Raw genomic sequence first — 144179 nt, 5'->3', positions numbered from 1 at the left:
GTACCAACTACATGTCCTTTTCAGTGATGGTGACCCTCTTCACATGGACAGCTGCAAACACCATGTCACCAAAAATGTCCACTGTGTATGGCTCCGTAGCCTCCTGGAGTGCCTCCAAAGCTTGGGCTGTCCACCACGTAGGTAGTGGGCTTGATGCACGTGAGCCCAAAACCTCCTATTAGACGGCATTGCAGATCCTGCATGATCTCTCGAACCACATGTTGGAAGGAGAGCTTCGATATGAGTAGGTTCACCGTCTTTTGGTATTTTCTAATCTCACAGAGAGCCACAGTGCCAGGCTTCCACCTACGCTTTTGCGAAGTTGCTGCTGTGGTGGTTGGAGGGGGGATACTCCACGTCCCACCTTGGGGGGCCAAACTCTCCTAGCAATTTTCTTGGTGCAAGCCATGCTCTTGGAGGTGAGAGAGAGAAATGAAATATGAGAAATGAGGTGAAATGAGGGTTACTTCCATAATTATAGATGAAAATTTATATATTTTCTAAATTAGCTCAGCACATAAATTTTACACTTTTTAATTTTTAAAAATAGTTTTCCTTATCAGAATGAGCTCTAATTCTATCTGTACATATAAGTATCATATAACACCTCCTAGATAAAACATCAACCTCATCAGAGGTATGTAGGGCCCTTGTCCTAAGGCTCGCGTGTATAGACCTGGTATTAAAAAAAGAATGCCTCTACACGCAAGCCTTAGGACAAGGTCCCTACATGCCCTTGATAGGGGTGATATTTTATCTAAGACATGTAAAGTATATGATCTATGCACATAATAAATTTCAACCCATTCTGATCACTGCACACCATGCATCAATTTTTTCTGGGAAAAAAAATATTATCGTAAAAAATAGCACTTGCACATGCACATGGACTTGCTTGCACATGCACATGCATGCTCATGAAATGTAAGCCACATGATCTATGCACATAAAAAATTTCAACCCATTATGATCTATGCACACCATGAAACCCCTGGCACGCTTGGTTTTTGTCGCATGGGCTGTTGTAGAACAATCTTCCGATCTTGAAGAGTGTACTGTGTGAAGTTGGGGGGGACATTGAGACCTTGTTCTTGTCCACTTGAGTCTTCACTCATTGAAGACCATGCGGTTTTGAGCTCTCCTTTGCAATCTTGCATCAAATTTTTTTGTTCAAACGTTATCTTTGCACTTCCGACATTCTCTTTTGAATCGGTTTTAGACTGGAGTTTTGGTTTTTGTTTCTTCGTTTTTTTGCAATTTTTGCTAACAATTTTGAGCTTTTCTCCTGGTTGGAATCCATCTGATCGTTTTACTTGGTCTTTGATACTATCTTGTGCTTGGACATAGTATAGATATCCGTTCTTTCCTGAGAAGTGAGGTGGTGGTCGAGAGTGTTCATTCTTAACCTCCTCCTTTTCTTTTTGTATTCTCTCACGTCGTTCCCTCTCATCTTGTTTACGGATTCTCTTATGGCTCTTACAACATTTACATTTAGGTCGAGGGATCTCTACTTGAACCTCCCTTCCTCTCAAGAGTAGGCGTGCCTTTCCTAACTCTTCCTCAGGGATTATCACATCATTATCAAAATCAGAGTCCCATCCATCTTCCTTATCAGCATCATTAGCAAATTCGAGTGTTAAATCCTCCACTGAGACTTCCTCTACATGCAGTGCTGTTGTGGATGCATCCCCATAGTACAAAACATCTAGAAGGTCACGTGGTTGTACCATTCGTATAGGAATAATGTCATATCCATCTGAGTCACAAAATTGAATTGGCTTAGGTAAAGCACATGTCGATAATGTTGCAAGGACATGACTCCATTCTAGTGGATCAATTAAGTGCTCAGGGAAGGGTTGTGGAATGTATGCCTCATTTGATACACTTCGATCACCCTTAAGTCTCTCAGTGTTGAAATCCCTACATGAGGCTCCACACATCCACAGATCTTCTCGCCCATCTGACAATGTAACTCTTGAGCCCTCAGATGAAGCAGAATCAAACTCATCTATTGGAGACCTTGTTACATCACGATATGAGTGATTCTTTAGGTTGACCCTTGTGATGACAGAATCATGTCGGAGGTACAAATAATTGTATCCCCAATCTTGGATCATTTGAAATTGTCGCATGAATGGTCTACCCAATATCACTTCATAGTTTGGATGTTTTCCAAAATCCACTACTGCAAAGGTGTGCTCATATTCAATCCCACATGTGGTGACCAATATGTTCTCAAGTAGCCCAAGGGGATGTTCTAAGCTTCCATCTGCTAGCTGCAAGCGCATCCTGGTACTCCTAATAGTTGGTTTGCCCCACTTTTCCCAAATGGACCTTGTCACAATGCCCACTCCTGCACCACTATCAAGTATTGCAGTTGAAGCTACTTTTCGCACTTCTAATGGGAGGGTAGCATTTCCCTGATCGTCCTCACAAAATTTTCCTACTTTGTTGATAGAAACTGGCATAACATGCTTTGTCTCAGGGTGTATAGTACAATGATGGTGACCCTTTTGTAGCAATACCTGCTCTGACAAACATGTGGCAATATTATTCCACAACTCAGGTCGAAGCTTTATCAAATCAAGCAAAGGTAAGGTACAAGCCATTGGTGCTGATGACAAAATAGCTTGCACGATACCCATATCCATCTCCTTTGTCAACCTTTTATGCATGGAGGGTATCCTCAAGGTTTGAGAACAGTTCTCATATTCTCCCAAATATGATGGTAAGGTTTTCATTGTATGCTTACTTCTAGGAGAAACAATTGTTTGAACTTCCTCCTGGATGCTCGGGCGTCTAAAGTTGTTTTTCGTGCCCCTGGTAAAATCCACCTCAGAGAATGGAGGTGAGATAATAGAGGACATATTCTCATTAACTTTCTCATGAACTGCTACCCACATCTCATTTGCCATGTCCTCGTTAGCATCAATAACTTCATCATTGCATGGGAAGGCAAGGCTAGGTAGTGGCAGAATGCCTTCTTTCAATGGGGTGGCAACTGGTGTAGACTTCTTGCTATGAGCTTGTGAGACGAGCTATTTCCCAACTTGATGACACTTCTGGTATGGTTTCTAATGTTGGCTTAAGAGAGGTTGGGCCCCGAGGGATAGGTGGAGGTGGGCCCTCAAGTATTGATTAAGCTTCCCTAATGAGTTGCTGATGTACAGCTAGATTGATCTTCTCCTCACTCACGAGGGTTTGGGTATTCTTGAAGCTTCTTGGGTAGCTCAGATAAAGCTGCAATGCGACTTCTATGAGCATCAATGATGGCATCTAGAGTCTCGTTCACCTTATCCACAAAAACAGAACCCCCAGAACTATCCTCGGTCGTACTAGCCTCATCTTGTTTACCACTAGGCCCAGGTTGAGGTTGATGCTCCTCATGCACTTCTTGGGATGTAAAAGCTTGATCCCTCATGTTTTGTTTAGAGACTTCTTGAGAACTAGTGGATGCACTTTTAGTTCGCTTGTTACGGTTCTTTTTCCTCCTAGTGGTCCTTTTTCTATTGGAATGTAGGGTCTTGTCCACTAGATTTGCCTTTGCATCCCTAGTTCGAGGTGTCTCATCAGTCTGCATTTCGGCATTTCGTGTCTGTGATCTAGTCATGACTCTAAGTGGCACGACATCCTCATTCTCTGATGAAGGTGGCAATGGAACTGCCCCTACAAGGTTGAGTGAGACCTTTGGTTGAGAGGTGCCTTCCTCATGTGGATTCAGCAAACAATCCTTTGGGAAGTGTTCTACACAACACTCTAGACAATATCTTTCAATTGGTGAAAACTACGGTACTGTTGTATTGGATCGAGCTGCTTGCCTTGAGAGATGTGGACAATCACGAGCCCAATGGGGTTCTCCACACTCATAACAGGGGCCCATTAGTTTGACTTCTACTTTCCTTTGCTGCCATTGACCTGAGGGGCCTGGAGTCCTAGGTTGGTAGCCACCTAGCAACATTAAAGAATTTTGTTCCCTTGGTTGAACCTCCAGTGCTTGGCTTGGATATACGGGACTTTCAAAGAGATTTTCCTTGGATGAATATGATGCATATTCCTCCTCCACATAGCCTGGGCTTACCAAGTCTCTACATATATTTGAATTGTCGTAGTCAACAACCCTCACAGGAGCAGTCCCCAGGAGCAGGAGGTTGAGCTCCAAGAACAGGTCGTGCTTGTTCTTGTGCCATCGATGGCTTACGTTCAAAATTAGTATACTGTTGATGCATTTGTGGAGTCACTCTACCCCTTTGCTGCTCACGCTCCTGTCTCATTCTTGCAATGCGAATACATTCCTGTGTGGTGTGGGTAAAGTTCCAAGCACATGCCTGGCACCACTTCTTTGTGGGTTGGTTTGTGACTAGAGGAGAAAAGGTATAACATTCTTCGATTTTATGGTTACCGCCACATGCTCCACAAAGATGAGGACTTGTAGATAGTACACTCCTCATTCGTTCGCTTCTGCTGCTATTGTTATGGCTGTATGGGTGGGCGATAGGTTTGTCCCAATCTCCTTAGTACTAGGTTAGCTATCTGGTTTGGATTTACCAGCGCACTAGACCCTGAACTTTGGTCATCACCCCACTGATTGGAATTTGAAGTTATCTGTGAAATCCATAGCATCATGGCAACACTCATTGAAATTTGTATGCTTCTTTGCATAGAGATGTGTATGCAGTGTTGAATTTTTGAGTCCTTTTAAGAAGAGAGAAATTAATCGACTCTGGGTGGACTTCTCATCTTCTGGGCAATGATTAATGTACTGCTTCATCCTATTTACACAATCTCTAACACTCTCAGTCTCGCCTTGCTTGAAAGAGTAGATGTTTGCTACCATGTCATGTTGAATCCCCATCAAGGAAAAAGCAGCAATGAATCTCTCTTCCAGAACTTGTAAAGTAGATTTGTCGGAAGCCTCTAGTGCCTGAAACCAAGCAAGGGCCTTTCCCTCAAGAGTGAGCCCAAATCCTTCAATTTGAGTATGCTTGTCAGTCACTTGCTTAGCTCGAACTGCTTGCCTAAATGCTGCTACATGGTCATATGGATCTCCCGACCCTTCGTACTTCTTTACTAGTTTCTGAAGAGTTGATGGCCTTACTTGTCTTGAATACTCATCATAGGGCCTAAGGCCTCTCACTCTCAGTGGGAATTGTTCCTCTCTTTGGTAAGATGGTCCACATGCATCCCAAATTGGTGTGGGTCCCCTATTACCTGCCTCACCAACCCCCTCCAAAGATCTTGTTACCCGCATTTCAGGAGGTGCATTTATGGGAGGCCGAGTTGGCTCCCCTTCCCTCCGATTGTCATAGTGAGAAAAACGTTGTTGTGGTGTGATCTGTGGTCGCACTTTTGGTGTAGGATAATATCTTGGTGCTAGAGTTGGGCTACTTGCAGTGGTCCACTTTGATGTTGAGGGTCCCTCTCTAATGAACTCTCGTAGGGGAGGAGCAGCAGTTTCTCCAAGAAAGGCTGTCTCTCCTGGTTTAGCTGTATTTGTTGAGAACACTTCCATGAATAATGGTTGTCCTTTCCACGTGAGCTCCCGAATCTCCTTCCAATCTAAGGTTCAGTATTCATTGGCCCATTTATCAACGATTCGGTTCTTGTATTCTGCAAGCTTCTCGACTACCACCACAAGTGCTAGAGGAAGATCTAGCTCTGGCAATCTAGTTGTGGCATAATATCCTTCTAAAGAGTCCTTATAGACCTCTTGAAGTGGGTCATCCTGTAAGACCTGTCACTGGAATTTGTCGTACAAACTCCCATCGGTTCTCAGCTCCCTGATCCATTTTGCTCTTGCCTTTCCTATCCCTTTCCAAATTTAGATCTACAAGAAGTAAATCATCTATGGATGGCTTTGAGGACTGGGCATTGGATGGTCCTTGCATGTCCGACTCAATGAGCCAATCATCTCTAGACTCCCTTGCTCTGGAAAGCTTTGATAAGTCTAAGAACTCGCTTTTAGAGAGCTCCCGTAATTTGTCTACATTCTCTGGATGATAGGTGACTTCATAGAGCGAACACCATCTCCACCCATGTACATGTTACCCTGGTCATTGACTAGAGGTGCTCTATCAAGTTCTGAGAAAAAGTCTGCGATCTTAACAAGATACCGTTGTTGTGGATCCCTAAAGATCTCAGCTCCTTGAGCATTCGTGTAGACATATTGAAGTCTCACATTGAGTGGTAACCCCATTGTGTCAGCTTCAAATGGATTAAAAGATCTTGTGGGTGTCCTATTTGGGGCTAAGGGATGACTATTTGTCGGCCCTAGATTGTCCATGGACAATGAGCTAGTTGTTCTGGAAAGGGTATCAAATTGGGATTCGAAAAAGGTTTCAGCAATATCTGCCAAATTTCTTACTGATTGGGTTCCACTTTCCTGCGTAGGTACTCTAGAAGGTTCCCTAGGCCCTATGGCAGTGTCTATATGACGTCCCGAGCGCAAGTGCATAAGGTCAAATTTTAAGGTTTGTTTTTTTTTGTTTTGTTTTGTTTTTTGTTTTATATATATATATATATATATATGTATATATATATATATTTTTAAACCCTACCTAACAGCTAAATGCAACTATCAAGAATAGGTGTGTAAATACCTATCCTATTTTTTATTTTATTTTATTTTTATTTTTTTTTCTATTTTTTACTAATTACACAAAAATACTAATTATGCACAAAATTACAAAAATTTTAAAAAAAATGCAAGTTACACTAATTATGCAAAAAATTACAAAAAATAAAAAAAAAATAAAAAAAATAAAAATTACAAAATATGCAAAAAAAATGTGGACTCCTAAAAAAACACAGTCTATAAATTTTTTTATTTTTTTATCCTTTTTTTATTTTTTTTTTCTTTTTCTTTTAATAAAAAATTATTTTTATGATTTTATTGTTTTCCCTTTTTTATTTTTTTATTTTTATTTTTCTTTTTTTTTTAAATTTTTTCTTAAAAAATATATAAAAATTAAAATTAAAAAAATTAAAAATTAAAAATTAAAAAAAAATACTTACCTTTTAAGCCTTATCGCATCCGGATTCTTCTCCTTCACATTCGTTGGCGACGTTATCCTCACCTTCTTCCGCCGACGTTATCCTCACCTTCTTCCGCCAGCTCTGCCGGTCGCAACGACTCCTTCCTCCTCCTAGCTTCCTCCACAGCCAGCAGGGCGCCCTTCTCCGCCTCTGTTTCTCTTGCAGCTGCCGCCTTTCACAGCTGCCTGTCAACCTCCACTGTGCTTCACCTCTGCTTCCTTCACGTTTGCCTTGCTCTCCTTCGCTTTGCTCACTTTTGCTTCTGTTTGTAGCTGCCGCCTTTGCCTGGGCTTCTTCGGCTGCTCTTTGCCTGCACAGCCGCCTCTTTCGGCTCCTTCACTACCTTCTTTTCCTCTCTGGTGCTGCTGTCGCCACCTGGCTCTTCTTCGCTGGCCTTCGCCGCCGCCAACAGCTGACAGCCACACGGCTCGCCTTCTACAGCTGCAGCCCGTCCTCTTTCTTCTTCGCCGGCCTCACAGCTGCAGACCGTCAGCCTTCTCCTTCGCCAGGTGCGCCTTCTCTCTTCAGCTTTCTTCACCGCCTTCTACATAGCCTCCGCCTCCTTCGTCTTCTACGTTGGCCACTTCACTTCCACGCCACCGGCCAGTCTCCACGCCGGCCACCCTGCCTTCGCACTCGCCTACTTTACTTGCAGCCCCTCTGGCTTTCTCTTCCACACAGCCTTCGCCGCCTTCAACGGCCTCTCGCCTCACCACCGCCTCTTTACCCGGCCTTCAACGGCTTTCAACGGCCAGCTACTCCTTGGCTCCAAGCACCCCGCCGGCCACCTTTCACTTACTGCAACAATAGCCGCCGCCTTCTTTACTTGCGGCCACTTCACACCTGCCAGGCCTTTGGCTTCTTTTATTATTTTTTAAGCGAAAAGCATGAAAGCATGAAATGACAAAAAACAATGAAGGTAAGCATAATGAACGGTACTTGAAAAAGCATAAAAGCAATAAAACATAAAAAACAATGCGGGAGAAACCTCAACCGCTCAATGGGTTTTTCTTATCCTAACCTTATCCACTCACACCGGGATCGCACACCCGAACTTAACCTAATCACTCAATGGTTTTACAACCAAAAGAGGAAATAGTGGTGGTTTCCACACACTCTCAACCGGATTTGGTACATTTCCCCGGCAGCGGCGCCAATGGAGAGACGAAAAACTCTCTCACTTGTAGCAAGAGTAGCATGATCCACGTGTAGCTCAATCCAATGGGATTTGCATCCCTTTCGGAGCTAGGGATTCAACCCGTACCGGTGCACAAAAGCTTATCCACAAATGGAGAGAATGCTAAGAACACTACTACCTTGACATAGACTTAACACACACACAAGCTCAATCTTGCCATTGCTCACTCACTCATCATCCCACTCATTCATGCATCCAATACAAGAAGAAAGCTAAGCTAATGCATATACAAGCTCAAAGCATACTTCATTCTCAAGCACTTACTTCCCTAGCATGCACACAAACCTTGAAGCTATCAACAAAGAAACATGCACACTAGAGAATAGACATGAGAAGAGAGACAAACATCAACTCATTGCATTGAATTTAAAAAAAAGAGTATTGCTCATACAATAATGTAGATGGGGAGCTTGCACCTCTATGGAAAAAGAGGGAGAGCTAGTCTCAAGAGAGCTCAAACATGAGTTTAGCCCAATGTGTCCATAAGATCTCAAATGAGCCACTTTTTATACAAAAACTCTAAAACTCCCAAAACTTCCCATGTGGGATTCACAATTTATTAGACTAGCTCTAATCCACAAATGATCTAATCTAGGAGATAACTGCACTGTGTATCGATAGGATATTCATGCGTAAAAACTTTAAGATAGTCATGAACGTGAAAACTTGGATTTTTCACTTATTGTCAAATAAACTTAACCTTTTCACCCCCACATTGAACTATAATAGTCATCTGATAACAATTAATAAAGTTAATAGTCTCAATATTTGAAATAATTTTGGTGTGATTATCTCACGTTAATCACGGCGTGAATATCTTTGAGATAGTTACACGTGAATTTCTTTCTAGTTTGTAATGCCAAGAATCTTTTTGGATAAGAAGAAGAGAATTTAAGGATAAGACTTCCAATTTTTATCATAGCATTCCCTAAAATCATAACATAATTTTTTGAGCATTTCCACGGCATAAAATTTCTTAGAGATATTCATGGCGTGAAAAACTCATCTGTTGTGAAAAACTAGTTTTAGCCTTAAATCGGGTTTTGGGGGTTCTTAAACTTGTTTTTCCTTGCTCAAAACTTAGACTTCTTACCTAAGCTAAATTAATGGTGACTTCAATAAGACTCAAACAAAATTACTTTTATGATTTTATGTTTTTAAATAACAAGCACCCTAGTTTTTCACATGAATAAGCAAGATGCTTAAAACAATAAAAAAACAAATGATATTACTTTTATTATTTTTATGATTTTGTAAAAAAGAAAAAATAACAAGCATCTTGGTTTTTCACATGAACAAGCAAGATGCTTGAAACAATAAAAATCAAAAGAAAAAGGATTTATTTGATTTCCTCTAGGCTTCCCAACTCAATCTAGTAATAAAAAACAACAAAAAAAATCAAAGTTCACCACACTTTTTACAACATAGCAAAATCCTATTGATCACACTCCAAAGACTTTCCCTCATGAGATGATAACCTTCATCTGCCAAGTGTGCAAAACCATTGCATTAAATCTATCCAAACTCATGGAATTTGATGTAGGAAAGTCTTACCAACAACAACTGAGTTAGCTTTAGTGGCATTAAATCTATCCAGACTCATGGAATTTGATGTAGGAAAGTCTTACCAACTGAGTTAGCTTTAGTGGCATTCTTTAATCCCTTAAAAAGGAGGTTTAATGCTTAATGACACTCCTTTATAATGATTAATGCATATCTCCCTCTTAAAAAGATAGACAAAAACTAGTGTGATTTGAAGGATGAGAATTATGCACCAAATAAGGGGGTTTTGAGAAATAATGCATAAAATCACAGTTAGAGCAACCCATAAACATGTGATTTTATGGATTTTTAGATTTCATTATGAATTGGAAGTATTATATGCATTATTTTTATGGATTTTTAGGTTTTGTGAAAAAATGAAAGAAATGCAAAAATGAACAAAAAGAAAGAAATCAGACACAAATCAAACAAATACACCCATTGACAAGGTTTCCCTATAGCATTCTATGGTCTATATGCTTTAACACAAAAAAACAAAAACAACAAAAACAAAAAAAAAATTCTAACATAAAAATTACTTCTTACACACACACACCTCTGTAACATCATGTTCAAAGAACACCAACAAAAATAAACTTCCCAACATAAAAAGTACTTCTTCTCTTTAAACACACACACACCTCTATAAAACCATGTTCAAAGAAATAACATAATAAACACATCTCAAAATTGTCCTAAGCTATAAAATAATGCAAAAGTACTTCTTCTTCTCAAACACACACACACACACACATTTGCAACACCATATTTAAAGAACACCAGCAATAAAACACATAAGTGTCCTAAGTTAGCAAATGAGCCAAAAGCCATTCCTCAACAATGATGCTCAAGATGCTACTCCCCACCTCGGACTAAGCTAGAATGGAAATAAAAATTTCATAATTTAGGGAAATTATTTTTTACCCACACTAAGCCATGCTCCAAGGTGCTACTTTCGTTTTGGTTACTCTCTCTACTTGTTTGCTACACCAATGTGTTGCTCATTGTGGGGTCTAGGCCACATGAGATGGCTCACTTTCTCATTGTCACTTTCACACTTGCAAAGACATTGAAAGGCACACCTCACAATTAAAAAGCTAACACCCTCTCTCTTACACAAGTTTGCCAATAGATTTTTTTTGGTTATGTGTTATACGTCAACAAACATGACCTTTTGCAAATAAACACATAAAGCCAACCCACTACATAATAATTAATAATTATGCGCGCACACACAGATGCACACATACATGTATGCTTATGCATGCACACACATGTGCACAAGTATATGCATGTTTACGTACATGCACACTCATTTGTATACGTTTCTACACATGCATAAACTTACATGCATGAGAACAAAAAAACACTTAGATGTACACACATTTTCTTGTTTAGCAATAAATTAAACATAGTTTAAACATATGTCATGCTCATTGGTTAAAATGGATACTCTATTTGAGGTGTGATTCATGTAGCTAAAAGGTGGATAGACTAAAAGCTACTCATAGTGTGAACAAGATAGACATGCTTTCCCTTTATAGATCAAGAGACCATGCATTTACAAGAGCATTATAACAGGCAAGGAAAAACCATATACCAAACAAAACAATCATGTACCAACCATACAATAGCATGCCTTCAACAATCAAAACTTTGTTGGAGCAATCAAATCCCTAGAAAAAATTCTACGCTCAAAACAACAGTGACATAGTGCATGTGGGTACAAAAAAGTCCACCAAACAATCACATAGAGACATAGTGCATGTGGGTACAAAAAAAGTCCACCAATAGTTAATGCCAAAAAAGCACATTGGGACCCTAGCTCATATTGGTCCCAATCTGTGTCATCCCCTGCCGCTATGTCAGGTCCTACTAAAGGAGATAACTCTATATCCCCAAACCGCCTAAGATGGCACTCATAAACTTGTGTATCACTGTCAATACACAAGCAATGCTGATGTAGCTTGGCACATATGACTCCATGTCCACCACAGCCTACAAAAATATCAATCACTGTAGTTTGCTCCAGCATGAAAGTCAACACCAGCCACCTAAACACCGAGACATTCCACCATCATACTCCACATGCACTTTTACATCTTATAACACACATGTAGAAGTCAAGGCTCCTCTCCACCGCACCTTGTAATGCACCTTGGTCGATTAGCTCTCCATCATCTCGATCCACTAGAAGGCCTTCTTGTCTATGGTCTCCCCCTCTTTCCTACCATACACATGCCAATTTCCCTTTCAAAATAAAAACATGCCCAAGATAAGGACTTCCACCTACAACCCCTTTTTAGCATTACCTTTTCTTGCATATTATTGTTGCAAAAGGTGCAATGTGCATAAACAATTAAAATGAATGCATAGATTTTAAACATGTGCATAAACAATTAAAATGAATGCATAGAGTTTTGAACATACCCGCTCATGTGTGCTTTTACGCACGTACCTTTGTGGAATCAAAATGATAATTTTTTGCTTTAACTTAAATCCCGCCATAGTGGCATGACCACAAACAATGCCAAAATGATCTGTAGAGCACAAGGTAATATACCATCCATCATCGGCCACATACAGAGAGGCTAATGCAGCCACCCTTTTTCTTACTTTTTGAGAGAACTCATTCCATGTAGGCACCTAAACATATTCTCATATCTTGTTTGTCAAAACAAATGCAAATTCCAAGCTTATATCAATCTAAAAGAAATTAATTACGTACCACGCCCATAGAGTCCATAGAAATCTTTTCAACCAAACAACCCGTTGGGAAGTCTGCATAGAAAAGAGACATGACTGCTATGCTCTCCTCACCATCTAGAAACTGTCCTTTGAGATTCACCTTATGTAAGAAGTGCACAATCTTGCTGACAATGATGTGTAAGAACTAATTTTCAACATGTGTCCCATACATAAATATTTCATGAAAGTTCATCCCCTACCTTGCCTCCTCCTTAGGAGAGACCCCCAAGACACTAAACAAGGTGGCTGCTACAATGAATATGTCAGTTTCCAAGCTTACCATCTATTCATAAAATATTAATGTGAAAAATAATACTAAATATACTTTGACACACCTCTTTTTTTAGCTTATACCTGTAGGTTGTGAAGGTTCCTTGTCTTCCTTAGTCCTCTTGGAGGATTTCTTGCTTGCTTTCTTTGGAGGATTGCTTTGCACATGTACTCCAACCATTTCTTTATCAAAGACGTGGTTGAGTGGGAGGGCTCTTCGGTATCATCTGCTCTCTTTTAATAAGAAGAGATGGCTTTCTTTTGGGAAGAGATGGCTTTCTTGGAAGCTGAACCAACCTCCTCCATTTCACCAATTGGCCTCTCATGTGCATGCTCTATAGTAAATGAATGTTTGTTTTCATGTAGAAGATAACATAGCAAAATGATAGAAATAGGTTGGCCAGAGAAAGGTAGCAAAAGAATACCCTTGTAATGATCTCCCTCATGCCTTGGATACTCTCCAATGGGGTATTCAAGCCACCACAAATAGTATTGCACCTCCCATTCACTAAGGCCACGCTCCTTCATCCAAAGAGGAAGCATGGAGCCATGCCCAGAGAGATCTATCCACTCATCTCATGAACATTAACAATCCATCTATTAAAGTGGAATAATCATTAACTTTCAACATATTATTAGTATGTCACATGTAACTTAGGTTCTCTAATTCAAGGCACATAATGATAAAGAATGAGCCAATGTAGTATGAATACCTATAAAATACTCTCTTGGAAGACTTTGAAAGCTCCATAATCTTCTCATCTAATTCTTTGGTATTCATGCGTCCCTATAACTCAAAAAAAGCATTGTCAAGATGGTCTCTTCTTTGTTTACAGAACCATATTTCAAAGCCTTTTGGGAAGCTCTTCCACCAATTTTCCTTTCATTTTGAGGCATTGTTTCAAAAGATCCCCAATACCATCCTTTCCTCGAGTACATTCTAAGCTTTTGCGCACTCAAATATCGCTCACATGAAGGGTCATCTAATCGGCATGTGAGCATAGAGCAGAGTATATCTCTCTTCCTACAATTCCAACAAAAATGACAACGTTTGAAACGACTACAAAGAAGCATACATATGGACACACATACATACAAATGCACATACGTGCACACTTCCACATTTAGTTTGTTCGCATGTGGGTGTGTGTAAATTTTTGTCTGTGTGCTCCTAATATTTGCATACTTGTAAATAATGTACTTGTTAGTATATATTTTTGCTATAGCCAATGAGTGAACTTTATCCTTTGTCAACCCAAGTATGTATTTTTCTTTCACCCAATTGTAATTGTAAAGAAAAGAAAAAAACCCTTGACCATTCACAAGATTTACAATAGATAGCATCTTCATATAAAAGGTTACAACCACAATTATGTAACGTACCCATCTTCACTAATAAAGAAATGTCCATGTAATTATGAGTTTTTATGGTATAAATATCAATGATTTTATTATTTGAGTCATTTCTGCTTAGAATCTTCAAATTCTGAGCCCAAATTTGGAATCTCCGTGCGATTTTACCCTAATATAGGATTTTACAGCATCCAAAACGGACACCGGATCAAGCCTATACGCTAATTTCAATCATTTTAGTTAAAAAACAGCGACCTTTAAACCTTAATAAATGCACGACCGCACGTCCGATTGATGAACGGTTTGAACCCCTGCAACCAGGAGAACCTCCCGGACAAAAAAAAAATTTCGCCCCCCGGGGTGGTTCGGCACGCAAATCGAGACGAGCGTCCCAAATTTGGGTGCCCCGTCCCAAAATTTGGTCCGTACACACTTACTAGGGTGCCCGTATAATGACCGCCCAAGAACCAAAGGACGGTCGCCCACTGTATGGTCCACGCGTACCCTTACGTGGAGACCCATGCTGCCCCAGACCAGATAAGGTACATGCGTACCACTCCTTTCCCGGACAACCGATACCGTACCTTTCCCCTAGACCCATGCAGGCCACTGATCCATAGCCTTTGAAGGTACACCGTCCTTTCGTCCTTGCTTTGCGCAACGCTCGTACCCTCACCCCTCAGCTATATAAACCCCCCGCCGGGGTGCTCCTCAGACGGCACGCATTTCTGTGTAGCGTATACCCTGTTGTGCCGCCGTCCGTCCCTGTGTAGCGTACTTGCTGCAAGTACAGCCGCCCTTGCAGCCACCCCTCTCACACCCCCTCATTTGGCTCTTTTCAGATAAGCCAATTTTCCTCCATCCCCCTCTTCCTAAAGAGCCAGTGTCCTTAACTCTTCTCCCCCCTCGTGTGAAGAGACTTACAGAGAGCCTTGCAGCAACCCCTCCCAGCCCTCTCCACGTTTTTGCCCTTTGCCCTTAAGGACATCTCACAATCCCCCCCCCCTCCATTTGCGTAGACTTTAATAAGGATTTTTTGACTCAAGAGAGGGTTCGTGTGCCATATTCTTTTGCTCATACGGTGAGCAAACGAGCTCGGAATTCAGATCCGACTGAAGCGATTCGATCGCAGCAGCGAGCTCTACAAGGCGACGCCTAAGATGGCCTCATCTCGAAGACGACAAAATATTACCTCAAGAGGAGCACGTAACAACAAGATGGGGGAAGATGCGCCCAACACGGCTCCAGTCCTCCCTTTTCAAGCCCCTCAAGGAAACCGTGGCTAGGTTAGCTTGGTTAATTTTTAAAAAGAAGAGATATTTCTTAAATTAGTGTTAATGAATGGTGTTTTTTCCTTTTAAAATGACGACATAAAAATCATATGAAGTTACGAATTATGTGATGTTGTATTCGATAAATTGCGTTGAAATTGTTATCTTCATGAATTATGAATGCTATATTTAGTAAATTGCATTGAAGTTGTTATCTTTAGAATTCAAGATTTTTTTTGGCTTCAACGCTAACTCCGTTCCGTGCTTGTGTAGCCGGGCGGCGTCGTTAGCAAAGCCCGGGAATGGCCCAAGGTATCCCTCATACCTTTGGGAGAATAAGGATCACCGATTGAGGCGAGAGATTATGAGGCTGCCTAGTTCTGAGGGCCCAGGCTAGTGCGGTAAATAAGCCCACCCTAGTATGCAGACATCCCTCTGAGGGACGGGAGGATCGAGCGATGGAGCCTGAGAGGGCGACAGGCCGGCTTGAGTCCTCACCAGCGGCCGACGATGAGGTGTATGGTCCCGTAGGGTTTTGCCCAGCATGTAGAGGCTGGAAGGCCGAATTCTAGATCATCGACAGAATAAGAATAAGAGAGCCAGTTTGGCTTGTATGGAATTGGTTCATGTATAAACTTTTTATATAATTACATCTTGTCTTTGGTATGATTGTATTGTGTAAGAAGGTTGTTTTAACGAACCTTGTGAAAAAGGGTCTTAATTAAGGAATATGTTTATTTATGTCAAACAGTGTGGTAGGATTAATTAGAAAATAAATTGATGCGTGAGTAGGATGGAAAGTGGGAATGGAATGCCCTGACGGCACCATCCTACGGACGGGTGGACCCGATTAGTCGGGTAGCCTTCCAACAGATTAAGTGAAAGCCTACGCTAGATAGTTAGGTTCCTGGGCAACTCTATTCTAGAAGACTAGGCCAGCGGCTGTGCCTTGCATAAGATGAGGAAAAAAGCATTGTCCCTAGAAATCAAGTCTAGTAGTTGCCCAATTTATGATCGATTACCCTATGGGTGATTTGATGTTTAGAAAATCACGCTCCCCCTGCGGGATAGAGCTAGGTCATACCTATAAATTGTATCCTTGAATCTCTGCAGGGTCAAGGTGTCGATGAATAGGAAATTTTTCCCAAGATAAGACTTAGCGGACTATCTTAAGTGTTTCTCTCATCTTGGAAGGGAGGAACCTTACAATTGGTATCAGAGCAAGTTTGGCTCCTAGGAATTGCAGTTTAAGGACTGTTTTGTAATAAATGTTTTACCTAACATAATGCTAATTAGTAAAGACATCCTACTAAAACAAATAAGTTGAATTGATGTTTGAATGATTGTAGGAAGAGGAAGATGCCTACTCCAAGTTTCTAGTTTTCCAATGCATCTTCGAGACTGCTAGTCGCTCCTCGAATTTCGAGTTCCGCGACACCATGGTGCAGATATTAGAGAAGATATCCCTCCCTCATTTCTCTCGTATTCAAAGAGGATGGGGTAGAGATTTCTGGAGTCGTGGGCCGAGATACTTCTTCATCCGAGCAGATCAGATTGGGAACCTCACCACCGACCTTAAGCGGATTCGTTGGATTGAGAAGCTGAAGATGATCCGCTTATTTTGGTTCGTCAGTACCCCCAGGGCCGACACCTTGGTGACTATATAGATGGGGTTCGCATACCTCAGGATCGTTGGGTGTATGACAAAGTGATGCAGGTCTTACCTACCTGAGAGAGTAGCGGTGTTGGGATCTACCCCAATCCAGAGTTTACCACCCTTACCATCAATTTTTAGAGTCTTAGAAACTATAGCGGAACCCCCATATTTCACCCATGTGGACCGCTCTACCCTTATGTCATAGTCAAGCCTAGGAATTCCCCTTGATGTCAAATAAGACTAATTATATTAGTCTCAGATCTTTGTAATAAAACTTGTCCTTGTAAATATTTGAAAATAAAATAATTTCAATGTTTTACTCTCCAAAAATTAAGCGTTGTGCAAATATGAATCTTGTAATCTTAAAATTGTTTTTACAATGATGGCCAGGACGACCACCCTCCACTTCCCAATGCGCTTTACACCGATACCCAGGAGAAGAAGCTCCTGCTCAAGCAAATGCAACCTCCCTCCTTTAAAGGAGAAGGTTCAAAGGTTGAGAAGGATGCTGAAGTCTGGATTGAGGAGATGGACGATTATTTCTCTGCTGCCGGTACTGGAGTAGCAAATCAGTCTATGCTCGCACGGTTTTGCCTCATTGGAGATGCTAAACTCTGGTGGAAACAGTGGTGCCGTGACAAGGAAGTCACCGAGCATTCTCAAACGTGGAAAGACATCAAGTAGGCAGTGAAGGAAAGATATCTTCCTCCATCCCATGAATCCATAAAGATGAATGAGTTTTTTAGTCTTAGACAGTGCAGCTTAACTCTTGAGGACTACTATTCCAAATTTATTACCCTTCGGAAGTATGCCCCAGCTATGACTACTTCCCAGCAAGTGGCTCGTTTCTGCCAAGGGCTAAATGAACCCCTAGATTCCCGCCTTGAAGCAATGAGGCCAAGCACATTACAGGATGCTCTCATACGAGCAAAGCCCCTTGTGAAAGAAATGAAGGCTAACAAACCGAAGAATCAAAAGAGATCTTACCCTGAGGCAAACCTTAGAGATCAACCCTACAAGAAACCTCAACAGAATTTCCCCTACTACAACAGAGGGCGACAAGGCAACTCTTTTGCCCCTCGCTCGTATGCTGCTTCTTCCAAAGAAGGCCCTCTGTGTTTTGAGTGCAATGAGCCGGGACACTTTAGAGCCAACTGTCCCAAGATGGCAACATCATTTCCCCAAGGTAATAGAGGAAATCAAGGCCGTGGAACCCCTACCCACCAAGGTGCAAGAGGCAGTGGCCGTGGCAGAGGCCGCGGAGAAACAGTTGCTAGAACTGCCTGTGTTATAAGTGAAGAACCGACCTTGGAAACGGCTGAAGAAGAGCGCACCACCGTCCATGCGGCAGTAGAACACCAAGGTCCGAATAAACAATTTGGTGTAATCCAAACCCCCGCCACTCATCACGGTAAGCCATTTCAGCTTTTGATTGATTGTGGCAGTACCCATTCATTCCTTTCTCCTAGGTGCTTGCAAAAATTAAACTTGAGTCAAAAAACAGCTACAAAAATGATTGTAGAGTTAGCCAGTGGAAAAGAAGTAGTATCTCGCCACTCTATAGGAAACCTTGATTTTGAGCTGGGTAATGAGCAAACTCATGGTCACTTTAGAGTCTTGCCACTAGGAATTTATGATGGAATCCTTGGGATGGATTGGTTAATTGCAAACAAAGCTAGCATTCATTGTAACCAGGGGAGTATCACTTTTGAAAATGAGCATGGCCAAGTAATATCTGTTCAGGGGATCACAGGAAAACCTAAGTCTAGGATAGTCAAGGCAAAACATCTTCTCAAGGGAACACGTAAGGGTCAGCAAGTTTTCTTAGTCAAACTCAATAGTCATTGAACCTAGTATGGAGACAGAACCCTCTTGGCTCCAAGAATTCTCTGACATCTTCCCTGACGAGCTTATAGGGTTACCGCCTCCTCGAGAAGTCGACTATGAAATCGAGGTGATCCCTGGAGCTCAACCCGTCTCAAAAACTCCCTATAAAATGTCCCTTCCTGAAGCCATTGAACTTAAGGAGCAACTTTCCCAACTCATTGAACAAGGATTTGTATGCCCCAGTAACTCTCCTTGGGGAGCACCTGTTCTTTTCCAAAAAAGAAGGACGGGACTCTCCGCCTCTGCATAGATTATCGAGGGCTCAATCAAGTCACTGTCAAGAATAAGTATCCTATCCCTCGCATCGATGAACTTCTTGACAAGATTCATGGGGCCAAAGTCTTCTCAAAAATAGATTTGAGGTCTGGTTACTATCAGATCAAAGTCAAGAAAGCAGATATACCCAAAATAGCCTTCAATACCCGTTATGGCCACTATGAGTTTACTGTAATGTCATTCGGGTTAACCAATGCTCCTGCAACCTTCAACCGCCTAATGCAAGATATATTCCGTCCTTACTTGGATGAGTTTGTGCTTGTTTTCTTTGATGATATCTTAATCTACTCCAAATCAATGGAAGAGCATGAGGAGCATGTGCGTAGAGTTCTGCCATTGCTACGCAGACATAAACTCTATGCTAAGAAGAGTAAATGTACCTTCTTTACTTATCAAATTGAGTATCTTGGATTCATCGTCTCCAAAGATGGCATCTCAGTAGACCCTGCCAAGGTCAAGGATATTCTAGAATGGCCACCCCCTAAATCAGTTCGTGAAGTTCGTGGATTTTTGAGAATCACGGGTTGGTATAGGATTTTTATCAAAGATTATGCCTTAGTAGATGCACCTTTGATGGACCTTCTTAAGAAGGATTCCAAAATAGTGTGGTTGTTGCCAATCCATCAAAACAGCTTTGATCAGCTGAAAGTCATTATTACTTCTGCCCCAGTCTTAAAGCTTCCTAATTTCTCCAAGGAATTTGAAGTGGTTACCGATGCTAGTAGTCTAGCACTTGGTGGTGTCTTAGGCCAAGAAGGAAGACCAGTCGCTTATACTTCCTGCAAGCTGAAGCAATATGAAGCAAACTATGCCACCCATGATTTGGAGCTCTTAGCAGTTGTTCATTGCCTCAAATTATGGAGACATTATCTCTTGGGAGGCAAATTCCAGCTTGTAACTGACTACAAAAGTCTAAAGTGGATCTTCACCCAGCCTAACCTCAACATGCGGCAAAGGAGATGGATTGAAATTTTACAAGAATATGATTTCGACATCAAATTCTGCCCTGGGAAAGATAATGTGGTAGCAGATGCACTTAGCCGCAAATCTTTCTTGAATGCAGTTTCAATGCCAAATAATCCCATACTGGTCAAGGTGGAAGAAGTCTCATCTCATGATCCAGATTATCAGAGGATGAAAAAATTAGTAGAAGAAGGGGGACATTCAGAGAAAGAGAAGAATCTAATCAAGGGATACTCCACTCATGAAGGAAGCCTCTACTTCAATCACAGGCTATGTATCCCTAAGGATCCTGCTTTAAAGAAACTAATCCTCCATGAAGCTCATGATAGCCCTGCTCTGCAGGACACCCAGGTTATGCAAAAGCATTAAATGCTGTAAGAAGGAGCTTTCATTGGGCAGGCTTGAAAAATGATGTGCTTTGGTACTTGAAGCAATGTCTCTCATGCCAAAGGATCAAAGCTGAAAGGGTCAAGATGCCTGGAAAACTTCAACCATTAGATATTCCCCAAATGAAGTGGGAGTCCATTAGTATGGATTTTGTCACAAGTCTCCCCACTGTTCAAGGAGGATATGACTCCATTCTAGTAGTAGTGGACTTACTTACCAAAGTATCTCACCTTATACCAGCAAAGAAGACCTTCAAAGCTTCTGATGTTGCTCGAATATTCATCAAGGAAGTCCTCAAACTTCATGGTCTCCCAAAAAGGATAGTAAGTGATCGGGATTCTGACTTCACTTCAAAATTCTGGCAGTCTTTATTTCAAGCCCTGGGAACTCAACTTTGCTTTAGCACAGCTTACCATCCAGAGACCGATGGCCAGACTGAGAGAGTCAATCAAGTAATTGAAGACATTCTCAGAGCATATTGTGGACGGGAACCGAGAAGGTGGATTCAATACCTTCCTCTGGTAGAATTTGCCTACAATACATCTTATCATCAAAGCATAGGAATGTCACCATTCAAGGCACTCTATGGGCAAGAATGCCTGTCTCCTCTAAATTTCTGTGATCCAACCATAAGAGTTGAGGCATCCAGGAAAATGCTCGAAGAAATGGGAGAACAAACCAAGGCAATCCAAAAAGATATTAGAGCTGCCCAAGATCGACAAAAGCTTTATGCTGACAACAAGAGGTCTGAAAGGATCTTCAAGGAAGGAGACAGAGTTCTTCTACGAGTCCGACCCAAACGAAGTTCTCTATCACTCGGGAAATATAAGAAGCTCAGCCCTAGGTATTGTGGTCCTTATACAGTTATCAAGTGTCTAGGTAAAAGTGCCTATAAACTCCAACTCCCAGTCCATATCAAAGTCCATAATGTATTTCATGTAAGTTTGTTAAAACCATATGTCCCCAGTCTCGATCATATTCTTGATGATGAACAAGTTGTAATCCCTACTCAAGGAGTCCTTGAATTACAGCCCAGTAGCATCATAGATTCTAGGGAAAGGCAACTCCGAAATAGAACTCTTGTAGAACATCTAGTTCAGTGGAAAGATTACCCTGAAGAGGATGCAACTTGGGAAGATGAAGCTACACTCTTAAAGGATTATCCCCAATTCATGACGAGATGAGGACATCTCGATTTCTTTAAGGGGGGAAGGATGTAACGTACCCATCTTCACTAATAAAGAAATGTCCATGTAATTATGAGTTTTTATGGTATAAATATCAATGATTTTATTATTTGAGTCATTTTTACTTAGAATCTTCAAATTTTGAGCCCAAATTTGGAATCTGCGCGCGATTTTACCCTAATATAGGATTTTACAGCATCCAAAACGGACACCGGATCAAGCCTATACGCTAATTTCAATCATTTTAGTTTAAAAACGGCGACCTTTAAACCTTAATAAGTGCACGACCGCACGTCCGATTGACGAACGGTCTGAACCCCTGCGACCAGGAGAACCTCCCGGACAAAAAAAAAATTCGCCCCCCGGGGTGGTCCGGCACCCAAATCGAGGCGGGCGTCCCAAATTTGGGTACCCCGCCCCAAAATTTGGTTCGTACACACTTACTAGGGTGCCCGTACAATGACCGCCCAAGAACCAAAGACGGCCGCCCACTGTATAGTCCACGCGTATCCTTACGTGGAGACCCATGCTGCCCCAGACCAGATAAGGTACATGCGTACCACTCCTTTCCCGGACAATCGACACCGTACCTTTCCCGGACAACCGACACCGTACCTTTCCCCTAGACCCATGCAAGCCACTGATCCATAGTCTTTGAAGGTACACCGTCCTTTCGTCCTTGCTTTGCGCAGCGCCCGTACCCTCACCCCTCAGCTACATAAACCCCCGGGTTGCTCCTCAGACGGCACGCATTTCTGTGTAGCGTATACCCTGTTGTGCCGCCGTCCGTACCGCCGTCCGTCCCTGTGTAGCGTACTTGCTACAAGTACAGCCGCCCTTGCAGCCACCCCTCTCACACCCCCTCATTTGGCTCTTTTCAGATAAGCCAATTTTCCTCCATCCCCCTCTTCCTAAGAGCCAGTGTCCTTAACTCTTCTCCCCCCCCCCCCCCCCCCCCCGTGTGAAGAGACTTACAGAGAGGCTTGCAGCAACCCCTCCCAACCCTCTCCACGTTTTTGCCCTTTGCCCTTTGCCCTTAAGGACATCTCACAATTCCCTCCCCCCCCATTTGCGTAGACTTTAATAAGGGTTTTTTGACTCAAGAGAGGGTTCGTGCGCCATATTCTTTTGCTCATACGGTGAGCAAACGAGCTCGGAATTCAGATCTGACTAAAGCGTTTCGATCGCAGCAGTGAGCTCTACAAGGCAACGCCTAAGATGGCCTCATCTCGGAGACGACAAAATATTGCCTCAAGAGGAGCACGTAACAACGAGATGGGGGAAGATGCGCCCAACGCGGCTCCAGTCCTCCCTTTTCAAGCCCCTCAAGGAAACGGTGGCCAGGTTAGCTTGGTTAATTTTTAAAAAGAAGAGATATTTCTTAAATTAGTGTTAATGAATGGTATCTTTTCCTTTTAAAATGACAACATAAAAATCATATGAAGTTACGAATTATGTGATGTTGTATTCGATAAATTGCGTTGAAATTGTTATCTTCATGAATTATGAATGCTATATTTAGTAAATTGCATTGAAGTTGTTATCTTTAGAATTCAAGATTTTTTTTGGCTTCAACGCTAACTCCGTTCCGTGCTTGTATAGCCGGGCGGCGTCGTTAGCAAAGCCCGGGAATGGCCCAAGGTATCCCTCATACCTTTGGGAGAATAAGGATCGCCGATTGAGGCGAGAGATTATGAGGCTGCCTAGTTCTGAGGGCCGAGGCTAGTGCGGTAAATAAGCCCACCCTAGTGTGCAGACATCCCTCTGAGGGGCGGGAAGATCGAGCGATGGAGCCTGAGAGGGCGACAGGCCGGCTTGAGTCCTCACCAGCGGCCGACAATGAGGTGTATGGTCCCGTAGGGTTTTGCCCAGCATGTAGAGGCTGGAAGGCCGAATTCTAGATCATCGGTAGAATAAGAATAAGAGAGCCAGTTTAGCTTGTATGGAATTGGTTCATGTATAAACTTTTTATATAATTACATCTTGTCTTTGGTATGATTGTATTGTGTAAGAAGGTTGTTTTAACGAACCTTGTGAAAAAGGGCCTTAATTAAGGAATATGTTTATTTATGTCAAACAGTGTGGTAGGATTAATTAGAAAATAAATTGATGCGTGAGTAGGGTGGAAAGTGGGAGGATGGAATGCCCTGACGGCACCATCCTACGGACAGGTGGACCCGATTAGTCAGGTAGCTTTCCAACAGATTAAGTGAAAGCCTACGCTAGATAGTTAGGTTCCTGGGCAACTCTATTCTAGAAGACTAGGCCAGCGGCCGGGCTGTGCCTTGCATAAGATGAGGAAAAAAGCGTTGTCCCTAGAAATCAAGTCTAGTAGTTGCCCAATTTATGATCGATTATCCTATGGGTGATTTGATGTTTAGAAAATCACGCTCCCCCTGCGAGATAGAGCTAGGTCATACCTATAAATCGTATCCTTGAATCTCTGCAGGGTCAAGGTGTCGATGAATAGGAAATTTTTCCCAAGATAAGACCTAGCGGACTATCTTAAGTGTTTCTCTCATCTTGGAAGGGAGGAACCTTACAAATTAATTGTTAATTTTTAGGCTTTCACTCATGCCGTATTAAAATTACATACCTTGCAAGCTCTCTCCTTGTAGATCCTTTCGATTCTACCTCAAGCTATGCTCTCCTTTTTCTGCATTGATAGAGAGGGATCATTAATGTCTACTCTCTCTTTGGCTAGAGATGCATCAAACTCCTCCTATAATGCAGTACAAGAAAGTCCCGCATAAAAAATTTTACGATCTCATAGTGTCAAAGAGTTAAAAAAATAGTAACAAAAGTCCTTGCATTCTTACCTTCCAAACAAGCATAGCAAGTAAAACTGCCGAAGCATTATACTATGTGCCCTTGGCCGCTTTCCTCTCATAAGCCAACTCCACTTCGATCCAATGAAGCCACTCTTTTTGAAAATCCTTGAGCAAAGACTCTTTACTAGCCATAGCCAACTTTTGGAAAAGAAACCAAAATTTTTACATATGGTAGTTCTCCCAATTCTACATAAATAACAAAGCAAACGAAACAAAATGACAAACCATCCACTTCATTTTGACCCATCAAAGAGAACATGAATGAGTATAATTACTTACTCATTTTGAGTTCTCAAATCCAACATCAACTCTCCTTCAGTACTCCAGTCAACATTGACAAAGTGGCATTTCATAGAGCAATGTCTCCATTTAATCATAGAGTACTCTATAATGGTTGAAGAAAAACAGAGAACACGTGTTCAGGACACAAACACATATTCAATTTAATCAAGAACTTAATTAATACTAGAAATAACTTATGTGTTTTGATCATATGGAGCCATGTCTTCAGTCTATGATTTCCATCCCAAACAAAAAATTTCTTCCCTCGAAGATCCTCCCACTCTGCTGGTAGATTTTACTCGAACTCTCCATCAACTTCTCTCCACATTGATCCCCATTCAAGCATATCATTTTCTGACACAAATTGTTGGCCATGGCTAGCCTTTTTAAAAGACACAATAAACGGGGCCCCAACACAATGTAACCATATTTCTCAAATTGTTTGACAAGGCCATCTATCCTAGGACCAACAGCTCGAATGGCCTCATTCTCCATAAGTCTACAGAGAGGTATTCGTGGAGAATCCATCCTCTCTTGACAATGACGCTTTCAACCACCTCCTCTAAAATCCACCCTAGCACGTCATTACCAAAGGTAGGTGGATGATCAATTGGTTTTGCAACCATTGTGGCTACTTCTAAGACAACAGTTACATTGTCTTCTTAATCATGCTCTTCTTGATGAGTGGTAGCATTGTGAGATGGAAGAACTTCATCATGATCTTCTTGGTCTATCTCTACTTCATCTTTGCTCGTGCCATCAAGCTCCTCATGTTGTGAGCTCTGGAAATTGGAGGGAAGAGGGGCCTTCATTGGTTTTTTCCTTTGAGCAACATTGGAAGAAGCTATAGAATTGCCTGCACAAGTTCAATAATAACTAGTCTTCCCAAACCGCAAATGAGTACTCAATTCCTAAAAACGAGTAACAAGCTTACAAGGTATTCATAGAAAAAATACCAAGCTTTCATAACAATAAATCATAATTGGAAAGCAAACCTATATATTATATAGAACATTGAATATAAATAGCACTTAAATATATAGTTATACTAAATAAATATAGTATAAAGTTATATTAAAGATATATAGCATGTAGTACATGAAATAATAATAACATCTAAATATATGTATAACAGATATATTTACTTATAGGATTTTATATATGATAATGTATATATAGAACCACAAAAAATTAAAATTAGGAGCTCAATAAATGAATATCACTTTAAATTAGAAGTTAAAATAAAAATAAAAATAAAAATTAGAAGCCAAAAAAGTCCTCAAGCTTTAAATGATATTAATTTCGTAGGAGACTAGGAGAGTGGGAGTGGAAGTGTAAGTGAGTGATAGCTGTGAACTTTAAATGATGACGGCCGGAGAATAATTTTTGAAACAAGTGTTCTCCTCATCTTTAATGATGAGAATCAAATCAGTTCTAAATAAAAATATTCTTTTTTGTTTATATACTTTCATTAAATTATAATCTAAATAAAGAACATATATAAACGTAGTTCGCATTTAAACTCATTAAGTTAAATTAAATTTAGGTAAATTAAATTTAGGTACATTAAATTTAGGTACATTAAATTTAGGCTTTTATAAATTTATGTGGAAGATAAAAAGGTAATAATACTACAATTGCTATATCACCAATGAAGTGAAAAAATGTGTTTTTTTTTCTCAAAATTTGGAAGCTAGTGCATATTGCTTCTTGCTCATAGAGTAGAAGGAAGCATTGTTTGTCGAATGGCACACGACGCTTCTATCTCATGGACTGTAGTAGTTGACAACACCATATCTCTTTCTATGCATCTACAGGATGGAAAATTGTTGTTGAGTGCATATTTTTTGCAGAGGGTTTTACCACATAATTGTAAGCTTATTACTTTGCATGCTATATTGCAGTATGGTAAAGTGAAATCTGAGGTAGAAATACCATCACACAAAGATGTTGATGGTCATCTGCACTTCTTGGTTGATTTATCTTTGTCAATGGATTATCATATTGTCCATTGTCAAGAAGCTTATTATGTAGCATAGTGAGGATGAAAGTGTTCAAAATAGCAATAGAAATTTCTCTAAAGATAAGGGTAGTGATTCTATTGAGTTTATAGACTTGAAGACAGTGCAGAGAAAGAAAAAAGGGAGTATTGCAACTAGCTCACACAAGCCAGGGTATGTGATGGAGTCAACACAATGCAAGCTTAGAGGAAGACCAAGAAAATTTAGTTTTGAAGATAGACATGTAAACATGGAACATGATAACATGCAGCAAATGGATGAAAAGCATAACCATCATGACCAATCTTTAGAAAGCAACAAAGTAGAAAATATGGATGCGCAAAATATAATTGAGGAGAACGTGCACAAAATTATGTGGGCAATAAGAAGGATGCCTGTTCATTACAAGCATAAATGTTTTGGTGTGATAAATAGGCTAAAGTGTCCTTCCTACATAGAGAGCAAGTCCCCAGGAGAAGTTGCACCCTGTTTTTGGTTAACAAGGGAGTACAATGGAAAATAAATATTTCAGTGGATGTGGTTTTGCAATCGTGATGTTAAGCACACATGGAATGTGGATAAGCAAGTGAAGATGTACCTTAATTACCTAGGATATGGCCAATTCCCAACGGGACAAACATGTCAGTTGTTGAAGTGAAATTACTTCAGGAGGCTGGTTTTACTTTGTGTATGGCTTGTCAATCGCCATTGTTTCAAAGATTTGAACCAAATCATGGAGTTTTGGACATGGATGGAATCATCCCTCCATCTAGTAAGAGGAGCAAAAAGTGGCAACATGGAATATCAAAAGAGGCATAGAAAAAGATAGCCAGAGCCCTTGAGTTGAATGTGGTACTAATAGAAGAGACGTGTTACACCAAATAAGCATGTCAAATTTTGTCTTCTTATAGAAGGAGGGTACTATGACGTTCATATAAAAGCAGAGCCTTACTGCACTTGCCCTAATTTCCAAAAGAGAGAAAAGAATAAGAAACCTTTCTTGGCGTGTAAACATATGTATTTCATCTATTTACGTGTTCTTGGACTACATCAACACCAACACATGAGTACGCATCAGCCAACACTACAAGAACGGGATATTAGTTTTATTCTCAAACAATATCGTCTAATGAAGCCAGCTGAATTGTAGGATATGTATGACCTCAACATTTTGAGTAGCTTTTTGATAACTAAAGCACGTTCAGTATTTTGATTCTCGTTTGTAATTTGATGATATGTATCTCTTTTTGTTCTAGTTGCTACTTTTTAATGTAGAGCCTCCATAGGAAATGATATCAATGTTTTTTTACTAAAGGGCATTCAATACAGGTTTGCACTGGGATTTGATGAAATGTATCTCTCTTTGGTTCAATTGCTACTTCTAAATGTAGAGAATGGCATTTTAACACAGCTTTCATTTACTGAAGGGCGTTCTGTCATGTCTAGTTGCTAATTTTTAATGTAGAGAAGGTGATTTTTTTTGTGAATAAAAGTTATTTTTAAGTTTAATATTCTACTCAGTCTTTACGAATATTCATGAGACAATTATTCTCTCTCCACTAATATACACCCTTGAATTCAGCCATGGCGCAAGTTCAGGTCGAGTTTGATGTGGACGAAGAGATTAAAGAAACACCTGCAACTCTGTTGTATGACTTCCTCTACAAATGTCGACATCATGATTTGCACCCTGCAATTTCGTTGATGTTCAATTGCGATTTTTCTCTGGAGGATACATTTTCTAGCCATCATGGATACTTTGAAGAGGCAAAGCAAGAGTTTGACGAGCTCACAAATGAAGAACCAATGATGATTGATGGGAAAAATCACATTCATTTTAATCTCAAGGTGTCGCCGGAGAAGAAGCAGAGGTTAAACAGGGATTGGCACAAGGTACCATGTGATAAGAAGAGAGCTTTGCTATGCCATTTTCACAAAAGAAAATGCCGCTTGATGGAATACTCTTATGCCTTCTTATGCTTCTTGCACATGAACGTGCAATTAACAGATGAAGAATGTACAGAGCCGTATGCAACAAATGAAAGAGAAGACACGATTTCTCGTCAGGCTAGTCCCACCGTTGAGGATGTTGCTGAAGAGGAGGACACTCCTCATGTGATTGAGGAGTTCAATGTTGAAGAAGAGAGGAAGCTCAGTTCGGCGGTTGATATTGAGGCAGTTAGAGAACAAAACAATGATATAGGTCAGCTTGTGATTGAATCAGATGACTCCTCCCCCATTCCAACGCCATTACTCCCCTCCTACCAAGTAGGAGATTCAGAGTATATATTGCTGACAGACATACAACATGTATTTAACTTAAGGGAGGACCATTGCATAGCTTTCATAGCCCAAAATCTGGAGGTCGATGACAAATTTGTAGATGATGATGGGATAGATAAGTACTTACTAGTGGATAGCCATGTGAAAGACACCGAGTTCCTATCTGCTGCAGCATTACTAAAGATGATCTATGCTGATGCACTTAAATATGAAGGAAAAGATGCCACAGAGAAAGAGCTACAAGAAGCAAGGGAAAGACTGAATATTACCAATATGGGAGGGTTTAGGGATGTGCCAAATAAGTCAGCGGAAACCGTTCCTAGTTCGAGCACTAATTTATGGCAAGACGCCTTGCTTGAAGCAGATGAGAACCAAGAGGTTAGTTTTTTTTTTGTTGTGGATTTGGCTTTATCAACTTTGTCCTGAAATGTTTGGTGATGTTGTTTCTGGCTAATGCTCCTTTATTTTTTCAGTTGAAAATATATGAAGACACATTCCTCAAACGTGCTTCAGGAAAGCGTATGGCGGGATTGGGCCACGATTCGACACTAGGAACATATATACATCGCCTAAAATTCCCTCAAATTGTGATATTTCACGCTAGCTTCTCCAAGGACAATGCAAGTTTTCCTCTGATGGCGATAAAGACTCTATCCAGGTATTTAGGTGGCTATCACTTAAGGCTGAATGCAAACAAGGCAATACTTCTGGAGCGGCAAGCAGCTGTTCGAATTTTTAGAGAGGGACCTGGAGTATATTCGTTGAGATGTAAATATTATTTAATATATGCTGCTTACGGGTTGGCATGTGGAATCACAGATCCTAATCTGTTGAGTGATTGCGAGAAGAAGCATCTTCTTAGAACAGCAAGGCCAAAGGTCCCTATTGTGCCATTGATAGAGGATGAAGAAGATGATGCAGAAACTTCATCAAAAAAGGCTCGGCTGGGGGAAGTCTCTGCTCCAGATTAACAGATTTAGATTGTTCCAGTTGCTAAGAAGTTTCTTCATATTTCTCAATACTCTTCTTGCTTACCATTAAAAACTATGAAATGTATATGTATTGGAGACATTTATATGGGACATAGATGAAAGCTCTTGTTCTTTTAAAATCTTTCACAGTTACATCATTATTTTACAATATGTATTTCAATGATCAATTTTCTTCCACACTCTGCCCTGTCTTTGTCGTTGTCTTAGCCATTCAGCATGATTCTGCTTTCCCTGTGAGGAGACATATATTGAACGTCTCCGTTCAGCCTGAACCTTTCTTATTGCACATGACACAGCTGATTCAGACTGTTTGATCTTCACACGAGCCCTCACTTGAATCCGCCTATACCACCACTGACATAGTTGCTTCATGGGATTACTTTTCTTCATTCCTCCTCCATGTTGAGTGGCCCTTTGATAGGCACAACGTGCTTGCCAATGAGATCTTTCCATGCCTTGGGTAGACCAAATTCCAAGGCTTCCAAACTCTTCCGCAAAAAAGGTTCCATGTGCATGCAAAATGTGCTACAAATGCTCAACAACAACAAGACATTTAGTATCGTACAATATTTTTTGAACAACAAAAAAAACTCAAAGCTGTAGGTTTTCAAGTAATAACCATGTATTGTGTCAAGTTTGTTGCACCCCATGCCTTTTCATAGCTAGTGTAGAACTCTGTCACAACTGCCTCAAATTTCTCAACATCCCCATCTTCAAACCTTGCTTATAATTAGTTCAAGCAATGAATCAAGAGACAGTAGATCTTAAACAACAAATCTCTGTGTGGTGTGAATGGATTCAATATAACGCGAGAGGAGATGCCAGAGGAATCTAGGTATTCCTCCTCGCGTTGTAGTGAATCTAGTCAAGGACCTCTTCTCCCGTTATGGTGAATCGATTCACCATAATGCGAGGAGGAATATTGTGCTTCCTATGGGACCTTCACTCGCGTTATGGTGAATTGATTCACCGCAACAAGATGACTTTATCATCCTTTGGCAGCACCTCTTACGTTATGGTGAATTACAAATAAAGATAGTTCTCAAGTACCCATACTGAGAGAGGAGGTGTCAAACGAATTAAAATACTCTTCTTCGCAGTCAATTCACCATAAGGCGAGGAGTCATAGGTTTTCAATTCACCTTAACGCGATGAAAAGACAAAGCAAGGAGTTCTCCACGAATGAAACCAAAAGAACGAAATAACAAAAGAAGAAGGAAGCACAAAAGAGATAAAAATACCAGGAAAACGAATTGTGTACAAACGTCGCTCGCAGGAGATGGAGATGGAGGTTGGAGGTTTGTCTTTGACGTTGGATACAGGAGGATGATTGATGAAGGAGGATTGGAGGAGATAGTCAGTCGTTGATGGAGATGAAGGCCGTTGGTGGGGAGATAAATGAGAATACGAACTCCAAGAGAGGCAATAAATAAGATGAGTATCCTAGAAAATCCGTTTTTAATGCTATGCGACACGTCAGCGCCGCGTTTTCACCCGCCATTCCATGAATGCCACGTGGCAGCCCACCGTGTACCTAGCACGTGTACAAGCTATAAAGTTTAATCAAAGCCCTTTTTAATGCTATGCGACACGTCAGCGCCGCCTAGTCGCCCTGGCAGCCCGCCAGCACGTGTGTTCGCTCTAAAGACTAATCAAAGCCGTTAATCACGCCACCTTTTCGTCCTCTTATCGATTTTGCCTTGTCCGTCCTCCTGCTTGCCTCCAGGTGACTTCCGACTACCGCCACAGTACTGAACCGATATTCCACCTCCTGCACGACAGTCTCCATCCATTCTCACGCAAGAAATGTAAGTTTTTGTATATTACTTGATTGTTTTGTAAGTTTCTTGTATATTGCTTGTTTGTTTTGTTTTTTCTTTGACTGTTTGCCCTGTGCCATTGGTTTTTTTTCTCTTACATTTGCCTTCTGCCATGGTGATTCGATTCACCTTGAATCACACGACGGGCCATTAGAATCTCAATACGCTCCATGTCTTATGGTGAATCGAATCACCATGGCAGAAGGCAAACGTAAGAGATTCGCGATAATCCTCCTCCCGTTGTAGTAAATCGATTCACTATAACGCGAGGAGGATTGTTTTGCTTTGACTGGCCCTTAGTCTCGCGTTATGGTGAATCGATTCACCATAACGCAAGACCAAAGGGCAAAGGATTCACGATAATCCACCTCTTATTGGTGTCAATTAATTCACCTCCTACACGACAGTCTCCATCCATTCCCACTCATAGAATATGATGAAAGTGTATTACTTGATTGTTTTGTGAGTTTCTTGTATAATCCTTGATTGTTTTGTTTTTCCTTCGACTGTTTGCCCTCTGCCATTGTTTTCTCTTCGACTGTTTGCCCTCTGTCATGGTGATTTGATTCACCGTAAAGCAGACGACGAGTCATTAGAATCTCAATACTGCTCTATGTGTTATGGTGAATCAAATCACCAAAATGCAAGACGGAATGGTAAGAGATTCGCGATAATCCTCCTCCCGTTGTAGTAAATCGATTCACTATAACGCGAGGAGGATTGTTTTGCTTTGACCGGTTCTTAGTCTCGCGTTATGGTGAATCAAATCACTATAACGCAAGATCAAAGCTCAAAGGATGCATGATAATCCGCCTCTTATTGGTGTCAATGAATTCACCATAATGCGAGGAGGATTATTATGTTTCTGTGGGCCTTCATCTCGCGTTATGGTGAATGGATTCACCATAACGCGAGGAAGTGCATATTGCTTTCTTGGCCACCCTCTCTCGCTTTATGGTGAATTGTTAATCGTGTACTACTGAATAGCTAAGTTTTCTGCTTTTTCTTGCGTTTTCAGATGGCTCGTGTAAGGCATACAGCTAGACCCATTGACAATGCAGCTCCCTCATCTACTGGGAAGAAGATGGGCGTTCTGAAAGCCTCAAGATCCAGGAAATCAAGCAGCCCTTCCCGATTGTCCAAAACGCAGCCTAGATTAAGGCGTTTCGCGGAGCATTCGTCAGCTCTGCGAGAAATCACAAAGTTTATGAAGCACCCGACAGCTGCTATTCCCAGATTGCCTTTCCAGAGGCTTGCCAGGAGAATTTGTGAGCAGAATGGAATTTTGTTTAGGTGGAAGGCATCGGCCCTGTTTTACTTGCAGGAGGCCACAGAAGATTGGATGATATAATTTTTTTTGGATAGTTACATTCTTGCTGCCCATGCACACAGGGTGACAGTAATGAACAAAGATTTTTTCAGCCTAGTAGCCCTTCGTTTCAGATACGATAAGTTACTTAGACCAGTTACGTTTACTGATGAACGAATGTTACAAATTTTGGATGTCCGCCCTGTACAAAAAGTGAGAATTGAAGAGGTGACCGAGGGAGGTCCAGATCATGAACATCAAACTCGGGCAAATTTAATGACAAGCGCTCAAAGGGAACATCAAGCTGCAATGCTTGCATTGCAAACAAAAAGGGAAAATGTTCGCGTACTCCACGCCATGAATCGGGAGGCGCTGCAATTTTTGTTGCCGGAGTTCTATGTACCCTTTAATATTAGAGGGCATAGATGTTATTTCCCGATTCATGCTGAAGAAATCAACATTTTGTTTGATCCTAAAACTCAATTGTTTACAATCAAAAAATAAATGAACAAAGCATGCAATTGGAACAAACAAACTTAAGTGGACATTTCTTGCACCAATGCTAGGCTTCATAGCACATTTAATATCATTAAACATTTTGATCCTGTATGACTCTATCACTTCTGTGTCAAGCAATGGCCACTCAGGACTATCAAGTGCGGGCAACGGAATACGTTCCAACTTTCCATGTTGACTCGATTGAGTGGACAAGGTATAAAATGAGTCATAGAAATATGTTCTGCTTCTTGCGAGATCACTTGGTGCACGACCTTCATATTGAAGTTCCCCCACCTCACCATGTACGACATTCAAGAATCCCGTCAAGCATTGTGCAGGCTCCCACTCCTGAAGATTGGATGGGTCAAATCTGTGCAAGGCAGAAAAATGTATATCAATCACCTTATTTGCAACATTGAAATACAAAACACAAGCACTTACAATGTGGTCTTTGTCTTGGAAGTCCTTCCAATGGTCCCACGTTGATCTCTTTTTGCATGAATACATGCTGGATCAACACTTCTTTGACAGTTTTTCCTCCTGGTGCCATCTTAAAGTCAAGGATCCTTCCTTTCCAATGTTTGGTCAAGTCTTCAGATGCCTTTCCCTTCACTCGGTAGTGGCCTTGTTTTCCTGGCTGCATAGTGACCCAAGAGTACTTCCTGTATACTTGGGGAATCCATTCTTCGTTCTCGTCTTTTATGTTATACAACACAACAGATGAGATACTGCTCCTTGCTCGTTTCAGTTCACTTTCGGGTGCCATGATAGATTAACAGACGTATGAGAAAGAAGAAGTAGCAGAAAGTGGATGACTGAGCTAACCGCTTTTGTGGATCAGGAGGTTTGAAGAAATGAGGGACGGTGTGTTCTTTTGGGCGCCAAAGATGTTTCGAGATTCAAAAGTGGAACTAAGTTGAGGGAATAACCAGGAGAATGTGTATCTATCTATTCCAAGCATTCAAGCTTCATTAGTTCTAGGGGTGGTGGAAAGAATTTTTTAGTGCTCCACGTCTAACACAGGAATGTGGAAAACATTCTTTTATTGTGTTAGGTTCTGACAAAAAAACGGTTTTGAATATTTTAAGACAAGGTGATGGTTTTTTTTAATATTTCATGAAGATAAGAGTTTCTCCACGTTTTGGGTGGGTTTGTACAGAGGTCCCACCACCGGTGAATCTCGTTCGTAGATTACATGTCACTCAATCTATGTGTCTATTATTATATTATTGTTGAAACAGCCCTCTTTTGAGTCCAGAATTTTCCTAATGCTAAACAATGACCATTATAAGGAGCCACAAGATATTATGGCTGACTTTTATGTTATGCAAGGAGATATGCTAGTGCCAGCATTTCAAACCATTGTCCAATGGAAAGGGCGAGAAATGAATACAACAGTCTGGAGGAGGGCACTACAATGTTATCATTGTCAAAAGGACCTCATTGAATAGCAGAGTGCCCATTAAAATGGTTTCTCTTGCTTAACAACAAGCTTTGTAGTAATAAACAGCTCAATATTTGCATGTACAAAGTGTGCAAAGGATCACCTCATCAGGAATTGCCTGTATAAGTGAAGTGGAGAATCAACAACTTCTACCAATCCTGCCAAAACAATAAGTCTTCACTTGATAAGTATACCACCATGACTATATAGCGAGGATGAATAATAGTGGCCCCACTAAAAGTATTAACTTGAGCCTACACCCATTAGTTGAATAAAACTAAGGTAGAGGTTTAGTTACGGACTTCTAATTCTAAAATAGGTAGAAGAAGGCAAACAAAGAAGGTAGGCATGGGTGAACCGATCCTTATCCGATGGCTCATATGAAGAAACTATAGCAACACGCTCAATAAGGTCCCACTAGGACAACCCTTTAATATAAAAATACCATAACTAGATGGCCTTGGAAAGGCCAGTAGCCCAAAGGGAGTTGGAGAGTATCCTAACACTAAAAAGAAAATAAAAAAATTGGAAAGTACAAAGGCCTTAATTAGAGAAGCCTGAGGGAAATTTTAGCAAAGGTTGAGCAATAAGGCCATTAAAATAGTGTATCCCCATGAGGATGCTATACAAGAACTAAACTTGGACATTCTAGAGCCAGTTTAGGAACAAGAGGAGGAGGAGCTTAGCTCCAATTGTGAGGCAGGGGATGAACTCATAATTAAATATTTAAATCGAGGGATGAGGTTTATACTCCTAGATCACAAAATTGTATTGAATAGCTCGAGAAAAATGCGACAACATGTCGACCATGGCATGTGGCTAGCTTAATGTCATTCTTATCATCAAAAGTGAAAGTGCCAATAGGGCCCTTGCTTGCAGCCAACCGTGCCCTTTGGAAGGATGTGAAAGAATGGGTGGTGGAAGGGGCTTCAGGGCCAAGTGTTAACCCAAAAGACAAGGTAATGCAACCAGAGGTCGATTTCTCACCACCAACAAGAGAAGATAGTAAAACAAGATAGCAAAACTCCTAGGTTCATACAGATTGCAGTAAATCAGTTGGGACATTACTACTACGAAAATGATGATACAAATGCTTCCATTCCTATCCACCATAACAAAATGGGCATATGCTACTCCCTTTTGTGTTTTTGATCACTCTTCTTCTCTATCTCAATGGTTACTAATATCCTCTTTGTGATGGACTTATGGAAGTCTATATTGTGTTTGTATGGATGGATATTGAGTGATGGGTATGTAAATGAAGAGAGAGGGAAAGACAGGAGAGAGAGAGAGAGAGAGAGAGAGAGAGAGAGAAGAGAGACAAAGGTATGTAAATGGGGAGAGAGAACGAGGTGGAGGTGGAGAGAGAGAGAGAGAGAGAGAGAGAGAGAGAGAGAGGGGTATATGGAGACAAAGAGAATAGGAGGGGGAGAGACAGGAATCGGAGAGAGATAAGAGGAGGGGAGAGAGAGGGAGAGGGAGAGGGAGAGGGAGAGGGAGACATGAATAAGAGAGAGGGAGAGGGAGAGGGAGAGGGAGAGGGAGACATGAATAAGAGAGAGAGAGAGAGAGAGAGAGAGAGAGAGAGCGAGCGAGGGAGACATGAATGAGGGAGAGAGAGAGAGAGGGGGGGTGGAGAGGGAGAGTGCCTATCATTGGCGCCTTTCTCCCAGCAGGCCACCACGCCGATCAGTCGCGCTCGCCCATGCTGCAGTCTCTCCCCCACGTTCACCCTCACACCCACGGTCGCAAGCCTCTAGTGCCGCCCCCGTGCTCTCTGCTTTGCCATGTCACCCACGCTACGCCCTTCGACAACCTGTGTCCACGGCCTGAACCTATGCTCGCACACCTGCGCCCTCAGGCTTCACCGCCCTCATGCCAACCGCCTACGACCTCTGCACAACCCCGCGCCCTGACTTCCTAACATCCACGTCGGACTGCTGCTGTGCGACTCAGCCACGTGGCGCCCTTGCCCGCCTACTACGCGTCACGCCATGCCCGCCGTCTCGTGCGTTACATCAGGCTCATGTCGGACCACCCCCGTCGCTTGATGCCCACCTTGCTTCTCTAACCCTAGCCCCCGCGCACACCACACCCTCCTCCTGATCATAGGACCATGCCGCAGGCACAGCGTCGCAACACGGGCCGAGAGAAGATAGAGAGCGGGAATAAGAGAGAGCGAGAAAGAGAGAGAGAGAGAAAAAAAAAGCGAGTAAGAAAAAGAAGAGAGAGAGAGAGAGAGAGAGAGAGAGAGGGGAGAAAGAGAAAAAGGGAGTATGAGAGGGGGAGAGAGACGTATTAACGTTGGTAGAATGCAACACGAGGGCATATACGACCACCGGTGGGACTTGAACGAGAGAGAGAGAAAAGAGAGAAGAGAGAGAAAGAAAGAAAAAGGGAATAAGATAGAAAGATATATATATATATGAAAACACCTCTTGCCCAATCATACAAAGGAATGCACATTAGGGAAAAAGGAAGCTCATTTTGGGGCCCTGTAAGAAATTCACTATTTTTTGATTTATTTCTCTCCTAAAAGACCTCAAAAATAGTAAAATACGGAAATGTGGTTCATAACTGTCAGTAAGGACTACAGAACTGTCAGTTCAGAAAGGAATAAGATAATCTTTTGTCTAACTAACACGATTTTGCATTAAATATCTCCTTAGTTTTTTTTTGTTTCCCAAAGATTCCGCATCTCTTTTGACGACGTGTGCAGGCCTCTCATAAAGAATCCATCACTGAACTTGATGATTGCACTTTTTCAAAATATTTACATGGATACTGCCACACTTCCACGATTCATGTTACAAAAAGACTATGAGATTGACAAGCATATTGAAGAAATATTTCATGGTTGTAAAGAAACCACTGTGTATGACCCTTGGAACAATATATTTGTAGATCTACAACAACTTCAAAGAAGAATGGTCGAGTTTTACAGAATAACATTTCAGGAGTGCAAAGGCATTTTGAAATTTGTTATCAACCTGGATGAGTGTGAGGTTGTAAAGGAAAAGAAAATGGAAAGGATTACTATTACATTGATGAATGGAGCACTTGATACATCATTGACTGAAGCGAGTTCGAAGTATTTTAGTGTGCAGTTAGAGAAACACATATGGTGGTTAGGCTCGTTCCAGGTATGATCATTTTTTTGTTTCATACTTGATTTTAGTCATTGTTTTCAAATCTTTTATAGTAAGACTTTTGTTTTCTATAATCACAGGTAAAGATAGAAGACCATGAAACACTAGATTGGGTGTTTCACCACACAGAAATACCAAGAATAAATAAAAGATAAGTGCGAGGAGAGAATCTCCATGTTGCAGGAAAAGGTGATTTTCAAGTAGAGTGGCACATGGCGGGGGATCTTAAAACACTTAAGTGCATGTATAACGTTAGTAAAGGAGGCAACTCAAAGTCTCCTTGTCTTTACTGCAAAGAATCAGCTCAAGTAATGGATTCCAAATGGTGGAAGAGAGCATCTAATAGAGATAAAGTTGACCCTGACTTCAAGGCCATTCTTGACATTCCATTATGTAATGTTCACATATGCTCATTGCATGGTCTATGTCGAATTATTGAGAAATTGGTATTTTTGTATATTGGATTTGCTTGGAAACTTTGTCCCAAAAAAAATAGAAAGGATGCTCTTTAAGCATTGGAAAAAGTGTTATCTGATATAGGTCTGCATGGAGGTGATGTTCATATCACAAAGGATTTTAAAAAGTCTACCAATGGCAAGGAGGTACCAATCAAGCCCTCTATTGGTGGTGTTAAGGCAAGAAGATTCTTGTCTCGACCCAAACACAGTAGTAAGCAAGTAAGGCAAGGTAGAACAGTTTCAAGGATTAATTATGCAAGTCCATAATGCCGTGAAAGATCATGAGGCAGATGGAGAAGCATGAAATGTGAAGGCAGAGGTGTGGAGGTCTCTTGATCAACTCTTCATGTTCTGTGACAATGTAACATGGAAAAAAAGTGATTACAAGAACTTTGAAGAGGCAATTAAACATTTTGGGAAGTCAATGAAAGACGCATGGACAGCCTGCAATATAACTCACTACATGGTAAAGTTCTGTCTTCTTCTTTTACTTAAGTGTGATCCTCTCTTTTTTTATAACTTACTATGCATTCTTATGTCTGTGAAAACAGCATATCATCTACAACCACCTTCCCTATTTTGTCAAAAAGTATGGATGCCCAGCAATTTGGTCTACCCAAGGCATGGAGAAGTCTCACTACATGGCACGTAATGCATTTTTCAGACACACACAACACTACAGAGGGAGTCAAAAGGCAAATAGTCTAAAGGAAGTCTTCCAATGGTTTTACCGAGGCATACTACAAAGGCTGCATACTAAAAGAAAAGTTGCTAGCTCCAAAGTCAAGCTTGCTTTTATTCTAGCCCAAAAGCAAAGACGAAGACAAACTTTGGACAATTCAATGGCAGCAGAGAGACATAGACAATGGAGGGATTCGAAGATATTTAGAAACCATAAATGGACAAGTAAACATGAATAGCAGTTTGTAACTTATTGGTGTTATGTCCACATGTTTTCAAACTCAATCAATAGATTTTTATTTTGTGGAACAAGTGACTCTTGGTGTTATGCCTATATGTTTTGAGACTCCACCAAAAGTATTTCTTTTGTGAAACATGTGATCTATATTAAACAAGCATCAATACATCCATGAGCTACACACAAAAAATTCAATCAATACTACTTAATTATGCTAGACACACTATTGATCCTTACCACAATAAGGTACTGAGTGTGTAATGAGTGTCAAACGCTTTTAGAAGCTACTAAGTGTGTACTGAGTGTTAAACGCTTTTAGAAGCTACTGAGTGTGGGAAGAGTATTGAAGTGTCGTACGGTGATGGGACAAATGCAAAAGGGAAAGGTAGAGGATCAAAGACTTTGTACAAATCAGTTCAACTTCAACATAATGTTTGTGCTATATTTGATGACTAAATCCTATTACTCCCAGGGCCTACCAATCGGAACTCTCTTTTTGATCTTGATTGGACTCTTTTTCCTGGAGAGTGATATCTAATTCTTGCTCTGCCATTTCTGTTGCCACAGGAACATCCTCTTTTTCCTCTGCTTCAAATGTGTCTTGTTCTTCAGCCTCCTGCCCTTGCTCTTCTAGAGAGTACTGACTAAAGATAATGTACATAAGGAATGCCATGGTTTCCTCAAGCACTCTACACTTTCTGGTGTGCAAGCTACAGTTGAATTTATATTTCTCAGGCAGGCTGTCAAATCTTCTATTCACATGGTACCTCAGCCTGTCAATGGAGACAATATGATTTATATGCACAAAAACCTTTTCACCTTCCACAATTCTTCCTGCCTCTGGCAGTTGTTTGAAGGTATCCCAATGATCTGAAAGAAAATCTCTGTGATGCTCCAATACAGAGCTCATAGTGAACTCCCTGTTTGAAAATACTATGGTATATGTGGAAGTTCCTCTGAGCCTTGCATTTGTGAAGAAAGTCAAATAGGAGCAAATCTGGAGATTTGTGCTCTTCTGATTCCTTTTGTTTTGAGAGGGAAGACTCAGCTTTCTGCTCCAGTCTCTTCCTTTTGCCTGAACCAAAATTTATATATCATGAATTCTATATGCTGACATATGTAATCAGGGAATGTATAGGATATCACCAAACAACTCCCTTCATGAGCACACATGACTCACCTCTGGTGATTGCTGTGGTCTAAGTATAGCAGCAGAAAAGTCCAACTTTCTCTTGAAAGGAGGGGCCTGAGAATCAACTGTTCCAAAGCAAAAACTTTTCTCATCATCAAGGAAGAAATCCCCAGGGCCAAAGAAAGCAAAACAATGAGGAAGAAGTGAAAACCAAAAGAGACACAGGAATTTGCAAGAAAACGCGATGTAGGGCCATTTGGAAAATGTCAAGTACTCTCCTCGCATTTTGTTGTGCAAATTTTCCATTTCTATTGCTATCCATCTCCAATCAAATGCTAGGATCACCTCAAAGATTCCTGGACAGTATATGATACTAGGAAGAATTCCCCAGGGCCAAAGAAAGCAAAACAATGAGGAAGAAATGAAAACCAAAAGAAATATAGGAATTTGCAGGAAAACGCGATATAGGGCTATTTGGAAAATTTTAAGCACTCTCCTCGCATTTTGTTGCAAACTTCTAGGTTCTATTGATATCCATCTCCAATCACATAGATGGCTTCCAGGTCAGTAAGACTCTCTATATCCTTATCTTCTTGTTTAATAGTATAACACACATACTTTTGGGATGTGATGTAGCTTAGATATTAGGATAAATACCACAAGCAGGAAGGCTTTTGTATTGGACTGGTTGAAATGACTGAAGGCATGTTCCAGCAGGCTGCCTCATGAATTTGCAGGAAAACGCGAGGAGAAAGCTTTAGGAATTTCAAACAGCCGAAATCGCATTTTGTTGCAAATATAAAACTAGAGTGTGGAAATTTGGGATATGGAATGTGGTGGATGGGAATTGCCCAGATATCTGGACATCAAGAATTCTATGGATGGAAGAAATATATATCAAAAAACATTGAAAAGGATATAGAACTCTGACCTTTCTTTTCCTTTTCCATGCTGTTGGAGTTGCACTGGTGAATCTTCTGCTCTCTCCCAAACTTGAGCTACAGCCTAGGTAACCTGGAGATCTGGTAGTGGTAGTAGTCTTCAGGCAGGTTGCAGTCTGGATGGAGTGTGTTGGGTAGGAAGGGATCAGAGAGGAAAGGAAAAGGATGATGGGAGGGTGCTGGCAAGGATGAAAGACGGGGAGGGAAGAGTGGTTATGGAACTGATTATGAAATCATGATTGGCACAAGTTCCAAGGCAAAAAGTGTCCCATTCACAGTGCCAAGTTTCAAACTCCAAGAGATCTGGGTCCCATCCACACGTGTGAAAAAACGGCTCCATCATTTAGTAGCTGCCTTTTTTGTATTTTGCACTAATCTTTTCTCTCTTGTTTAATCTCTCCTGTCTTGGCCCTCCCCTCTCAGCTCTCTTGCCTCCCTACCTCCCTACTCTGCACCATCAGCATCCTGACCAGCAGCACAGGTTCATCCCCAGCACAGGGTACTCATCAACAGCACAGCACACCCACAGATAGCTTCCAGGTCAGTAAGACTCTCTATATCCCTATCTTCTTGTTTAATAGTATAACACATACTTTTGGGATGTGATGTAGCTTAGATATTAGAATAAATACCACAAGCAGAAAGACTTTTGAATTGGGCTGGTTGAAATGACTGAAGGCATGTTCCAGTAGGTTGTCTCATAAATTTGCAGGAAAACGCGAGGAGAAGGGTTTAGGAATTTCAAACAGCTGAAATCGCGTTTTGTTGCAAATTCACTTTTGGGGCCTTTTTTGGCCGTTTCCGGGCCTCCGGATGTCCGATTCCAGCGTTTCAAGTGCCGTTTTTGGGGTTTTCGGCCGTTCCGGACGCATTTGCAGTGTCAGAATCACCAAATTTTGCACAAAAAATAAATTTTTTAAAGATTCAAATTGGATCACCTTATTAATGTGACACGCTTCTATGAACATACAGTACTATTTATTTTTCTTATTTTCATCTTCTTTTGTTGAATTTTCAACGTAACGTTGGCCCACTCCTGATTGGTTGAGAGCCTATTTTCTCTCTCTTCTAAAATGCCCCAAAATGAGCTTCCTTTTTTCCTAATGTATTGTATTTAGTTGTAAAGACAGAGAAATCACTGTAGGAATGTACCAACATGTTACTTCAAGTATTTGCAGGAAAATGCGAGAGTGAGCTATTAGAAATTTCAAACTGTTGAAATCGCATTTTGTTGCAAATTTATAAATGTTGCTTCATCCACCCCTGTCATTGCCCTTTTGTATCATTCCATGTTCTCCATGGCTGTAATCTCTTTCCATTGCTTTGTGTGCAGCTTGTCAGAGTGATGGCTAGAACCAAGTCAACTGCAAGGAGTGCTGGCAAGGGGCCAGGTCTTGCAGCAGCAGCAGCTGGGGCAGGTATCAAGGAATTTAGTGTACCTCCAAAGGGAAGAGTTGCACATGGCAGGAAGGGGAAGCCAATGAGCCTGCTCCAGCAAAAGGCCAAGAGATTGAAACATGGTGCAGGTGTGCTAAAGGAGATCAGGAAGCAATAGAAAGCTATAGGCTTTGCAATCCCCAAGGTACCTTTTTAGAGACTAGTGAAAGACATATGTGATAGTTGGCACCTTGGTTTCAGGTGGAACAGGACTGCCATTCTTTCCTTACAGGAAATGGCAGAGGATTACTTGGAGAAATATTTTGAAGATGCAATGTATGGCAGGACATCAAGATGAGAGACATATTATTAATTCCACCTACAAGAAAGTTGAAGGTAGATGAGGTTAAGGTTGTTGAAGTAACCCACTCAAAGAACACCAGAGGGAAAGCTACTTATGAGGAGTCACTGAAGCAGCAAATAAAAGAATCCAAATCTGTTATAGATGTGGAGACTGTACAGAGGGAGCTGCAGATACAGAGAAGGTTGCAGGAGCTGGGGCCCTAACATAGTTGTTCATATTGAGGATGAAACTTCAGTGAATAATTTTGACTTGACAAAACCATGCTTGGCAGCATTGGCTCATAAGAATGAGTATTGCTCAGATACTATCATTCTTGCAATGCTCTAGTAAGTGTCTTTTATTTTACATTTGTTTGCAAAACAATCCTTCTTGTACCTCCTTCACACCCTACCCTAATTATTGTTTAGTCCAATGCAGCATGATGAGAAGCTGGCTTAACCACGCTGTACAACATACAGTTCATATTATTAATCTTGCCATTTCCTCCAGGTTAAGAGATGCAAAGGAAACTCCCATGGATATTTTCAATTGGTTCAGACACTGCAATTTTGATGTTATCGATGTTTTGCTACTTCCATACCATAACAGGTATGTGGGTGACTGCTTCTTTTGGGATTCTTCTTTAAGATTGAGAACTCTTGTAGCCTTTGATTTCTTAATGCTTTTTTCCTTACACAGTGACCACTGGAGCTTTGCTTCTATTGATATCCAGTAGAAGCAATGCTTTATATTCAACTCTCTTAAAAACACACACAGAGAGCTGAAATTGTAAGTGGTGTGTGTGCTATTTTTAACTTTAAACTTTATTATTTTGTTTTAATGCACACTAACTGAATTATATGTATTGCAGTTGTATTAGAAGGTTTCTAGATGCATTGGATCACTGTCCTCCTACTGTCAATCTTTTGGATTCAATAGAGTCTTTAAATTTAGAGGTAGAAAGTCATTTCTCCTACTGATGTCTATTTCATGCTATGCCTTTGAACCTATTGAATAATTTTGTTTTGTTCAGATGTTAACAGTTTCTAACATATCTTTCCAACTGTACAGACACCACAACAAGATGATTCAAGTAGCTGCGGGACTACTGGAGAGTGCTGATCAGTGCCAAATATATACTTTCAAGCTATTTTGAGATAGGACAGCCATACCTTGTAAGAAAAAATAATTTTCATTTAGCTTCAAAATAATTGATATTGGTACAAAGTGTTCTAAATCATCATATGCCATTGCAGATGAGAGAAGATAGCTTCAGCTCGAACTATATATATAGTTTCAGAGTTGATACAATTTGGAAGTTTTTGAAGTATGCCTCTCCCAAACCTATTGTACCAGCTACTGTCGAGTTGGGTGAGAGCTCTAAAGTCCGAAAAGGTGTCATACACCTTGATGACAGAGATGATGCTGATGTGGTGCCACAGGAACAAGGACCTAGTGAGATGATGAGGAGAAGCCACAGAAACAAGGACCTGTTGTGTTGCTGATGTTATTGAGGAGAAGATGGAGCAGCACAGCAAACAGATTCTCCAGGGGTAGTAGAGAAGACAATGGAGCAGCACCAAGAGATTGTACAGGACAGGATGGAGTAGCAGAAAACAGATTCTCCAAAAAAAGATGATACGGAGAGCTTGGACCATGTAGAGCAACCTTTGGATCAGGCTGTAGATAAATAGAAAATGGTTGTCAAGAATATGTTCTACATATACAATTAAACACTTCTGTACAAAATTTTACTTTATTGAATATAATACCTTTGTTTATGGAGTCTGTGTTATCTCAATTTTCAAATTTTCAATGTCTTTGCATTTTATTGAACTCTCTCTTCTTTTGAGCACCTGCAAAAAAGCAATATGAATCAATAGGGTAAAGTAAACTAATAGCAGTGCTTAATGAGACTAGGATAAGTCAGATGATCTTGTTTTCTTAACACACCATGTGTGTTAGCATTGTCCAGCCAACTAATAAAAATGATCAGTAAAAAATATACCCGATTGAGCTAGCTCTGTTGCACATCGACCTTGGTATTGTTGTTCTCCTATCGATCCATGCAAAACATCTATAAATCCCAGAATACAATCGATGTTTTGCCATGTCTCATACGATGAAGGGTATAAATCTGAAATAAAATAACACAAGAATGTCAATAAGCAAAGAAAGAAAGCTTCATCTTAAAAATCCATACACCTCAAAGAACAAAACCACAATAGAAAAATATACAATTAGGCCTGTGTTGCGGAAGATCATTTGGATAGTCTCACAAGACAAGTTCTTTATGCATGTACACATGCTTAATCAAAACTTCTTTCACCGATATCTTCCCTCTGGTGATTTTAAAATCTCGTACTCTTCCCTTCCATGATGCCAAGAAAATGTTTTTTGTCTGGGGTCTCTTTCTTTTGCTAGGTTGCATGAGCACCCATGCTCCTTTCGAAACACTAAACCTTTCCCAAGTTCCTTCCGTTTTGACTGTACTTGAATTCTCTACCAAAGAAATAGAAGAAGCAAGTCGATGGGGTAATGATGTGTGGTATAATTCTGCCTTCATAGCATTATCATCCACAGAGCGTCTTCCACAAGAACGGCCATAGTTTTTATTCACCATGGAGACCTTGTGAATCTGTAACAAGAGCAAAGTAATGTAAACAAGATAACAAAGTGAAGTTTCAAGAAAGAGAAAGTGGGCAGACAGACAGTTGACAAGAAACATCTTACTCTAAGCCAAACAGGATCAAGGGAGCAGTTTTGAAAAAGAAGAGGCTGCTGCACAATGAGGCAGTGGTGTAGAATGGTAGACCTTTCGAAGGAAAGGCAGCACAACATTTCAAAGTTCAAAGGAAGGTGGAAGCGGGAAGGCCCTTGTCAGAGAAAATGTCAGACTAGATTCTATCTTCATGTCCAAAGATCTTGTGAGAATAAAAAACCAATCTCCACATTAATGTAGCACGCTTGTACCTACATAAAGTATTGTTTCTTTTATCTATTTTCTCTTATTTTTGTGAATTTCCAACGTTACGTTGGCCCTCTGTTGATTGGTTGAGAGCTTATTTTTCCAAACCGTAAAAGGCCCCAAAATGAGCTCCCTTTTTCCCTAATGCGTGAAGAAGGAAGGCTGAGATGACAAGAGAAAATATAAAGCAAAGAAGACCATGGCAAAGAAGGGAGCAAGCAAACGTGGGCATAAAAAGAAGTAGACGGCTAGCAATGGCAAAGAAGAAAGCAATAGAGCAAAAAGGAAAAAGCCAAAAAAGACATAGCACCAACCCACGCAAGAAAAGGGCAACAATAGGAGTCAAGAGTTCAAAAGGCCCCACCGTCGGTAAGAGCGAAGTGGTATTTTTTTTCACATTACTCACACGCCATAAACAAGCTAGTGTTGTAAGTTGTCTCATCGGCTGATAATGCTGCTCTTCACTTTGTTACCCCTTTCCATTCATAGTCAATTTGTTGATGCTTGAGTCAATCCAGTTCTCTACTGAGCACTATGAAGTTCTTGAAGGAAACAAGGGTTCCTATGATCTATGGAGGATGGAAGATAATCACCATGATGAGGATGTGTGTGTGTAGGAGATGAGGCTTGAGGGAGAAGGGATATGGGGCTTAAGCCATGGATTGTAGCACAAGGGTTAGAGAGAGATAGATGGAGTAGAGCTCAAGTATGAGAGAGAGATTGCACAACTGAATGGTACTCATTAGTGTGTGGATAAAGGACCTAAGTATATGCTTTTATAGGCATTGGGCCTTATCGTTTGACCTAACCCTTAATAAGGGACATTCACACCTAAGAGGGTGTTCACACACCGGATAAGACCTAAACAACCCTTTCACATCACTATTCCATCACTAAGACTCTGACTATTCCAACACCTCCCCTTGGAGCAAAGGTGGTGTTTACATTTATCCTTGGATGATGCCTTGTTATAGTTTTTAGAAAGCAGAATCTTCACCTTTCCTATGATCTTCTTTTCTTCGTCTTGGAGGAATGATCCCTTTAAAGGTTGGAAGATAGATTCTTGAGAGTAGTAACAAGATTTCCATACTCCTTAGGCATGCTTTCACTGCAATCATGTCATCATCTTCCACTGGTGCTCCAATGATCGAGAGTTAAATCATAAAAAAGTTATGACCCATTTCTACCCCCTCAAGAACTCTCTCAAAGGAAATGGGCAACAATCATTGCCCTTGCCTTGCTTTCAAGCTCGGGATCTCCATAACCTCCAAGCTTCACCAGTGGGTAGCTAGCTCCAACGTTCCAAGCCTCCCTCTTGTTGTCTTAAAACAAGAGGTTTTTTGCCTCCTTGCAAGGACACACCTCTTTCACTCCACACTCTCTCATGCAAAGCATAAAGAGGCACATGCCAAGAACAATCAAGCATCTCCTCTCTACTCTCTCTCTCTCTCTCTCTCTCTCTCTCTCTCTCTCTCTCTCTCACACACACACACACACACACACACACACACACACACACACACACACACACACACACACACACACACAAGAGCAAAGAGCCAGAGCAAAGAGCAAGGAGAAGGTAAGAGCCCAATTAGCACAAATAGGGGATTGTGTTTGTATTATGAGAAAATGTCTTATATACAACTGGCCCTTATTCACACCTCTGGGGCACCCAAAATATGAATGTACGAATGTACGTTCACAAGTCCTAGCCACACATGTTCCTATTTTTTGTGGCTACACACATTCTTATTTTTTTTGGCCACACACGTTCCTATTTTTCCAGGCCACTTACATTCCTAACTCGGAACACACGTTCTTATTTTTTATGGACACGTATGTTCCTAACTCGGAATGCACGTTCACAACTTCACATAATTCACCTGGCCACGTACGTTCTCAATTCCCCATGCATATTCCAAATGTTGTAAACATATGTTCGCAAGTCTAAACGAGACTTGGCCACACATGTTCCCAACTCACTTAGCCATGCATGGACCTACTCGAAACACATGCATGGACCTACTCGAAACACATGCACTCAACTTGTGAATCGAGAATATCTGGTAGACTTATGTCAGTAGTAGGAAGAGTGCTCTAAGCTGATCACCCTTATATGAACATGAGGTCAGGTAGGACTAATGGACCCAATCCCATGCTAGAGGAGAGTGCCTCGAACGACATCGAATCAAGAGCACCTTTGTAAGAGAAATCTATGCACGCTTCACAATCCTTGGAACCCCACAGAAGCCAAGCAACCCTAGAAACCAAGCATTTGAGAAATAGCAAGGATGCTAGATCGATTGAGGCTTATTCTTGGGAACCTTTTTTCAAAGATGCGTATGGACCAAGAAGTTGGAGTGCCTAACTCCCCCACAAAACTACTCAAAGGAGTTTTGTAGACATCATTATAAATATCATCACAAGCAGTCCAACTGAGGAGTGGGAGTCAGAGACACATCACATTGTCCAGTAACAATAAGGGAGAGATTGTGCACTCGAAAGACCAAGCATGGAGGCCTCCGCTCCTCCCGCTATATGGACGCTAACTAGTCTGGCTCGACAATGAGAAGCATCAACCTTGTAGAGGAAGGGGTAATACTTCTTATAACCACAACTATAATAGTTGTGTTGAGACAGCATTAGTGGTTGCATCTGCAGCTTTTTGCCTCAGCCAGCTCACAGAACATGGACTTTGGAGTGTTCAGAACAACTTGGAGCCCACGGTTCCTTCAGAATCTGGCTCAGGAGCATCAAAACCCAGTACGAGCAGTGCAAGGGGATTTAGGTTCAACATGACCACAGAGAGGCCACATCAACCACCCAAGCCGCTAGGGTTGAGGAGTCAATCCAAGCTACCGAATACGCAAGCATGGGCACCATGTGGCATGAAGCAAGGAGCTATGGGGGCTAGACCCAACTCTTGAAGGAGCATACGCATCACGCTACGAGCCAACCTTGCGCACGGCTATCCTCCAAAGTACCCAAACTTGCCTCAAGGACAAGGGTAACACCTAACATATACCGTGCCTCCACTAACCTACCCATACCCATAGTACCACCCACAACCACTGTAGCAACAGGGCTAGTGGCAACACCACCACTAGTTACAACATAGTAGGACCGAACCCTGCACACCAAACTACTATTAAACCCATGCAAATCGTGAACTTGATGTCCACCAAACTACTATTAAACCCATGCAAATTGTGAACTTGATGGCCACCAAACTACTATTAAACCCATGCAAATTGTGAACTTGATGGCCACCAAACTACTATTAAACCCATGCAAATCGTGAACTTGATGTCCAAGTTCAATGGGACTGGTTGCATACCTAGAAGTGTTTGATTAGATGTGTGCCACATGCGGTCGTCCTGATGACCTTGTACAGGTAAGTGCCTTTGGCCTTACCATGGAAAAAAAAGGTAGGTTAGTGGTTTCGATCACTAAAACTAGTAGACAAGACTGACTTTGACTCCCTGAAGACTGCTTGCACAATTGGGTACTCTTGAACCTAGTCGATTAACTTTACCATGTCAAGTAATAAGAGAAAGAATCAGCCAGAGACTATGTCAACAGAGTGAGATACCTTCACTCATGACACTCGGACAGTGATAAGTTCTTTGATGAATAGTTAACTGGGAGACACACACACACACACACACACACACACACACACACACATGAGTTAACCAAGAGTTTCTTTGATTATGCATAAGAATATCTATCCATACAAGAGAGAAAGTCACTCAGATGGCCCATGGTTTCACACTTGGCTAGACATCAATCAAATGGCTTAAGTAAGACTTAGGATTTATAACATTAGCCTTTTCACATGGATAGTTTGTATATCAAAATGTATTTAAAGGAAAATTTAAGGTTTTTCATAAACAAAAACACATGTTTGAGAGAGAGAGAGAGAGAGAGAGAGAGAGAGAGGTTTTCTTCGAAGAAAATAAACCTTGGTTTAGCCTTGAAGGTTTTTTCCAAAATACGAAAAGGTGAAGATGTAGTACTCATAACCAAGGTGTACATTCTAAAGCTTAAATATCACAACAACAAAAGCCAAGATGCTTCACCACTTTTTGTATTATAAAATTTTAAATTTTATAGGTAAGTATAGTGTACTTCCAAAATGGAACAAACATACACATACCCTATGGAACAAACTCCAAGGTACTCATCGCCATTCTCCAAGGCAAATCATTTGTTGATTTTTCGCATGTATGAGAAATGCAAATTATAGTAACCACAAGATTTAAACCATATAGTTGAACCTTATTAGAGTAAATGAATTATTTCAACGGTTTCAAATTTGAAATCCTTTTAAAAGAGAACAACTCCCTAACTTTTGAGGAGAATAACACTCTCTAGATTTAACCTCTGTCTCAAGGCTATTTAATACACATGGTTTATGTCAGATTTAGACTTTATGTTACTCCATTCCAACATATACTTATCAAAGATACAACAAACTCCCATATCAATACCAATGATTTTGCGCTTTCCAACAATAGGTCACATGATATGGTTTTGAAAAACTTATACGCATGTTATCCAGGTCCCACCTTTTTAGTATTCAAAAAATGGGAGTTGGGAAATTCCCAAACTCACAAATATAGTGTTCTCACCTAAGATACAACAAACTCCCAGATTAATACCAATGGTTTTAATCTTCAACAAAATCATGCTCTGATACGAACGCAAAACACTCCAAAATAAGAATCATACTTATTTGGATGTTTGCCCAAGATCCACACACACATATACAGAATTGTGAAGCAATCCAAGTACTTGTAATTCAGGGTTACCAACACATCATCTTAACCAAGATGAGAATGGGTGGGTTTGGCTAAAACTCACCACCCAACTGTAGGCTCCAAACCATATACATCAAGAAGCCACCCTTGAGCTAGAGAGACCACACAACCCCAATTTGGACATTCATCAGGACTATGCAAGGGGCTAACCAATAGATGGGCCCTTGGGAGGTCCTCCCAAGCTTTGAGTCTCCCAAAGGATGGGCAAGGCTCCCAAGATCTGAGTCTCTCAAAGGAGCTCTCACAAAATAATGAGCTACAACCTAACTATATAGCCCGAAATCCAATAGGCTCTGGTCTTATACTAGCCTCGTTCTCTTTAGACACGGAACATAATAGTGTTTATATTTTATCAATTTAGGTATGTAGTACAACCAATCCATTTTATATTTATGACATTTATGAGAGAATAATTTTTTTTGATAGAAACTAATAAGTAGAGAAAATACATTTTTCTCGAGGATACATGATGAGAGTGTATCTTCTAGATAAGTAATAAAAAAAAGCTCTTTTTTTTCTCTACATGTACTAGATTATTTAAATTGTCTAATGCTATGTAATATTTTAGTGTCCCACTTTAAACCTCTTTCAAACTCATTATAAACAACCTGTATTCTTATTAGACGCAAACCAAGCATAAACAATTCCTTTATTTAAAACATTAAAAGCTCATAAGAAAAATAGTTCTTTTAGCCCATATCCCTTGTGAACTGGACAACACTAGTATAAATTGGTGACTATTGTTTAGTGACCTATATTGAAAAAAAAACCAATTAAAATTTTGGCTAGCCTTGAAATTAAGGGCTGAGATTTTGACAATTCTAGTTAAAAAAACCTAGTGACAAAGTGGCCAAGGTCAAGACTTCCCCTTATTTCTTTCTTTTTTTAAATTTAGGCGACTGATCTACTAGGTAGGACCTCGCATGTCCTTGTTACATATATCACCCATATAGTGGGCAAGGGGCACCAATCACATTACCTGGGTTAGTAGCCAACACCTTTTCCCAGCTGAGCCACGCGCGCGCGATGGTTGTTTTCCAAGCAATTATATAAAATAGTTTGCCTAATTGCATATCAGGAGCATGGTTGTTTTCCAAGCAAAGAAATAAAATAGTTTGCCTAATAGCATATCAAGAGCATAGGATACTCATTCATGTATCTCTCCATAGGCAATGCTATTTATCTATTTGATAGTCTAAATTCCAATTCGATGTGATTTTATTTTGTCATAAAACTAACCGAACCTTTTCAGGAAAAAAGGCCAGTTCACTTTTCTGACGTGGCGATCTCTGCCACGTGGGAGACGCTCCGGAGTCGGGAAAAAAATATCTGAGAATTGGGAAATTTTGGGAACCGCCAGATATTTTGCAAGGCCAACACCACATTGATGGCGCCAACGCGGGCCCCACCTACTGGTCCACGTCAAGTACCAAGGCTCTTTTAAGGACGTGCCACGTCCGATAAGTGCCGTGCGTTTTGCTTGCATGGCCTTCTTGCCAGTTGTCCAGCTGGGCAACCAGCTCAGCTTGCAAGCGTGCAAAGTTCCAAGAACTAGTCACGTTCCGTTTTGTGGGTCATATCGAGTAAGAGGATTTCTCATCAATATCTTCTCCTCCTTCCGCGATCATGTCCTCGCTATAAAGACGACTTGAAAGAACCAAAATATCAGAAACCCCTTACCGCTTCTCTCTCTTCTCTACAGCCATGGCAGGACCTTCTTCACATTCCTGCTTCCAGCCGCCCCCTCCTCTTACTGCATGTGGAGAACCTGCAACTCTCCATGATGCAGATCATGTAGAACTTGCATGCTTTCATTATGGAGGCCTTGCAGAGCCACATGTGGAATCTGCTGAAAAAAATGTAGTTTCTGAAGCTGTGAATATAGACCCCCAAGGAAAATCTGCAGACCTAAATGCAGAGCCACATGTGGAATCTGCTGAAAAAAATGTAGTTTTTGAAGCTCTGAATATAGACCCCCAAGGAAAATCTGCAGACCTAAATGCAGATTTTGCAGCTGAATATGCCTACCCGCATGGAGACTTACATGAAGAATCTGCAGACCCACATGGAGTTTGTGGATATTTTGCATACTCTAATGGAGAATTTGCAGACCCAAATGCAGAGTTAAGTGCACAATTTGCAGATTTTGCATACCCAAGTGGAGATCCTGTAGACCCATATGCAGATGATGGGGATTCTGCGTATACAGTTAGAGGTTTAGTAGACCCATGTGAAGAATCTGACGACTCACATGGAGAGTTTGAGGACTCAGATGGAGATCATGCAGACGCAGATGAAGACTTTGTAGACTCAGATTTCATCAGAACAGCCCATCTCCCAAGCAATAGCAGACCTTCCTTGTCAAGATGCAGTTCTGTAGGCTCCATAGTCACTCATGCAGCGTCTGAAAGCAAAAGCAGACCAGATCAGCCAGACATGGTAATACATCCCACTCTTGCTTTCTGCTTTTGCTTTTTGTTGGGTTAGATGACAATTTTGTTGTATGCACAATTTCGAGTTAGTTTCTCCGTGTTTTTTCAATCAATCTAACCTTCCATCGACCCTTCACCATGACAGAACTCAGAGTCCTTAGAGACCCACTGGACAGATGATAAGCATAAATCTTACCTCTCTTCTATGGAGGAAAATTTTGTCAAGAATTTGTACCACAGAGAGTATTGTGTTCTTGATGTGTGCGGTCAGGCGCCTTGTCATTTCGAGTCCAACCCTGCACAGTCTCATTTAAGGCTTCCTGAGGTCAGTTTGAAAAACAACCCTCCCAAATATCATTAAGTTATCACTTCATCTCTTTGTGCAAATTATTTGAAGGCAAAACAATTATCAGTGGCGAATTTGCAGGTTCTTGTATTAAGCCTCGAGTGGTCTTTGTTGAGCTGGTTTCTTCAGTTGCGCTAAAATTTGCATGTCTTATGCAGTTCAAGTCCTGGCAGAATGGTGATTGGCAATGGAGGTCAACGTCCAAACCTCTTCTTCCTGCTTGTATCCCCTGGGCCCTGTTAAGGAACCCCTGGGTAAACCATTTCCGGCATCACACTGCTTCTTATGCTAGTGGCCATATCAAGGTCAAGAATGCAAGTTCCGTCCCTGACATGGAAGAAGGCGAGGAAGTGGATTCGCCATTAACCAAGATTTCGCAGGCAGTTCCACATGTTGTGCTGGAGAGGATCTCTTGTCATCTAAGCGCATCAAGCAGCAAGATGGGTATGGTTTCTATTGTTTTACAATTTGAAATGGAGTGTTGTATATGAATAATTGTGTTCATGATAGCATCTATATGCATAGGAGCATTTGAACTGTGGTTCTTTTATGTGGGTAGGTGTCTGTTTCTGCTTATGAGTGCTGATGTTCATATGTAGCATGCTCACATGCCTGTAAATGTATGGGCATCAAGATGAGGGTGCGTGCATGCATGCATCTATATTATGTTTAGCACATCTATTAAGGGGCAAGAAGGGTTCACTCATGTGTTGCATATGTAACACGCAGGTGCAGAATTATTTTGTAAAGGATATTTAATTTTAGGTGCTAATGTAAAAAAAGGGTATTATAATTCCTGGCAAGATGTGTACACAAGGTTATTTCTTGAGGAGCATGCACACACATGTTGGCGGGGCGGCGAGGGAGGGGGGAGGGGGATGTGTTTATCCAAAATTTTGGTCTTGTTATGTGGGTGGGTGTGTTCTGTATGAGTTTGAGCTACCAGAAAAGCTAAAAAGTTTAAGTGATGATGATAGTGGTGCCATGGCACATTCAGATTGTGTAGCTTGACCTGATTGTGAAAGAGGAGTTTGCCTATATATGACAGTGGCAATGTCTTCATGCAGGTCTTCAGGAAAAAGAAACTAGCTCTAAAGTTCAAGATAATAATGGTGAAGCAGAGGAGGATACAATGAAGCAAGAAATGTTGCAAGCAGTTGGTCATAAAACGTCTCATTTGAGAAGTTTTTCAAACATTAGTAAGAGAGGTCTGCCGACAGATGCTGAGCAGAGGCCTTGTACAAGACAAAAGTCAGGTGATAAGCACTGGGGTAGCTATGCAGAAAATGAAATGTGATAAAGTGGGCAAGCAAGATTGTTCGTCACTTATAAAGGAATACGGGAGTGCAAGGACCTGTGTACTCACTCACAGCATGCATGAGTTAAGGAAGTGCATTCCCGGCAAAAGAATGCTTTACGCGATGTAGTTGCACAGCTCCTCAATCCAACTCTAGGTTAGAGCCACAATGTTTATACACACAACAAAGGGGATTATTTCAACAGCTCTTGATCACTGCTGAAATCAGTACCGCCCCAAGACTTGCCCCTACCAGCAGCAGCCGAGCTGTTCTTAGGAGCTGTTCTTAGATACTGTTAAATTTATCGACAAACACTGCTTCACTAGTTAGACTTGCAAAACTCACATTTATCAAAGAAGGATGTCTCCAAGGCATGTAAATGGAGTGAAAAGTTCTCCTGACTCACTCAGTTAAACCCAGTTTGAAGAGGACTACTCTAAGGATTCACAGGGACTATAAACCTGCACTGGCACAGTTGCTCATCATCCATCAAGGTGGTGGTCTCATCTTTAGGACTTGCTAAGTGCACATATAAACATGTACGATATCTACCAAACGGCATCGTGTAGTGCAACCTCCCCAGAATAAGGTGGGATTGCTTCTCACCTCAAGAGTGGTGTCTTGAGCATGGATGTTTGTGGTACTAAAATGGAAAATTCAGGTTATTTTTATGAAGTGAACTTGTCGTACAGATTAGGTGGAGGAGGTTTGGTGATAATTTCATAATGAAACTGCTAGGATGAGTTGGTTTGGATGTGCTGTAATCAAGGCTATTCTATTTTGATTGGGTGAAGCTGATATGGGTTAAAGGCTGGTGTTGTTACACACACACACACACACACACACACACACACACACACGGCAGGATTAAGCTAAGTATAACGGTTGTTACACACACACACACACACACACACACACACACACACACACGGCAGGATTAAGCTAAGTATAACGTTGCTTAGATATTAAAAGATTTGGAAAGGCAAAGAGGGAAGTCTACCCTGAGCTTCAGTACAAATGCTTGGTGCAGCGTTTGGTGGGCGGTTGTGTACGTGCCATGCATGCAGGCATGGCACGTACACACACACACACACACTTTTTTTTTTTAGTGGAATTACACGCACACACGCACACATGCAGGCATGTGCGTGTGTGTGAGAGAGAGAGAGGGAAATGATTAATTAATTTTTAATCCAAGTAGTAATACATCTTTCTATGATGGATTGCACCAACCATCTCCAAGTGAACGTCTACAGATAGATAGATATAAAGCTATTGCCGCCAGCTTTAACAATGTTCTTTACGATACGGATTGTTAAACCTTTATAATCTTTTTATTTTTTTTTTGATTTTTTGCCGCAGCATAACTGTTGGTATAACCCAGTTCGTTGTTATTTAAATCTTAATCAGCAACTTTTTAAAAGTGCTTATGTGAGTTCTGCATTAATGCTCACTCACGTACGCGCTAACTAGCTACTAATCTATTCATAATTGGGTTGTCCTATTTGTTAATCCCACTCAGCTCATGCACCTTGTACTCCCATGCAATGCTCACATAACCCGGTTTGTACTGTATTTTTTATGGCCAAAATTCAGAAATCCTTGTTAGAATCTCATTTTTCTTTTAATTTTAAGGGATGAAATTTGTACATCTTAGTTATAAATCCAGGCATTTGTATATATATATATTTTTAGTGATTTTCAAGTCTTAATCTTGGTTAAGCCTAAGCATTGCCTTTAAATTTAAGGGTTGAAAAAAACATTTTTTTTTGAGGAGTGCATTGCCTTTAAATTTAAGGGTTGAAAAAAAAAATATTTTTTTGGAGGAGTGCTCCCAATTATCCTTACATTCAGGTAGCTACTTGAAGAAGAGATTGTGTTATAAAATTTGATATAATAAGCTATACTAGAAAAACAAATGTAAGGCTTGGTTTGTTTATGCATTATGAGAAGAAAAGAGAGAGAGAGAGAGAGAGAGAGAGAGAGAGAGACATTGAGAGATTTTTGTAAAAAGGAGATAAAATGCTTTACAAACAGTGAATAGGAAGGACCTTTGAACAAATATTTGTATATGTACTTGTTATGCACTCTCAATGTATCTCGATGTAGTGTAAAAAATTTCAACTTTATAATTTATGAAATTAAGTCTTTTGAGGATTCCTTTGAATGTAGAACACTTCGTATATTTTAGTATTTAATTGCACCAATCATCAATCCATTAATACTTTACCTTTTTTTTTGGGGGAAAAACCTTAACTTTGTTTTGTAGTATTATAAGGACTTCAAGAAAGAGACAAGAATCATCACTTGTCAAATCATAAAAGAAGAATCTCTTATTGGTTTTAAAAGCATTCAATGAAGAATCATACTAGATATTTGTAGATTTTTAAAAAGTTTTCAAAAGTTTCAATGGGTGAATGTATGGAATGTCATTAAGCAGTTTCTCTTTCTTAAGGAAAGACAAGCCAAAAAGAAATAGTGAAAACAAAAGAAGAATTCCTTCACGGCGGGAACTCCCTGTTGGGGAGAGAGAGAGAGAGAGAGAGAGAGAGAGAGAGAGAGAGAGATGGAGATGATGATGAAATTAACATCCAAGAAAGGCTAGATATATCCTATGGGACCAACACAAGCACAATACAAAAGAAGGGACTCCTTTAAGGGGACTCTCTTTGTTGAAAAGAGAGAGAGAGAGAGAGAGAGAGAGAGAGAGAGAGATGATTATGATGATGACGCGACGATCAATATCCATGAGAGGCCATACACGTCCTATGGGACCTATACAAGCATAATACATTAGTTATGGACTAAGAATATCTAATAAGGGCCATGATGCCTACAAAAGAAAAATACAACAACAAGTAACATCAATTGGTCCCACATGGCGAAAGGAGAGCTTGCTAATTTCACGCTACAAAAGTCTTAAATGATAGTCCTTCCTTTATCGAGGATTGCACATTTTTTCATTTGCCAACTTCTCGTATCTTTTCTAGTTTTCTTCCTTTTGCTTATTTTTGTGTGTGTGAGTTCTTCTATTATCCATAGCATGGTTCCTTTTTAGCCATATGAGGCCACGAGCACTTGTCCAAACAATATTATTGTGGATGGAATAATCATCACTTATTCTAAGGAAGAATAGGATTAAGAGAGTGAACCTTAGGATTAGGAGTGAGCTATCTACAAAAAGCGGGCTTGTTCGTACCACTTATTTGAAATGCTTTTTATGGAACACTAATATAAGTAGTATGGTGCAAGTGCACTTTATAAGCACTGATATCATGCTATATTTATACTAGTTGGTACATTAATATACTCAATTGAAGACTTATGTAGGTGCATGGAATTGAATAGTCCAATATGCTCAATTGAAGGCCTATATAGGTGTATGAAGCTGAATAATCCAATATGCTCAATGGAAGATCGGTTCATCACAATGAAATTCTCTTGATTGAAACCCAAGAAAGGGCACATAGCAAATGGATGGACTTGACAATGTTCCTTCTGGAAGAGCACTATTGTAAAGGGAAAAGAGGGTTGTTGAGTCCAATTGATCCACAATTTAGTGTAGGAACCACACACACACACACACACACACACACACACACACACACACACACGTGTGCATGCGCATGTGCACTCGCACACATATCCTGTTGAAATATACAAGTGAATAGGGTGTGTGTGGGAACAAGCTCTTGGATAGAGGCTGTAAAAGAGGAGATGTAATTGTGAAAGAACCTGTGAAAAGGTTAGAAGAATCTACTGGGAGAGAATAATGGGTAGCATGAGGGAATTTAGGAGTGTGGAGATATTCTGGGAGATATTCAGGGAAAAGAGAAGAGGTGGAGAGAATCAGGCAAGAGGTGGAGATATTCTGGGAGTGAATCATGGAGAAATCAATGGGATTTGATGCTTGATGTAAACTCTATAAATTGAGGCATAGCCCTAATGAGAATTTGCTAGTTTTTGAGTATCCATGCCTACATTAATCTATGTGCCAATTATTCACTAATTACGTCTTAATCATTTCTTAATCACTTTGTTAATCATGTTGATTCTAGTGTATGATCCACCATAGCTCATCATTATGCTCAAATTTCAACATGGTATCAGAGCCATGCCTAGAATCAACCAGATTTATGAGCTCATTAGTGAATTAATCAGGATTAGTAGGTAATTAGCAAAAAATCAAGTTTTTTAGTGAGTTTTCACTCTTCCCCTTCACCCCCAGTCAGTGGAGGGTCTCTAGCACTTCGCACACATCACATTAGGTCACAAGCTTCTAGCTTAAGCTAGCCAACACCCCTGGCTACCAGCCCATCTACTCCACGCAGCAAACCGCCCAACGGAAGAAGCGAAAATCAACGTTTTAGCCGGCGCATTTTTTCTGAAGGGAAATGCAGATTTCTCCTTGCTCCAATAAAATTGCTTCAATTCCTCCTAGCCCAAGGGGTAATCAAGCATGCTCTACAAGCTGGTGAAGACAGAAATCAATTTCATCAAGTCTACAGAGAGATCAAAGCTCTTCATCAAATCTGCAGGTGACTTTGGTAAAACAGAGATTAAGCTTTCATTATTTGGTCAAATCTTGTGTTTCTTGGCTTAATCCTCTACTAGACTCATTGCTATTGATGCCTTTGAAAGCATTTGAGCTCATTTGAAGTGGAAGGCACCAGATCTGGACTCCCCGCATACTCTGTTTTCTGCACACAAACCAGAGAATTAATTTGCTAATCAGTGATTAATCAATGCTAATCACTGTATTTTGGTGCAATTGAGGGTTCAAATTAACCATTAGGTATCTGATACAGATCCCTATAACTTCAGATTTCAAATCGGAGTTGGTTTGATACTCCAACCATCCCGTACAAATTGGTTACCCTTAATTTAATGTAATTTCTGGTAAAATTATGCTGATAAAATTGTGAAAATCATCATTTTGCATTCAACCCTTGGTTAATGCCTGTAAATCTCACTCAAGTTCAAGATTATTCATAGCCAGAGTTGCATTTGGAATGTGCATGAGAATGAATGCTATACGCATTATGTATTGGGCACATTTTATCAGTGTAAAAATGGGATCAGACACTGCCCTTGTCCAGATTAAGGCAAGAGGTAAGACCTCCCGCATAAATTTGGGTTTGCATTGCATAATGATACAAAATAAACATAAAAAGCCCAAAGGAACTGTCAGCAAAACATTGAAACATGTTGCTCACATGGAGCAAAAAGACCTGACAGACGAGCTCATGGCCCCAACCATGAAAGAAGAAGAATATCTCTTCCCAAGAAGAGGATCCACACCAAGAAGAAAAGCTGAAGGAAGACATGGACACGAGAAGAGAAGCTGCCACAAGAAGAGAAGCTGCCCCGAGGAGAGATGCTGCCACGAGAAGAAGACTGAAGAAAAGAGAAGATGTGAGGCTCCAAAGAGTGAGGAGCCATGTGAAAATCTCTGAGAGAGAGAGAGAGAGAGAGAGAACCCACAACCCAATGTAACCTGCCCCAATAAAGTAAAACCACCTCTGAGCCACCCCGATGATGTAGGCCACGTGGTAGATGTATGTGTGAGCACTTTAGTCAAGGTCACGGGCACTTATAGTAGCCTTGGACACATAGAGAGAGAGAGAGTGTCAAGGACTATGGAGTTTAGGGACTTGAGGCACTGGTCGCGGACTGTCAAGTAAGAAAGAAACTTGATACAGGTTCCAGGTGTGCTGAGATAACTTGAGGGGAGGAGTAGACACTGGTCGCGGACTACCAAGTAAGGGGAGGCAAACTTGGTATAGGGTCTAGGTGTGCTAGGATTATTCACTTGAGGGGAGGTGTTGAAATATACAAGTGAATAGGGTGTGTGTGGGAACAAGCTCTTGGATAGAGGCTGTAAAAGAGGAGATGTAATTGTGAAAGAACCTGTGAAAAGGTTAGAAGAATCTACTGGGAGAGAATAATGGGTAGCATGAGGGAATTTAGGAGTGTGGAGATATTCTGGGAGATATTCAGGGAAAAGAGAAGAGGTGGAGAGAATCAGGCAAGAGGTGGAGATATTCTGGGAGTGAATCATGGAGAAATCAATGGGATTTGATGCTTGATGTAAACTCTATAAATTGAGGCATAGCCCTAATGAGAATTTGTTGGTTTTTGAGTATCCATGCCTACATTAATTTACGTGCTAATTATTCACTAATTACGTATTAATCATTTCTTAATCACTTTGTTAATCATGTTGATTCTAGTGTATGATCCACCATAGCTCATCATTATGCTCAAATTTCAACACATCCTCATTTAAAATGATCTAATTTATGTATGATAATAGTTGGATTAGTTGATAACACTTGATAACACTATTGTAGATTAAATGCATAATATTACTTGTTAAGGAGAAAAAATTGGATTCTTTGAAAGATTTTCTAAAAAAGGTATTTTTAAATTTTTTTTGAAACTCTTACTCATGAATGAATTTATTTAAAAACTTCCCTTAAAAAATATCATTTAAAAAAAAAGACCTGTAACAATATTATAAAGGGCTTAAAATAAGATATGCAAGCACTAGCACAATGATTGAAATTGCATGTTTTGTTAGTTGCAAAAATAAATTAATGACTCATATTATAAAGTGAAGAAGGTAGTTCTTTAATAAAAACTAGTTACAAGTAAAATGATCCATAAATAAAAATCACAGAGACTAATTACAAAAACTCCTTCAAATTTGACTACTCTTTCTCACTATCTACACCATCATAGATAAAAAATACACAAGCAAAAATGATCCATGAATAAAAATCATGGAGATTAATTACAAAAACAATGTCAAATTTTACTACTCTTTCTCACTATCTACACCATCATTAGCATTAACATTGTTGGTTGCATTGCCAAATGATGTAGATGAAGCATCTTCCTCTGCACTATCTATGATGTAGATGAAGCATCTTCCTCTGCACTATCTATGATGACATTGTCTTCATCCCCATTATCTCTTGGGCTATCATGAAGAATATTGTCTCTTCCCCAGTTTGAGTGTGAGAAATGTATCCACTCATAGTTATCCATAAAAAAGGGTTTCGAAGATTTTACTCATTTTCACAAATTCTAGATAGAATTATTCCTTGACCATCAAAGAGACCATCCCACTATCTCACACCTTGTTGTCCTGTATCATATTGCTTTGCTTTATCTACCAAAAACTTTCTTTCCTCAATGCACATCATACACATTTATATTCAATTTCTTTACTAGACTTTGTAGCCTCTTTTGCCTTCTTCAAGCATTTAAGGGGTTTCACCTTTGCATCTTTATACTGAGATCTAGCTATAAATCTCAAAAAATGGGGACCACTTGTAGATAGCCATTCATGACATGACAACAATTGATTTCCAAAGAGGTAAACCTCACTATCTCATTTTTTCTGTATTAAATAATGCTAAAATCTAAAGTCATTGAGCTATTCAAGCATTTCATTCTTTGTGTTTGTTTTCCATGTTCATAATGTGTAAGCCATCTCAACAAGAGACATCATTCTAGGTAAAATAAAGGCAACACATGTGATGAGCAAGCTTCTTTTGAAATGTACTGAACACGTGATTATGTCATCATGAGTATGTCCATAAGAAGAAAGTTCCCATTCAATTTCTTAAACACCCCTACCCTAGATGTACAAACATGTTTAGGTATCCTGTGGGATCCCACTGTCCCCTCTGCACACTGGATTCCTGGATGGTAGCAGCGGAAGTAGCTTCCTCATGCGCGGGGCAGGGTTTCCCACTCGGGGGCTTGCCCTCGAATGGCCGAATGGCCGGGCATGAGACTAAGCTGGTGGTCATTCCAAAAACCAAAACTAGGAGAATTTCCCATGCCCGAAAAACGGGGACGATTCTACCATTTTGAATTTCTTAACGAATTTTTCTAACGAAGTCAAGACTGATCTAACCTTCATCTGAATAAACCAGATAGAAGGAAAACTATAACAGACTTAACTTGAAGGAATCAACACTTTTTTCCTAATTGAATTAGGCACAGCCGTTGATCTATTCATTTGAGAAGTTTTCAGGTTATTATTTAACTATTCGAGTTCTAAGCGTATTCCTATTGATCAATTTTATTATGAAAACTCTACTGATTCCAGCCATTCGGCCCATGGGTTCGGCCCATGGGTTAGCCACCGCCCAACCAGTGGAATTGGTAGAACTAGACAAGTACTCACCCACCCATAATTGAATGCCTTTCTTAACTTTTGCTTTAGAATACAGATACGCACACACTCCTCTTTAAACTTTAACTTTTAAAACAATCCATTGAAAAACAATTATTAGTTACAGATGTCATAACTCAAAATTTCCATTCAATCCTTGTTTCTCACAAAACAGTATCACTCTGGACTCTCCGTTGAGACCAGCAAGTCAGCAACGAGATCCAGTAAATAGATTACAATAATTTTCTCCCCATCAAATATATATATATCTTCCACGACATATGCATGGGTGTCCTAAGGACCGCGAGCCCGTGCATTGCCTAGTAAGAACCAGGATCCTCCTTAGGTGTCCTGGCACTTCACTCAGGAAACGCTTCGTCGGCCCTCGCCCATCGTACCGAAAGCACACCATTTTACATCATACCCAGGCTGGTCAAGACCTAGGTAGGTTTTTGCCGCGTGAGCCATCCTTTGAACACTCCCCGCTAGCTGTTGCAACCGAACTTCCCTTAGAAAACACATATACCAAATGCTCCCTCCAGCATTCTGGCATAAGACAGTCCTTTAAGAAAACATGGTTTCTATGCAAGTTTTCAGTTTTGATTTTCATTTGAATACAATGAGTATATCTTAATTCCGTATCCCAAGACTTTTAGATCACAGGTCTGGATTTCCAAGGAGAATTCCTCGAATTCTGAATTCTTGATCCTCAGATCAAAATCAAAGGTCTCAACTTAGTTTCAGATTCGGTGGGTGATTTGAGTGTAGATTACTGAACTGGTCACATTGTCTTTTCGTGAAACTGACGAAGGAGATTAAGTCGAGGTCATAGGCTGATTCAGGGTTCGAGTATGGAAAGGTTCTCCTTGAACTATCTTTCTCGAAGGGTAATATTTTAATTACTACTTTACTGAATTTCATTCATTGAGTATTTTGCTTAACTGAATTTCATGAATTCCTATGAGGAATAAATTAATCATTTATCTAAAATTTCAACTTCGATAGTTTTTCTAAATTTTTTTATTACCATCCTAGAGAATATGAAACGATATAATTTTCCTCCACTGAGTATTTACTTATTCATTTTCTAATATTCATGGGATTTAAACATAGGATTAAAGAGAACTCTTATTTTGATATAAAAATTCTGTATGCATCTATTTATGCATAGAATCCAACTTCTATGGAAATAACACTTTGATATAAAAGAAAAATCCTTTTATGCATGAAAAAGTTCAAGTTTGATGAAAGTAAGACTTTTATAATAAAAAGAAAATATTTTATGCATCACTTTATGCATAAAAATCAATATTGATGAAAGTAACACTTTTATAATAAAAATAATTCTTTTATGCATCTATTTACGCATAAAAATCAATATTGATGAAAGTAACACTTTTATATTTGAAAAAATTCTTTTATGCATCTATTTATGCATAAAAATAAATATATATGAAAGTAACACTTTTATAATAAAAAAATTCTTTTATGCATCTATTTATGCATAAAAATCAATATTGATGAAAGTAACACTTTTATAATAGAAAAATTCTTTTATGCATCTATTTATGCATAAAAATCAATATTGATGAAAGTAACACTTTTATAAGAAAATAAATTCTTTTATGAATTCTTTTATGCATCATTTTATGCATAAAAATCATTATTGATGAAAGTAATACTTTTTATAATAAAAAAAATCTTTTATGCATCATTTTATGCATAAAAATCAATATTGATGAAAGTAATACTTTTATAATAAAAAAAATTCTTTTATACATCATTTTATGCATAAAAATCAATATTGATGAAAGTAACACTTTTATAATAAAAAAATTCTTTTATGCATCATTTTATGCATAAAAATCAATAATGATAAAAGTAACACTTTTATAATAATTTTTTTTATGAATCATTTTATGCATAAAAATCATTATTGATAAAAGTAACACTTTTATAATAAAAAAATATCCAATGTGCATCTTTCTATGCATAGAATTCAAATCTAATGAAAATCACTCTTTTATAATAAAAAAATAACCAATATGCATCCTTCTATGCATAGAATTTAAATCTAATGAAAATCACTCTTTTATAATAAAAAAAATAACCAATATGCATCCTTCTATGCATAGAATTTAAATCTAATAGAAATCACTCTTTTACAATAAAAATATTTCTACTATGCTTTTTTTTAATGCCTAGAATGAAAATAACACTTTTAGAATACACAAACGATGGGGATTACTCTTTTTGAATAATAAAAGGTAATAATTATTTCACAAAATTTAAGAAAATTTGCAATAACCTCCTTTGTATGGCTGACCATTTTTCAATTTTTCTCATTTTTAATTTACTTAAAAATTATCCCCAATTTATTTTAAAGCATTCTAAACTAATCAAATTTCACTTTTAAAAGAGAAATAGTATGAAAAGTTTAATTCTAACAATTTGATTACTTAACTAGGATAAAGAAGGACTGAATTAAAGAATGAGAGAGGGGGAAAGCCTTTCTAGCAAGGCATAGCATCAGATTATCATTTTAAAGATAACAAAATTTAGAAAACCATTCTTCAAAGATTAAGAAAAAATAGGATTTCTAACTTACATGAAATTCTGGGAGCTTTCCTTTGGCTTGATGGTTTGAGGGATCTACTCTTGTTTGCAACAAGAGTGGCCACCAATTCTTTAGAAGAGGGAATGGTCAAAAACTAATGAATTATTAAGAAATTCACAGTTTTCGGCCATTGAGGAGGAGTAGAGTAACAGTGCATAAAACACTATTAAGCTTCAACAAAGGGGGAGGCTTCTATTTATAGGAAAAAGTGAGATTCTAACCAAGAAAACTGATTCTAGAATTTTTCAGATCAGTTTGGTCAATTTTTTGACCATTTTTGGGTCAATTTAGCTTACTTTTTGGAACTAGACTTAAATTAGGAGAGAGGAGAGATGAAATATCTCAATTTTTGGAAATTTAAAACTCCACCACACATGTGAAATAGGTGCCTCCTTCATGAGGGGGAATCCCCACATCTGAGGTGTCAAAAATTTATTTTTTTAGTATTTCCTTTAGTCCTTAGTCCACTCTTCATCTTATGTGAGTATTTACTCATTTTTGGTCCTTAGTCCACTCTTCATCTTATGTGAGTATTTACTCATTTTTGGGGGGATTTTATTTATTTCTTCTATTTATCTCCTCCACACATTTGGATGAATTTGATTGGCCCCTCAAAATCTTAATTTAAAATTTTCAAAAAAATCTGGACCCTTAGGATAGGGCCTTTTGAACAGATTATAATTGATTTCTAATGCACCTTTTGAACAGATTATAATTGATTTCTAATGCACCTTTTGAACTTCTGTTTCGGGGAAATTTATTGTAATAAGAAGAGATATTTTTCCATCCAAAAATATCTAAAATCTGAATAACCTCTCTCTAGAATATTTTCTCTCTCTAAGCCAAAATAGAGGTACAAACAAGATCTTTTATATATTTGAAGAGGGATTTGATTACAGGGGAAGATACTGGACATCTTGAGAGGCTGGGGAGGAATCTTACATTCTCTCCCACTTGAAAAACACGAGATGTTCTCATCTCGCAAACTGGGGATAATCTCGTAACAGTTCGGCTTCTTTCTCCCAGGTGGCATCTTCAAAAGGATAGAACTTCCATTTGGCATCTTCAAAAGGATAGAACTTCCATTTGACCAATAATTCTCTCAGAATTCTGTTCCTGAGAACCTTTTCTCGAACATCAAGGATTTCTTAAGGTTGGAGTTCCATCTGCCCTTGGGTTGAAGAAGTTAAGATTTCATCATCAAGCACATGATTTGGGTTTGGTATATACTTTTTAAGAAGGCTGGCATAAAATACATTATGTACTTTGAGATGAGGAGGCAGAAGAAGCTTGTAGGCTAAGTTACCTACTTTCTTTGTAATGAGATATGGTCCACAATATCTGGGGGATAACTTCTTATACTTCCCAAGAGATAGAGAACTTCTTTTGGGGTGTACTCGAATGAAGACCATATCTGTAAGATTCCTCCCCCACCCCCTTTTTGATGTCTAGTATCTTTCCCTGTAATCAATCCCTCTTCAGAAATATAAAGACCTTGTTTCTATCTGTTTTAGCCTAGAGAGAGAAAAATATTCTAGAGAGAGAATATTCAGATTTTGAATATTTTTGGATAGAAAAATATCTCTTCTAATTCAGATGAGTTTCCTTGAAACAGAAATTCAAAAAGAATTTTCCAATGTGCAATTGGAATTAATTGAAAATAGCTATAAAGAACCTTAGCCTAAGGGTCTAGATTTTCAGAAATCTTTAGACTATGGTCCAATTAAGGTTCCTATGGACCAATAGCATCAATCCATGTGTAGGGAGGAGATAAATCCAACTTGTAAAAAGAAAATACCCAAAAATGAGTAAATGCTCACATGAGGTGAAGAGTTGAAAATGTACAAGGTTTATTAGTAAAAAACTATGAGCAATATTAAAAATATGACATATGTAAGGAAGGGGAATTCTTTAAAGGAGGTGCATATTTCACATAAGATGAAGAGTTGAAAATGTACAAGGTTTATTAGTAAAAAATTATGAGCAATATTAAAAGTATGACATATGTAAGGAAGAGGAGTTCTTTAAAGGAGGTGCATATTTCACATAAGATGAAGAGTTGAAAATGTACAAGGTTTATTAGTAAAAAAATTATGAGCAATATTAAAAGTATGACATATGTAAGGAAGGGGAGTTCTTTAAAGGAGGTGCATATTTCACATAAGATGAAGAGTTGAAAATGTACAAGGTTTATTAGTAAAAAAATTATGAGCAATATTAAAAGTATGACATATGTAAGGAAGGGGAGTTCTTTAAAGGAGGTGCATATTTCACATGCTTGAATGAGTTTTAAACTCATAAAAATTGAGATATTTCATCTCTCCTCTCTCCTCATTTAAGTCTAGTTCCAAAAAGTTAGCTTAACTGACCTAAAAATGGTCAAATATTGACCAAACTGATTTAGAAAATTCTAGAATCAGTTTGTTTGGTTAGGAGCTCAATTTTTCCTATAAATAGAAGCCTCCCCCTTGTTGAAAAATATATAGTGTTTATGCATCGTTACTCTACTCCACCTAAGCCAGAAACTGTGAATTCATTTAATAATTCACTAGTTTTTGGAGCTTCCCTCTTTTTTCAATCCCCATTAGTGGCTCCATCAACATACTTAACGAATTGATTGGTTGGGGGCCTCTACCGTGAACAAAGAATCAAGCAAGTTGTAAGGTAATTAGTGAATATTGATCTTTCTATAATTTCTCAATGTTTCTCTCTTCTCAACCCCTCTCAAGCTTGAGAAGTTTAATTGGTATGGTTTTTTTTTAATGCTATTGAAGTTTGAATAGTAGTGAAGAGTTACATAATGCTATTGAAGTTAATTTTCATTTATGTTTAAATTTTAATGATTTTTATGTAAATTCTCTCTCTCACTCAAGAAATGGTCATACTCATGAACCGTTCTCAATCCAAATCAAGCTTTTCATAAAGCTTTTCCTTAACCCAAGATTAAGCTATGCTTGAGGCCAAATTAATGGCTTTTTTCTATGCTTTTAGTTTATGTATATTAATGATTCAATCCATTATGGATTGATAATCTAATTAGAGATTATTTTAATTATTTTCTTAATGATAAGCATTATTCCTTAGAAAAATTGAGATTTATCAGTCATAGCAGCGGAGCTATGGCAAAATTTTTATAAAAATTATGCATAAAATAATCTCATTCAAAGCATAAAAAGAGGACTTCCTACCATATTCTAGGAATTATCATCCTAGATTAATTGAAAGAATTTCATTAGAATCATGGAGAAATTGAATTTTAATGCTAGGCATAATGGATAAATTTTTATATCAAAAGTGTTATTTTTACCATTTTTATTTCATGCATAGAAGTATGCATAATGGATAAATTTTTATATCAAAAGTGTTATTTTTACCATTTTTATTTCATGCATAGAAGTATGCATAATGGAAAAATTTTTATATCAAAAGTGTTACTTTTATCATATTGGATTTCATGTATAGAGATATGCATAAAAGTTGATTATTTTATTATAAAAGTGTGACTTTTATCATAATTGAATTTCATGCATATAGGTATGCATAAAAGATATTCTTTTTATACTAAAAGTGTGATTTTCCTCATAAATGGATTTTATGCTTAACTTAGATGCATAAGAGAAATTTTTTTATTCTAAAAGTGTAATTCCTACCAAATTGAATTTATGCATAAGAAGATGCATAAAAGATTGATTTTTTAATTCAAAAGTGTCATTCTCATCTAAATTGAATTTATGTATAGAAAAATGCATAAAAGATTAAAATTTAATTCAAAAGTGTCATTTTCATTAAAAATGAATTTATGCATAGGAAGATGCATAAAAGATTGATTTTTACTTTGAAAGTATTAATCTCCTTAAATAGAATTTATTCATAAATAAATGTGTAAAGAAATCTTATATCAAATGTAAGAATTCTCTTGTATTCTATAAATAGATAAGAGATGTGATAGGATGTGATAAGAGATGTGATAAGATGCTTATGAAATAAGTTAGGAGGTGATAAGAGATGTGATAAGAGGTGTGATAAGAGGTGATAAGATGCTTATGAAACAAGTTAGGAGGTGATAAGATGAATTAAGATGTGTATGGGGGGATGAGGTAAGAAGTGTATGTGATAGGATAAGATGTATATGGGTTGTGATAGGGCGAGAATGGATGTGATGTAAAAGATTAGATGTGAAGGTATATGGGGTTATTTTAATGGGAATGTGGAAATGGATGTATGTATGTGGATGTGTGGATGTGGAGATGGGAGTGTGGATGTATGAACGTGAAAATGGATATATGCATGAAGATATATATGCATAGATGTGAATGTGGATGTAGATGTGGATGTATAGATGTGAATGGATGTGGATGTATAGATGTGAATGGGAATGTGGATGTGGATGTATGTGAATGTGGATGTAGATGTGGATGTATAGATGTGAATGTGAATGTGGATGTGGATGTATGTGAATGTGAATGTGGATGTGGATGTATGTATGTATGTGGATGTAGATGTGGATGTATGGATGTGTATGTATGAATGTGGATATGGGATGTGGATGTATAAATGAGGATGTGAAAATGGAGGTAAACATGTAGATGTGGATGTATGAACGTGAAAATGGATATATGCATGAAGATATATATGCATAGATGTGAATGTGGATGTATAGATGTGAATGGATGTGGATGTATAGATGTGAATGGGAATGTGGATGTGGATGTATGTGAATGTGGATGTAGATGTGGATGTATAGATGTGAATGTGGAATGTGGATGTGGATGTATGTATGTATGTGGATGTAGATGTGGATGTATAGATGTGAATGGGAATGGGGATGTGGATGTATGTGAATGTGAATGTAGATGTGGATGTATAGATGTGAATGTGGAATGTGGATGTATAGATGTGGATGTATGGAAATGTGGATGTGGATGTATGTGAATGTGAATGTGGATGTGGATGTATGTATGTATGTGGATGTAGATGTGGATGTATGGATGTGTATGTATGAATGTGGATATGGGATGTGGATGTATAAATGAGGATGTGAAAATGGAGGTAAGCAGGTAGATGTGGATGTATGGATGTGAATGTGGATGTGGATGTGGATGTATGGATGTGGATATGGATGTGTATGTATGAATGTGGATATGGGATGTGGATGTATAAATGAAGATGTAAAAATGGAGATAAGCATGTAGATGTGGATGTATGGATGTGAATGTGGATATGGATGTGGATGTATGGATGTGGATATGGGTGTGAATATATGATATGTGATGTGAAGGAATTTGAAGTGAAGAGATGGAAAATGAGGTGATTGGATGAGTACACATATAAATGGAATGTGGAATAAGTAATGTGGATTAATGAGGAACAATGTGGAAAAATGAGAGTTAATATAGAAACTGTATTTGTAAACTGTTTGTAAATGCTGTTTGTAAATGGCTGTTTTATGTCAAGAATGCTGGGGAAGCATTTTGACCGTCTTGTGATTAAGGTCGTGGAGACCTAACTGATAAAGTTGCAACTGCTGACGGAGAGTCAATGGAGGACGTCTCGCGTAGCAAGGTCGACCGAGGTCTTGACCAGCCTCGGTTCGATTAAAATGGTGAGCTTCCGGTACGGTGGATGAGGGACCAAGGAAGCGGCCTATGAGTGAAGCGCTAGGTCACCTGCGAAGGATCCTAGAGGGTGCTGACCATACGGTGCTCGCGCTCTGGGTCGCCTAGGATACCCACGCGTGCGTCGAGGAAGATATTGGAACAAGGAGTAAGAGTTGTTTTGTGAAACCGGGCATGGATCTGGTTGACTGACCTTGCTGGTCCTCAACGGATGAGTCCATGGCTCTTTTATATGGATCTGTTGGTTGATCTTGCTGATCTTCAACGAGAGTCCATCTTGATAAGTGATTATATTGCCGAGTATTATGGGCTAGGAACTATGGAAACGGCCTCTGAGTGGACAGGTGGTGAGCGTTCTAGTTGCCAATGATGCCATAGATACTCTGATGAAGGAATGATGGGAAATTTGAGGATCAACCGGATAAATTGGAAGACTGTGATCAGTGGTACTATGGTTTCATTAAAGGATTGTTTTTAAGTTAGCTGATGATAAGAAAAAGGCAATTTCATATTGGGTGTGTAAGTGGTGTGCCTAATTTTATGTTGCATGAACTTCCGGCTAGGGGGCCTTGGAACTCTCTTCCTTGGTACCCGGGACAAAACTTAACCAAATTCCAAATTGGATCCCATCACTACAGTGGTTGGGCGGTTGGCTAACCCATGGGATCGGATGGGGTTAGGCTGGACTGATGGATCCGTAAACCGAGACTCAATTTCTGTTATTACGATAGATGAAGTAAGTCCCGGATAGTAATTGTTCTATGGATAGGAATTAACGGCTGTGCCTCTTGATGGGGAAAAAAGCGTTGATCCCAATGATCCAAGTGCAAGTTTCTTCCTTGATCCGACCGAGTATCTTTATAGGTGGAGTTGGATCAGCGTGATCAGTAATGATCTTGACTACGTTAGAGTAAAAAATTATGCTGGTGGAATCGCCCGTGCTTTCCGGGTAAGGGAAGTTTTTTCCGGGTTCGGTTTTGGAAAAACCGACGGATTAGTCTCTTGTCCGGATATCCGTGGACGAGGCCCCGACGAATGTGGGACCCCTGTCCCGTGCGAGAAGTGCTACTTCCGCTGCTAGTACCCGAATCCGTTTGCTCGGTGGGAACAGGGGGACCTCACAGTTGGTATCAGAGCATTTGGTTAATAAAGATCAATTGAGAAGACAAATAGGTCAGAAATTTATCAAGAAACACAAAAAGGTTGTAATTGTGTGATATAATTCATACAATTTGATATTCAAATTGAAATTCGTAATTTGGTAATTGGGTCTTCAGATGGAAGTACCGCAATTATATAGAATCCTTGACTTGCTTGAGGCCTAGACATGATGGTATTTACCTTATAATTCCAAGGGCCGTGACTATCCGTATATACCGAGAGTATAACTGCAGCTCTTTACTGACAGTATATACGAGTAAATCTAAGACTTGAAATTATAAGCGTTAATGCTATCCAGATGATGAATTTGAATGTGGTTGATATGATTTTTAATTCTGTTTGGGAACTGATGAATTGATTGGGATTCTGATTGAAAAATGATGATTTTTGAAATTTAGTTGAAATATAATAACTTGAGCAAAACCGCAATGAGGATGAATGGGACGAGTCCCTGTAATGATAAATGATGATAATGATTTCAACAAATCACTATGAGATTAGTGGATTGTGCTGTCAAAGTACTACTGTTAACACTTGACTCGGTATATCAAGTTAAGGGATGACAAATTGAAAACTTGCTTGACTGAAATTCCCGTGGAGGAATGTTCAGAAAGAAAAAATTTCGATCTGATGGACCATTATCGTGTTAAAGATATGAATGATATGATCTGAAATGAATTTATTTAATGATGAGTTCTATATAAGGGATATTTATCCCCATATTCTGTTGGGTTGACCAGAATATAAGGAACCCTAGAATAAATTGGATCTTAAGAAAAAGAGTTGTCCTCTACTTGGCGAGATGAGGACATCTCGCACTTTTTTAAGTGGGGTAGAATGTAAGATTCCTCCCCAGCCTTCGAGGCATACAGGAGTAAGAATCTCCCTTTTTGATCTTAAAATTATTCCCTCTCAAAAATAAAAGAAAGATTCTGTTTAAAAAAAGGAAGACCCTTTCCCTAGAATACTTCTCAGGAGTCACGCTGTTTTAAGGATTCAGAACAATGAGTTCAGAAGTGAAAATCGGTGTTTTGGATACCAAGGTTTTGGTCTTCATTCGAGTACGGCACAAAAGAAGTTCTTTATCTATTGGGGAGTTTAAGAAGTTATCCCCCAGATATTGTGAGCCTTATCTGACTTCAAAGAAAGTAAGTGACTTAGCTTACGAGCTTCTTTTATCTCCTCATCTCAAAGTTCTTAATGCCTTCTATAGAAAATTGTGCCAAACCCAAATCATGGAAAGACGGTAAAACTTCAGTGGCAAGCTACCGTTGGCTTCTAAGTTACGCTAGCTCCTTCCTTTATATAAGTCGTAACTTTTACTTGTCGCTCACAGTAATCTCACTCCCATCGATCTCCTTTCTTCCTAATCTCCTTCATGGCTTGGCAACAAGAATTAGTTTTATCCATAATGATTCCTCACCTTCAAGACGCAAGTGAGTCTGTGAAGAAGGATTTTATAGAACAGTATGAGCGCTCACTTTTCCCTCACTTGGGAACTTCTGTAGCGCAGACCAAATGGCGGACCTATCAAGACATAACTAGGGTAACACCCTGGGGTCAGCAGCACTTCCGTAACAATGTCCGCTTGGCCATGGTTATTGAAGCCTTGGGTTTGGGTCCCCGATACTACTGCGTCATGAGATCAAGGCATCCTGGGTTTTCTGAGCGGGTCTTCTTATTGGCGTGTTTTCTTCCTCATGAGAAGATATGCCTTTACCCCGTTTTTGGCTTGCCTCTCAGAGGTCCTTTTGTTAGATCACCTCATACCACTGAGATAGGTGCGGCAATAACCAGCAGAATCATTCCCATAGATGAGTTACCCTATACTTGTGCAGCTTGTGAGTGCTGCTTTTGTGATCATATGATGGACGGGCTTATGGAAGTGTAAAGAGTTCTTCTATCTTTACTGTATAAGTTCCGAGAATGAATAAAGTTTAAATCTTATTCTTATCTTGAATCTTGCTCTCTTTGAGACTTTTTCTTGGTGGTTAATCCTGATTTAAATTTTTCTCTAAGTCTCATAATTCGTGCATCTTGCGAAATTATCCCAATTTGCGAGATGAGGACATCTCGCGTTTTTTAAGTGGGGTAGAATGTAAGATTCCTCCCCCACCCCCTTTTTGATGTCTAGTATCTTTCCCTGTAATCAATCCCTCTTCAGAAATATAAAGACCTTGTTTCTATCTGTTTTAGCCTAGAGAGAGAAAAATATTCTAGAGAGAGAATATTCAGATTTTGAATATTTTTGGATAGAAAAATATCTCTTCTAATTCAGATGAGTTCCCCTGAAACAGAAATTCAAAAAGAATTTTCCAATGTGCAATTGGAATTAATTGAAAATAGCTATAAAGAACCTTAGCCTAAGGGTCTAGATTTTCAGAAATCTTTAGACTATGGTCCAATTAAGGTTCCTATGGACCAATAGCATCAATCCATGTGTAGGGAGGAGATAAATCCAACTTGTAAAAAGAAAATACCCAAAAATGAGTAAATGCTCACATGAGGTGAAGAGTTGAAAATGTACAAGGTTTATTAGTAAAAAACTATGAGCAATATTAAAAATATGACATATGTAAGGAAGGGGAATTCTTTAAAGGAGGTGCATATTTCACATAAGATGAAGAGTTGAAAATGTACAAGGTTTATTAGTAAAAAATTATGAGCAATATTAAAAGTATGACATATGTAAGGAAGAGGAGTTCTTTAAAGGAGGTGCATATTTCACATAAGATGAAGAGTTGAAAATGTACAAGGTTTATTAGTAAAAAAATTATGAGCAATATTAAAAGTATGACATATGTAAGGAAGGGGAGTTCTTTAAAGGAGGTGCATATTTCACATAAGATGAAGAGTTGAAAATGTACAAGGTTTATTAGTAAAAAAATTATGAGCAATATTAAAAGTATGACATATGTAAGGAAGGGGAGTTCTTTAAAGGAGGTGCATATTTCACATGCTTGAATGAGTTTTAAACTCATAAAAATTGAGATATTTCATCTCTCCTCTCTCCTCATTTAAGTCTAGTTCCAAAAAGTTAGCTTAACTGACCTAAAAATGGTCAAATATTGACCAAACTGATTTAGAAAATTCTAGAATTAGTTTGTTTGGTTAGGAGCTCAATTTTTCCTATAAATAGAAGCCTCCCCCTTGTTGAAAAATATATAGTGTTTATGCATCGTTACTCTACTCCACCTAAGCCAGAAACTGTGAATTCATTTAATAATTCACTAGTTTTTGGAGCTTCCCTCTTTTTTCAATCCCCATTAGTGGCTCCATCAACATACTTAACGAATTGATTGGTTGGGGGCCTCTACCGTGAACAAAGAATCAAGCAAGTTGTAAGGTAATTAGTGAATATTGATCTTTCTATAATTTCTCAATGTTTCTCTCTTCTCAACCCCTCTCAAGCTTGAGAAGTTTAATTGGTATGGTTTTTTTTTAATGCTATTGAAGTTTGAATAGTAGTGAAGAGTTACATAATGCTATTGAAGTTAATTTTCATTTATGTTTAAATTCCAATGATTTTTATGTAAATTCTCTCTCTCACTCAAGAAATGGTCATACTCATGAACCGTTCTCAATCCAAATCAAGCTTTTCATAAAGCTTTTCCTTAACCCAAGATTAAGCTATGCTTGAGGCCAAATTAATGGCTTTTTTCTATGCTTTTAGTTTATGTATATTAATGATTCAATCCATTATGGATTGATAATCTAATTAGAGATTATTTTAATTATTTTCTTAATGATAAGCATTATCCCTTAGAAAAATTGAGATTTATCAGTCATAGCAGCGGAGCTATGGCAAAATTTTTATAAAAATTATGCATAAAATAATCTCATTCAAAGCATAAAAAGAGGACTTCCTACCATATTCTAGGAATTATCATCCTAGATTAATTGAAAGAATTTCATTAGAATCATGGAGAAATTGAATTTTAATGCTAGGCATAATGGATAAATTTTTATATCAAAAGTGTTATTTTTACCATTTTTATTTCATGCATAGAAGTATGCATAATGGATAAATTTTTATATCAAAAGTGTTATTTTTACCATTTTTATTTCATGCATAGAAGTATGCATAATGGAAAAATTTTTATATCAAAAGTGTTACTTTTATCATATTGGATTTCATGTATAGAGGTATGCATAAAAGTTGATTATTTTATTATAAAAGTGTGACTTTTATCATAATTGAATTTCATGCATATAGGTATGCATAAAAGATATTCTTTTTATACTAAAAGTGTGATTTTCCTCATAAATGGATTTTATGCTTAACTTAGATGCATAAGAGAAATTTTTTTATTCTAAAAGTGTAATTCCTACCAAATTGAATTTATGCATAAGAAGATGCATAAAAGATTGATTTTTTAATTCAAAATCATAAGAAGATGCATAAAAGATTGATTTTTTAATTCAAAAGTGTCATTCTCATCTAAATTGAATTTATGTATAGAAAAATGCATAAAAGATTAAAATTTAATTCAAAAGTGTCATTTTCATTAAAAATAAATTTATGCATAGGAAGATGCATAAAAGATTGATTTTTACTTTAAAAGTATTAATCTCCTTAAATAGAATTTATTCATAAATAAATGTGTAAAGAAATCTTATATCAAATGTAAGAATTCTCTTGTATTCTATAAATAGATAAGAGATGTGATAGGATGTGATAAGAGATGTGATAAGATGCTTATGAAATAAGTTAGGAGGTGATAAGAGATGTGATAAGAGGTGTGATAAGAGGTGATAAGATGCTTATGAAACAAGTTAGGAGGTGATAAGATGAATTAAGATGTGTATGGGGGGATAAGGTAAGAAGTGTATGTGATAGGATAAGATGTATATGGGTTGTGATAGGGCGAGAATGGATGTGATGTAAAAGATTAGATGTGAAGGTATATGGGGTTATATAAATGGGAATGTGGAAATGGATGTATGTATGTGGATGTGTGGATGTGGAGATGGGAGTGTGGATGTATGAACGTGAAAATGGATATATGCATGAAGATATATATGCATAGATGTGAATGTGGATGTAGATGTGGATGTATAGATGTGAATGGATGTGGATGTATAGATGTGAATGGGAATGTGGATGTGGATGTATGTGAATGTGGATGTAGATGTGGATGTATAGATGTGAATGTGAATGTGGATGTGGATGTATGTGAATGTGAATGTGGATGTGGATGTATGTATGTATGTGGATGTAGATGTGGATGTATGGATGTGTATGTATGAATGTGGATATGGGATGTGGATGTATAAATGAGGATGTGAAAATGGAGGTAAACATGTAGATGTGGATGTATGAACGTGAAAATGGATATATGCATGAAGATATATATGCATAGATGTGAATGTGGATGTAGATGTGGATGTATAGATGTGAATGGATGTGGATGTATAGATGTGAATGGGAATGTGGATGTGGATGTATGTGAATGTGGATGTAGATGTGGATGTATAGATGTGAATGTGGAATGTGGATGTGGATGTATGTATGTATGTGGATGTAGATGTGGATGTATAGATGTGAATGGGAATGGGGATGTGGATGTATGTGAATGTGAATGTAGATGTGGATGTATAGATGTGAATGTGGAATGTGGATGTATAGATGTGGATGTATGGGAATGTGGATGTGGATGTATGTGAATGTGAATGTGGATGTGGATGTATGTATGTATGTGGATGTAGATGTGGATGTATGGATGTGTATGTATGAATGTGGATATGGGATGTGGATGTATAAATGAGGATGTGAAAATGGAGGTAAGCAGGTAGATGTGGATGTATGGATGTGAATGTGGATGTGGATGTGGATGTATGGATGTGGATATGGATGTGTATGTATGAATGTGGATATGGGATGTGGATGTATAAATGAAGATGTGAAAATGGAGATAAGCATGTAGATGTGGATGTATGGATGTGAATGTGGATATGGATGTGGATGTATGGATGTGGATATGGATGTGAATATATGATATGTGATGTGAAGGAATTTAAAGTGAAGAGATGGAAAATGAGGTGATTGGATGAGTACACATATAAATGGAATGTGGAATAAGTAATGTGGATTAATGAGGAACAATGTGGAAAAATGAGAGTTAATATAGAAACTGTATTTGTAAACTGTTTGTAAATGCTGTTTGTAAATGGCTGTTTTATGTCAAGAATGCTGGGGAAGCATTTTGACCGTCTTGTGATTAAGGTCGTGGAGACCTAACTGATAAAGTTGCAACTGCTGACGGAGAGTCAATGGAGGACGTCTCGCGTAGCAAGGTCGACCGAGGTCTTGACCAGCCTCGGTTCGATTAAAATGGTGAGCTTCCGGTACGGTGGATGAGGGACCAAGGAAGCGGCCTATGAGTGAAGCGCTAGGTCACCTGCGAAGGATCCTAGAGGGTGCTGACCATACGGTGCTCGGGCTCTGGGTCGCCTAGGATACCCACGCGTGCGTCGAGGAAGATATTGGAACAAGGAGTAAGAGTTGTTTTGTGAAACCGGGCATGGATCTGGTTGACTGACCTTGCTGGTCCTCAACGGATGAGTCCATGGCTCTTTTATATGGATCTGTTGGTTGATCTTGCTGATCTTCAACGAGAGTCCATCTTGATAAGTGATTATATTGCTGAGTATTATGGGCTAGGAACTATGGAAACGGCCTCTGAGTGGACAGGTGGTGAGCGTTCTAGTTGCCAATGATGCCATAGATACTCTGATGAAGGAATGATGGGAAATTTGAGGATCAACCGGATAAATTGGAAGACTGTGATCAGTGGTACTATGGTTTCATTAAAGGATTGTTTTTAAGTTAGCTGATGATAAGAAAAAGGCAATTTCATATTGGGTGTGTAAGTGGTGTGCCTAATTTTATGTTGCATGAACTTCCGGCTAGGGGGCCTTGGAACTCTCTTCCTTGGTACCCGGGACAAAACTTAACCAAATTCCAAATTGGATCCCATCACTACAGTGGTTGGGTGGTTGGCTAACCCATGGGATCGGATGGGGTTAGGCTGGACTGATGGATCCGTAAACCGAGACTCAATTTCTGTTATTACGATAGATGAAGTAAGTCCCGGATAGTAATTGTTCTATGGATAGGAATTAACGGCTGTGCCTCTTGATGGGGAAAAAAGCGTTGATCCCAATGATCCAAGTGCAAGTTTCTTCCTTGATCCGATCGAGTATCTTTATAGGTGGAGTTGGATCAGCGTGATCAGTAATGATCTTGACTACGTTAGAGTAAAAAATTATCCTGGTGGAATCGCCCGTGCTTTCCGGGTAAGGGAAGTTTTTTCCGGGTTCGGTTTTGGAAAAACCGACAGATTAGTCTCTTGTCCGGATATCCGTGGACGAGGCCCCGACGAATGTGGGACCCCTGTCCCGTGCGAGAAGTGCTACTTCCGCTGCTAGTACCCGAATCCGTTTGCTCGGTGGGAACAGGGGGACCTCACAATATCTGCTTCTTCAAATTTTCTGTCTAACCTCTTCTTATCTGCATACTGCTTCTATCTATCATGGGAAGCTTTTATATCTTTGCGAATTGACTGCATCTGCTGCTCCATGTCATCAAGCATCTCTCTGGACATCTCGACCCTAATCAATGGGTTGGACCAAGTTAATGGAGTTAAGCAATCTTGTCCATACAAAGCTTTGAAAGGCCTCATCCCAATACTTCTGTGAGATAAGAAGAATTGTAGGCGAACTTGACTAGGTGCAGATAGCTTAGCCACTTCTTGGGTTCCTTGTGACCATCGGTCTCGAGGTGGTAAGTTGTGCTGAGATCCAAGAAAGTTCCTACTGCTTCAAAAAATGCAGTCCAGAATCTTGACATGAATTTGGGATCTCGATCACTTACTATTCTTCTGGGTAGGCCATGCAATTTGAAGATTTCTTTGAGGAACACTCTGGCTACATCCACTGTAGTGTATCCACTGTAGTGTAGGTTTCTTTTATTGGAATCAGATGGGCAACTTTGGTTAGTCTATCAACTACCACGAAGATGGAGTTGTAACCTGATTGCACTGAAGGTAATCCAGTAATAAAATCCATACTGATACATTCCACTTCATCTGGGGATGTCTAATGGATGTAACTTCCCAAGCATTTTTACTCTCTCGGCCTTGACATTCTGACAGGTCAGACATTGACGTACATGATTAAGCACATCCTTTTTTAGACCAAGCCAAAAGAAGCTTTTCTTCACAGACATGTAGGTTTTGATGAAACTTGGATGTCCTGCAATAAGGATATCATGGGCTTCATTTTCAGAATTTGACCCTTAGTTCCCTCATCATTGGGAATGCATAGCCTGCGATTATAATACATAATTCCATCATCCAAGCTGTACCCTTGAACTCGGTTCAACTCCTGTGGAGTTTTGCTTTCCTGCATAAGTAGGGTAGCAATAAGACCAAAGAATCTATCCTGCATGATCTTCTCACTTGCTTCAATAATCAAAGGATTTGACACTACAGTAATTGCAATTACTGTAGTGTCAATTGCTTCAATAATCAAAGGATTCGACACTACAGTAATTGCAATTACTGTAGTATCAATTGCTTCAATAATCAAAGGATTCGACACTACAATAATTGCAAGCAAGGAGGCTTTTCTGCTGAGGGTATCTGCTACCACATTTTCTTTGCCTGGGTGGTACTTGATTTCAAAATCAAATTCCTACAGGGTCTGCATCCACCTTCTTTGGCACATGTTGAGATCCTTCTGAGTGAATATCCACTTTAAGCTCCGATGATTTGTCATCGAAGCAAATCTTTGACCCAGTAGGTAATGTCTCCACAACTTCAAGGCATATACTACCGAAAGTAGTTCCAGGTCGTGGACATCATAATTCCTTTCATGCGTTCTGAGTTTTCGGGATTCATAGGCCACTGCATGACCTTCCTGCATGAGTGCACCTCCCAGGGAAACCACTGGCATCAGTTACTACCTTAAAGGGTAGAGAGAAATGTGGCAGCTTCAGAACGGGATTGGTTACGAAGGCAGTCTTCAGCTTATCAAAAGCACTTTGGCACCTGGGGGCAGACCATTGAAACAGAATATTCTTCTTGAGAAGATGAGTCACCTCTCATCAAAATCAGGGCAATCCCAGGAGAACTCTAGCTCAGCCATCTGCCTCTGTCCAGAGTAGCCTCGGAACTCCTTCCCAGAGCTGGGGAAACCAAAGAGAAAGAGTTTCGCCTCAATTTGCAGCAGCCATTGCAGTCACAATAGCAGAAGTAGTGGAAGAAGAAAGAGGACAGATTTATGCAGCAATTGAAAACCAAGGGCCAGACCGTCAATTCTCCGTCATTCATACTCCAACTGAGTATCAAGGTAAGCCTTTTAAGCTTTTGATTGATTCAAGCAGTACTCATTCTTTCATTTTCCCTGGATGCTTGCGTAAGCTAGTCTTAGATCAGAAATCAAGGAAACCTATGCAAGTTGTGAATTGGTGGCAAGTGGGAAGATTCTTTTCACTCACCTTGAGACAGATCGTATTCAGTTCAATCTAGATGGGAATTTAACTGATTGTCAGTTCAAAGTTATACCTTTGGGAGTTTTCGACGGGATCCTTGGAATGGATTGGCTCCATAAAAATCAAGCTGACATTCACTGTCATAATGGAACCATTTCCTTCTGTGACCTTCACGGAAATAAAGTTCAAGGAACTGAAATTTCAGGATCCCCAAGTCTGCTATTAGTAAAGGCTTCTAAGTTACTAAAAGGACTTAGAAAGAAGCAGCTCATTTATGTTGTCAAAATGAATCCAGTAGACTCAAAGTTAAAAGCTAAAGAACCTGAATGGTTAAGTGATTATGATGATTTATTTCCAACAGAATTAATAGAGATACCTCCAATTCGGGAAGTAGATCATGTGATAGAATTGACCCCCGGAGCTTAGCCAGTAGCCCTGTGCACGTACAAAATGCTAGTTCCTGAAGCCATTGAACTCAAGGAACAGCTTAGACAACTATTAGAACAAGGGTTTGTAAGACCCAATGTTTCACCTTGGGGTGTGCCGGTTCTCTTTCAGAAAAAGAAAGATGGAATGCTAAGACTCTGTGTAGACTACAGAGGTCTCAATCAACTGACAGTTAAGAATAAGTATCCTATCCCCAGAATTGGTGCGCTTCTAGATAGGCTAAGTGGAGCCCAGATCTTCACAAAGATAGATCTCAAATCAGGGTATTATCAGATCATCAGGATTAATGAGCAAGATATCCCAAAGACAGCTATCAATACTCGGTATGGGCATTATGAATTCACTGTCATGCCGTTTGGATTGACAAATTCCCTAGCTACATTCAATCGACTAATGCAGAACATTCTCAGAGAATACTTGGATGATTTTGTTCTTGTTTTCTTTGATGATATTCTGATTTACTCAAAGAATGTAGCTGACCATGAAGCTCATGTCAGAAGAGTTCTTGAGATCCTAAGGAAGCACCAACTCTTTACAAAAAAGAGCAAATGCACTTTCTCTGCTGACCATGTTGAATACTTGGGCTTTCTAGTATCCAAAGATGGAATTTCTCCAAATTCCGCTGCTAAAGTCCAAGCAGTCATCATAGATTGGCCTGAACCAAAGACAATATAAGAAGTCAGAGGATTCTTGGGATTGACTAGTTGGTATAGAATTTTTATACCAAAGTATGCTCTCATAGCTTCCCTCTTTGGTTGCCCTAGCTCTGGGAAGGAGTTTCGAGGCTACTCTGGACAGAGGTAGATGGCTGAGCTGGAGTTCTCCTGGGACTACCCTGATTTGACTGATAGGAAGTGGTCTCTGCACTCTCGGTCCTTGACTTCCCTGTCCCCTTGTCATGGCAGGAGTTGGGTAGTCTTTCAGCTGGTGACCAAAACCCTGGCATCCAAAACACCGGTTCTCACTTCTGAGCTCATCCCTCTGAATCCTTGAAATAGGTGGGGCTCCTGAGAAAGTGTTCTAGGGGAAGGGTCTTTCTTCACTTCTGAATCTTCCTGCATCCTGATTCTGAATTGGGCCTTGCTACGTCTTTGGGGGAGGAAAGTTTGAAGTACTTCTCGAGGTTTGGAATCTTTTAAAGTTAGAGGGTGCAGGCTTTGGCGGGACCTTAACAACAAAGGCTTTGGCAAAGTCTTTTTCCATTCTTATTGCTTCGGCCATTGAGACAGGTTTGGCATTCTTTACTAAGGTGTCCAATGGCTCGTTCATTCCTCAAATGAATCTGGCCACCATCAGCTGCTCTTTTCCAATTACGAAGAATATTTGAGGAGAAGGGCAAAAGCTTGATGGTACTCTTCAATTGTCTAGCTATCCTGCTTCAGTTCCAAGAACTCATTCATTTTAGTTTCAAGGAAGCCCAGAGGACAAAACCTCTTTCTGAGGTAAGCTTTAAGGTCGGTACAGGTCTGGGTATTCTGGTCGAGACGGTTAGTCTCACAGTGATTCCTCCAAGCAACCTTGGCCGTTTCCACAATCTTTAACCTGGCGAGAGCCATCTTGCTTCTCTCATTGTAGCCAGTTACATCAAAGTATTCCTCCATTGCCTCAATCCACTTTTTCCACTACTTCACCTAACTGCTCCCCTTCACCCTTGAAGGGACCAGGTTGGGATCTGTGCAGGGCTTTTCGAACATCCGGATCTAACTCTTCATCGGTGAGAGATTCCAGTTGCCTAGCATGGGCCGTGCGCCTCATGACTCTGACAAAACGAGATTTTCGTCAACTTAACTTTGACAACAGATTTATGATTATTTATTTTTTACGATTTATTCTTTAAACAGATAATTATTTCATCATACATCATGAAACAAGATTTACTCTGAGAATTTTATTAACCATTCACAATCATGAAAACAATTTGAATTTTTTTTGGCAAAACATCGTTTATTATCAAAAGTTTTCAATATATACATAGAGCATCACGGCTCCCAAAATCACTGTCTCAATCGTATTTGCATAAAGAAGCAAAACTGCAAAGGAGACATGCCATGGTACACACGATTCATTACAGAAAGAGGTGCTGTATTTCTACTTCTAGGGATAAAGCGGCTAAGAAGCCTAAAAACTCGGCATGAAATTATGAAGTTCTTGGGTTAATGATCAAAGGGTTGTACATGCTGAACAAGCCCTAGCCTTATCAGAATCATGGCTAAGGAAATATTTTGCCTGAGCCTCTGACGCTGGCTGGTACTGACATTAATACATCATCCTCAATAAAACCACATATACCAACGTTGCTCAAGAGGATCAAGAAAGTAATGACTCTCAAAATGATGTGCGAGTCTCACTCTGCTTACTCGGATCGTAGAGCAGAGTTGATGAGGTGCTCGAATACAAAGGCTATCATATCCTGACTCTGGGAGAGTTCAATAATGCCAGATAGATTCGGGGTATCCATCTATAAATTTCCAATTTAATTTATGAGTTTTTAATTTTTGAAGTTCATTCAACATAAATTTAACAAGCAAAAACATTATTTCCCAGATTTACTTTAAAATTTTAAGCAATTTCTGATGCTGTTACATAAATTTACAACAGCGCTCTGATACCAACTGTGGGATCCCACTGCCCCCCGGATAGTAGCAGCGGAAGTAGCTTCCTCATGCGCGGGGCAGGGTTTCCCACTCGGGGCCTTGCCCTCGAATGTCCGGGCAGCACAAGACTAAGCTGGTGGTCATTTCGAAAACCAAAATTGGGAGAATTTTCCATGCCCGAAAAACAGGGACGATTCCACCATTTTGAATTTCTTAACAAATTTTTCTAACGAAGTCAAGATTGATTTAACCTTCATCAAAATAAACCAATAGAAGGGAAACTATAACAAACTTAACTTGAAGGAATCAAAACTTTTTTCCTAATTGAATTAGGCACAACCGTTGATCTATTCATTTAAGAAGTCTTCACGTTATTATTTAACTATTCGATTTCTAAGCGTATTCCCATTGATCAATTTTATTATTAAAACTCTACTGATTCTAGCCTAATCCCATTCGGCCCATGGGTTAGCCACCGCCCAACCACTAAAATTGGTAGAACTAGACAAGTACTCACCCACCCATAATTGAATGCCTTTCTTAACTTTTGCTTTAGAATACAGATACGCACACACTCCTCTTTAAACTTTAACTTTTAAAACAATCCATTAAAAAACAATTATTGGTTACAGATGTCATAACTCAAAATTTCCATTCAATCCTTGTTTCTCACAAAACAGTATCACTCTGGACTCTCCGTTGAGACCAGTAGGTCAGCAAACGAGATCCAGTAATAACAGATTACAATAATTTTCTCGCCAAATCAAACATATATATATCTTCCACGACATACGCATGGGTGTCCTAAGCACCGCAAGCCCGTGCATCGCCTGGTTAGAACCCCCTAGGATCCTCCTTAGGTGTCCTGGTGCACTTCACTCAGGGACCGCTTTGTCGGCCCTCGCCCATCGTACCAAAAGCACACCATTTTACACCATACCCAGGCTGGTCAAGACCTGGGTAGGTTTTTGCCGCGTGAGCCGTCCTTTGAACACTCCCCGCCAGCTGTTTGCAACCGAACTTCCCTTAGAAAACACATATACCAAATGCTCCCTCCAGCATTCTGGCGTAAGACAGTCCTTTAAGAAAACAGGGTTTCTATGCAAGTTTTCAGTTTTGATTTTCATTTAAAGACAATGAGTATATCTTAATTCCATATCCCAAGACTTGTAGATCACAGGTCTGGATTCCCAAGGAGAATTTCTCGAATTGTGAATTCTTGATCCTTAGATCAAAATCAAAGGTCTGAACTTAGTTTCAGATTCGGTGGGTGATTTGAGTGTAGATTACTGAACTTGTCACATCGTCTTTTCTTGAAACTGACGAAGGAGATTAAGTCAAGATCATAGTCTGATTTAGGGTTCGAGTATGGAAAGATTCTCCTTGAACTATCTTTCTCGAAGAGTAATATTTCAATTACTACTTTATTGAATTTCATTCATTAAGTATTTTGCTTAACTGAATTCAAAACTAGTCACGAATTCCTATGAGGCATAAATTAATCATTTATCTAAAATTTCGACTTCGATAGTTTTTTTGAATTTTCTCATTACCATCCTAGAGAATATGAAACGGTACAATTTTCCTTCACTGAGTATTTACTTATTAATTTTTCAATATTCATGGGATTTAAACATAGGATTAAAGAGAACTCTTATTTTGATATAAAAATTCTGTATGCATCTATTTATGCATAAAATCCAACTTCTATGGAAATAACACTTTTATATAGAAGAAAAATCCTTTTATGCATAAAAAAATCAATTTTGATGAAAGTAACACTTTTATAATAAAAAATAATTCTTTTATGCATCATTTTATGCATAAAAATAAATATTGATGAAAGTAACACTTTTATAATAAAAAATTCTTTTATGTATCTATTTATGCATAAAAATCAATATTGATGAAAGTAACACTTTTATAATAAAAAAATTCTTTTATGCATCTATTTATGCATAAAAATCAATATTGATGAAGTAACACTTTTATAATAAACAAAATTCTTTTATGCATCTATTTATGCATAAAAATCAATATTGATGAAAGTAACACTTTTATAATAAAAAAATTCTTTTATGCATCTATTTATGCATAAAAATCAATATTGATGAAAGTAACACTTTTATATTAGAAAAATTCTTTTATGCATCTATTTATGCATAAAAATCAATATTGATGAAAGTAACACTTTTATACTAAAAAAATTCTTTTATGCATCATTTTATGCATAAAAATCAATAATGATGAAAGTAACACTTTTATAATTAAAAAAAATTCTTTTATGCATCATTTTATGCATAAAAATAAAAAAAATTCTTTTATACATAATTTTATGCATAAAAATCAATATTGATGAAAGTAACACTTTTATAATAAAAAATTCTTCTATGCATCATTTTATGCATAAAAATCAATAATGATGAAAGTAACACTTTTATAATAAAAAATCTTTTATGCATAAAAATCATTATTGATGAAAGTAACACTTTTATAATAAAGAAATTATCCAATGTGCATCTTTCTATGCATAGAATTTAAATCTAATGAAAATCTCTCTTTTATAATAAAAAAATAACCAATATGCATCCTTCTATGCATAGAATTTAAATCAAATGAAAATCACTCTTTTATAATAAAAAAATAACCAAATACATCCTTCTATGCATAGAATTTAAATCTAATAGAAATCACTCTTTTATAATAAAAATATTTCTACTATGCATTTTTCTATTCCTAGAATGAAAATAACACTTTTAGAATACACAAACGATGGGGATTACTCTTTTTGAATAATCAAAGGTAATACTTATTTCACAAAATTTAAGAAAAATTTACCATAACCTTCTTTGTATGGCTGACCATTTTTTAATTTTTCTTATTCTTAATTTACTTAAAAATTATCCCCAATTTGTTTAAAGCATTCTAAACTAATCAAATTTCACTTTTAAAAGAGAAACAATATGAAAAGTTTAATTCGAACAATTTGATTACTTAACTAGGATAAAGAAGGGTTGAATTTAAGAATGAGAGAGGGGGAAAGCCTTTCCAGCAAGGCATAGCATCAGATTATCATTTTAAAGATAACAAAATTTAGAAAACCATTCAAAGAATAAGAAAAAGTAGGTGTTTCCTTTGGCTTGATGGTTTGAGGGATCTACTCTTGTTTGCAACAAGAGTGGCCACCAATTCTTTAGTAGAGGGAATGGTCAAAAACTAATGAATTATTAAGAAATTCACAGTTTTTGGCTCTGAGGAGGAGTAGAGTAATAGTGCATAAAACACTATTAAGCTTCAACAAAGGGGGAGGCTTCTATTTATAGGAAAAAGTGAGCTTCTAACGAAGCAAACCGATTCTAGAATTTTCCAGAGCAGTTTGATCAATTTTTGACCATTTTTGGGTCAGTTTAGCTCACTTTTTGGAACTAGACTTGAATTAGGAGAGAGGAGAGATGAAATATCTCAATTTTTGGGAAAACTCCACCACACATGTGAAATGGGCACCTCCTTCATGAGGGGGAATCCCCACATCTGAGGTGTCAAAAATTCATTTTTCCACTCTTCATCTTATGTAAGTATTTACTCATTTTTTGGGGGGATTTTCTTATTTCTTCTATTTATCTCCTCCACACATTTGGATGAATCTGATTGGCCCCTCAAAACCTTAATTTAAAATTTTTAGAAAATCTGGACCTCTAGGCTAGGGCCTTTTGAACAGATTATAATTGATTTCTAATGTACCTTGTGAAAATCTTTTTGAACTTCTGTTTCGGGGGAATTTATTTTAATAAGAGATATTTTTCCATCCAAAAATATCTAAAATCTGAATAACCTCTCTCTAGAATATTTTCTCTCTCTAAGCCAAAATAGGTAGAAACAAGATCTTTTATATATCTGAAGAGGGATTTGATTACAAGGGAAGATACTAGACATCTTGAGAGGCTGGGGAGGAATCTTACATATCCTAGGATAGTTTGATTTTTATTCTCCCTTGTTGTGTCTTGTTGAAGGTACAACCCTTTAATAAGTACCATGCAATGATGAAATGACCAGGTGAGATATTGTAATTGTGAGGCTAGGATGTGCACATTAGGATATAGGTGAAGAAGGACTTTGGGTGTACTTGATCATTATAATTAAAACAACCAACCAAGTGCATTTACATTCGAAGCCTCCAAACCCTTTCATAAGCACCATGCAATGATGAAATGACCAAGTGAGTTATTGCAATTGTGAGGCTAGGTTGTGCACATTAGGGTAGGTGAAGAAGACCTTTAGGTATACTTGATCATTATAATCAAGGTAACCAACCAAGTGCATTTACATTCTAAGCCTCCTCATTAACATTTTTTGAAGCAAGATTTTTTTTTTGGGGTCCATTCCATTGATTCAATAATCCAATGTACTTTTCAGGATATGTAAAGCATTTTCTCCAATGATCCATCACCTTCCTTGCCTCATTGGCTTGCTTCTCTCTATGCATTTTAAAAGCTTTCTTTTGGCCACGTCTACCTCCTAGCATCCTTTGCATTCTTTTCTTTACTCTATAAATTTGCATGAGCATTGCATATACCCATTCTCACTTCCTTAGGAATATAAATGTTGTTAAAGTTGTGAAGTAAGAGTAGCTTTTAAAGTACTCATTTGGACTTTTCAACTCCTCTTGAAAAAACCTCTACTCTAGTGAAATTATTTGCGTGATAAAGCTTCTTCGTGTTGTTACCCTTATTTCATCAACAACTACACTACTACATAACCGATTAAAAGCAAAAAATAACAACTCTTTTTCTTGAGTTGGTAAAGATGAAGGTGACTTTATAATATTTGGTGCCTTGAACTAATGACTAGAGGCACATGGCTCCTCATAGTGGATTATAAATAATGAGAGATTGGAGGTTGATCTAGCCTTTATGTTTGGCACATTAAGAACTACGATGACATGTCTTTTAATGTTTGATTGAAAATCCTATTGTTATTAACTATTTTATCTACTATCAAACTATATAAAAATGATGAAAAAGACTAATTTAAATGCTTTGTATGTTCGAGGATAGGATTGGAGTTGCTAGAGTAGATAAGTGGAGAAGTACGAGGGAGAAAAAGACACATCTTGACTTTACAAAGAAGCAGAGAATCATGGTCAAGTTAGCTTTTATCTCATTTTGAAGAAGATTCCAAAATGATTTCTTTTTTGACCTCTGAAATAATTTTATATGCAAGATAATCAAGTAAGCTCCAACCAATGATCATGATCACACTCTTTTTCTCTTAGCTTGCTTGGGTCTATCATAACGATGTTCTACTCAATGTGCCACATTGAGTTGAAGCTTCTAGGGGCCTTGCAACCTTGGATATGATTGCTTAACATCAAGTTGAGGGTTAATATTATTAATTTCATGTCTACTTTGTGTCTCTAGACATGATCATTTCTTGATGCAAAACATCAAGAGAAAAGTACTAGACATCAATATTTTTTTGCAAACCCAAGCCCCACCAATTGTAGCGGGTAACACTATATAATCCATTCCGACAAAGCACCCCAAGAGAGGTGTATATAAATATCTTTCTCTTTCATGATTAAATAGCTTCAACATTGCTAGTAGTACCCACCTCCATCACTTTGATGGTGTTCGTAGCAGCTAAACAAAAAATCAACCCACATGTAAGAAATACTTAACGTCCATTTGAGATGATTCTAATGGTGATTAAGGTTATGCTTGGATTCTTATGCATTTAAGCTAGCATGGATTTTTAACAATATTATCACACCCTCAAACTGCATTGAATGGATGGCTTCATGCACTAATAATACCATATTGTGTTTAACCTAGTAGTTATTTAAGATTTTTAAAGCAAGAATCACTTTATATGGCACTATTTAAGATTTTGAAAGCAGGAATCACTTTTTATAGCAATCTTTCTATGGCACTATTGAGTGTTTTTTTTTCAAAACATGGGATGCCTATTTGATTTAGCATGAGACTATGTTACTAGCAGGAAACCCACTCCTCACGATTGCCATATTGTGGCGTAAATGGTACTTTATTTTAAATAAAGTTTAAAGCTCTTTTAGATTTTTTATTTTTTGCATCAAATTAGTGATTAAACAAACATGCAAAGTGAGTTGCAACTATAAGATCAAACGGCTATCTCATAAAAGACTAAGCTTGATGCCCATATTTTTATTAGTAACACAATGAGGATTTTAGGTCTCTTTATTGCCTCTACAAATAGCCAAGGAAAAGACCTACTTGATGCATTGTTTAAAGCACTATACATTTTCCCCAATTTCTATTTAATTTATAAGATTTTTTAAAACTTCTACACTTAGTCTATATGTTTTTAGTTAACCATTCTTTTTTGTAGGGTTATGAGGGATTGACCAATTGTTTTGAGTTTCCCTCCTTTGCAGAGGAGAAATTTGAATCTCTATGTATGGCCTTAAAATTGTGTAGCTTGCCTCTATTTTTTTGATCATCTCTTCCTTTCCCTCCATTACTAAATTAATGGCACTGATCTTCTCAATCATGAGAGCATTAGAAAACATGATGTAGAGACCAAGATTGATGATGAAGGGTGTGTTGATTTTTTGGTATCATTTGGTTGGAACCAAAAACTCAATTTTCCCTTCATTAACCTTTTTGTTTAGAGATATCCTGCTGCAACTTCAAAAAGGAGAAGAAAGCTATGGAGGTTTGGTCTTTTTTATGTTTTAATATCTTCTTATGGTTTTCTAATATAGTTTAATTTTTAATTAATGTTTAATGTAATGGTACAATATTTAAGTTTAAAATTATACTCTACTTTACTGAGATGATTCAATGTTATGTAAATTGTTATGTTAAATTTATTAAAATGTGTTATAGTAGTGAAGCTTGATGTTATGCTTTATATTGCTATTGTTATGGTTCACTACTTTGTTAACTTTTAATATGTCATATTTATTTAGTTTGATATTTAAGAATTAATGTCAATTTTTTGATTAAGATTCAATGGTTAAATTTTTTTATTATAAGTTTTGTGGGGTTAATTGTTTGTGTATTTTTAATATAGGATGCAGGAAGGAATAGGAAAAGAGATATACACTTTCAATTAGATGTTGAGTATACACCTTTACACAAGAGGATAGAAGAAAATATAATGCAACAACAAAGAGATCCAGGTAAAAAACATGATCTTTGGGTCAATATATCCACTTGATCCTCTTACCCAACAGTCTCCTCAATTTACAGGATTAACATCTTTCATTATGTATGTATGTGAGGGTCATATTCATTTGTTAGGATACACAAAAAGATTTGTCAACCAAGTATATATAGTGTTTATACATCTACTTAACACCTACTGAAGAACAAGGAAACAAAGATTGTGCAGCTCTCAAATGTGTTGATTGAGAAGGAAACTATGTGTAATAAATTACAGGATGCAATGCAGTTGTTCAAATAGAAAATGCTCAGTTTTCTATTAACGTGCAAAGTTTAGAATAAGAGAATAGGAACATACAAACTTTCTTAGAGAATTTGACTCCATTAGGGCCACGTGAGCATGTGAAACAGCTAAAATTAATGGATAAATTGGTCATTTTATGGAAACGTTGAATCAGAGCATATAAGAACATTGGATAAATGTTCTTGTCAATGGAAGTGTTAAATTAGAGCATGAAAGTACAATGGATAAATGTTTACCGATCCAGTTGTGAAGTCAATATGGTAATTTCAAAAGTACTCACAAAAGGCATTGTAAAATCTACACTCCAATCTTCAAAAGTACTCACAAAAGGCATGGTAAAGTCTACACTCCAATCTTCCAAAGTTAAATCAGTCTCTAAGGACATAGCCATAAATTATTTGCAGGAGGCGAGAAAGTCTTTCACACCCAATGATGCTCAAGGTATTTGTGATAAAGTGGGGATCAACTCACAATCATATGCTATTATTTACAAGTAATTGGATAAAGGGTTTAATACTGTGTTAAAGAGAAAACAAGTTTTACCTCTTCCAAATCCCTATCATGTACTATAGGCACGAAATTTGTTGAATGATAAGATCTTGGAGCTCATTGGTGAGCCTGTACATCTCTGTCACATACACACTTGTAAATTAAACTCAAAGGCATGCTTATAGACAAGTGCAGGGATAAGCTCAAAGGCACCCTCTAAGGCACCCTCAAAGGCACCCTCCAAGGCACCCTCAAAGGCATCCTAATAAAAGAAGGCAAGCTTAAAGGAGATCGGCTCAAAGAATGCAGGTCTCAAAGGAGGTAACATTCAAGCTACATGAAAAGAATAACTTTGTGTTGGATGTATACAAAGTACAATCTGCAATGGTTAGATTCTATAATATGATGGTTGAAGAATGTGGTGATGTGCTAAAATTTGTTATTAAGCTTGATGAAATTGAAATTTTAAAGGGTTAGAAGCTAGAACGAGTAAGCTTGAGCCTCATGAATAGAGTGTTGAATCGTAAAATCTTGTCAAATAATTTAGATTACTTTAGTGTGGAGAGCAAAAATGAAATATGGTGGCTTGCTGCATTTGAGGTACCAAAAGAAGATCATGAGATATTGGAGGTTTTCTTCAATTCAATAGAGATACAAAAAGTTGTGAGACATTAAAGTGGGGTTGATGATTCTGGTGAGTACTTAGTAGAGTGGCATCTTGTAGGAGATCTAAAACCTTGAAGTTCATGTTTAGTGTGTCAAATGGTTCTAATGCAAAGTTCCCTTGTTTGTATTGTATGTGATAAAAAAAAGACAATAATGGAAATAAACATTGGAGTGAAGAGACATGCATGGATGGTGTCCCAAATCGTGACCAACTTGTTTGTCGTATGGAATAATGGTACTAGTAGATCCAAAGTGGGATCCTATTCTTAACATTTCCTTGACCAGAGTTCATTTTTGCACTTTGAATGCCATGGTCAGAACTATTGAGAAATTGTTGTTTTAGTAAGTGTGTTTTGCTTACAAGATGCAACTTGCTTCAGCTGCTCAAGCCACATGTAGTAAAGTAGAAGAAGCTTTATCAGAGTTTGGATTACAAAAAGGCCAAGTAAAATCAAGAAGGCTAAGTAAAATCAAGAAGGATGAGAAAAAGTCTCGCACAAATGGGAATTTACCATGTTAACCATGTTTTGGTGGAGAAAAGGTAATAAAATTTCTTTCTGCACCAAAGAATGAAAGTGGCAACGTGTTAGTGACACAACCAAAGAAGTATGAAGGATGGAAGAAGTTGTATATGGTTGTTCCTAGTTAGAGTAACAGAGGAATGATGTGGTTGGCAAATGTGTGGATTGCACTAAAAAAATTGGCACCTTTGATGTAAAAGGCGACCTTCACATCGAATGATGTAGAAGAATTTACATCAATTGTTACTACATTTTACGAATTAGTGGTAGAAGCTTAGACTTCAAGTAGCATCACATATTACATGGTAAGAGACATTATAAATTTAGTATTTTAAAGTGTTTTGAGTATATATATGTTGATTGTTAATGCAACATATCTTGAAGGCTCATGGTCCATACTTTGCTAACGAGGGAAGTTTGGCAATATGGTCTACACAAGGCATGAAGGATCACATTGGCAAGCCCAATGTGGATTTCAAAAGGCAACGACTCATGGAGGTGGAATACATGATGCTAATCCCATGAGGCAATTCCTCGAATGGTGGTATAGGAGGATATAGATAAGGTATGAGGAGAAGATGTTAAAGTCCATACCTAATGAGAGAGTAAGAAGCGGTCTACAGAGCGAGACGTCTAATAAAAACAGCACACTATGGGAACTCAACATCAAGAGAACACCATGTAATTTGGTTGAGGTCTCAGGATAGGATCGGTAGTCAATGGAAATGTAGAGCACAATCTAATGATGGTAGTCTTTAGTAAATGCAGAACTTTGCTGTGGTGCAACGAATGAATAAAAATTAATAATGCTAATGTTAGTAGTCCTGTTAAATTTTTGAGAATGCTACTTTACTTTTGATATATTTGTGTGTGTGTTTTTGAGTGTATGTATATATATATACACACATACATATGTGTGTGTATTTGTGTGGTTGAGTTTATGCACATATACACACACATACATATATGTGTATATATACAAAAACATACATATATATGTGTATACACACACAGACACACACAGACACACACATGTATATATATTATCCTTAGTATCTCTTATCAAACTTGTGAATATAAAGCGTGAAATATAAAGTCATCTCACTTCACTTCACTCCACTTCACTCTCAAGAAGTAGTATGGCACGTATGAAGAAGTCTGGTCATAAAACCCCAGTTAAGGTATGTCCACAACCACCTCCTAATCCTATTAATGAAATTGATTGTGAATGTACACTATCCGCTAACAATGGTGCTATTGCTTCACCACCAAAACAGGTTCAAGAGCTCCTCCAACTCCAGCTCCAATGGGTCCTCCACCACGACCACCTCATAGAAAGTGAAGATGGAGACTAGGCACTATTGCCCTTTGAGAAATAAGGAAGTATAAAAAGGAAATGGATTTGCTTATACCAAAGGCCCCTTTTGCAAGGCTGGTTAGGGAAGTGATGCAAGATCTTCATAAGGAGGTACTATGCACAATATTACAGAATCTTTGTTGATCGCTTGATGACAATTCAAATAGAAGCTGAACATTATCTGGTTGATTTGTTACATGATGGAAAATTGGAAGCTATCCATGCCAAGCGTATCATTGTCAAAGATAAGGATTTACGGTTGGTTTGTAGGATCCACAACAATAGTGATGCCTTCAATCTCAACCCTGACATGATGTGAGGACCTGTAGGTGCTAGGATATATTTTAGTGTGAGGAGCATTATGCACACTAAATCAAAGCTTTGTACTACTTAAATTTTTAGTACTTTTTGGTATTTAGTTTGTCCCTCGTACCTTGTACTCAGATTTCAACTAAGTACTTTGTTCTATGAAATTTGTACCTTGTACTTTAATTATGAAAATTTTAACTTGTCTCATGGATATGATTTTTGTGTGATAGTAATTATTTTTTGTATCAAGCCTATGAAGCAATTTGGATAACACTTAAGTGCAATTAAGCTGTGTATAGTATAGACAACATTTCAATGCAAATATTAATATTATTATCACATTTCATCAAGATATTAGTTTTTTTTTCAAAAAATTGATACATTTTTTTTGGATATTATCAAACATGATACACATGACTGTTATGGTATATTTATGCAAAAATGACACTTCCACAACCAAAATTTTGTATGGCCTTAGGAATAGGCATCAAAATATGCCGACAGACCAACTTTGCAGAATGCTATGAAATTTTATGTATGCATAATCTAGGCCTCTACATGATGCCAGCCTTTGGCTGGAGGCCTTACAGGCCTCAAATTAGGCCTGTAAGGCCTCAAATCAGGCCTGTAAGGCCTCAAATCAGCCCCAAAGTTTTTTGGGGTGTCCCTTTGGCCTAGATCTATGTAAATCCAAGGCTCCACATAATGCCAACCTTCGGGTGGGGGCATTACAGGACTCAGATCAGCCCCAACTTTTTTTGGGGGTTTCCCTCAGGCCTAGATCTATGCACACATAATTTTATTCAATTTAGAAAACTTTGAAATTTTTTAATAAATTTAAAAATTTGATAAAATCACTTTCGATTTTCTAAAAATGACTATATTAACAAAATTTTTACTCATTTTTCTCATTTCTTGTTTATCATCTTTTTGATTCATGGCTGGCCCAAAGCCAACCCTAGGTAGGGTGTGGCCTACAAAAGACAATAGGCATATGCCATCACCCCTAAGACTCCGACGACATGGAAGCCGGAACCTCCTCTCACCAAGCCCAACCTAATTCTTTATACCTCAGAGCCAACATGAGCTTCAGAAGAGAAAAACGGCGGGACCGTCAGAAACGGCGGAAACGTCGAAAACGGCAAAACGGCCGAAAAGCGGCGAAACGGCGAGTCGAGCCAAAGTGACGGCCACGAGCCGAAAAACGGCACAAAACTGCCAACTGAGATTCGGGCCTCAAGACGATGGAATTTGCCCGTCGCTCGTGACCTTTACAGATCTCGTGGAGCAGGAGGCAAGGTTCAGGATGGCATGGTCGGCCGGACCCATCGGGACCCCGAGCTGACGGCGCTTGGGGGGTGGACCGCGCAGCTCCCGTTGGGCCTCAAGACGAAGGAATTCGGGGAAGTGCTATATATGAAAAATGCTCAATTTTTCGAGGGGATCGCAACCGCATGGTCCTTTCGGAAAAATTCCTAAGTTGGCCGACATGTTTTGGGGTCAGTGGAAAGTTGGGTTCAAGCCGAGGTGAGGTCACAGGTGCAAAGACCCAACATACGACGTTGGCAAAGAGCTGAACGGAGGATGTATAAAACTAAATCCTTGTGGGGGCCATCAGCACTTTCAGAAATGGAAGATTAGCGGGCTTGGGGATCTCTAAGAGTTACCACTAAAAGAGCTGAATGAAGCATCTACTTGATCCTCGTGGGGGCCGTCAGGCTTCGGGATCTCTCAGAGTTACCACTAAACAGCGCCGAACGAATGAAGCATCAAGCTTGATCCTCGTGGGGGCCGTCAGGCTTCGGGATCTTTCAGAGCTACCACCAACGCCAAAGACCAAAGCTCCAAAGAAAACGGCGAGGCTGGCAAGACAAGGGTGGCACGCGGACCAGCAGCACCTCAGATAAGGACCGCGGGCTGGAGGTCACTCAAGGTCAAAAGACAAAGACAAAGGGGCCATGCACGCAGAGGTAGCGCCGGGAATGGGACCGGGTCCGCTTATGCTAAGAAACTTGAGGCGGCGGAATGGGACGTCGTCTCGGTGTGGTGCCCATGAAGAGCAGAAAGACGCCGCCGAGCCAATCTCATGCAAAGACAAGCGGCAAAGGTGCCCGCTGAGGCCATGGCGAGCCTCGTGTGGCGAAGCAGCCACCCAAAACCTCATCAACGAAGAAAACGGGCTAGGCAGGAGAAGCCGACACCCTTCCAGATCATAAAGGATTGCGCCTTGGGTGGAAGCAGCAAAGCCGAAGCCCCATTATCTCCAAGTGCTGAGCAAGAGCACGAGGTCTAGGCCGGAAGGAGCCAAAGCCTCTTCAGATCATCAAGGATCGTCAAGGGGGAGGCAACTAGCCGAACCCGCCCTCCTTCGCAGGGCAAAAGCAGGGTGAGACCAGAAGGCGTCAATACCCCTTTCAGGCCATGAAGGGCCATACACTGAACCTTCGCGATCCGCCTGGGGTGAGGGTAAGCCCTATGGAGAGGCACCAAGAGCCCTGGGTTTCTTCACCTCTACTCCGACGTTCCGCTAGGGTGAGGGTAAGTCCTAAGAAGAGGCACCAAGAGCCCTGGGCTTCCGGGCATGCGGTTGAGGGTAAGTCCCTTCGATGGCACCAAAACACCCATGACCCATTCACCTTCTTGTGGCCGGGACGCCCGCTCTGCGGCCAGCGTACCCGCGTCACCTCTCCTCCGATGTACCGAGCCGGGTGAGGGTAAGCCCTAGGAGAGGCACCAAGACCCCGTGGCTCCTTGTGGCCGTGTAGCCCGTCGTGGTGCATGCGTCACTTTCACCTCGACGCTCGCCTGGGTGAGGGTAAGTCCGCGCGCGGTGCCAAGAGCCCTGGGCCTCCCGGAAAGTCCAAGGATTCGCCGTGCCGAGGGCACGGCCCGAACTGGAGCAATCCGGGGAGGGCCAAGTTGAAGGAACGTGCCAAATCAGGCCACCAAGGGCTGCAGAGGCACAAGAGCTGTGTGATTTGGGAAAGCAGGTTTGAAGAAGGGGACTACTTGGGAGCTCTGGATCGCAGCCTAAGGACCGTGGTGCCGGGCAGATAGCACTCTGGGTGAAGGAGCAAACGGGTATAGCTGGACTCACTCCTCGTGGACTCAAGTTGGGCGGCTCACGAGTTGAAGGGCTGTGGAAAGCGAGCTTGATGAAGGGGACTAATTGTGATCGCTCGAGTTCAGGACATGGAACCGTAGTGCCGGGCACATAGCACTCTGGGTGAGGGCGTGATCTTGTACAACTGGAGTTGGGCAAGTGGACCGGAGTCGTTTGGCTCTCCAAGGTCACACCTGAAGATGGAAACAGCTGGATGTGCAGGTGGCAATGTGCATGCAGTTGGGTGGGTCAAAGTGGCAGTTGGCTCACTGAAGTTCAAAGGCGCGCTCTTGGACCAAGTTACCAGAAGACGGAAACAGCTGGGTGTGCAGGTGGCAATGTGCATGCAGTTGGGTGGGGCAGAGTGGCAGCTGTCTTACTGAAGTTCAATGGTTTCTTGGATTGTGGAAAGCACTCAGATCAAGCCTTAAGGGCAAAGGGGTGCAAGATAGAAGATCCGGCCCGAGGCGAAGTTAAAGCAGGTGAAGCTTGGCTCCTAGCCGTCCAAGTAGAGCTTGTGGCAATGACGTCAAAGAAGACTGGCGCTTCGCAGTGCGGCAAGACACATTCAGAGCGTCAAAGGCTCAAGGTGATGGTGCAGAGTCAGGAAACGGAACCGTGTGAAAGTCGTCATGGTGTCATGGGGGCTTGAGCAGGTCGAAGTGGAGGGACTTTGCGCCTTAATGAACAAGAACAGGCAAATGCTGGCTTGAAGGTCAAGACCGCCTGAACAGGTTGAGGGACAGTTTGGCTGGAGCATGGCAAAGCAGGTCTTGGAGTCAAGGCAGGCTAGAGCACTCAAGTCAGGTGAACCAAAGCCGAAGAAGTGCAGAAGTTCAAATGCCAAAGCCAACCCTAGGTAGGGTGTGGCCTACAAAAGACAATAGGCATATGCCATCACCCGTAAGACTCCGACGACATGGAAGCCGGAACCTCCTCTCACCAAGCCCAACCTAATTCTTTATACCTCACCCAAGCCCCACACCAGTTGGAGGATGACGTGAAACCCCAGCCCGAACCTTAGCCGCAACCTCAACCCTAGCCCCAGCCCCAACCCACAGCCCTAGCCTCAACCTCAACCCTAGCCCCAGCCCAGCACCAACCCACAGCCCTAGCCTCAACCCCAACACAACCCTAGCCGCCTCAACCGCAACCTTAGCCGCCTCGATCGCAACCAAGACACTGTAAATGGAGATGGAGGCCATGTACTGTGGCCTTGTGGGAAATCAGGCACTATCAAAAGACACTGCACAAATTAATTCTGAAGGCAACATTCACGAGAGTCGTACGAGAAATCCATGACGACTTAAGGTTGAGGGGCAAACATAGATTTTGGGGGCTCGACAAGCATATTGCTAGCGACCATATTGATGTACAACATAAGCAATGGATGCTTTGCAGGTGGCTGTGGAGGCTTACCTAGTAGATATGTTCGGTGATACCTTGATAGCAACTATACATAGAAAGAGGGTCACCATCACCAAAAAAGGACATACGACTAGTTCATCGCTTGCATAGATGGAGGGATACTCCTAGAGATGATAGCTATTTGTAAATCTACTTGTCTTTTGTAATCATATAACTATGTATGTAATTTGATGACTTTGATGAATACCAAGACCTTTTCTCTGCTCCTTGTGTTGTGCTTTTGTTCATTTTCTATCTTGTTCATTTTGTGTCTTGTGGTAAGTTTATTTAAACTATTGTTTTTTAATTGTGTGCAATTGATTTTATTGTGTCCAACGAGATATAGAATAAAATAATTAAAATTTGATAAAATCAATTAAGAAAATGATGCAAAGATAAAAAAGACACTTGATTTTTATTACTATAGAGAGTACAAGAAATGCATGATCGTATTACAAAAGAGAGGCTATGTTCTCTGCCTCTTCCTACTTGGCTCACCAGAAGATGAAGGAGGGGATTTGATAGCTGTGAGAAAAACTGCATCCCCCGCAAGCTCCCTTTGGATTGCTAAGGGATCATGTATCCCTGCAATGTGGCCAACTACCACAAGGGCTTGTAGTGCAACCCCGCTACTCTGAGTACATAAAAATTAACTTGGAGTGTCGCAAGAGAACAACTTTCTCTAAGCTAGACATTGTAGGGATAGTTTTAAAAGTACTTTAGTCAATGATTTCAATTTCAAAAAAACTATTTGAGCCAGTCGGGGAGCATGTCTTCCTTGCCTTCTCGATCTGCCGGCCTGCCTAGATGAAAACTCATCAAGGTGCAAAACATACTACAAACCAAAAGTGAAAATTCATGTCAGTATAAGTGCATGCATATGCCAAAATAATGTTTTTTTTAATTCATTCCAACTTGACTAGCACGCTCCCTGGGGCATGTAGAGGCCCCATATGAAATTCTAGGCTGATCAGAGCCCTAGAAGTTCCCTAGCCGAAGGTTGGCGTGTCTGGGGCCCTGAATCTGCGATCGTTGCACATTCAAGGCAACAGATGTTAGCCTTCAGCTAGGGCACTTCTAGGGCTTTTATCAGCCCAGAATTTCATCTAGGGCCTCTACAAACCCTAGGGAGCATGCATGTTAAGTTTAAAACAAATCACGTAAAAAACATTTCTTAAAATTTTTTTGAGGATTAACTTCCTTAGCTTCATCTTGCTCCTCACCAAACAGTGCCTCGAGGTCACTTCCTGGAATAGGCCTCCATTCTTCAGTTACCTTCACTGGTATCTTGTGTTGTTGTCGACGCCCGAAAATCTCCTCTTGCAGCCTTTCAAAATATGCATCCAAAATCTCTTATTTGGGAACAACTACTTTAGTTGATTCTTGGACTTAGATGATGGCTGATACATCATCTAAGCTGCTACCATCGTAGAGCGATTGACTTCATTGATAAATAGGTGGAGCATCTTGTATGTTAAAGTCAATGAAGTCGTCTCCAGCATCTCAAACAAATGTGCAATACAACTTATCTTCCCTCATGTCCATAGGAGACCCAAGACATCTTGCATCAACAGGTACTCCGCATCCTTTATGATGATGGGTGTCAAGGATTCAAGGGGTAGGCCTTTAAATTCTATATGTTCAGGCTGTTGGATGCCTATGCATGATATTTCTAGACTTTTCTCAGCCTCTACTTGTTGAGGATCAAGAGCCGTCTTTGTTGGGTCAAGGTATGTCAAGCATCGGATATCAATGGGACAGGGTCATCATCTTCAGGCTCCGCTTGAATATCTATTGATAGAATTGTGAGGAGGTCCAGGGAGACATGTGCTAAGTCTCTCTTGATAATTTTTTTGCGGCTATCTCCTCTCTTCATGGAGAAGAGGAATTCCACAAGGATCCACCTAGAAATAGAGTTAGGAATGGAGAAGGTAATTTCATCACATCCCAAGCAAAACTCTACCAAGACAGAGTTGTTAGACTCTTAGACTAGGCTAGACAACAAGCTCTCAAGCTCTATGTTCTTACAAAATCTAGTGTAAATTGAGTATGTGAGGTGAGTGTAGCGAGTGTAACTAATCCACTCACATCAGAGGCTACTTGAGGAGCAACCACCATTGATGATATCGAAATATGCAAGAAAAAGTGAGAAATTGCACGCGAGGAAGGCTAGAGTGAAAGCAAGTGAAGGTATAATGAAAGAAATGAACTTACTTATACTCACTTATATTTATATTAAAAACTTACATCAATATTTAGATTTATAATTAAACTTACATTTATACTTATACCTATGTATGAAATTATACTTATAATTATAATTAAATACAAGTATATCTTATACACAGACATAATCAAAATATAAAGAATTAAAAAAGTGCTTTACATAAATAGTAGATTTACTTTTTATGTCAAGTGCAGATTTAATTTACACTTCTACTTATATTTCAAGAACTTAAAAATTTCTCAAATGAACATAAATTTTGAAATAACCAAAAATTATGTCATTAATTTGAGATGGGGAATGCTACAACTACTCCACAATCTCAAGGATATGAGGGGCAATACATTGCTAGCATGTAATAGACTTTTCATGTCTACTCCTAACCTTTCTACCATCTAGCTTGAAATAGAAGTTTGTAGGAGGATGATTTAACATCAACGATATCTCTTGTTTAAGAAAGGCTAGAGACAAATTGCTCTCCACGTTGGATGAAATTGTATTGTGAGCCCTCCTAAATAATAGCCACATCCACCGCGTAGTAGAGTGTGTGGGATCCCGTAAATCTTAACCTAAGCTTAGCTAATCACCTCTTAAGAGTCTCCATCTTCTACACCTGAAATGCATACAGAACGTTTGTCGAGCAATGAAGTACCTATTCATCAAAACAAACAATATTAGTAAAACCAAAATTTTAGCAGAGTCACATTCATTCTAGTTATATTCATTGCAACTCTCACTTGAAGGTGATATATTCGACTTTGTGGCTTTGCACTCAATTGTATCATCATGACAAGTTCTCTTTGTAGGCCATTGATCACCCAATTGTATCATCATGACAAGTTCTCTTTGTAGTCAATTGTATCATCATGACAAGTTCTCTTTGTAGTCCATTGATCACCCAAGAAATGTGTCATCCACCCAATTAGTTGGACTTTTGCAAGCATAGGTGATTTTAGTCATTAGGGGGGGATTTAGACTCTCAAATGGGCCTCTTAAGGCCCCTCTTTCTCTTCCACGAATCAAGGATCTTCCTTAACAAATTTTTATAAAGATCTACCTACTATTACTTTATTCAAATATCCATTTTCACATGTAAATCTACTCAAAATCCCATGTAATAACTCCATCTTTTGCATTTACTCACTGCAATGAAATCCGTGAGCTTTGCACTCATTCTTTATTTCATTCATCACTCAATGAGTCCCCTTCCCCTTAATCATCATTCATTCTTCTCGTCGAACATTTTGTATCTACACGATGATCCTCCTCCTCTCTGCCATTTTTTTGATTCTTGGTTATTTTTTTGGTGCCATGTTTTGCTATACTCCTCTATGTATCCATCATACTCAGAGTTGCATGGAAATCTTCTTGGAGAGATAGGGGCAAGGAGGCTCAAACCAGGTAATAAAAAATGATAATGGTGTTTCATTTTTGTTTTGAGAAACTCTTTACTAATGTTTTGTAGACTCAATTGGAATTTATCTTCTAATAATTATTGATGTTATGTTTTGTGGACGTTTCTCTTTCATTTCTTTAGAACTTTAGAAGAAATGAAAATAAGAGGCACATATATATGGCTTTGGATGAAGATTACACACCTCTACACAAGAGAAGAGAATTTTCAAATGCCAACCCCCTTGAGCTAGAGATGAAGAGAGCATTAAGCAAAAAGCATGTTGATTTGTGGGTTCAAGGGTGAATTTACCCACCTAATCCCATGTCCCAATAGCCACCCAAATTTTTTGGGTTAACTTATTTGGTTAAGTATGTTTGTGAGGGCAATGCAAGATTTCTTGGCTACACAAAGAGGCTTGAAAATCAACGTCATAGTATTTATTGGTTTGCAAAGAGATTGTTAATGATCAAGGAGAAAAATATCTCATGGAGTGCTATGTATCAAAACAAGGAGAATGAATGTAAAGCTTTGCCAAATTTTGTTCATACTAAATAGGTTTAGAATGCAGAACCTTTGAAGGAGGTGAAAGAAGTAGAGGCCGAAAACAAAAGGCTGTCAATGACGTTAGAGAAGAAGGTGCAATATGGAACAACTATAGCTTTGGAAGCATGTGAATGAAGAAGGCCTAGGAAACCTCTCATTGAATTATGCAAAACAGGAGGGCAATACAGACGCCATGTTTATGTAGAGAACCAGAGGATGAAAGAAATCCAAGCCAACAGAGGAGATTATGTAATTGCAAAAATCTTCACAAAAGATATCGTAAGGTCCGTAATCTCTCATTCTAAGCACCAACTGATGAAATTGTAGAAGGGCAATTACAAGATGTCAGGAAAGAAACAACACCATGTAAAGCACATGGCATGTGTGATAAAATTGGCATCAGCATGAATCATACGTAATGATATACAAGAAACTCGATTCAAGCTTTAGTATTGTGTTAGTAGTGCCCTTGCCAAATCCCTAGCAGGTAAAAAAGGCAAGAAATGTCATAAATGAAAATGCGCTTCATTTCACTGGGAAGCCTAGACATCTGTCACTCATAAAGTATTCAAACAAGGTGCGAAGGAAGTGCCATTCAATTTGCACTTGAATAACAACTTTGTGTTGGCTATTTGGAAATTGCAGGAGGCAATGGTGAAAGTTTACAATATGCCGATGCTGAATGCAGAGGCAGGTTAAAATTTGTCCTAAAACTTGACACGCGAGTGAAATTATCAAAGGGAAAAATATTGAGAGAGTAAGCTTGAAGTTGATGAATAGAGCATTGGATCTAGCCATAAAACTTGATCATCCAAATTATATCAGTGTACAAAGTTGATGAATAGAGCATTGGATCTAGCCATAAAACTTGATCATCCAAATTATATCAGTGTACAAAGTGAAAATGAAATCTGGTGGCTTGCAGCACTTGAGATTCCCAATGAGAACCATGAAATCCTGAAGGCCTTCTTCAGCTAAACATACATTCCAAATGTTGTGCAAAATCAAAATGCAGGGGAAGTTTTACACATGGAAGGTTTTGGTCAATACAATGTGGAGTGGCATCTTTGCGGGTGACCTAAAGACTTTGAAGTGTATGTTTGGTGTATCCAATTCAAAAAATGCAGAGTTTCCTTGTTTGTATTGCATGTGTTCAAGAACCAAAGGTACGGATGGAACAAAGGCGAGGAACATGCTAACATGCAAACTCGGTGCACCAACTCGAGATCAGTTTTTTTTAAAGTCAAGGAGGAGAGTAGATCTGTCTTTGGGATGCTATTCTTGACATACCCTTAAACAAGTGCATATTTGCACTTTGCATGTCTTCGTAAAGATTGCTAAGAAATTGGTATACGAATATGTGAGCTTTGCATATAACATGCAACCTAATTTTGAAGCTTAAGTAGTGTATAAGAAAGTAGAGGAAGTACTATCCAGCATTGGGTTGCACACAGAGGCCAAGTTGAAATCAAGAAAGATGAGAAGAAGTTTGGAGCTAGTGGTAATGTGCATTGCAAACTATGTTTTGGAGGGGCAAAGGCAAGGAAATTTCTTTTGCGGCTCCAAAGAATGTAGAAGGTGACTTTTTGGCTCAACAACCAGAGAGATACGAGGCATGGAAGAAACTACATATGGCTGTACTACCTGCTAATCTTAGTAATGGAGGAAGGACACATATTGAAAAGGCCAATGTGTGGGTTGCATTAGACAAATTAGCAATTCTTCTTCACAAGATGACGTTCACTCCACAAGACATCAAAGAATTTATGGAGGTTGATTAAATTTTCTACAAGTTAACAGCACAAGCTTGGACTTCAAATAGCATTATGCATTATATGCACATTTTAAAAGCTTATGAACCTTACTTTGCAAAGGAAGGATGTCTCGCAATTTGGTCTACTCAGGGTATGGAGAGGTCACATTGGCAAGCACATTGTGGCTTTTAGAAGGCAACCTCTCATGGTGGTGGAGTTAATGGTGCAAACCCTATGAGGCAATTACTACTATGGTGGGGCAATTACTACTATGGTATAGCAACTTAATATAATGAAAAGGCAGCCTCCTCCAATAGAACTCAAGTAGAGGAAATTGAATCACACCATGAGAGAAAATCTTGATTTGATAACTCATCTGGTAGAGAGAATCATGTAGTGTAGTTTGCAACACAAGTGAGAGATGGAAGCAAGTGGAAACCACGATAAAGGAGCATCGTGAACCCATGTTCATCGCAAAAACATTGTCATACAATTAGCCATCAAATTAAATCTACAGAGTTCACTTTTCTTGATCTAAAATGAATTTCAATATATAATGTTAATATCCTATTCCCTCCATGTACCCCCTAACTAACACTCCGGACTCACAACAACGTGAGGAGCACACATCCCCTTGTTGGTGCTCACATGCCTCCTCACGTTGTAGTGAGTCATGCACACATCATGATGAGTCAGGGGATTAATCTCGTAGTTATTTTGTAAAAATTAAAATTCTTAGTTCAATGTAAGCATAGAGATATGCAAAACAAAAGACACATTACATTGTATTTCAATCATTTCAGCCAACAATTTTTTTTTACATTGATGAGTGAGTTTTCTAAAACAGATCATCAGGATCAAATGGTGAAGGTGGAGGTGTTGGGGTTGGGGGTGGGGGTGGAGTTGGGGATTGTTCCGCTTTGTTGATTAGGCTCTTGATTTTTTGAACCCAAAACGCCTCTATGTCCACTGGTTCATAGTTCTCTAGCCAACACGAAATCAACAAGGCACAAGTTAAGTATTAAAATGATGTAGGAATATCACAACTTTGTAGAACACATACATGTCTTGGTAACCTCAGTAACCTATGAACCAGTATCTTAGCATTCAAGAAAACCCTCCATCCACATGTGTGGTGATGAGGTTGCAGGGGCACTTGAATTTCCTTGATTTTGTAATCCACGAATACATCCTGTGTAAGCGCCTTGAGTCCCATGACCAATTTCTCTAGGCACTTAACTATACGATGCAGTTAAGGTAAGGTTAACATACCCAAAAGGTTTATACTAAAGATGAAATAAATTAAACAGACACTTACTTTCGTATAGTTCCATGGCACCCTTCGGTTAAGTCGCATAGCAGGAATTTCCTCTACAAGATATCCACAAATCACGAGACTCAAGTGGCTCCTGTAAGTTTGAGTGAATCTCTAAGACCCATCACTAAACCACCTGAAACATTACATTACTCATATGGTATTAATTGACACTTGCCCCTCATTGTAACCCAATATAATGAGTCAAGCAGAGTCTGAATTCACCCATTAGAACCACTGAAGTATGCCTAGGTAGGAATAGATGTCCAAGAGTTGAGCAGTCGATAAACATGGAATCTACAATATAAACTTTATTTTGTTATGGCAATGGCACGTCGGCTACTACAATATTACTGCACAAACAAATCAACACCCTACACAATAACAAAAAAAGCCCTTACAACTCAAAAAATCTAACTTACCAAGGAACAACAAGCATGATGCTGTCATTCACCTCCCTCGAAGAATTCAACAACACTATAGAGTTGTTGGCATCAAGCTTGAACCACCGCCTTTCCTGATACAAACTGAAGGCGGTGTACCAGATGGCGCCAAGAATAGCAATTGCCCAAAATTCGAATTTGTGTAGCTCTGCACAAGCCTGAGAGCGGTTCTCAAGAATAACCTCTGCTGTTGTAGTACACCTCCACTTGGCATGCACTCTCACTAGGATCAGCTTGGTTGCTAGGGCCACTAGAAACGGCACTAGGATCCACACTTGGGCCCACTGCCCTGGAAGAATTGAGAAAAGCGTCGCTTTCATGCTTGGTTCCTTTAAAATCTTCCTCAAGTTTAACCTTGTGAGGCATTCTTGAAAGAGGTTGTAGCTCAAAGATCTTCTTCATTTTTGGGTCTGCAATTGGAAGAATATCGAGGACCCGATCATACCTATACCTAATTTGCCTTAGGGACCTTAAGCCTCTATCAAAAACAGTCACACGATGTACATGTGCTACCATGTATTGAAAAAAATCTACAAAAAATTCTTCAATCATCTCGTAGACTGAAGGTAGCCTAGTGTGCCGACACCTGACATTTGACATTTAGGCCGTTGTCCTTAGTAGATTTGTATAGTAGATTTGTATCATGACCCTTTGGAATGATAATTTTTCAATCCCGATTGCATGTACTTCTGTGCCCGCTTGATCTCTCTGAGGATAGAGGTATACTTTTGCATCCTCCTCTGTCTCTATGCTTGCATCATCATCATCCTTATCGATTTACCACTCCCTTGCAAAGCTGCTATTTCGACAAGGTGTGGATTGTCGACCCTACGAGTAGTAGACTTTGTGTGAGACATCTTTGAAACTATTAAGAAGAAAAAAAATAAGGAGAAATGTAAGCAAGCAAAAAAAAGAAGGCAAAAGTGCGAGGGGGGCATTGGTCTATGGGGAGGGGGTGTTAGCTCGCGTTGTGGTAGTAAATTGTTACTATTCATGATATCTCCTAAACACAGCTATGGAGATTAGGGTTTATCTAATGACCTATGAATGATACATGATTAAACTAATCTAGGGTGGATGGTGCCTAAGTACACTCATAATGATGAGCAACACTTTTAGTGCTAATAAGCACACTTGGGAATCTTGAACACTTGATGAATCTTGATGAAGTGTTTTATGAATGAGACTTATGAACACCTCATGGTGTAAGCCAACAACATCAGAGGATGTGGAGCAAAATCACTTTCAAGAAGCACTTAAGAGATTTAGAGCCAAGAAGAGAAGATTAGTGCAAAAAACATTTTCTTTGAAGCTTTAATGGTGGAAGCTTCAAATGCTACCACAGCAGGCAGGCCTGGTCTTTCCTCTGTTGTGCGCACGTCAGGCCGCCATTAGAGCTGAGACCTGGGCTGTAGGACCTTGAGGCTTAGGGCTTCTGTGGCTTAAGCTTTCCCTCAGAAGGAAAGCTGTACGAAATCAGCACTGCACAAAAACAGGCGCTGGCCTGCTCAGAGTGCAATGGCACGGCTGAGAGAGGAGTAATCGACTAATTAGCTGTACGAATCTGAGCGTCCGATAGTGTTCTTGAACTTCCTAGTTGAGAGCTCGATGAGATTCAGCCTCCTCAAGCTACTGGAAGGCCTCCACTGGCTGGGGGTAGATGAGATGCACTCAAGAAATAACTTTTTGACCTAGTCTACACCTTGCAAGTTGCCTCTGATACCATGTTAGAATTCATGGTGCTTATGCTAGATCAAGATGAGTGGAGGAGAAAGACCCAAAAAATATAAGAACAAATCTTGTTTATTAAGTTGCTTATGCATACAACTTGGCCTTTGCACACTACATAATGCCTTCTAGCTTCACCTTTAAATAGGTGAGCTAGTGGACTATAAGTCCATTCACACACACACCCTTCTCCTACCCTTTTACATGACCTTAATCTTTTAATATGTAGTGATGGGATCCATTTAGGAATCTGGTTAGGTTTTGTCTCGGGTACCAGGGAAAAGAGTTCCTAGGCCCCCTAGCTGGATCTTCATGCAAACTTCAAGCTAGTCACACCACTTACACCAATACGAAATTGCCTTTTTCCACAGATTCAGCTGTCTTTAAAAATAATCTTTTAATGAAACCATAGTATCACTGATCATAATCCTCCAAAATATCCGGTTGAATTCTAATTTCCAATCATTTCTTCATCGCTGTACCTATGGCATCATTGGCAACCAGAACGCTCACCACCTGTCCACTCATCAGGGGCCTTTTCAATAGTTCCTAGCTCATAGTACCCAAAAATATACTTATAAAAAAATCCAGATGGACTCTCTGTTGAAGATCAGCAAGATCAACCAACATATCCATATAAAAGAGCCATGGACCAACAAGGTCAATCAACCAGATCCATGCCCAAATTTAGAAAACAACTATTACTCCTTGTTCCAATATCTTCCCCGACGCACATGTGGGTATCTTCGGTGACCCAGAGCCCGAGCGCCATATGGTCAGCACCCTCTAGGATCCTTCGCAGGTCAACTAGTGCTTCACTCATAGGCCGCTTCCTTGGTCCCTCATCCACCGTACCGGAAGCTCACCATTTAAATCGACCCGAGGCTGGTACCTCGGCCGACCTTGCTACGCGAGACGTCCTCCGTTGACTCTCCATCTCAGCTGTTGCAACTTTATCAGTTAGGTCTCCATGACCTCATTCACAAGACGGTCAAAATGCTTCCCCAGCATTCTTGACATAAAACAGTCATTTAAAAACAGGTCATAAGTACAGTTTCTATAACGAACTCTCGTCTTTCCATATTGTTCCACATCAATCCACATTACCAATTCATATGTATTCCCATTCTCATCCATCTTTTTCTATCTCATCACATCTTTCCTCATTTATCCTCGTCACATCTCATCCACTCGTTTCTACCCATATCCACATCTCATCACATCACATTCATTCACATCTCATCCATTCATATCTACCATGATCTACATCACATCACATCACATCCATTTCACCTCACATCTCATTCATTCACATCTATCCCGATTCACATCCCATGACATTTCATCCATTCACATCACATCTCATTCATTCACATCTATCCTGTTTCACATCACATCACATCACATCACATTTATTCACATCACATATCATCCATTCACATCTATCCCAATTTACATCACATCCATTTCACATCACATCTCATTCATTCACATCCCGATTCACATCACATCACATCTCATCCATTCACATCCCATATTATTCATTTACATCCCGATTCACATGACATCACATCTCATTCATTCACATCCCCATTCACAACACATCACATCACATCTCATTCACTCACATCTATCTATTTTACATCACATCACCTCCATCCATTCACATCCATCACATCACATTCATTCATATCCATCACATTCATTCTCATCACCATCCCATCACATACATTCTATCCACATCACATCACATCACATCACATCTATCCACATTACATCACATCACATCACATCTATCCACATCATATCTCATTCATCCCATTCACATTACATCACATCCACATCATGTCTCATTCATACACATCTCATCTCATTCATCTACATCCATCCAACCGTTCACATGTACGACTACCCACATCTATCCATACATTCATATCTATCACTTCACATCCACATATATTCATGTCACATCACATCACATTCTTTCACATACACATCCACATCCATTCTTTCACATACACATCCACATCCATTCTTTCACATATACATCCATATCCATTCTTTCACATACATCCACATCCATTCTTTCACATACACATCCACATCCATTCTTTCACATACATCCATTCTTCACATACACATACACATCCATTCTTTCACATACATCCACATCCATTCTTTCATATACACATCCACATCCATTCTTTCACATACACATCCACATCCATTCTTTCACATACACATCCATATCCATTCTTTCACATACACATCCACATCCATTCTTTCACATACACATCCATATTCATTCTTTCACATACATCCACATCCATTCTTCACATACACATCCACATCCATTCTTTCACATACATCCACATCCACATCCACATCCATTATCCACATCCACATCCATTATTCACATACACATCCACATCCATTCTTCACATACACATCCACATCCATTCTTTCACATACACATCCATTCTTCACATACACATCCACATCCATTCTTTCACATACACATCCACATCCATTCTTGACATACACATCCACATCCATTCTTTCACATCCACATCCATTCTTCACATACACATCCACATCCATTATTCACATACACATCCACATCCATTCTTTCACATACATCCATATCCATTCTTTCACATACACATCCACATCCATTCTTCACATACACGTCCACATCCATTGTTTCACATACATTCTTCCCTCTAGGATCCTTTGCAAGTCACCTAGCGCTTCACTCTCATAGGATGCTTCCTTGGTCCCTCATCCACCATACCGGAAGCTCACCATTTAAATCGAATTGAGGTTGGACAAGACCTCGGTCGACCTTGCTACGCGAGACGTCCTCCGTTGACTCTCCATCAGCTGTTGTAACTTTATCAGTTAGGTCTCCACGACCTTATTCACAAGACGGTCAAAATGCTTCCCCAGCATTCTTGACATAAAACAGTCATTTACAAACAGGTCACAATTACAATTTCTATAATGAACTCTCGTCTTTCCACATTATCCCTCATCAGTTCACATTACTTATTCCACATTCAATTCATATGTGTACCCATTCTCATCCAATCACATCATTTTCCATCTCATCACATCAGATTCGTTCACATCACATATCATTCATTCACATCCCATATCATTCATTCACATCCCATATCATTCATTCACGTCCTGATTCGCATGTCATCACATCTCATCCATTCACTCATATCGACGTCACATCCTTTCACATACACATTCGCATTCATTATTCCACACATCCATATTCGTACATCCACATCCATATCCACATCCATACATCCACATCCACATCCGCATTCATACATCCACATCCATACATCCACATCCATATCCGCATTCATACATCCACATCCACATCCACATTCATACATCCACATCCACATTCATACATCCACATCCACATCCACATCTACATCCATACATCCATATCCACATCCACATCCACATCCACATCCATATCCACATCCACATCCACATCCATACATCCATTTCCACATCCACATTCATACATCCACATCCATATCTACATCCATACATCCATATCCACATTCACATTCCATATCTACATCCATACATCCCCATCCACATCTACATTCATACATCCACATCCACATTCCATATCATATCCACTTCCACATCCATACATCCACCTCCACCTCCACATCCACATCCACATCCACATCCACATTCACATCCACATTCATACATCCACATCCACACATCCATTTCCACATCCACATTCATACATTCATACATCCACATCCACATTCATACATCCGTTTCCACATCCACATTCATACATCCACATCCACATCCACATTCATACATCCACATCCACATTCACATTCATACATCCACATCCATATCCACATCCATACATCCATTTTCACATCCACATTCATACATCCACATCCACATTCTCATTCATACATCCACATCCATATCCACATCCACACATCCATTTTCACATCCACATTCATACATCCATTTTCACATCCACATTCATACATCCACATCCACATTCACATTCATACATCCACATCCATACATCCATTTTCACATCCACATTCATACATCCACATCCACATTCTCATTCATACATCCACATCCATACATCCACATCCACATTCATACATCCCTTTCCACATCCACATTCATACATCCACATCCACATCCACATCCACATTCTCATTCATACATCCACATCCACATGTACATCCATTCATCCATATCCACATCTATACATTTATACGTCCATATACACCTTCACATCTATTCTTTTACAAACATATCCACATTTATACATCCACATACACATGCATATCCCTTCTTTCACATATACATCCGCATTCACATCCGCGTACTTCCCATCTCACCCTTGCACATATCCTCTCATCTCTTTCTCATCTCATTACTCACATTTACATCTATTTCCATTACATCACATCTTATCCTATTTTCATCTTATCACATTCATTCACATCCTATCGCATCCCATACACACATCCATTCTCATCCTATCTCATAGTAGCCCATACACATCTTATCACATCTCATACTCATCTTATCGCATCCGCCGACATACATCTTATCACATCTTATTTTCTTCTTATCACATCCATTCACATGCTATTACCATTTAATAGCTTTTTTCTAGATTGATACCGATAATAGGACTTTCTACCAATTGCTTGGCCTAATTAAAGATTCTTTTTCTGACAACTATTTTCGTATTCCTTCTCAATTCCTCAATTGAATTATATTCAATATTCTTCTTTTGATAAAAGAATTCATGGGATTTGTAGAAATCAATTCTACCCATATTTCTACTTTTAGTAAATAATCATAAATCGATTTATACTAGAAATTTCTCTTCTTCTCATTTAAATTTCTTGGTCCCAATTACCATGGGAATTCCTCTTTTTGCATTTAATTATGTCATGGGAATTCCTCTTTTTCTATCAATTATTTCTCATAAAATAAATTTATCTAAATTAAAATATCCATTACTTCGATATGCTAGAAATTTCTCTTTGCCCATCTAAATGATGGAATTCCAAATGTCATAAGAATTCCTCTTTTGATATTTAAATATTTCTCATTGATAAATAAATTTTTCTAAAACTCCATCTTTGAATTTAAATAAATTATCCCATAATTCCAATATACTAGGAATTTCTCTTTTCCGATCCAATTGATGGAATTCCAAATGTAATAGTAATTCCTCTTTTAACATTTAATTATTTCTCATAGATAAATAAATTTATCTTTAAATTTAAATGAATTATCCAATAATTCCAATATACTAGAAATTTCTCTTTTCCCATCCAATTGATGGATTTCCAAATGTAATAGGAATTCCTCTTTTAACATTTAATTATTTCTCATAGATAAATAAATTTATCTAAAAAATTTATCTTTAAATTTAAATAAATTATCCAATAATTCCAATATACTAGGAATTTCTCTTCTCCCATCCATTGATGGAATTCCAAATGTAATAGAAATTCCTCTTTTAACGTTTAATTATTTCTCATAGATAAATAAATTTATCTTAAAAATTCATCTTAAAATTTAAATGAATTATCCAATAATTCCAATATACTAGGAATTTCTCTTTTCCCATCCGATTGATGGAATTCCAAATATAATAGCAATTCCTCTTTTATCATTTAAACTTATCTATGCAAAAAGAGAAATTTAACTAAATTTTCTCTTGAAAATTACATAAAAATCTTCATTAATTCCTTTGCACTAGGAATTATAATTTCCTTATTTAAATATTTGAATTTCAATATGGTGGAAATTCCTCTTTCATCATAAAAAGTTATCTATACAAAAAGATAAATTTAACTAAAACCTTTCTTTAATTTTTACATAAAATATGCATTATATTAGTATTCCAATTTTTTCTCCTAATTCTTTGGAATACATGGATTTCCATTATCATGGGGATTAATCTTTTAACATAAAAATAAATTACTAGAATTCTCTTTTTCTAATTTATTAATTAAGCATAAACATAAAAATCAATTTCTCCATGATTTCAATGAGAATCATTCAATTAATCTAGGATGATAATTCCTAGAATATGGTAGGAAGTCCTCTTTTCATATTATGAATGAAAATGTTTATGTGTTTATTTTACAAAAATTTTACCATAGCTTCGCTGCTATTACTGATAATTCTCAATTTAATTGAAAGAATGAAGTTTAATTTTATTAATAAGATAAGAATGACCACTAATTGGATCATTATCCAATTATGGATTGATTCATAATTTCTCTATGAAATAAATATCATAAAAGCATTAAAAAGCCATTATTTTGGCCTCCAATTAGACAAGCATAGAAGTTACTTTTGGATTAGAGAAATGCTTCATGAGAAGCTTCATTTGGATTGAGAATAGGTCATAGGAATGACCTTTCTTTGGGGGGGAGAGAGAGAAATGCTTAAAAACCATTAAAATTAAGCATAAATGAAAATTTATGTGTTTCTTTATTACAATACATCAAAGAACTTCAATAGTATTCAAAAGCCATTAAAATTAAGCTTCTCAAGCTTGAGACGGGTTGAGAAGAGAGCAACATTTAGAAATTATGGAAAAAGATCATAATCCACTCTTTACCTTCCAAATTGCTTGATTCTTTGATCTCACAGTAGTAGAGGCCCCCAACCAATCAATTGGTTTGGTATGATGATGGAGTCACCAAGGAAGATTGAAGAGAGAGGGAAGCTCTAATTTCTTCAATTTGGAGAGGATTTTTAGAGGATAGTAAAAATTATCATTATTTCAGCATAATACTGGCATAGTATATTTCTCATATTTTTTTACAAAGGCTAAGGATCTTTATAGGTAAAGGAGGCCTCTAACCAAGTCCAACTAATTTCTAGAATTTTCCAGGTTCAGTTTGGTTGAATTTGGACAAGATTTGGACCTAGTTTAGTTCCCTTTTGATTTAGTTTGATCCAAGAGAGAGGAGAGATAAAAATATCACAATATTTTTGAGTTTAAAACTCCACCACACATGTGAAATAGGCACCTCCTTGAAGGGACCCATTTTGCTTACACATGTGTCAAAAATGAATTATTATACCCAAAATATCTCATTTTTTTAGTAATACTCATAGTTTTTTACTAATAAACCTTGTACATAGTCAACTCTTCATCTTATGTGGGCATTTACTCATTTTTGGGTATCTTTATTTTACAAATTGGATTTATCTCCTCCCCACACATGGATTGATCCTATTGGTCCATCAGAACCTTAATTGGACCATAATCCAAATTTCTGAAAATCTAGACCCTTAGGCTAAGGTCCTTTATACCTATTTCCAATTAATTCCAATTGCACATTGGAAAGTTCTTTTTGAATTTCTGTTTCAAGGGAACCCATTTTAGATACTAGGAGGATTTTTATATCCAAAAATATCTCAATTTTGGACTACCTCCCTCTAGACATTTTCTCTCTTTAGGTCAAAACAGGGTAAAGAGAATCTTTCTTTTATTTCAGAGAGGGGAATAATTATAAGATTTGAAAGGCAGGTTCTTACACCTGTATACCTCAAAAGCTCGGGGGAGGAATCTTACATCCCACCCCATTTAAAAAACGCGAGATGTCCTCATCTCGCAAAGTAGAGGACAACTCTTTCCCTTAAGATCCAACTTATTCTGGGGTTCCTTATATTCTGGTCAACCCAACAGAATCCTGGGATAAATATCCCTTATATAGAACTCATCATTAAATAACAATTCATTCAGATCATATCATTCATATCTTTAGCACAATAATGGTTCATTAGACCGAAAAATTTCTTTCTGAACATTCCTCCATGGGAATTTCAGTCAAGCAAGTTCTCAATTTGTCATCCCTTAACTTGATCCACCGGGTCAAGTGTTAACAGTAACAATCTGACAGCACAATCCACTAATCTCATAGTGATTTGCTGAAGTCATTATCATCATTCCAGTTACGAACATTATCACAGGGACTTGTCCTATTCATCCTCATTGTGGTTTTTGCTCAGCTTAACGCTTTTTAACCAAAATTCAGGAATCATCTTTTTCCAATCGGAATCCAAATCAACTCATCAATTCTCAACCAAAATCAACCACATTCGAATTCATCATTTGGATAGCATTTTTGTTTATAATTTCAAGGTCTTAGATTTACTCATATATACTGCCAGTAAAGAGCTGCAGTTATACCCTCGGTATATATGGGTAGTCACGGTCCTTGGAATTATAAGGTAAATACCATCATGTCTAGGCCTCAAGCAAGTCAGGGATTCCATACAATTACGGTACTTCCATCTAAAGACCCAATTACCAACTTATGAATTTCAGTCTGAATACCAATTTGTATGAATTTCATCACATAATTCCAACCTTTTACTATTACTTCATAAATTTTTGATATTTTTGGCTTCTTAGTTGATCCTCATTAGCCAATTTGCTCTGATACCAGCTGAAAGATCCCTGCCCCCTCTGCGCAATGGATTCGGGGTTGCTAGCAGTGGAAGTAGCACTCCTTGCGTGGTGCAGGGTCCTCTCACTCGGGGCCTCGCCCACAGATATCCAAACAGGAGACTAATCCCTCGGTTCTTCCAAAATCGAACCCGAAAAAACTTCCCTTGCCCGGAAAGCACGGGCTATTCCTCTAGGATATTTTTACTCTAACGTAGTCAAGGTTATTACTGACCAAACTGATCCGACCAAACCTAAAGTCACTTGATCAGATCAAGGAAGAAACTTGCACTTGGATCATAGAGATCAACGCCTTTTTCCCCACCATCGAGAGGCAAAGCCATTGATTCCTTTTTCCATAGAACAATTACTATCCGGGATTTACTTCATCTAGCGTACTACAACAGAAATTGAGTCTCATTTTTACGGGTCCATCAATCCAGCCTAACCCCGTCTAGTCCCATGGGTTAGCCAACCGACCACTGTAGTGATGGGATCCAATTAAGAATTTGGTTAGGTTTTGTCCCGGGTACCAAGGAAAAGAGTCCCCAGGTCCCCTAGCTAGATGTTCATGCAAACTTAAAGCTAGTCACACCACTTACACACCCAATATGAAATTCCTTTCTTCACAGATTCAGCTATCTTTAAAACAATCATTTAATGAAGCCATAGTATCACAGATCACAATCCTCCAAAATATCCGATTTAATCTTAATTTCTAATCATTTCTTCATCGGAAAATCTATGGCATCATTGGCAACCAGAATGCTCACCACCTGTCCACTCAGGGGCCTTTTCGATAGTTCCTAGCTCATAGTACCCGGTAATCTATGGCATCATTGGCAACCAGAATGCTCACCACTCAGGGGCCTTTTCGATAGTTCCTAGATCATAGTACCCGGCAATATATTCACTTATAAAAAAAATTCAAGATGGAATCTCTGTTGAAGATCAGTAAGATCAACCAACAGATCCATATAAAAGAGCCATGGACTCATCCGTTGAGGACCAGCAAGGTCAATCAACCAGATCCATGCCCGGTTTTAGAAAACAACTCTTACTCCTTGTTCCGATATCTTCCACGATGCACGTGTGGGTATCTTCAGAGACCCAGAGCCCGAGCACCGTATTATCAGCACCCTCTAGGATCCTTCGCTAGCGCTTCACTCATAGGATGCTTCCTTGGTCCCTCATCCACTGTACCAGAAGCTCACCATTTAAATCGAACTGAGGCTAGGCAAGACCTCGGCCGACCTTGCTACGCGAGACGTCCTCCGTTGACTCTCCGTCAGTTGTTGCAACTTTATCAGTTAGGTCTCCACGACGTTATTCACAAGACGGTCAAAATGCTTCCCCAACATTATTGACATAAAACATTCATTTACAAACAGGTCACAATTACAATTTCTATAATGAACTCTCGCTTTCCACATTATTCCTCATCAAGCCACATTACTTATTCCACATTCAATTCATATGTGTACCCATTCTCATCCAATCACATCATTTTCCATCTCATCACATCAGATTCATTCACATCACATATCATTCATTCACATCCCATATCATTCATTCACGTCCTGATTCGCATGTCATCACATCTCATCCATTCACTCATATCAACATCACATCCTTTCACATACACATTCGCATTCATTATTCCACATACACATCCACATTCGTACATCCACATCCATACATCCACATCCACATCCGCATTCATACATCCACATCCATATCCACATACATACATCCACATCCATATCCACATTCATACATACATCCACATCCATATCCACATCCATATCCACATTCATACATCCACATCCATATCCACATCCATACATCCACATCCACATCTACATTCATACATCCACATCCACATCCACTTTCATACATCCATTTTTACATCCACATTCATACATCCACATTCACATCCACATCCACATCCATACATCCATTTTCACATCCACATTCATACATCCACATCCACATCCACATCTACATCCATACATCCATATCCACATCCACATTCCATATCTACATCCATACATCCACATACACATCTACATCCATACATCCACATACACATCTACATTCATACATCCACATCCACATTCCATATCATATCTACATTCATACATCCACATACACATCTACATTCATACATCCACATACACATCCACATTCCATACACATCTACATTCATACATCCACATACACATCTACATTCATACATCCACATTCACATTCCATATCATATCCACTTCCACATCCATACATCCACATCCACATTCATACATCCACATCCACATCCGCATTCATACATCCACATCCGCATTCATACATCCACATCCACACATCCATTTCCACATGCACATTCATACATCCATTTTCATATCCACATTCATACATCCACATCCACATTCATACATCCACATCCACATTCACATTCATACATCCATATCCATATCCGCATCCATACATCCATTTTCACATCCACATTCTCATTCATACATCCACATCCATATCCACATCCATACATTCACATCCATATCCACATCCATACATCCACATTCACATCCACACATCCATTTCCACATCCACATTCATACATCCATTTCCACATCCACATCCACATTCACATTCATACACCCACATCTATATCCACATCCATACATCCATTTTCACATCCACATTCATACATCCACATCCACATTCTCATTCATACATCCACATCCATACATCCACATCCATATCCACATCCATACATCCATTTCCACATCCACATTCATACATCCACATCTATTCTTTTACAAACACATCCACATTTATACATCCACATACACATGCATATCCCTTCTTTCACATATACATCCGCATTCACATCCGCGTACTTTCCATCTCACCCTTGCACATATCCTCTCATCTCTTTCTCATCTCATTATTCACATTTACATCTATTTCCATTACATCATATCTTATCCTATTTTCTTCTTATCACATTCATTCACATTCTATCGCATCCCATACACACATCCATTCTCATCCTATCTCACAGTCCATACACGTCTTCCCATACACGTCTTATCACATCTTATCACATCTCATACTCATCTTATCGTATCCGACATATATCTTATCACATCTTATTTTCTTATTATCACATCCATTCACATGCTATTACCATTTAATAGCTTTTTTCTAGATTGATACCGACAATAGGACTTTTTCTAAATTTTTGCCAATTGCTTGGCCTAAATAAAGATTCTTTTTCTGACAACTATTTTCGTATTCCTTCTCAATTCCTCAATTGAACTATATTCAATATTCTTCTTTTGAATAAAAGAATTCATGTGATTTGTAGAAATCAATTCTACCCATATTTCTACTTTTAGTAAATAATCATAAATCGATTTATACTAGAAATTCCTCTTCTTCTCATTTAAATTTCTTGGATCCCAATTATCATGGAAAATCCTCTTTTTGCATTTAATTATTTACATTCCAATGTCATGGGAATTACTCTTTTTTCATCAATTATTTCTCATAAAATAAATTTATCTAAATTAAAGTATCCATTACTTCGGTATATGCTAGAAATTTCTCTTTGCCCATCTAAATGATGGAATTTCAAATGTCATAAGAATTTCTCTTTTGACATTTAAATATTTCTCATAGATAAATAAATTTATCAAAAATTTATCTTTGAATTTAAATAAGTTATCCCATAATTCCAATATACTAGGAATTTCTCTTTTCCCATCCAATTGATGGAATTCCAAAAGTAATAGTGATTCCTCTTTTAGCATTTAATTATTTCTCATAGATAAATAAATTTATCTAAAAAATTTATCTTTAAGTTTAAATGAATTATCCAATAATTTCAATATACTAGGAATTTCTCTTTTTCCATCCAAATTATGGAATTCCAAATGTAATAGGAATTCCTCTTTTAACATTTAATTATTTCTCATAGATAAATAAATATATCTAAAAAATTAATCTTTAAATTTAAATGAATTATCCAATAATTGTAATATACTAGGAATTTCTCTTTTCCCATCCAATTGATGGAATTCCAAATGTAATAGGAATTCCTCTTTTAACATTTAATTATTTCTCATAGATAAATAAATTTATCCAAAAAAATTTATCTTTAAATTTAAATGAGTTATCCAATAATTCCAATATACTAGAAATTTCTCTTTTCCCATCCAATTGATGGAGTTCCAAATGTAATAGGAATTCCTCTTTTATTATTTAAACTTATCTATGCAAAAAGAGAAATTTAGCTAAATTTTCTCTTAAAAATAAAAAAAAATCTTCATTAATTCCTTTGCACTAGGAATTATACTTTCCTTATTTAAATATTTGAATTTCAATATGGTGGGAATTCCTCTTTCATCATAAGAGTTTATCTATACAAAAAGATAAATTGAACTAAAACCTTTCTTTAATTTTTACATAAAATATACATTATATTAGTATTCCAATTTTTTCTCCTAATTCTTTGGAATACATGGATTTCCATTATCATGGGGATTACTCTTTTAACATAAAAATAAATTACTAGAATTCTCTTATTCCTAATTGATTAATTAAGCATAAACATAAAAATCAATTTCTCCATGATTTTAGTGAGAATCATTCAATTAATCTAGGATGATAATTCCTAGAATATGGTAGGAAGTCCTCTTTTCATATTATGAATGAAAATCTTTTATGTGTTTATTTTAGAAAAATTTTACCATAGCTCCGCTGCTATTACTGATACTTCTCAATTTAATTGAAAGAATGAAGTTTAATTTTATTAATAAGATTAGAACGACCACTAATTGGATCATTACTCAATTATGGATTGATTCATAATTTCTCTATGAAATAAATATCATAAAAGCATTAAAAAGCCATTATTTTGGCCTCCAATTAGACAAGCATAGAAGTTACTTTTGGATTAGAGAAATGCTTCATGAGAAGCTTCATTTGGATTGAGAATAGGTCATAGGAATGACCTTTCTTTGGGGGGGAGAGAGAGAAATGCTTAAAAACCATTAAAATTAAGCATAAATAAAAATTTATGTGTTTTTTTATTACAATACATCAAAGAACTTCAATAGTATTCAAAAGCCATTCAAATCAAGCTTCTCAAGCTGGAGACGGGTTGAGAAGAGAGAAACATTTAGAAATTATGGTTCCAAATTTACTTGATTCTTTAATTACAGTAGAGTCCCCCAACTAATCAATTGGTTTGGTATAATGATTATGGAGTCACTAAGGAAGATTGAAGAGAGAGGGAAGCTTTAATTTCTTCGATTTGGGGAGGATTTTTAGAGGATAGTAAAAATTATCATTATTTCAGCATAATACTAGCATAATATATTTCTCATATTTTTTTACAAAGGCTAAGGATCTTTATAGGTGAGGGAGGCCTCTAACCAAGATTCCAATTGCACATTGGAAAGTTTTTTTTGAATTTCTATTTCAGGGGAACCCATTTTAGACACTAGGAGGATTTTTATATCCAAAAATATCTCAATTTTGGACTACCTCCCTCTAGACATTTTCTCTCTCTAGGTCAAAACAGGGTAAAACAGAATCTTTCTTTTATTTCAGAGAGGAAAATAATTATAAGATAAGAAAGGGAGGTTCTTTTACCTGTATACCTCAAAAGTTGGGAGGGAGGAATCTGACACATTCACATCCTATCGCATCCCGTTTACATATTATCACATCCCTTCACATCCTATCACATCCCATTTTCATCTTATCACATCCATTCCACATCCTATTCCCATTTAGTAGCTTTTTCTACTTTAATAACCGATAATGGGACTTTTTCTAAATTTTTGCCAATTGCTTGGCCTAAATAAAGGTTCTTTTTCTTGATGACTATTTCCATATTCTTTCTTAATTCCTCAAATCAATTATATTCAATATTCCTCTTTTGAATAAAAGAATTCATGGGATTTACAAAAATCAATTCTACCCATATTTTCACTTTTGATAAATAATTCTAAAAATTTCTCTTTTCTCATTTAATTTCTTGGACCTCAATTATCATGGGAATTCCTCTTTTTGCATTGCATTCAATGTCATGGGAATTCCTCTTTTATCATCAAATAATTCTCATAAAATATCCATTAATTCAATATGCTAGGAATTTCACTTTTCCTATTTAAATGATTGAATTTCAATGTCATAGGAATTCCTCTTTTATCATTTAAATATTTCTCATAGATAAAATAAATTTATCTAAAATTCATCTTTGAATTTAAATAAAATATCCATTAATTCCAATATGCTAGGAATTTCTCTTTTCCCATCTATATGATTGAATTGCAATTATGGTGGGAATTCCTCTTTCCTCTTTCCTCATTTAAATTTATCTATGCAAAAAGATAAATTTAATTAAATTTTCTCTTAAAAATTAAATAAAAATCTCCATTAATTTCATTATACTAGAAGTTCCACTTTTCTCATTTAAATGATTGAATTCCAATTATGGTGGGAATTCCTCTTTCCTCATTTAAATTATCTATGAAAAAAGATAGATTTAACTAAAATTATTCTTTAATTTTTAAATAAAATATCCATTATTTTAGTATTCCAAAATTTTCTCTTTTCTCATTGGAATACATGGATTTCTGTTGTCATGGAAATTTTGCTTTTATCAAAAAAATAAATTACTAAAAATTTTTCTTTTTCCTAATTAACTATTCATGTATAAACATTAAAATCAAAATTTCCATGGTTATGATGAGAATTATTCAATTAACCTAGGATGTTTAATCCTAGAATATGATGGGAAGTCCTCTTTTCATATTATGCATAAAATTAATTTATGTGTTAATTTTTTAAAAATTTTGCCATAGCTACGCTATTACTGATAATTTTTGATAATTTTGAAAGCATAAAGTTTTAGTAATACAATATGATAGAATAACTATCATTTGGATCAATATCCAATTACGGACTTGATTCCTAAGTTTTTCATAATTTAAATAGCATAAAAGCATTAAAAAGCCACTTCTTTGGCCTTTAATTTGACAAGCATAGAAATTACTTTTAGATTTGAGAATTGCTTCATGAGAAGCATCATTTGAATATAGAATTGGCCATAGGAATGACCATTCTTTGGGGGAGAGAGAGATATGCTTAAAAGTTTTTTTAATTTAAGCATAAATGAAAACTTTGTGTTGAGAAGTGAGAAACATTTAGAGATTAAGAAAAAGACCATAAAATCACACTTTACCTCTTATTTTACTTGATTCTTTAGTCGTTGAAGAGGCCCCCAACTAATCAATTGGTTTAGTGTGTTGATGAAGACTCCAAAGAAGGTTGAAGAGAGAGAGAGAAGCTCCAATCTCTCCAAATTGTAGAGGATTTTTAGAGGATAATAGAAAATATCATTATTTTAGTATAATAATGGCATGGTATAGTTCACACATTTTTTTACAAAAAGGACTAAGGATCTATTTATAGGTGAGGGAGGCCTCTAACCAAGTCCAACTAGGTTCTAGAATTTTCTTGGTTCAGTTTAGCTGAATTTGGACAGGATTTGGACCTAGTTTGGCTTCCTTTTGATTTGGTTTGATCCAGGAGAGAGGAGAGATAAAAATATCACAATATTTTTGAGTTAAAAACTCCACCACATGTGTGAAATAGGCGCCTCCTTGAAGTGTCCCCTTCTCCTTACCAAGGTGTCAAAAATGTATCATTATACCCAAAATATCTCTTTGTTTTAGTAATATTCATAGTTTTTTACTAATAAACCTTGTACTCAGTCAACTCTTCATCTTATGTGGACATTTACTCATTTTTGGGTATTTTTCTTTTATAAATTAGATTTATCTCCTCCCCACACTTGGATTGATCCCATAGGAACCTTAATTGGACCATAATCCAAAAATTTCTGAAAACCTAGGCCCTTAGGCTAAGGTCCTTTATACCTATTTTCAATTAATTCCAATTGCACATTGGAAAGTTCTTTTTGAATTTCTATTTTAGGGGAAACCATTTTAGACACTAGAAGGATTTTTATATAAAAAAATATCTCAATTTTGGATTACCTCCCTCTATACATTTTCTCTCTCCAAGCCAAAACAAGGCAAAAGGAGATCTTTCTTTTATTTCAGAGAGGGGAATAATTATAAGATCAGAAGGGGAGGTTCTTACTCCTTTATACCTCAAAAGTTAGAGGGAGGAATCTAACACTCTCAGCCGGGTCTGAAAAATATAACTCCTTGAAATGATTAGCGAGACTTGCCATGCTCAAAAGCGAAAGTAGTCATATCCTGAGTTTGAGTAAGATCAGGGATTCCAGATAAACACGAGGTGTCCATCTATAAAATCCAATTCATCAATTAAAAAACCTTTAATAATGAACTTAATCTAAATGAAAACACAATATGTGAATGCTCTTTTCCAAGATTTTATTTATAAATTTCTATCAAATTTGGTCTTTTATTCTTAAGCTTTCACAACAAAGCTCTGATACCAGCTGTGAGACCCCTGCCCTCTCCCTCGTCGCGGCCTTCTCCAGGGCGCTGGCAGCGGAAGTAGCAGCCTCTTGCATGGGGAAGGGATTCCCACTCTTCGAGGCCTCGCCCACCACGAATGTCCGGACAAGAGACTAATCTGACGGTTCCTCTGAAATCGAGACCGGAAAAACTTCCCTCGCCTGGAAGGCACGGGCGATTCCTCCAGGAAAATTTTCTAATGAGAATCTTAACTAACGGGTCAAGGCCTTAACTATCCTTTCTATTATGACCGAACCCGTAGGTCACATGACCAAATCAAGGAAGGGACTTGGACTTGGTTCACAGAAATCATCGCTTTTTTTTCCTTAAGCGAGGCACAACCGTTGTTTCTTTCCCATAGAACAAGAATCTTCTTGGGACTTATTCTAACTAATGTAACTTGAACATATCTAACTGTATCGTAGGAATCCACCGATCTAGCCTAATCGGCCCATGGGTTAGCCAACCACCCAACCACTGTATTGGTGGGATCCCTTTTTATAAAAAATTGGTTATGTTTTGTCCCAGGTACCAGGGAAAGAGTTCCCAGGCCCCCTAGCGGGCACTCAAGCAAATTACAAAATAGACACACCACTTACACACCCAATATGAAATTGCCTTTTTCACAGATTCAGCTATGAAAACAGATTTGGAATGAAACCATAGTATTTCCATCATAGTCCTCAAAATTTCCATCATAGTATTTCCATCATAGTCCTCAAAATTTTAGTCCAATGTTCTACAATCAAGTCAACCCACGAGATCCAATTTCAAGTTCTAGTTCACTTAGATAATTTCTTTCTAGTCCATCAATATCTTCCTCAACATACGCATGGTTGTCCTAGCAACCCGCAAGCCGCAAGCCCGTGCATTGCCTAGTCCATCAATATCTTCCTCAACATACGCATGGTTGTCCTAGCAACCCGCAAGCCCGTGCATTGCCTAGTCATCAGAACCCTCTAGGATCCTCCTTAGGTGTCCTAGCACTTCACTCAGGAACCGCTTCATCGGCCCTTGCCCATCATATCGAAAGCGCACCATTTTAACTATATCGAGGCTGGTCAAGACCTTGGTAGGCTTTGCTGTACGAGAGACGTCCTTCGATGATGAATCCCCCCAGCTATAACAACGTAATTCTCCTTAGATTAAACCATAAGCCAAATGCTTCCTCTAGCATTCTGGCGTAAGACAATCCTTTAGAAAAACATAGTTTCTATGCAAGTAAGAATTTTTTGTTGAGTTTGATTCCACAAGACCCTTTTTCTTAGTATCCAGACTTTCTTAATGAAAATCACAATTCTAGTATCTTGGTAACCCACCCATCAATTACAATGAATTTCTGACTTATTTCTCGATGATTCTGGTCTAAGGAAAACTTCTCTAAATCATCGGTAATCCATTTTTCGTAGTACTGAAGAAATGGGAATGGTCACAAGGTTTTGCTTAATTTCTGATTCGAGAGATAGGTAAGCATCTTACTGGCTCATCATTCTCATGTGGTTGTGATCTAACCATAAATTACTCGGATTTAATCCTAGCTTTGATTCCTAAGGATTTTTCTTCTATTTATCTGATAAATTAACTGGGATTTCCAATCGTAATAAGGGTAAAATCCAAAATTATAAAAATTTATTCTTTCTTGGCCACAATAGAATTATAAATAGTTCTATTCGAGAATAATGGAATTTTGAAAAGATAACTCTTTTTCCAATAATCCATTTGTGAATATGCATGCATCATTTTATTGATTTATTCACATAGAAATATTCTTTTCTCCATTTTGATCCTCAACATTAATATACCATAAATTTCTACATGAAATTATGGTGAAACCTTCTCTTTTAACACCAAATTTAATTTATGCATTTTCTAATTAAAGTACGATGAAAATTTCTCTTTTAAATAAATAAAAATACCCATGTTTTGAAATATGCCAAGAATTTCTCTTTTAATATTTAAATTATTTGTATCTAGAATATCATGGGAATTCCTCTTTTGGATCTTTTTTTTTGCATGAAAAAATAAATATAACAAAATTTTCTATTTTCTCTATTTAAATAATTATGCATAAATACTAATTTTATTTTTCCATAAATAAGATAAAAAAAATTCTTTTAGCATAAAAATATCTATGCCTAGAATATGATGGGAATTCCTCTTTTTGCTTTATTAAATTTATGCATAAAAATAAGATTCATCTTTTTGCTGGAAAATTTTACCATAATTTCATTGCAATTTCAAAAGAATGTTCAATTTTCTAATCTTAAATAATACTCATAATTGAAATGTGATAGGAACTCCTCCTTTAAACTAAAAATGTATTATGCATACATAGCATAATTATATTTAAACCTTTTGATTACTCTTAAAATATCCATTCATCATTACTATATGAAAATACTTAGAGAAATATTAGCATAACTCTCTTTCAATATTAAAATTAATTAATATGATTTTTCTTAATCATAAACAAGCTTAAAAGAATTAATCATCATTTTTAACTAGATTAAAATCATCATTTTTAACTAGATTAAAATCATCATTTTTAACTAGATTAAAATCATCATTTTTAACTAGATTAAAATCATAAAAATATTTAATCTTCTTCTCTGGCTTATCAAGCCTAGAGTTTTGATTAAGATAATGAGATTATCATTAAGATCCATCCTTCTAACAAGAATCTAACCATAAAGATGATTAATCTTTCAAAAGGAGAGATTTACTAATTAAAAAAACATTTTATTAAGCATAGAGATTAGCATTAAACCATTTAAACATTATGAATCATTAACAAGCTTGATTTCAAAAAAAAAACCATTGATTAAAAACTCCCCAAGCATTAGAGGGGTTGGGAAGAAGATTATCATTGAGAAAGATAGAAAAACACCATGGATTAAGGCTTACCCTTGATTTTTGGCTTGATTCTTTTACAAAGAAGTGGATCCCACAAGGGAGAACTTGGCCACCAAGATGGGGAGGGTAATCTCCAAGAGAGGATGGAGATTTGTGAAGCTTCAAAGCTTCCCAAAGTAGAGGAAAAATAGAGGGATAATAAGATTACACTAAAATGAAGATAATACTAGCATGTAAATACACAAAGATGAAAATACAAAGGAATGAGGGTCTATTTATAGGTGAGGGAGGCCACCAACTGGGTTTTAGAGGCTTCCAGCTTCAATTTGACCCAATTTGGACAAGATTTGGACCAATTTAGCTCACTTTTTGATCCAGTTTGCAGGAGGAGAGATAAAAATATCTCATTTTTTTTAATTAAAAATACAAGGTAATGATGAAAAAAAGGTGCCTCCTTCATGAGCCCTCTCCCTCCTTACTGAGATGTCAAAATTGTTTTTTAACTATAAACCTTAATTTTTAACTAATAAACCCAATACTTGGTCAACTAATAAACCCAATACTTGGTCAACTCTTCATATTATGTGAGCATTTACTCATTTTGGGGTATTTTCTTTTATTCTTTGTATTTTTGTCATCCCAACATTTGGATTAATCCTATTGGCACTTTAGAACCTTATTTGGGCCTTAGTAAAAAATTTCTGAAAATGTGGATCCTTAGGCTAAGGTCTTTAATACACATATTCAATTAATTTCTAATGCATATTGGAAAATTATTTTTGAACTTCTCTTTCAAGGGAATTCATCTTAGATATTAGGAGAAACTTTGTATCCAAAAATATCTCAAAATTGAATTACCTCTCTCTAGAATATTTTCTCTCTCTAGGCCAAAACAAGGGAAAACAATGTTTTCTTGCATTCTGAAATAGGGGATGATTACAGGGGGGGACTGAGAGGAGAGATTATACATCTTTTAGGGCTGAGGAGGAACCTTACAAATGATCAGCCTTGTTCAAAAAGTATCAAGCTTGACAATGATGATTCTACAAAAGAACGCAATAGTCTTTAAACTTTTGAAAATTAATGTCAATCCTTTGCATTGTAATACATTCTTAATATAGTTTTCCATCTGTTTGGCAACTATTGTTATCTTTTTGCGATTGTAATATTGTCTTGTATCGGACGTTTCATTGGTATATCTTTACACTTGCCTCAAATTTTGGCATTACGTTAGTGAACCAAACCTTTTTTTAAACAAAGTCTAAATAGAAACTGCAATTTGTATTCAAAGAGGTGTAATTACAATCATTCCACTATCTCAAGGATAGGTGGCTCTTTATAATCATGGCATGTCTTACAACTTTGGTTTTTAGTTCCAACCTTTCTACTGTAACTTAAAGTAAAAATTTATGAGAGGGATCATTACATATCATTTGAATCTCTTGTCTAAGGAAACTCATTGGCTAATGGATCTCTACATTGATGATGATTGGGTCATGACTTTGTTAATGAATTACTACATCTAGTGATAGAAGAATGCTCTCCAATCTTGCATATCTTGATCCATGCTTAGCCAGTCTCCCTTCCATAGTGGCCACCTTCTATATTTGTAACATATGCTTAGCCAGTCTCCCTTCCATAGTGGCCACCTTCTATATTTGTAACATATGCAAAACATTTGCCTTGCAATGAAGTACCTGTTTCAAAACAATTACAAATTTAATTATTAGAATCAGTGACCAAAATCTTACCTATTTATCATATTGCTTCCCACTAAGTACCTGAAAGTAACATATCGGATGTTATAATTCTACACTTAATAACATTGGCACCCTGAGTCCTCTTGAGATACCATCCATCCCCCAAAAATTGACTCAACCAATCTTCACCAAGAGATCTAATCTGATAGGTTATCTTTGTCTTCTTTACAACCTCACATGAAGCAAATAGATGTGTAAACATTCCAAACGGTATAAACCAGCTTAAGTGTACGTCCTTTGAACCTGTAGAGGGGCACGACGAATGTCTATTGCTATTTTGATCTTGCATTCTTCAAGGTTATCTTTTGGGCAAAGACAACCTTGGTTGCTGGACAAGGGTGGTAATGAAATGTACTCCAATTTACCAACATTTTCATTTCCCTCCGAGGATAGGACATACAAAGAATCATAAAAATAGATATTTTGAGCCACTAGATCGCTTGCTACATGGTTATCACATAACAAGTTTCCTATCTCACCGTGTTGAACAAATATCTTTCCACTAAAATGCTCAACATTCTACCATTCAGACATAGTGGATAGGTAGAGGGCTGCAATATTAAAACTACATTAGGTCACAAAGCTTTGGTCAAAATTTATTTTTTAGGGTTGTACAAGAAAAACATGGAGTTAGATACTCATTGTTAGGCTTAGGTCTCTGCACACTACCTAATCCTTGTGCATGTAAACATGTAGAATAAGGGCCTTTGGTATTGTACCTCCAACATTATGCCACCTCCTAAACTCTAGAATTTTTCCCTTCCATCGCTTATGAGGATTTGAGTTACTTTTAGGCTTAACCCTAAAGGATCCTCGAACATTTAGTCACATTAAAATCCATTCGTACTTGCTATATTGTTTAGGGATCCATTTTCCATCATCCCCTTTCTTATTGAAGACCTCCACGCTGTGAATGTTGCAGATGTTCTTGATGTTCTTCCTTCTTGAACACATCTATTTTTAGAACCCAAAAATTGATGTCACACATCTTCTAATAACAAAATCAACAACAAATATGTTTTGATTATACCTTACACCATTTCGCTTTGTGTTTCCTTCACTATTACAACAATAAGTAACTTGATCAGTAAGCAAACAACAAAAAACCTTCTTAACAATGGATATTTAAGGGTAAAAACAAGAAGGAAACAAAACACGGTAGATATGGCAAGGGTGCGAACGAGAAAAGGAGTGAGAAAACAATAGATACATCAAAAGAGGAAAACGTGAAGATGAGGGAAGTTGAGGGAAATGAATTCGTTTTCCCAAACTCCCATTACCTCAAAATTCTCAATTTAGCGGGAAGAGACTCTCAATCATGATGCTATCTTTTTTTTAATGTTTTGACACAAATATTATAATGCTTTATCTTGCAATTTTGGGTGGTAGATCTAACAAAAATATTCATGTTACATGAATCTTGCATCCTTGCACTCATTGGTTTGGCCTTTCTTTGTTTAATATTTAGTTAGAGGGCCCATTTAAGAGTCCAAATTTCTCCTAATGTTTTTTCACTTCTTCACAAGATGCAAAAAAATAGATAAAGCAATCTAAAGGAAAAAACCAGGTCAAGTGAACATCTTTTGAGCCTGTGGATGGTTTCATTGTAGCCTACACATCATTTGAGAGCTTTAGCCTGCAAGCTTGAATTTGTTCTAAGCTAGGATGTGACTATTCAAGATTAGATAAGAAAGGGAGTGGTATATTTTGCAAAGAGCCAAAATTAGCTACTCGCATAGGCAAAGCGTACAACGATTCATAAAAATAGATTTGTTTGGTAGCCAAACAACTTGATTTCTTGTTTTCGTACATTAATGTACTAATCTCAGCATGGAGAATAATGATTTTTCCACTTAAACACTTCACAGACTGCCACTCTTCCAAAGTGGAAGGATACAAGCTGAAAACAATCATGTATTCAAATAAAAAATAAAAACAACCATATTGATTACAAAATACCTTATACTCAATGTTTGGCTTATGCCTTGGAATTTGGTTATCTGGATGCAAGCAGATTTGTTTGTGCAAATATACGTGCTGAATAAGAAGTCTTGTTCTCATAGTTGCACCATCCATTTGTCGTATGAACTCTAATATTCTACCTTCCCAATGTTTTGATAAATCACTTGTGTCTCTTACCTTTACTTTAAAAGAGCCTTGAGTGCTTGGTTGCATTTAAGACCCAAGTGAATTTACTGTATTGTTTAGGAATCCATTTTCCCTCCTCATCTCTATGATAAAAAACCTCCATATAGTGTGTATATTAGTTGTATTATTCCTTCTTTGAGACATCTATAGTAAAGAAACAAATTTATAAAATAGATAAATATTAATTAAATGATACCTCAATGTAAGCCATTGGATTAACCATGTCAAAATTAACAATTTTGCACTCATAAACTAAATCAAGCAGCTGAACTCAATTATTACCTTTTTGCCATGAGTAAAAAAGACTTCAAGGAAGCTTACAGTACTGATGTATGAGGTCAAACAAAACAAACAAAAACTCAAGATGCTAGGCATGGGTTCATTTAAAATTTCTAAACTCATTAATTTCGGCTTGGCCAAATTGGAAACCTTACATGGAATAGCTTTTGACTCCTATGTAAATGGGAGCAAGTTGTGGAGGTTTTATGGACCGCTTACAGAAACCATGCTTAAAGCAATCCATGAAGCTAAACAAAGAAAACATAAGGAGAAAGAGAAACAAAATCTACCTCCGCTAGAAAGCTAGAGCTCATGCGCTGAGAAGAGAAAACAACAATCTAAAATGATATCTATTTAAAACAACCATGTAGCTAGACACAACTAGGGAAATGATGATTATATACCACCAAGACGGATGTACGTAGGATTCCATGCCATAAATACATTGTATCCTTCATGATGATTATATACCACCAAGACGGATGTACGTAGGATTCCATGCCATAAATACATTGTATCCTTCATTATGTTTACTTGAAATAGGGATTGATTTAAGCCTTATGTCTTATGAAACGTGGGCTAAAATGGGTAAACCAACACTTTAGGATTTAGGCCTAGCATTGAGTTCGTTCAATGGGTGTATCTCTAAGTGCCTCGGCTTGTTAAATGTCTCTTAAATTAGGGAAAATTTGGACTCAAATTGGGCCTTTTAAGGATTTGTACACACATTCTCTCTACAAAAATAGGCTCATGGTGAAATTTTTGTAAATCAACTCAAAAGTGAGCAGAGTTTGGACAATTAGAATCCACTCTTTGAGACATATAATCAAAATTGCCTTTCATGCTATATATCATTGGCCCCAAGCTATCTCCAAACCAACAAAACTCATAAAGATTTTGCACTCATAAACTAAATCAAGAGGCTGAACTTGATTATTACCTTTTTGCTAGAATCCCAAGCAGTCTCCAAACCAACAAAACTCAGAGGTTCAAAACTTGCAAAAAGTAAAGAGACGAATTTCAAATATTATCAATATATTACATTATCAAGATTACTAGTAAAATAGAAAATAAAAAACTTAAAATTTAAAGATTAGAAAACTTTGAATAAAAAAAGAAATAAAATTGCTTATTACCTTTTCCTTTCCCAAACTTAAAAACTACAGATCAACACCAAAGCTTCAAAAACTGCACACCAACACCAAATATTTTGAATAAGTCTCCATTGCATAAGAACAACATATGAGAAAGGATGCAAACTTTAAATTTTTACCTAAGAAAACAAGAGAAGGTGAAATAACTTTATGAATACCATGAGAAATCAGCATTATCTCATTGAGCTTCTATTCAAAGGAGAAAAAAATTTACCAGAACATGAACATACTAAAGAGAGACCTATCTATAAAATGTTTCCTAAAATAATAGAGAATAAATAATACTTTCAAGAACGCTATGAGAAATCAGCAATATCTCAAAGAGATTATGTCTAAATGAGATAAAAGTTACCATAAGATAGACATATTAGGGAGGATGCTTACAATAAATTTTTAAGAGAAACGTAGCAAGGAAGTGTGAAATATGATAAAATCGAATTCCATAAGGAGAAAAAAAGGAGGGAAAGTGAAAAGGGGGGAAAATCAAAGTGTGAAAAGTGAAAGAGGGAAAGAAATTCGTGATTTAAGAAGAAACATTCACTACTATGACACTATAATATTTGTGAGGACCACAAGGCACATTTGAAATTTCTTTAGCTTTTTAATATTTGGTCCCAATAATATATTCCACTAGCTTGATCTTGTAGGGTTTCAAAGTCCAGCCAGTGCGGATAGCAATTCCAGAAGTCACAGTTCAGATATAGGGTAAGACCATCAAAGGGAGTGGTTCTTGATGGGGGATCTGGAGTAAATATCATTACAAATAAAACCCGCTAGGAACTAGGCATCTTGGAGAAAGAATTTAGAACTGGCTCAATTTCTTATCCGAATGGCAGATAAACAAAGAGGGAAGCCGCTTGGGTTACTCCAAAACTCCGAAATCCAAACAGTAAGATGTGACTTCCCAGCTGCTTTCATTGTATTGAAGATGGAGGGCATGGCTGAATCTTACCCCATGCTATTAGGTAGACCATGGTTAAGGCAAGCAAAGATTAAACACAGTTGGGTAATTGATCACATTACAATCTAGAGCCGGAAGAAGAAAGTTTGTGTACAAGTGGCATCCCGTGATATGTTCTACAAGAATCCATGCACCCAGTTTGTGGATGAAGGATTGATCTGGTTGGAAGGAGTTGATGTGGATAATGAAGAGGACAAAATCCTTAACCTAAATCCAGATTATCATTATTTGAAGTGGATGTGGATAAGATTGTTTTCCATTATAGTCCAACTCTGGATATGGCCCAGCTTTCTATGTTGTAGAGAACTATCCTAGATGATGCGGGTGGACCAGAGGAAGCTCAAGATCTTATCTAGGTAGAAGAAAATCATGAGAAAGTAATGAAGCACAGCCATAGGATCATAATAGATGAGCTCAAAGACATTAATCTGGGTGATACAGAGGATCCAAAGATAGTTTGTGTGAGCACTAAGCTAGATGAAAAATTTAAAGAAAAACTCTAGAACTTATTAAAACTATATGTGGATGTATTTTCTTGGAGCTACAAAGATAAGAAAGGAGTTGATCCTCAGTTTTATCAACACCATATCAATATTAAGGAGGATGCTGTTCCCATCAAGCAACAGCGGTACCGAATGAATCCAAATCATGCAAAGTAGATTAAGGAGGAAATTGATAAACTTTTGAAAGTAGGATTCATATATTCGGTGGATAAGGTGACATGGTTGTCTCACACCAATTATAATTGTGCCAAAAGAGAACGAAAAGCTTCGCATTTGTGTAGATTAATAGAAGCTCAATATTGCGACACAAACAGATCCTTTTTCACTTTTGTTCACAGATTTCGTGTTAGATGTTTTTGCGGGCCATGATATGTACTCTTTCTTGGATGGTTTTAGTGGATACAATCAAGTTATGATGGCCCCAGATGATTGTGAAAAGATAGATTTTGCTACAGAATGGGGAGGATTTGCTTCTAATGTGATGACATTTGGTCTAAAGAATGCTCTAGCGACATTTTAAAGAATGGTTCAAGAAATTTTCTATGATTACTTGGTTACATTTATGAAAGTATTCTTGGATGATTTTAGTGTCTTCAGCATGGTGGAGCATCTCCTATTTTGACACTCTGTCTTTGAAAGGTGCCGGACCGCCCTGCCTGAGTCTCAATCCGGCTAAATGTGCATTTGCTGTCACCAGTGGAATTCTCTTGGGGCATGTAGTGTTAATAACCAAAATTGCGATAGATTCCAAGAAGGTGGAAGTAATTAAATATTTAATGGCACCTCACAATATCAAAGAATTACAAAGATTTTTGGGTCATATTAAATGGCATAACAGATTCTTGAGCGGTACCTGGTAGATGGGTCTTATCCAATGTAACTTCTCACAAAGAAAGATGTTCCGTATATGTGGACAGAGGCATGTTAGCAATCTTTTTGGTATTTACAATTGATGTTGGCAGTCACACCGATTGTTCAACCATCGCCAGATTGGTCCAGACCACTTCATGTATTTGTTATGTAGAAATTGGAAGTGTACTTATGCAAGAATCTAAGGATGGATGGTTCTGACCAGTTTATTATGCCAGCTGGATGTTGTCAAGAGCTGAAAAGAATTATTCTACTATAGACTGAGAAGCACTTGTAATGATTTATTTAGTGAAGAAATTCCATCATTATCTTTTGGGTAATAAGTTTACTTTTCATGTAGATCATCAAGCTTTCATATTCTTGGTTAACAAGCCCAATTTATCAAGAAAATTAGCAATGTGGATGCTGATATTGCAAGAATTTTAATTTATTGTTTGTCATACATCAGGAAATCAACATGCAGTTACAGATTTTCTATCCTAGATAGACACTAGAGAAGCTCTAGAAGGTGTATTAGATCAGCTACTAGAGGCAGATTTGTTTTGGATTATTGCAGCTCTATAGATTGGTATGACGAAATGCTTATGTTTTAAATAGAAGGATTTTTTCCAGATGGTATGAGCAGAGATCGGAAGCATTTATCTCTCCGAAGTAAAAACTTTTTGGTAATTATGGGTCAATTATATATATAAAATGGGCATTGATCAAATAATCCGCTGGTGTGTCCAAGCATATGAGCAATAAGTAGTATTGATGCAAGAACACTAAGGTGTAAGTGGCAACCATTTTTTTGGAGAAGTAACCAGCCAAAAAATATTTCAACCTAGATCTTGATGGCCAATAGTGATTAGAGATGCATGGAAGCTTACTCGAGAATGTGATGTTTGCCAACGATTTGGTTAGCCAAGTGCATTAGACTAGATGCCCCACAATCTAGTGCTTCCAAATGAAACCTTTTGAGAAATGGGTTCTCGATTTTGTCGGACCATTTAAATTGTCTCACCAACAAAACCCGACGACCTTGTTGCTTCGACGACAAATCTTGTTCCCTTGTGCTGATCCGGACCGTGATGGTGCAAGTTCCCGCTGTAGCCTTGAGTCATCGTGCTCAAATAGAGCGTCTCAACTAGTCCAATTACCTTGTATGGCACACATGCATGGAGATGGTGTTACGACGACACAATTTATGGACCTACGTCGACGGCACAGACCAATGTCCGCAACTTCCACCACATCCCATCCAGGACCAACAAAAGGCTTACGATGATTGGCAAACGGCAGACCTCGCTACTCGCATGGAGATTCTACTTGCCCTTGGCGATTGTGACAAGTATAAATGGTTTGCGATAATGACATCACTGAAACTATGTGGAGGACCCTCGCCAACCACTATCAACATACCAATACGGCCTCTCAGGTGACTATGTATCGTCGACTTATGACATTAAAAATGCAAGAATCACAATTTGTTTCACAATTCATTGATGAATGGTCCACAACACTAGGCCAAGTAATCCTAAGCGGTCTTACCATCCTAGAAACACTTCGTGCCACACTCCTCCTTTGTGCCACACTCCTCCTTAGTGCCCTACCCAATTCCTGGCGCCCCTTTATCACTACACAATCTAACCTCCCCAACTTGACCTTAGCCACTTTGATTCCCTCCATCCAACAACAAGAGGATCAAATGCGCAATTCAACATCACCTACCCCTACCCCTTCCATCGCCATGGCAGCGAGAATGTCATTTCGATGACCACGCTTTGGTTCACGTGGATTCCCTCCACGATCCAACTATAATTTTACTTGTTCTTATCCAAATTCCTATACAAGGCCACGCAATTATTCATTCCACCCCTATAATACAAATTTCTGCTACACTCCTCGTCCTTACACTTCTCCTCGCCCCTTCAACGCCCAATCTCAATCTTACTCTTATACCTCTCCTTATTCTCAACCAAATTCCAACTTTCAGTCTCCACCCTTTATCCTTAATGCTACATGCTCTTATTGCACAAGAGTTGGCCACTATGAGAGAGATTGTCGCACCAAACGCCGTGACACTAAACGTGACACTAAACGGGGTCCACACCCCACACAAGCGAATTGTAGTTTTGGGAAGCCAATGGATACTTCCTACAATCCCCCGTATTGAAAATAGAAAATGGTACTAAAAGTGATGTTGATCTGAATGAATGTACATGAATGTAATGGGATGTAAATGGATGCGATGTGATTAGATGAGATGTGAATGTGATAAGAGGAGATGTGAATGTGATGTGAGGAGATGTGAGTGGATGTGATGAGATGTGAGTGGATGTAATGAGATGTGAATGAATGTGATGTGATATAAATGGATATGAATGGGAGTGATGAGACGTGAGTGGATGTGATGAGATGTGAATGGATGTGATGAGATGTGAGTGGATGTGATGTGATGTAAATGGATATGATGGGAGTGATGAGATGTGAGTGGATGTGATGAGATGTGAATGGATGTGATGTGATGTAAATGAATGTGGATGTGAATGTGATGAGATGTGAATGGATGTGGATGTGAATGTGATGAGATGTGATGTGATGTAAATGGATGTGGATGTGAATGTGATGAGATGTGATGATATGTTAGGTGATGTAAATGAATGAGAATGAGATGTGATGTGATAGATGTGCATGTGAATGAATGGATGGATGTGGATAGATGTGAATGTGAATGAATGAATGGATGTGGATGAATGTGATGAGCTGTGAATGGATGCGGTGTGATATGGATAGATGTAAATGTGATGTAATGTGGATGGAATGAATGTGATGTGATGTGGATGGATGTGAACGAGATGTGATAAGATGAGGATGGATGTGATGAGATGTGGATGAATGTGGGATGAAAATGGGTGTGATGGATGTGAATGGATGTGATGAGATGTGAGTGGATGTGGTGAGATGTGAATGTGATTTGAATGGATGTGATGTGATGTGGATCTGGTTAGATATGAATGGATGAGATATGATGTGGATAGATAAGATGTGATGTGATGTGGACTTGGGTAGATGTGAATGGATGTGAAGTGATTTAAATAGATGTGAACGTGATGTGATGATATGTGGATGTGATGTGGATCTAAATGAATGTAGATGGATGTGATGTTGATGTTCACGATATGAATGGATGTGATGTGATGTGGATATGTTGTGACATGATGTGATGAGGATAGATGTGGATAGATGTGATGAGATGTAATATGATGTGATTGGATGAGAATGGATGAAGACGATGGGAATACATATGACTGGATGTGGAATAAGCAATGTGAATTGATGTAGAAGAATGTGGAATAACGAAAAATGATATGGAACAATCTGGAAAGATGAGAGTTCGTTAGAAACTATATTTATGAAACCTGTTTTTAAATGACTGTTTTATGTCAAGAATGCTGGGGAAGCATTTTGACCATCTTGTGAATGAGGTCGTGGAGACCTAAGTGATAAAGTTGAAATAGCTGACGGAGAATCAATGGAGGACGTCTCGTGTAGCAAGGTTGGCCGAGGTCTTGACCAGCCTCAGTTTGATTTAAATGTGGTAAGCTTCCAATACGGTGGATGAGGGACCAAGGAAGCAGCCTATGAGTGAAGCGCTAGGTGACCTGCGCGAAGGAGCCTAGAGGGTGTTGACCATACGATGCTTGGGCTCTGGGTCACCGAAGATACCCATGCGTGCATCACGGAAGAAATTGGAACAAGGAGTTAGAGTTGTTTTCTGAACTCAGGCATGGATCTGGTTGATTGGCCTTGCTGGTTCTCAACGGATGAGTCCATGGCTCTTTTATATGGATCTGTTGGTTGATCTTTCTGATCTTCAATGGAGAGTCCATTTGTATTTTCTTAAGTGATTATATTTCCGGGTACTATGAGCTAGGAACTATTTGAAAGGCCCTTGCGTGAACGGTCGGTGAGCGTTCTGGTTATAATCATGCCATAGGTACATCGATGAAGGAATGATTGCAAATTGGAATTCAAGCTAGATATTTTGGAGGATTATGATCAGTGATACTATGGTTTCATTAGAAGATTGTTTTAAAGACAGCTGAATCTGTGAAACAAGCGATTTCATATTGGGTGGGAACTCTTTTCCCTGGTACTCGGGGCAAAACATAACCAAATTTCTAACAGGCAATTTCATATTGGGTGGGAACTCTTTTCCCTGGTACCCGGGGTAAAACATAACCAAATTTCTAAATGGATCCTATCACTACAGTGGTTAGGCGGTTGGCTAACCCATGGGATTGGATGGGGTTAGGCTAGACTGATGGATCCCTAAAATGAGACTCAATTCTGTTATGTTATGATAGTTGAAATAAATCCTAGACAACTCTTGTTCTATGGAAAAGAATCAATGGTTGTGTCTCTTGATGAGGAAAAGAGCGTTGGTCTATATGATCCAAGTGCAAGTCTCTTCCTTGATCTGACCATGTGACTTATGGGTCCGGTCAGATCAGTTTGGTTAGTTAAGACCTTGACTACGTTAGAAAAAAATATCATGGAGGAATTGCCGAGGGAAGTTTTTCTGGGTTCGGTTTTGGAAGAACCGAGAGATTAGTCTCTTGTACAGATATCCATGGGTGAGGCCCCGAGTGAGAGGCTCTGCCTTGCACAAGAAGTGCTACTTCCGCTGTTAGCAACCCAGAATTCCTTGCGTGGAGGGGGCAGGGATCTTTCAGCTGGTATCAGAGCGAATTGGCTAAAGTGGATCAACCAAGAAGCAAGAAATGTCAAAAATTTATGAAGTATCAGTAAAAGATTGTAATAGTGTGATGACATTCATACCAATTGATATTCAAAATAAAGATTCATAAATGGAAAATTGGGTCTTCAAATGGAAGTATCGCAATTGTGTGGAATCCCTCACTTGCTTGAGGTCTAGATATGAAGGTATTTACCTTATAGTTCCAAGGACCGTGAGACTACCTGTATATACCATGGGTATATCTGCAGCTCTTTATTGACAATATATACGAGTAAATCTAAGACCTTGAAGTTATAAGCAAAAATGCTATCCAGAGGAAGAATTCGAATACTGTGGTTGATATGATTTTTGAATTCTGGTTGAGAATTGATGAATTGATTTGGATTCTGATTGAAAGATGATGATTTCTGAATTCTGTTGAAAGAAGATAAGTTGAACAAAGCCACAATGAGGATGAATGGGACGAATCCCAGTGATGATGTTAGTAATTGAAGGACGATTATGACTTCAGCAAATCACTATGAGATTAGTGGATCGTGCTGACAGATTGTTGATGTTTGACCTTCAACCCAGTGGATCTAATTAAGGAATGACAAATTGAGAACTTGCATAACTGAAATTCCCATGAAGGAATGTTGAGATGGAATTTCTAGTCTAATGGACCATTATTGTGTTAAGAATATGAATGAATTGTTCTCTGATAATGAGTTCTATATGTTCTTGTAGAAGGGATGTTTATCCCACGATTCTGTGAGGGTTCATCACCAGACTATAAGGAACCCCAGAATTAGTTGGATCTTAAGATGAAAGAGATTATCCTCCAGCTCTGCGAGATGAGGATATCTTGCATTTTTTAAGTGGGGTAGGATGTAAGATTCCTCCCTCAAGCTTTTGAGGTGTAAAGGTGTAAGAACCTCCCCTTCTGTTCTTGTAATTATTCCCCTCTCTGAAATAGAAGAAAGATCTTGTTTTACCCTATTTTGGCCTAGAGAGAGAAAATATCTAGAGAGAGATAATCTAAAATTGAGATATCTTTGGATATAAAAATCCTCCTAATGTCTAAAATGGATTCCCCTAAATCAAAAGTTCAAAATGAACATTCCAACGTGCATTTATGCTAGTATTATATTAAAATAATCATATGTTCTATTATCCCTTAAACTTTCCTCTCTCTTGGGAGCTTGGAGCTTCTCTCTCTCTACAACAACTCTTGGAGTTGCTCTTCTCGTCTTGGTGGACCAATTGATTGGTCGGGGGCTTCATTGTTGCTAAAACAAAAAGAATCAAGTCAAACTTGGAGGTAAAATTGGTTTATATGGTTTTTTCAAATTATCTCAATAACTTTCTTCTTTTCAACCCCTCTCAAGCTTAAAAAGATTTCAAAATGATTGTTTTAATTCAAATCAAGCTTTCCCTAAAAATCTTAATATTTAATTAAGAGAAAGTTAATCTTTATACTTATTTGTAATGCTTTCCTTAAGTAAATCTCTCTCTCTAAAAGAATAGCCATCTTTATGGCTAAATCCCTTGGAAAAGGATGCTTCTCAATGATAGTCTCTCAATTCAAAGCTAAACTCTAGGCTTGATGAGCTAGAGATTAAGAAAATGATATTATTATGATTTTGTGCTATT

General features: G+C 38.4%; 1 protein-coding gene across 1 annotated transcript; it reads left to right on the top strand.

Moving 5' to 3' along the window:
• The first annotated feature begins 52984 nt into the window (after positions 1-52984).
• On the top strand, positions 52985-56094 carry LOC147625749 (uncharacterized). Its single transcript, XM_086817297.1, has 4 exons — positions 52985-53782; positions 53921-54100; positions 54280-54565; positions 55189-56094. The coding sequence occupies exons 1-4, from the start codon at positions 53048-53050 to the stop codon at positions 55416-55418; spliced, it is 1431 nt and encodes a 476-aa protein (XP_086673423.1). The 5' UTR covers positions 52985-53047; the 3' UTR covers positions 55419-56094.
• Positions 56095-144179: the final 88085 nt, after the last annotated feature.

The sequence above is a fragment of the Cibotium barometz genome, chromosome 23, assembly GCF_041138505.1.
Source record: "Cibotium barometz isolate CiBa-2024 chromosome 23, ASM4113850v1, whole genome shotgun sequence".
NCBI lineage: Eukaryota > Viridiplantae > Streptophyta > Polypodiopsida > Cyatheales > Cibotiaceae > Cibotium > Cibotium barometz.
Note: the sequence above shows the minus strand (reverse complement) of the source record. Positions and strands in the feature narration are given on the sequence as shown.

Excerpts from the sequence above, each read along its gene's own strand:
- LOC147625749 (XM_086817297.1), top strand. The coding sequence starts at position 53,048 with ATGGCAGGACCTTCTTCACATTCCTGCTTCCAGCCGCCCCCTCCTCTT. Across the intron at positions 54,101-54,279 it reads CTCATTTAAGGCTTCCTGAG|TTCAAGTCCTGGCAGAATGG; the intron begins GTCAGTTTGAAA and ends TGTCTTATGCAG. Across the intron at positions 54,566-55,188 it reads CGCATCAAGCAGCAAGATGG|GTCTTCAGGAAAAAGAAACT; the intron begins GTATGGTTTCTA and ends GTCTTCATGCAG.